The sequence below is a fragment of the Oncorhynchus clarkii genome, chromosome 13, assembly GCF_045791955.1.
Source record: "Oncorhynchus clarkii lewisi isolate Uvic-CL-2024 chromosome 13, UVic_Ocla_1.0, whole genome shotgun sequence".
Lineage (NCBI taxonomy): Eukaryota > Metazoa > Chordata > Actinopteri > Salmoniformes > Salmonidae > Oncorhynchus > Oncorhynchus clarkii.
Window position 1 is genome coordinate 33,867,788 of NC_092159.1, and position 110,562 is coordinate 33,978,349.

Sequence of the window (110,562 nt, forward strand, 5' to 3'; positions counted from 1 at the left end):
TAAAAAACGGTATAGTCCTTGTTAATGGGGGACACGTCTGGCACTGCAGGATTTGAGTCCCTGGCGGCGTAGTGTGTAGGCTGTTGTGGATTCGTATACTTTAAAGCATCTTTTTAAGTGCTTGCATCAGCAAGTAAGAAATTCAAGAGATCATGAGTAATAATGATAAATTATGAGTAATAATTATAAATTATGAGATTAGGATGAATGATCTCTTGTTTTTAGCTTTTCTCACAAATTACTTTTCTTTTTCTAAATCCAGGTGCGTGTATGATGGATACAAACCCTTACGTGTTAGGGCTGGAGGACCAGCATGGAACTCTAAGTAGCCCACAATGTTTGATTGCTGTAATAGCAGATGCATCGTTTTGTAATCTATCAGGTAATTGACAGCACTTGATCTCTCTCATCACTTTACTCAAATACAACTGACAGTTTTCTAACCCTTTGCCCATTAATGTAGGTGTTGGGTTACTTGACTGGACTGAGAAATGTAACTTAAATACCCTGCAAAAAGTTACACGTTTTGTCTAAAAATGTTGTACGCTGCTTTTGACTAGGGCCTGACTACTTTTGAACAGGTTTGGTCAAAGATAGTGCACTGTATAGTGAATAGGATACCATTTGGGATGCAACCGTGAGTGATGATGCAGTCCACCTCCAGTTCCTCTGGCTGTAGCAAGTCAGGCTGCAGTGACATCTGGATCCAGAGTCAGTGGAGAGCAGCGTCTTCAGAAACCCAGCAAACAGCGCTCCCAACAGGGCTTCCAGTGTACTACAGAAACTGTCTGCGGAGTAAGTTCAGTTACAGTGTATCTACATTACCAGTCATAAGTTTGGACACACATACTCATTCAACAGTTTTCTTTATTTGTACTATTTTCTTAATTGTAGAATAAAAGTGAAGACATACACTATGAAATAACACATGAAATAATGTAGTAACCAAAAAAGTGCTAAACAAATCAAAATATATTTGAAGATTGTTCAAAGTAGCCACCCTTTGCCTTGATGACAGCTTTGTACACTCTTGCCATTCTCTCAACCAGCTTCAATAGGTAGTCACCTGGAATGCATTTCTGCTGCAGAGGATAAGTTCATTAGAGTTACCAGCCTCAGAAATTGCAGACCAAATAAATGTTTCGCAGAGGTCAAGTAACAGACACATCACAGAGGGCGGTGAGCATGAAGCCTCTGGATCCACTGAGCTGTTTGAAGTTTTGTCCCCAGGCTCTCGTTTGCTCCACTCCCACTACCAGCCTGGCAGCCAGCAACATTTTGCCTGTTGTTCTGCACGGCCTAAAGGACACCATCGGTGCATTTCTGTCCGAAGAGGTCGCAAGGCCAGAGTTGGAAAAGGCTATCAGCCAAAGCCTGGTCAACTCTGTGATGGTGACCTTGAAGAGTCTGCTGATGCTGGCTGCCCAGGTTCCTGTGGTGCAGGGGGACAACTCCACCCTGAAGACCTCAGAGTAGATCCCACATGGAACCATGGAGATCTCAGAGCTGATCCCAATTATAACCACGAAGACCTCAGAGCTGATCCCAGCTGTAACCATGGAGACTGTCACTGGAATTTCATAATTCCTATTAATTGTACATTAATTAAATCACTCTGTCTATTTTATAAGAATTTGTAAGATTCCTATTTGCATAAAATAGACAGAGACCAGTCTTGTCAAAATTAGATAATAGTATTTATTCTCGGAGCGCGCTGCCATGTAACCACGAACAACAGTTTATATACAAAATATGACGTCATAGGAGGAAAAACATTTTATAACCTATCAACCAGGATTCCAACAAGTTGAAAAGTTGTTCCTTCCAACCCACTAGCTCGCTCATTCCAGACACACACTTATCTATTAACTTCTGGAATCTTCACCTTCATCCATCACTATTTAGAAGACAGTTTCAGATAATGGAAAACCCAGGAAAACACTCTCTGCCTTATCTAAACATCCCAGAGCTAAGATGAGTCGGTTCAACCATAGGTTAACGACCCTTTCTGCTTACTTCAAAACCCACAATTCCAGTCCCCTCCAACCTGGCTGGAATGGTATTTATTTTATTGAATTACTGTTTCATGCTACACAATCCCTTCCTTATGAACTAATAGTATTAATCAGATATAACAAAACAGTATAAGTTTAATTAGTTATAGCTCTATTTAAAATGTAGATATTGTTTAGTCATTATTCATGAAATTCCTAACAGAGACCTCAGAGCTGATCCCAGACAGAACCATGGAGCCTCCAGGGTGTTTGTAACGGCTTTCTTCCTGGGAAGGAGAGGCGGACCAAAACGCAGCGTGGTTAGAGTTCATGTTATTTTAATAAGGTAACTCAACATGAACAGACTACAAAACAATAAACGTGAACACCGAAACAGTCCTAACTGATGCAGACAACACAAAGACAGGAAACAATCACCCACAAATCCCAACACAAAACAGGCTACCTAAATATGGTTCCCAATCAGAGACAATGACTAACACCTGCCTCTGATTGAGGCCACACAACATAGAATGCCCACCCAGCTCATGTCCTGACCAACACTAAAACAAGGAAAACACACAAGAACTAAGGTCAGAACGTGACAGTGTTCCTCAGACATAGCTGTGGATAAGAACCACATCTCCCTCCAAGATGAAGACATGGCTTATGAGTCATATGATTGAGTGTAGTCTGGCCCAGGAGTGGGAAGGTGAAAGGAAAGGCTCTGGAGCAACGAACCGCCCTTGCTGTCTCTGCCTGGCCGGTTCCCCTCTTTTCCACTGGGATTCTCTGCCTCTAACCCTATTACAGGGGCTGAGTCACTGGCTTACTGGGGCTCTGTCATACCGTCCCTAGGAGGGGTGCGTCACTTGAGTGGGTTGAGTCACTGATGTGATCTTCCTGTCTGGGTTGGCCGTGGCGGAGATCTTTGTGGGCTATACTCGGCCTTGTCTCAGGATGGTAAGTTGGTGGTTGAAGATATCCCTCTAGTGGTGTGGGGGCTGTGCTTTGGCAAAGTGGGTGGGGTTATATCCTTCCTGTTTGGCCCTGTCCGGGGGTGTCCTCAGATGGGGCTACAGTGTCTCCTGACCCCTCCTGTCTCAGCCTCCAGTATTTATGCTGCAGTAGTTTATGTGTCAGGGGGCTAGGGTCAGTTTGTTATATCCGGTGTCCTGTTTGAATTTAAGTATGCCCTCTCTAATTCTCTCTTTCTTTCTCTCTCTCGGAGGACCTGAGCCCTAGGACCATGCTTCAGGACTACCTGACATGATTTATTTTTTATTTTTTATTTTACCTTTATTTAACTAGGGAAGTCAGTTAAGAACAAATTCTTATTTTCAATGACGGCCTAGGAACAGTGGGTTAACTGCCTGTTCAGGGGCAGAACGACAGTACCTTGTCAGCTCGGGGATTTGAACTTGCAACCTTTCGGTTACTAGTCCAACACTCAAACCACTAGGCTACACTGCCGCCCCAGTCCACCTGGCCGTGCTGCTGCTCCAGTTTCAACTGTTCTGCCTGTGATTATTATTTGACCATGCTGGTCATTTATGAAAATTTGAACATCTTGGCCATGTTCTGTTATAATCTCCACCCGGCACAGCCAGAAGAGGACTGGCCACCCCACATAGCCTGGTTCCTCTCTAGGTTTCTTCCTAGGTTTTGGCCTTTCTAGGGAGTTTTTCCTAGCCACCGTGCTTCTACACCTGCATTGCTTGCTGTTTGGGGTTTTAGGCTGGGTTTCTGTACAGCACTTTGAGATATCAGCTGATGTACTATATATAAATACATTTGATTTGATTTGGATTTGATGAGGCCAGCATCACCGCCACCTCTATCTTCTCCTCCATCGTGAATCTGGTGAATCCCAAAATGGACAGAAAGTCCACCTCTTCCAGGGGGGGGCTCTCAGTATCCATGCCCCAGGCGTGCCTTCCTGGACTCCAAGGACCTAGAGGGGTTCCTTCGCAGCCCAAACCTCCGCCACTTCTCTGAGTAACTGATCTGGCACGTTGCGCGACTGATCCTGGAGTCCAAAATGGCAAAGAGAAGGTGTTTCTCATACACAACCTGAGTGGAGGCCTTGACCTGTCCACAGAGTGCTGTACTGAGCTCCTCTACAGCTTTGTGGAGGGGGTGGTCAAAAACCTTCTGGAGACCTTCTTGAGTGTTCCACACAACCCTCCTGTGGAATCCTTCATGGAGGATTACAGCTGCATGGAAGAAAGGAACTGGGTGGTCTCTCCCACTCTCTCTCATGGCAGTAGTGTATGTCTGGCCTCTCCCACCCTGAGTGATAATGACTCCACAATCACACAACAGTCAAGTGAAGTGGGCATGGTCAAGCCCAGCTCTAGGAAAACCATCAATGCTCTTCTATCTGACATGTTCATTGACAGAGTTGGAGAACTTCTCGAAGAGGGTTGTGATGTGGGCGAGGTTGAACAGACTGCTGCCAGAGGTGATGATGATGATGTTGAACGTACTTCAATCAATGGTAAGATATCGGTACAAGCATATTTGGTTTGATCAACATAGGTCTGTCCATAATGAGTCCATACAAAGCTAAGATGATTAGTATGTCAGATTGGCTGTATTGGGGGAAAAAAATCGGACTTTAGCAACATGGTATTTGTACGATGCACAACCTTAGAGCTGTCACATTTCTTTAAGATAAGTCAACGTATAGATTATTGATGGTATCAACATGACATAAGGACGCAATTTTCTTCGAGATTGAAATGTTGTGCATCTCCAGATTGCATGATGCCGGACATGATGTCAGAGACTTCGTCTTCTCTTGAAACTGAGGCCACCAATAGCGATGTCACTGGCTGTGAGAAGAACTCCGACACCCTTTGGATGACAGGGTAACTGGATGAGTGCAGAGCTGAATCAGTGGACTCAGTCGAGACAGAGCACAGCACCTCATCCTTCTGGCAGTCATTTCCCAGCCAGGCTTCCTTCAAGGCAGATGCCTCATCAGATGCTTCCTCACTGGTCTCATTGGAGACGGTGGTAAAACTCAGCTCTGCTAACAATGCTGCATTAACAGCTGACCGTCAGCACATTGCTGTGACTCAGCGCAGGTCACAAAGGCTGGCGCTGCGTCCCCTGCTGCCAGACTGCTGAGGGGACTCCCATTGAGAGAGCAAAACTATTATCACTATATTTAACAGACAATTAAACATTCAAATACATTGAAATTAAGTATCTTTATTTCAATTAATTGATTAGAGAAATACATTATCGCAAACATGTGGATGTCTGCGGTTAACAGCAGCGTATGGTGCCTTCAACTCTATCAAAGACAGCGAGCTTTCAGAACAAAAGCCAGAAGAAATCTTCCAATCCTCATAAAGGAAAGAACTTCAATAATTCAGTGGCACCCCTGCCTGGTCATTTTTCCTAACATCACAAATGCTCACGTCACAGGTTACCTTTGAATTTTGTGTGGAAATCAGTTAAATCCATTGTGGTGAAATGTGTTAAGCTGTGTTCTATTGAAATACAGGTGACAGCAGCTATTACAGGCCTGTCAGATCTCTTGTTGATCTGTACTGTAGTTTCAGCTGCTACAGAGAAACACAAGAAGCACTCCTTTGGCTCCCGCTCACCCTCTGCCTTCTCCAGGTTCTTTTTTGGATGCTGTGGTAGCAAGAAGAAGATCAGACAGAAGAGAATGATATCAGCCACAAAGGTTAACACCAGACATATTTCAACACTGGGTTTAAATAGTAAAACCCACATGAAAAAAATAAACAAACATAATTGCACTCAAGTTCAACCATACCACAGCTTTTCCTTTATTGATCGTCTCCCGACAAAGTCCGCCACATCTACATCAGATCTTTCACAAACAAGCAACAAACAGGTAATAATTATGTATCCTTAATTACCTAACTGATTAATTGAATCAAAAATCATCACATCAAAAGCATTACAACTATTTTTTTTCAACTCTGTAGTAGCACACAAAGACCAAATAATTATTACACGATGTCTATATAATTGGTAGTTTTGTCCCATTATCCCAGTTTTTCTTTATAGTTGTTGGCCACACTTTATTTGTATAGTCCCATATAGATGAACTACAGATGGGGATAGTATCAACTAAGTAGCTGTTGATAAGCAAATGTCTGCTAAGGTTACGTTTATGATTAGGTTTAGAATAAGGGTTAGGGTTAAGGTTAGGGCACGGTTAAGGTTTAAGTTTAGTGTTAGGATAAGGGTTAAGGTTAGTGGATAGTTAGTTGAAATGTTTTTGTTAGTTTTTGAACATCGAATGACCATCTACAACCCATCTACTTGGGACTGTCCAAATAAAGTGTTACCTAAATGTTTCGCCCCAGAAAGGTTTGCAACAGTAAAACATGACAAAGTAAATGTTTCCTGATCAGAAAACAATGCCGTACCGCACATAATGAAAGCCGAAGATGTCAGTTCTTTTGAAACACACACACTTTAAATGCATTAATACATACAGACATATGCTATTTTAATAATAGGTACAATATATTATCTTTGTTTATAACATAGTAATATCTGGTTAATAATAATGTGTTAAAAATGTTATTTCATACATATATAATTACACGTTGTTCATAATTACACATTTGTTATGTATGCCACAAAATAAAACATCCTGTTTAAAAAAAAAAAATATCTGTAGTATATACAGCACCAGTCAAAAGTTTGGACACACCTACTCATTCAAGGGGTTTTCTTTCTTTTTATTATTGTTTACATTGTAGAATAGTAGTGAAGACATCAAAACTACAAAATAACACAGTCCTGTAGTAACCAAAAAAAGTGTTAAACAAATTAGATTTTTCAAAGTAGCCAACCTTTGTCTTGATGACAGCTTTGCACACACTTGGCATTCTCTCAACCAGCTTCATGAGGTAGTCACCTGGAATGCATTTCAATTAACAGGTTTCACTTGTTAAAAGTTAATTTGGGGAATTTCTTTGAGCCAATCAGTTGTGTTGTGACAAGGTAGGGGTGATATACAGAAGATAGTCCATAGTATGACAAGTACAGCTCAAATAAGCAAAGAGAAACGACAGTCCATCATTACTTTAAGACATAAAGGTCAGTCAATTCAGGAACATTTCAAGAACTTTGAAAGTTTCTTCAAGTGCAGTCGTAAAAACCGTCAAGCGATATGATGAACTGGCTCTCATGAAAGCCGCCACAGGAAAGGAAGACCCATGGTTACCTCTGCTGCAGAGGATATGTTTATTAGAGTTACCAGCCTCAGAACTTGCAGCCCAAGTAAATGCTTCAAAGGGTTCAAGTAACAGACACATCTTAACATCAACTGTTCAGAGGGGACTGCTTGAATCAGGCGTTCATGGTCGATTTGCTGCAAAGAAACCACATCTAAAGGACACCAATAAAAAGAAGAGACTTGCTTGGGCCAAGAAACACGAGCAATTAACATTAGACCGGTGGAAATCGACTGACCATAAGTTCTGATAAGTTCAAATTTGAGATTTCTGGTTCCAACCGCCGTGTATTTGTGAGACGCATAGTAGGTGAACGGATGATCTCTGCATGTGTGGTTCCCACCGTGAAGCATTGAGGAGGAGGTGTGCTGGTGAGGGGTTGCTTTGCTGGTGACACTTGATGATTTATTTAGAATTCAAGGCACACTTAACCAGCATGACTACCACAGCTTTCTGCAGCAATACCCCCATCCCGCTTAGTGCGACGATCATTTGTTTTTCAAGAGAGAAATGACCAAACAAACCTCCAGCCTGTGTAAGGGCTATTTGACCAAGAAGGAGAGTGATGGAGTGCTGCATCAGATGACCTGGCCTCCACAGTCACCCGACCTCAACCCAAGTCAGATGGTCTGGGACGAGTTGGACCGCAGAGTGAAGGAAAAGCAGCCACAAGTGCTCAGCATATGTGGGAACTCCTTCAAGACTGTTGGAAAAGCATTCCAGGTGACTACCTCATGAAGCTGGTTGAGCGAATACCATGAGTGTGCAAAGCTGTCATCAAGGCAAAGGGTGGCTACTTTGAAGAATCTCAATGTAAAATATATTTTGATTTGTTAAAACTTTTTTGGTTACTACGTGATTCCATGTCTTATTTCATAGTTTTGATGTCTTCGCTATTATTCTACAATGTAGAAAATAGTAAAATTAAATAAAAACTCTTGAATGAGTAGCTGTGTCCAAACATTGGACTGGTACTGTATATATACAAAAAGTAGTAGAATATATATATACAATTCTTGAGCACGTTTTGCCTTGGAAAAAACCCCACTCAGTTACACATACAGACATTTGGAAACAGAAATCACTAAAGTCTTCAGCTGTTGGCATGAAGAAGAGATAACAAGCACCGGTCAGTCTGAAATCAACTGCTGGTATTCTAGTGTTAAGTCAAATGAGAGGCTTCTGAGCCCACTTTGGGAGAATCTCAATGGCATCCTCCTCGCGTCCTCTCTTCTCACCCCCTTCTCTTTAAACCGTTGGATGAAAAAAACAGAGATCCCACCCATTTGACTTTCTCCTCCAATTCTTTTGATATGTACGTGAGGAGAGAGGACAGGAGTATGCAATTGACACTCTCGCTTTGATTTTAAGGACATACACAATGTCAGTTACTAGTGTCAAGCCAGTGTTGGTCACATTTTGGTTGGCAGTCAACGTTGGTGCATGGGGGTTGGTTATTGGCGGAAAAGGACTTGGCTTTTAAGTTGGTTATGTACATTGGTCTTCTTAATTAGTGCTTACACGTCATCATTATAAAATTTGGTGCCTGCTGATGGAATGCTTAAGAATTTGATTAAATGTTTACTGATTTATCTAGTTCGAGAATTTTCTGCTGTGAACAGTTGAGGACAATATCTGAGTTTGCGCTGGTGATGACGCAGCACATCTGCAACAGCTCAATTTGTGTTAATGTGGCGCGTCTATAGTTGTGCTTTACTGTTAGTTGTTCGGTTCCTGTATGTCATACCCTGTCCTTTGTCCTGTATGATGGGATAACCTTTCAGATTTAGCACCGTTAACAGTGGGTTTGGCTTGGGTGTTAATTTGGCATAGATATGGCCAAGAGTAGACACCAAACAGTGCCATTTTACATTTGCCAAACAAAAGAACGCTAAACTGGCTGAAAAGGGATGGCAAGCAGGTCCTAGGTCATTGTGCAATGACCAGGCTATAGTGTTGAGGCCCACAAAACACAGTGGTGTTTCGTAGGACTTGCGTTGTTCAGGTCCCATCACCTATATCATCAGGTGACTATCTCGTCCCTTTATGTTTGCCAGAAAGTAGGTTTGCACACTAAGTGCATTCCTAACGTTCCTTCTTTAATTTGTGTTGATATATGTGCTAGTATAGGTGTGTACGAGTTCCAAGACTGCATCCCGACTCCCCACCTTTCTCCCGAAGTGTGCACTTGCACACTCTTCATCAAGGGTTGGTGGAAACTCCTTCCAGCCAATGCTTACACCAATCCCATTTTATCCATGATGGGGAGTATGCAAGTGCACACTTTGGGATAAGGGTGGACAACTGGGACACATAGTGAATTAAGGCTGCAGAAAATAACCCTCTTCTGGATAGAACTCTGTCTGATCCCATGGAGGTGGCCAACCAACTAAAGGCAAACCGCTTCCGGACACCGACACACACACCGACCATGGTCTCTGAGAAGACTCTCGCTCTCCCCCATACCCTGCCTCCACCTTCCCAGAAATGTTGTAGCACTCTGACTCACACACACAGTGATTGCCAACCCTTGGTCCAGTCCCACCCTGTTAGCCACCCAAAGTCCCAGTCAAGTCTCAGATCTGTTAGTGCTATCTTGCCAACTCCTACAGTGCCTTCAGAAAGTATTCATAGCCCTCAAATTATTCCACATATTGCTGTGTTAGGCCTGAAATCAAAATGGATTAAATGTATTTTATCTACACACAATATCTAATAAGGACAAAGTGAAAACATGTTTACATTTTTTTTTGCAAATGTATTGAACATAAAATCCAGAAATATTTAATTACATACGTATTCACACCCCTGAGTCAATACATGTTAGAATATCCTTTGGCAGCGATTACAGCTATGAGTCTTTCTGGGGAAGTCTTTAAGAGCTTTGCATGCTTGAATTGGACAATATTTGCACATTATTATTTTTTAAATTCTTCAAGCTCTGTCCAGTTGGTTGTTGATCATTGCTAGACAGCCTTTTCAAGTCTTGCCATAGATTTTCAAGATGATTTAAGTAAAAATTGTAACTAGGCCATTCAGGAACATTCAATGGTGTCTTGGTAAGCAACTCCAGTGTATATTTGCCCTTGTGATTTATGTTATTGTCCTGCCGAAAGGTGAATTTGTCTCCCAGTGTCTGAACCAGGTTCTTCTCTAATATTTTGCATGTGTTTAGCTCTATTCCATTTCTTTTTATCCTAAAAAAGTCCCTAGTCTTGCCGAAGAGAAGCATACCCATAACATGATGCAGACACCACCATGCTTGGAAATATGAAAAATGTGGTGGTCAGTGAGGTTTTGTGTTGGATTTGCCCCAAACATAACACTTTGTATACAGGACAAAGTTAATTTCTTTGCCACATTTTTTGCAGTTTTACTTTAATGCCTTATTGCAAACAGGAATTATTTTATTCACTCTATCATTTAGGTTAGTATTGTGGAGTGCCTATAATGTTGTTCATCCATTCTCAGTTTTAAACTCTCACAGCCATTAAACTCTGTAAACGTTTTAGTCACCTTTGGCCTCGTGGTGAAATCTCTGAGCGGTTTCTTTGTAGTGACTAGGCTTTGCAGGTTGTATCAATACACCCAATTAACTTCACCATGCTCAAACTAAGCACATTTTTACTCCTGAACTTATTTAGGCTTGCCATAAAAAAAAAAAATAGGGTTGAATACTCATTTCAGCTTTTCATTTTTTATAAATATGTAAACATTTCTAAAAACATAATTCCACTTTGACATTCTGGGCTATTGTGTGTAGGCCAGTGACACATCTAAATTTAATCCATTTGAAATTCAGGCTGTAACACAAAATGTGGAAAAAGTCAAAGGGTTTGAATACTTTCTGAAGGCCCTGTATTTCATCATCACAGCTAACACAAACAGATCTGGGACTTGGCTACCTTTAAGACAACCCTAATGTCCCCATAAACAACAAAAATGTCCCCTTAAACCACCCCTGATGCTGAGTAAGCCCATTCCTGGTCCTTCTCTTCCTTCATTGGCCCTCTGGCTCAGTACTCCTGGCCCTGGTAGCCAGCGGAGCCATCAAAGGCTGGCTCTGTGCTGGCCGCGGTGTCAATGTCGGCGGCATAGCTCGTGTAGTCAGTGCCCATGGGGGACGCAGTGTTGGGGTCGGCGGTGGGGTCAACGTACTCCTGGGAGAAGAGGGCCGAGTCAGCCCCCAGCTTGTACTTCTGAAAGCCCAGGAAGGCCTGCACCGCCTTCGGAGTAGAGAGGGTGTTATGCGGCAGGCGAACAATTGAAAAGGGAATGGGCAATAATATAGAGGCGATAGCAAAACAATGTATTCGTGGAGAAGGGAAGAGGGAGCCCCAGACCATAAGGGGCAGCGAGCGATTGGAAAGGGGATGGGCAACAACATGAAAGCAATAGCAAAAAAATAGGTTGTGGGCGAGGGGGACAAACAAGAAAAGTGGAGACATGGGGTTGTGTGGGTGGGATTTGAATATGACAGATGGGCAGAATGAGATGACACGGATAGACGCAACCAATGATAGTGGGGGAGGGGGGTATATCAGGTAACATGCCAGTGATTAAAAAAAGGTATGAAGTAAGGTTAGGAGGATGAATGGTAGTTAAACAAGGGTGGGACAACGAGAGTAAAAGCGAGAGGGAGAAAGGAGGAAGAGGGGAGGAGGATTAAGCCGGTTAGTCAGTTTTAAGCGGGGAGTGTCAAAACCGATACAGTCAGTGCTCCTGGAATGACGTGAGGAACCTTTCACCTGATCAGGAACCGTCTTTGACTTATTTCTTTTTAAATACAACAGTAACAATTTATCATGAATAATAAACATTCACAAATCATCCCAGTGTCATATACAAAGCAAAAATATCCAAACGAAAAGAAAACTCATAATACAAAATAACAGACAGATTCACATAGTGGTTGCAGCCAGCTGGACCTGGTAACACTAAATGCATGTCATTAAGCTGTAGTAGTTAGCTACAGCTGTGGCATGTGTGTATGGGGAAGCATAAGGCTAGAGCTCATAGCTTTTCCTTCACAGATTTGTAGTTTTGGCATTGAAATAAAATGTGAACAATTACTACATATCTAAGATACAATCTAACAAGGTTTGGGATCAAATTGGTATGAACTCTGTACATTTTTATCACTTTCTAATCATTTCCTGATTGAACATTTTCTGTAGAGCCACTTTGCATGGTTGTGATCAATCTAATTTGAATGGTACCATGGAATCAAATTATTTTTTCAAATTAATACTTTACTACTTACATAAAAATGAATTGAGACAACCAGCACAGGTGAACATAGCTAAAATGGTGGATTACTATGCCAGGCAATGGAGAACCTGATATGTCAACAGTAGCGTACCACTGTTTTAACCCCACAAAGACACTCATTTTTTGGCAATGGTTTGATATCAAGGCACTTTGGAAGGGCAATCTGAATCTAGAAAGCAGATCCTAGCTGTAAACACTAGCCAATCATAGTAAACAAATACAAGGTACTCCTTCAATATGTTTGGCCATCTAAGGAGGACATCATTCAGACAGCCTGGACGGGAAATTGGTGTGAGCGAAATAATGTGAGGGTCAGGATATCTATCATTAGGCTAGTGGTGGTGTGGGCTACGGAATGAACAGTTTGTTGTACTCTTCTTCGAACGACACTCTCTTTATCCTCTCCAGGGACAGCAGTGTCAGAGCACCCTAGAGAGAGACAAACAGGTCAGGGACAGTTATGGGATAGAAAGGGTGGTGAGGATGGGTGGTGAGGGTGGTCACCAGATACAATCCTTCCATAAAGTTATGTATCAGTCTAGAAAAAGCTTAAAAAAGGTTGAGACGGAAGCAAAGATTAAATTGGCGAAGAGGTAGAAACTTAGATCTGAACTAACTAAAACAGAGATTAAGCATCATTGTATACAAAAATACAGCATAGACAAAGATTAAAATTGAGAAAATTAGGAATCTAAACAGACCCAGAGAAGATAGAATTAGGAGAGAAAGCTCAGATCCAGGTTACAAAACAGCAGAAAAACAGAAGACACTTCTAAATATGAAGAAAAAGCAGTGTTAAACAGAGCTAAGTTAAAGACTGACAAAGAGGAGCAGAATGTTATGACCCAGCTTCAGACGGAGCAGAATTAGAGCCTGATGAAGAAGGCAGAGGTGATTTGTAAATACATTTAATTGAAGGGGCACTGATGGAAAAATGTGATATGAATACATTTTGCGTAAAATACATATTTTCTATTTTGTAGATGCACAAATGGCCATTACGCCAGACAGAAAGGTTGATGAAATGGAGGGCTGTTGTACTGTACGTACCCAGGTGAAGATGGAGAAAAAGGCGAAGGTAATGGCGGCTCGGGCTGCGTCCGCGCCCTCCCTTAGAGGGTTGTCCTCCTCCTTGGCAACCTGCCACTGGTTGGCCAGGAAACAGAACCCCACAAACCAGACAAACGACCAGAATGCTACAGGAAGGATGGGGAGAAAGAGAGAAAAAAAAGGGAGAGGGAGAATTCCAAACGGAAACCATTAATACTATGGGTGGTAAAACTAAATAAAAAAATCTGTTCTTGAAATGTAATATCATACTCAGTAATACCACATTACAAATGTCATGCCAATAACAGACTGACATGAGTATGTTTGTGCATTATGAGCAACACCACAAAGGTCATGCAACAATATAAAAAAACATTTCAACTACTGATACACAACATATTTTGCAACCATTTTTACAAGCCTCAATAGCCTCACAGTAATCAAAGCTGAGCCTCAAAGGTCATAACAAGTATGTTAGGGTTTATCAGCCACACCACAGCTAACCAGAGGGGGGCACCTGTGCACATACAAAATGGCTCCTATTGTACTCAAGTCCGCAATGTCCTAGAGCTGGGATTCAAATTCCAGGGCTCTGTTCCAATACTATTAATATGCATCCTTCTTTAATCCTTTCCTTGAAGTAATCACCCATCTGATATATAATTGGTGAGAGCAATGCAGTGAAAAGCTTGCTTCTATGCCAATCCAGTCACATTGGAGTGATTACGTCAAGGAAAGGAGGAAGGAGGGATTATACATTTTAAGAGTATACAGACAGGGCCCAGTACGCCTAATGGCTATTGAATAAACAAGACTTTTATCAATGTCCATGTATTGATCCGTGTTTCCTAAGAGTTTAGAAAGGCTAAAGACAAAGGCCACATCCACCTCCCCTGAACCGAACCTTCACAGAGCACCCAGATAAACTGTGTGCCTCCAAACACACTCCAAACTCATATCATGACCATCTTTTCAACAAAAACAATCCCTTTCTTTGCTGTTAACGAACACACAATCACCTCCCGCATCCCCCAGTTAAACTCACACCAACAAGCCAAAACAACATCCTTCCTGTGTGGGGTGAAGTTGTCCGTAGACGCTGATCAGTGGTCAGTTTTGAATTTCCCCCAGTAATGGTTAAGGTTCGAATTGGGGGAGGAAATGCTGTTCCTAGACTGGTGCCTAGGAGAAACTACACCCCAGAACTTACCAGACACTCCAATGTCAGCAAGCACAGCCTTCTTGCGGTCCTTGACGCTGCTGATCTGGGGGAAGTAGACGTCCAGGACCAGGAAGGCAGCACAGCTTAGGAAAGCCAGGGTTCCCATCCCCACTGCGTAGTTACAGGCATTCTGGTTCCTGTTGAAGATGCAGAACTCCTCAATCTCGTCAGGCCGGTTCACATAGCCCTCGTTGGCTATACAGCCAAAGATCACGATGGAGAAGAGCTGGGGGAAGAAGAGAGGGAGGGTGTGAGAGAGAGGGTAGAGTAGGGAGAAAAGGAGAAATGCATAGGAGCAAAAGCCTGCAAAATCAGTAGCTCCAGGAGGACAGTTGGCAACTGCTGATCTACAGCACATGGTAGTAAAATCAATGTGGATGGTAAATCAGTTGCACAAGCTGATCCTTTTTGTATTCTATGTAAATCTGTTATACAGGTATATGGAAAGTATTGTCATGACGTGGCAATCATTAATTTAATGACTTATGTTAAACTATGTTTAATTAATTACATGATTAAATTAATCATGTAACAACTTGGGGCACCACGGGAAACTTATTTAACAAGTTATTATCTCCCAAATTAAACTCTTATAAGATATATTCATATCTATAGATAAGTCACTTATACACGTATTTTTACCTCATCAGTCTCATTCTGAACGTCATAATATTCTATAAATCTGCACGAACCCTAGTCTACATGATGACTCAGCTTACACAAATTGGCTTAATTGTTTATTTACTAACTAACTAAATATTTACGCAGAAATACACACAGTATAGGCTAATAATGCATTGAAAAGTCCCCAGTGGCCTCCCGGGTGGCGCAGTGGTTAAGGTACTGCAGCGCCAGCTGTGCCATCAGTCCCTGGGTTCGCGCCCAGACTCTGTCGTAACCGGCCGCGACCGGGAGGTCCGTGGGGCGACGCACAATTGGCCTAGCGTCGTCCGGGTTAGGGAGGGATTGGTCGGTAGGGATCTCCTTGTCTCATCGCGCACCAGCGACTCCTGTGGCGGGCCGGGCGCAGTGCGCGCTAGCCAAAGGTTGCCAGGTGCACGATGTAGCCTCCGACACATTGGTGCAGCTGGCTTCCGGGTTGGATGCGCGTTGTGTTAAGAAGCAGTACGGCTGGTTGGGTTGTGTATCGGAGGACGCATGACATTCAACCTTCGTCTCTCCCGAGCCCGTACGGGAGTTGTAGCAATGAGACAAGATAGTAGCTACAACAATTGGATACCACGAAATTGGGGAGAAAAAGGGGTAAATTCAAAAAAAATAAAAAATAATTAAAAAAAAGATAAGTCCCCAGTGCACTAACCCGATATGACGGCTGGTTACACAATGAAAGGGGTGGGGAAAGAAAGAACGGGAGAAGAAGAGACAAAGGAATTCAACTATCGTACATAGTTGAATAACACGCTCATCGTAAATATGGATATTTAGCACACTGCTCATTCAGATTTAAAAATGCAACGCAAATATGAAATCGCCCGATCCGTCTGACGAATAGTTCGACAGAAAGTCCCTGGTTGTCCAACCAGAGATCACCATGTCCTTAGTAGTTGTAGTATCTTTCTTTGTTCTGGAAGTGTTCGTTACACTGGATACATCAGACATTCCAATGATTGTTTGATAAGATCTTCCTTGTGTCTTTGGTCAAAGTTCTAGACTACTTTACATGCAGAGCGGCAGGCGGTGCATGTCTTAGTCTTCTTCACTCGTCGAGTCTCAGGAGGGTCTAGTAGTTTTAAACCATTTTACACGTCAGTAGCAACCAGGCAATGTAGCTATGTAGCCACCGCTCCACGCTGTCTGGTCTAATGTAAATTTAATTAGGAGTCCATTAGAAGTACTCTGGAAAAAGGGCCGTTCCATCCTTTTAGCATAATGTCTGTTCTTAATGAAATCACAAAACAACAACTGATTTGACATGATTATTGTTTGGAGCCCCAACAATCATTTCCCACATTATTTGCGTTAGAAATATTGTTTTAAATGTCCAACCTTTTGATGTTCAAGTTTTGGGGGCAGAGTCTCTTTCTACACACAAATAATTGTTGACTTCTCCATACTGCAGTGCACGAGACAGGAAGTTTACGACCAGTCGTCAAAGTCCTAGAACCAGCCCCACTTCATATCTGGTGGGAGAGAGAGAGAGGGGAGCTCTCTTTGATCCTCACCCAGGAGGGAAAGTCATGACATTATTCAGACCCCTTGACTTTTTCCATGTTTTGTTACGTTACAGCCTTGTACTAAAATGTACAAAAAAAATCCTCATCAATCTACACACAATAAAAAGAACCTTCGCCCAAGTCGGAGGTCCTGAGCGCTCTGGAGCAGGTTTTCATTAAGGATCTCTGTACTTTACTCCGTTCAGCTCTCCCTCGATCCTGACTAGTCTCCCAGTCCCTGCCGCTGAAAAACATCCCCACAGCAGGATGCTGCCACCACCATGCTTCACCGTAGGGATGATGCCAGGTTTCCTCCAGATATGACACTAGGCATTCAGACTAAATTAATTCAATATTGGTTTCAGACCAGAGAATCTTGTTTTTATGATCTGAGAGTCCTTTTAAATGCCTTTCGGCAAACTCCCAGCAGGCAGTCACGTGCCTTTTACTGAGGAGTGGCTTCCGTCTGGCCACTCTACCATAAAGGCCTGATCGGTAGAGTGCTGAAGAGATGGTTGTCCTTCTGGAAGGTTCTCCCATATCCTCAGAGGTCACCTCCCTGACCAAGGCCCTTCTCTCCCGATTACTCAGTTTGTCCAGGCGGTCAGCTCTAGGAAGAGTTGAGGTGGTTCCAAACTTCTTCCATTTAAGAATGGAGGCCACTGTGTTCTTGGGGACCGTCAATGCTGCAGACATTTTTTGGTACCCTTCCCCAGATCTGTGCCTCGACACAATCCGGACAATTCCTTTGACCTCATGTCTTGGTTTTTGCTCTGACATGCACTGTCAACTGTGGAACCTTATATAGAGAGGTGTGTGCCTTTCCAAATAATGTCCAATCAATTGAATTTACCACAGGTAGGCTCCAATCAAGTTGTAGAAACATCAAGGATGATCAATGGAAACAGGATGCTCAATTTCAAGTCTCATAGCAAAGGGTCTGAATACTTACGTAAATAAGGAATTTCTGTTTTCGCTTTGTCATTATAGGGTATTGTGTGTAGATTGACATTTTTTTTTTATTCCATCAATTTTAGAACAAGGCTGCCACATAACAAAATGTGGATAAAGTCAAGGGGTCTGAATACACTGTAGTATGACATCATGCAGAGAAGTCACAACATGATCATGTCATCACACTTTGTGGCAAAATTAATCCAGAACCTACAAATCCACAGTCCCATTTTCACCCAGTTGCCTACATTCAGATACATGTATGGCAGTACCTGATCTGACACGAGTGTAGATGAAGGAAGATCTGAATGACACATCATGTGAAACAGTAAGCGAAGTCAAAACTGGCCCATCTTGCACCAATGCCAGTAACTACATCATAAAACCATCTAGCATTATAGCAGCGTTAAAAACGTCTACTCATTGAATTCACATACATTAGAAAAATGACTCATATACTGGAGTACATCCCAATTGTTTTGATCCAGGTTCAGGCCAGGGTTGATGTTTGTTTTGTTGATGATGAAATGGGATGATAGGGAGCTTGTGTATACTACTGCATCTATTGCGCTCAGGCACGTGCACAGTTAGGAGTCAACCTGTGCCCAGCACGTGCCCAGCATATGCCCCTTTGAACACCCATTCGACAAGTGCCCGTTTGCGTGGTGCTATAACTATTATTTTATGTATAAGGTTTTATCGTTATTGTTCTGAACCCATTGCCCGCAAGTCGTTGTGACGTTGTCAAGTTCGCCAAACCCGTCTGTTGGTTGCACCCGATGGTCTGCCCTGTACTGAGATTGCACACGCCCGGTATCCAAACATGACACCGGTCGAGTGTGTGTAGCAAGTCAACTAGTTGAAATATCAACAGTGCTGCCTCGGCAGCATAACATTTGATTAACACTTGATTAACATCATTATTAATATTTGGTCTGGTTGGCTGATACACGCAGCAGAGAATGGCAGAAAGACAGGAGAGGAGCAGCTGCGTCAATGACCCTCGCTCTGACCCAACTCCATCCCTTCCTCAGTCGTCAGCAGCAACCCAGGTAGTCTAGACTAGCTAACCGCCCTGTAGTAAAATATCCACACAAGACACCATATAGCCATATATCTAGAGTTTGAAGATTATAAATATTATATTATGAAATGAGCATTTAAGATAGCTAAATCACAAATCAGCAACATAAAAATCCAGCTAGTTAACAAGCAGATTTACATCAATCATCAACATCAATGATCAGCTGATAGCCCTCCCTCTTTTCCCAATGTCAGTTGGAGCACCTGCCCACTGAAAGATCTGTACACCGCCCTGACTCCACTTGTGGTGTGTGTATAATGTGTGTGTGTGTGTATTCCCCACCACAGGCAACCCCATCCAGCATTAGGCATGTGAGGAGGTAGCGTGGGGGCTGTCCTGGAAAAGTCCTGCGGTTTTAACAGCTGGCCTCTTCAGACAGCCCTGTGTGCGCGCACACGCATATATGTGTGTATGTGTGAGAAAGAGAGAGCATGCATGAGGGAGTGGGGTGGTGGTGGTATGACAGAGCATCTCTGATGTAATGCTGTATGTGTTGGTGGCTGGCAAGCAACCAGATGAGTGGATAAAAGTACAACATGTAAGAGAGAAAGGAGAGGAGAGAGAGTGAGGAAGAAGAAGAAAGCTAAAGTAATGGCCTTTAGCCTTCTTTCAATGTGCATCTTTCCCATTGAACTATCATTAGCTGTGCTGAAGCTGGCCCACCTTGGTTGGCAGGAACTCCCCCAACACCTCAGGCTTATAACCTACTGAGTGCTGTACATTCACTGCTCTTTGACTAAACTAATATTCACATTCAATTTGAATATGCTACCGTCGACACACACACACACACACACACACACACACACACACAATACAGTGGGGCAAAAAAGTATTTAGTCAGCCACCAATTGTGCAAGTTCTCCCACTTAAAAAGATGAGAGAGGCCTGTAATTTTCATCATAGGTACACTTCAACTATGACAGACAAAATGAGAAAGAAAATCCGGAAATCACATTGTAGGATTTTTTATGAATTTATTTGCAAATTATGGTGGAAAATAAGTATTTGGTAAATAACAAAAGTTTCTCAATACTTTGTTATATACCCTTTGTTGGCAATGACAGAGGTCAAACATTTTCTGTAAGTCTTCACAAGGTTTTCACACACTGTTGCTGGTATTTTGGCCCATTCCTCCATGCAGATCTCCTCTAGAGCAGTTATGTTTTGGGGCTGTTGCTGGGCAAAACGGACTTTCAACTCCCTCCAAAGATTTTCTATGGGGTTGAGATCTGGAGGATGGCTAGGCCACTCCAGGACCTTAAAATGCTTCTTACGAAGCAACTTCTTCGTTGCACGGGCGGTGTGTTTGGGATCATTGTCATGCTGAAAGACCCAGCCAAGTTTCATCTTCAATGCCCTTGCTGATGGAAGGAGGTTTTCACTCAAAATCTCACGATACATGGCCCTATTCATTTTTTCCTTTACACGGATCAGTCGTTCTGGTCCCTTTGCAGAAAAACAGCCCCAAAGCATGATGTTTCCACCCCCATGCTTCACAGTAGGTATGGTGTTCTTTGGATGCAACTCAGCATTCTTTGTCCTCCAAACACGACAAGTTGAGTTTTTACCTTTCATCTGACCATATGACATTCTCCCAATCTTCTTCTGGATCATCCAAATGCTCTCTAGCAAACTTCAGACGGGCCTGGACATGTACTGGCTTAAGCAGGGGGACATGTCTGGCACTGCAGGATTTGAGTCCCTGGCTGCGTAGTGTGTTACTGATGGTAGGCTTCGTTACTTTGGTCCCAGCTCTCTGCAGGTCATTCACTAGGTGTGGTTCTGGGATTTTTGCTCACCGTTCTTGTGATCATTTTGACCCCACGGGGTGAGATCTTGCTTGTGGCCCCAGAACGAGGGAGATTATCATTGGTCTTGTATGTCTTCCATTTCCTAATAATTGCTCCCACAGTTGATTTCTTCAAACCAAGCTGCTTACCTATTGCAGATTCAGTCTTCCCAGCCTGGTGCAGGTCTACAATTTTGTTTCTGGTGTCCTTTGACAGCTCTTTGGTCTTGGCCATAGTGGAGTTTGGAGTGTGACTGTTTGAGGTTGTGGACAGGTGTCTTTTATACTGATAACAAGTTCATACAGGTGCCATTAATACAGGTGTATATACATACATACATACATACCTCTTCACAATTCCTAGTTTCAACCATCCAGTATTTACAGTAGAACTAAGTAAACTCAGTTTTTCACAATTCCTGACATTTAATCCTAGTAAAAAACACCTGTCTTAGGTCAGTTAGGATCACTACTTGATTACAAGCATTTCGCTACACTCGCATTAACATCTGCTAACAATGTGTATGTCACAAATAAAATTTGATTTTGATTTGAAGAATGGGAAATGTCAGAATAAGAGTAGAGAATGATTTATTTCAGCTTTAATTTATTTCATCACATTCCCAGTGAGTCAGAAGTTTACATACACTCAATTAGCATTTGGCCTTTAAATGGTTTAACTTGGGTCAAACTTCTAACCCATTGGCATTGGGAATATTTCACTTATTAATCTGTAAACAATTGTTGGAAAAATTACTTGTGACATGCAAAGTAGATGTCCTAACCGACTTGCCAAAACTATAGTTTGTTAACAAGAAATTTGTGGAGTGGTTGAAAAATGAGTTTTAATGACTCCAACCTAAGTGTATGTAAACTTCCCACTTCAACTGTATATGAAAATTGCATCCTTGCCTCCTTTCTTCCATGTTCTGAAAAAAAAGAGTGCTGCTATCTGCTCCATAATTTCCTGCTTGCTTCCACCCCATTATTTGATCATCTTCCTTTGCTGTCATTTTTCATCCCAAACTCCTCTTAACCATGCTTTATAGCTCATATTGTAAGCATTTCATTGCACAGTTTACACTGTATCCTGTGCGGATGACAAACTTTGATTTGAAAATGCAAAGAGGATAGAGATTTGTTTGTGGACATGATCTGGTTGTAAATCTGTGAATTCCCTACTCTCTAGTTGTCTGCTGGTGTGGTCTCCCTCCTGGTCCATTCACCTACTCAGATATATAATTACCAGGCTAGCAGCACAGCTCTCAGTCCTGTCTGGATCACAAGGCCCCAGCACCTCATAGACGTATGAAAGCAGGCATTGTGGCTGGCACCACGTGGGGTCCTGATCTTGTGATCATCAGCAGCCTTTCATGCTCCATATTAAGCCTGAGGGAATTTAGTGTTTGTATGTTTATCATGTGATCAAAAAATAATAAAACTTATGCACAACTTTCTCAAGATGAACAGAAAGCCAGTGCTACTCCAGTTTCACTGCTGCACCACTACCACAACCTAACAATTAAATGCATCCAAAAGATAGATACATGTTGGATTACTGTCAGAGTCCCAGTGTGTGCCTATTAGTGTGCAGGCTGTCTTTCAGGCAGGCCTACCAGTCAATAAATCAATCAGGCTTTGCACACCATTACAGCTAGAGCCCCTTAGCTTTGCTGCAAGCTACAACCGAGGCCTACAGAGGCACTTTCCTCTTGCGGTCATAGCAATACTGTGAGCAGACTGCACTGGATGCCCTCTCGCTCTCTGAATCTCCTTGTGCTAGTCTCCCTCAGTCAGTGTATTCTCCTCCATCATGGAGTACCACTGATACAGATGTTGATTGAGATGTACATAAAGGAGTCCTTGACAAAGAAACATGGACACACACACACAGACTGCTTGCTGGCCGAGCACCACATTTCTGCCCTCCCCCACAATAATTCCATTTTAATCTCTGTGACCTTGTGTTCACACACAGAGAGACAGAGATAGAGAGTGAAAGGTGGAACAACCAAGACTGACAGATTCTTTGAGACCAGAAGTCTTTCTCCATACTAATGCACACATAAGTACTACCAGGAAACCAGAAATGACAACTCCCTATATACAGATGGCTAGCTGAATATAGGCCTAACATGAAGTTGCAGATGTGCATGTTAATGCATAAGAAGCAGACAGCTCAACAAAAACACAGGAGGAAAAGGCACATCCATCCAAGACAAACCAACCATCAAACCCCATTTTTGCTGCTGTGGAAATATCAACGGAACAATGTTTTCAACTGGTTACAGTAATTTCAACGAAACAGTGCAAAAACAGAATGAAAAACGGTTACAAAATGAAAACCAATTGCTAGAGCAAGGTCGGCAATAGCAACTTCAAAACAAAACACTAAACAGTGTTTTTCAACACACCACTACCTACTAAAACCCTGTTCCTGGAAAGCTAAGAGAGGTCCATATTCTCCACCGGTCTTCTCAGAGTAGATTGGCCTCAACTACTTACATCATAAGCCAAAATTCCCCCGCCCATCTCTACCTAAAGGCTGTGGTGAAAACTCTGTGCCCAGTAGAGCGTCTAGATCCAGATGCTGGTCTTGGCAGGAGGAACAACTCAATGACACCAATGTCATCCTGGTTTTGGGTAACTGTTTTGAGCTCCGCTCCAATGAGCCGCATACACACAGAATCAGAAGTTCTCTCCACATCACAGCGAATCATCGTCACACAAATAACAAGAAGGAGAGAGGGAAGGAAAGGAGACGGCTAGTCGGGAATGTAGTGCTCATAACAGAGAAGAGAAAGATAGGGTTGCTATTGGGGAGGTGAAGTGCAGCTTTAGAATGACATTTAGCTGCTGTACCGTAGTGTGTATATACATTCGTGGCACACACACATTCCATTTAAACTGTCAAAAGAAAAAGAGAACAAAGGTTATCAATTTGCTAGCTGAAAAATAACAGAGGGTCATCCAAAACAAGAACACTAGTTCACATTTCACCAGGGCAAAGTCCCAGCAGAGTCTTCTGGCTCATTAGCTCAACAGATGCTGGGAATTGTTAGATATCCTACCAACATACGACTACTACTAATACTCGACAGACTTCTATTCGATCGACACATTTCGTGGTATCCCTCCTGGCCTCTAGTTAATATGTGAAAAAGAAACCGCTGCACACTGGGGCTCTTGGTAACTCCAACAAGGTTTAAGGGGTGTCAATCAACATTTCGGTCTAATGAGACCATGGTCAATCAGGGTCATGTTCAAATACAAAAATCCAATCAAATTTTACTTGTCACGTTTTGTTAAGAACAGGTGTACACTCACAATGAAATGCTTACTTACGGGTCATTTTCCAACAATGCAGAGTTATAGATAAAATGTCATCAAAATTAAATAGTGACAGTAATGAATACACAGTCAATAACAATAAAGATACAAAAATAACATGGCTATATAGTACCAGTACAGAGTCTATGTGCAGGGGTACGAGGTAATTGAGGTAGTTACAGTGGGGCAAAAAAGTATTTAGTCAGCCACCAATTGTGCAAGTTCTCCCACTTAAAAAGATGAGAGGCCTGTAATTTTCATCATAGGTACACTTCAACTATGACAGACAAAATGAGAAAAAAAATCCAGAAAATCACATTGTAGGATTTTTTATGAATTTATTTGCAAATTATGGTGGAAAATAAGTATGTACATGTAGGTAGGGGTAAAGTTACTAGGCAACAGGATGGATGATAAACAGTAGCAGAAACCTATGTGGTGAAAGTTTGTGTGTAGTGTGTGTGTGTGTGTGTGTGTGTGTAAAATAGTTAGTGCAACAACAAAAAGGCCAACGCAGTCAACGCCATTTGATTAGCTATTTAGCAGTCTTGTTTAGCAGTCTTATGGCTTGGGGGTAGAAGCTGTTCAGGGTCCTGTTGGGTCCAGACTTGGTGCACTGGTACTGCTTGCTGTGCGGCATAAGAGAGAACAGTCTGTGGTTTGCAGCAGGACACACTGTAGCAAAACGTTTTGCAACAAAAAACAAAAACAAGTTCCAGGTGGTAACTCCACATAAGAAAAAAAGCATCTCTCCTTACTGAACATGGTTTGGAAAGCAAGCAGAGGAGAGGAGGTCAAAAAGCTCAACATCCAAACCCTGTCACCTTTTACATACCAAACAGACATTACGCCTTGGCTGGAGAACATTTAAAATAATGTTCTTATGTCCCCAGCATCACTGCCAAACACCGGTGCAAAGTTTGACCGTGGAAATGCACTAATAGTGCTCCGGTTATAGTGACTCCGACATCTGAATGAACATGCCACGCACACACACACACACACACACACCCCTAATGCAGTACCATCAACTATGGTGGAGCGTTATCAGGCCAGTGCAGTAGAGTTTGGCTCGGCTCTGGTCATTCTTGTGAGTAGGGTATAAGTGTCTATTTGTTTTATTTTTATTGTGTCTCTGTGCCTAATTGGTCAATTAAAATCAGTAACAACATTGACAAAGTAGCAGACATTGCAGCCCTCCAGAACCAGAGACCCACCAAAAGGAAATACTTCTCCATTTCCAGGTGTCCATCTACTGTATTAGCTCAATAAAGCTTGTATTGATCTGGTGACTGAGTAGTTTCTCAATGGGACACCATCATGTATCATCATCCAACATCACTCGACAGATCCCAGTGACATCATTAACAGGAGTACTAGAGAAAAATAACCGTGTTATTCAGAGAATGCTCCATGGAATGAAGAAAAACAACTCATTCCACATTCCCTCATGACTCGCAAGCACATGACTATTCTATTTGCTCAGACAAAGGCGTCACACTGAAAAGGCAGCAGATGATCGGACAAGGAAAAGAACGCTGAACTAAAAGGGGGCTGATAGGATGTACTAAACTGTCATGTCACATGACCTATAACACCCCTAGTTACAAGGTCGCCATGATACAAAGACCCAGCCATTCTAAAGGCCGTCCCTGTCCACTTCCTCTGGTGAATAACGTACTTGTGTCGTGAGCAAGCCTCCTCTCATGTGTCCCCATTCCTCCCTCCCTCCGTCCCTTTCTCATGAGTGGGCCTGCCGGTGACATCTTTCCGGTGGTCTCTGACAGTCGTCATGCCAACACAGCAGACCTCAATCAGCCAATCAGGATCTCGGTTGGTGAAGGGGGGGGGGGGTCCACCGCCCTCTCATCCTGAAGAGAAAGCTGTGGTCCAGCAAGTTAATACTAACCTATCATCATCATCATCACACGGAGGGCTACAATGGCAGATTTTAAAATGGGAGGGGCTGAGCTTACATTCCCCTTCTCGATATTAAATGGCAGATTTCTCTCCACCAAGACAAATGTGTTGGTGTCCATCGTTGTTTTGTTTAGCCTTAGTACTCATGAAAGCAGGTTGTCTGATCACACATTTCTGGATCTTAGCTGAATGAGGAATAAAACCTCTCCATGATCATTGGAGTTCCCTCCCAAATCTGCTGCATTCCTTTATAGTGTTGTACACCTTTTCTCTAATCACTATGCTAGACAGACGGACAGACGGACGGACGGACAGGACAGGACAGACAGACAGGACAGATGTGGGAAGTATTTGTTACATGTATTTTAAATATGTTTTAAATGACTTGAGTATTTTGTAATTTGTATTGCACTGGGCTAGACTACACTCCAATGTATTTTGTAACAAGATAGTTTCGAGAGTTAAAACATTTCAAAATACTTTCCTATACCATTTTTTAAAATGTATTTCTTAAATAGTGGTTCAACATTTTGTGGCCCCCTTTCACCCTGCATTGGTATCAGAAGTCTGATAGAACTATGGTGTGATAAGAGTGTATGCTAAATGAACTAAATATAAAATGTACATGTAAAAATTAACAATTGCAAAGCATGTTGAGTATTATTCTAATGAGCCCCCCCCAAAGGCTATTAATAATAATAATAATAATAATAATACCCAGTGTGCTCTGCAGTTCATTTAGGTAGGTTCATTTTCACAACTACACTTAGGTAATTTTGCAGACATTCTTATCCAGAGTGACTTAGTCGCTGCACTCAACTAATCTAGATTAACAACATATCACAGTCATAGCAAGTAAATGTTTCTATAAACATTACTGGGAATGTAGTTGCTGTTGGGGCTGCCTACTTGCAAATGTATTTCTGTATTTAAAAATATACCAAATACATGCATTTTTATTAAATACATTCCAAACTACAAGCATTTTGTAGTTTATTTTGATACATTGATCTTTATGGTATTTTGTACCCCCCCCCATCCCTGCACTCACACATACACACACTCTTGAGAGATGCTGTGTCTTAGGCTTGGCTATTGATTACTACAGCTATTAGGCCTATTTGGAAACATTGATTCACTATGCATGATGCAGGTCTCAGATCTAAATGAAACACCAGGATAAGAGCAAATCAATTATTTTTGTCTTTCTGTTTATTTTAGATACAAAACAATAGCCTTCATGTCCAATTACATCTGTTTGCAACAATAATGGCCTGAGAACCTGCACACGTGTAGCCTACAGCAGACAGGAATCTTTGGCTCCAGTAATTGAACCTTGCGGTCCGCAGGCACTGACGAGGCGCCAGGCTCGTGCCGCCACTGTATCCGAGGTTGTAATATACAGCCTCCAAAGCCTTGTCCTTACTAACACCTTAAATCCTAAGCTTGCTGATCATTGTCTGTGTAAATACTAGCCTACAAAGGCCTTGTCACTACTAATTGTGCACAAAGAGTTCAATAATAACAATAACGTTAAAGGGATACTTCCGGATTTTGGCAATGAGGCCCTTTATCTAGTCAGATGAACTTGTGGATACCATTTTTATGTCTCTGTGTCCAGTATGAAAGAAGTTAGAGGTAGTTTTGCGAGCCAATGCTAACTCGAGTTACCCATAGACTTCCAGTCATTGCGCTATCTACTAGCATGCTCATTGCTAAAATCCCCAAATATCCCTTTAACGAGAGGAAATCAAGCTCTGGTTATCACATTGATTTGTGGCGGACTGAAAATCATTCCATGCTTGACTATGGAGTTCTGAGATGGTTCCAAAATAGCCTGTCTGCATTTACACAGACAAAATCTTTTGCCAAGTAATGGTCTCTTGACCAATCAGATCAGATTTTTATGAGAATTGACCTGCCTGTGCAGGCTGGTCTCAGACTAGACGTAACATGGTAAACAAAAATATGTCCCGCTCAAATTAGTATATGTTATGTTACTTTTGGCATGGTTACCAGTACTCAGAATGCCTGGTGGTATTGATGGCCCGTCAATCACCCCTTGTGTGACTGAACATATTAATAATAATTCCTTTCTCCTGGCTGCCAATAAACCCCCTAACGTTAGCCACCTATCTACCAAGCTAATGTTATTGGAATTCGTAACATATCATACATATTGCAAATTCATAACACATTGTATTAATTGCAATTCGTAAAATATCGTGAATTGTAATTCATAACATATCATACAAAATAGATGGACATCCACAAATTAATAAATACTATACCATTTTGGTTAAATATGTTACGTCTACCCCTGACTCCACGTTGGCCTGTGTAAACACAGCCTGTTAAAAGGGGCAATCTGCAGTTACTACATCCATTTCTGGACAAACAAATTATTATATGTATCTATTGTTCTTGAAGAATATAATTTATAAATGCCTCATGAGCGTAACTCAACTGTCAAAATATAAGCTTTTCTTACTCCAATGTTTGTACACAAAATAAATGTAAACAAACACTATACAGCCTCAAAAAAATGGTTCAAACTATAATTGTGATATCATGGATGGTCAGTCCTTGCATCCATAGCTCGGTCTATGAACATGATTGGTTACATTACTCCAGCCCCCCATTCCTCAGCTTTTTAGCGATACAGTGGCTGGGTGTGTGGCTTTGTTATTGTTTCAACTACTGATTGCTACTTTAACTGACATTTAGTAGTCTATAAAATAGGGGTCTTTAATTCAGTGGTAGCCATAACAATTTAATTGAACACATATGGTTTCCAAGCCAAGGTAGCTATAGTCAGTAGTGAAATATTATGATAGTCTGAAAACAATCATATTTATTCTGTGCGTCCCATTAACGTCCTTCCACTCAAATGTGTGCGTAAGCAGGGTATATAGCCTAGCCTATGGGGTTAACAGATTGCCTACTAATCAATCGGTTTGCTTTTAAATCCTACACATTGCTCGACTGTTTGTAGATATTTTGTTGTACACACACACACCACCCGTGTCATCCACTCTTGAATTGTTAAAACGACGTGCTCAAATAAACGACACAAAACATGACCACTCACTCACCCAGCACACAAGCCTTAGGATCGTTTGAGGCTGTTGAAAGAACGTCAATGGGTCGAAGGCTCCTCCAGCCTTCCCCGCACCGTATGCTTGCATCCCTTGCATCACCCCCTCCATCTTCAGCTGCGGCTGGTGGTGATTTCCCCGTCTCCGAATTCAGTACCCAGTCTAAGACGTTAAATTACGTGGGCTTGTGCGCTCGTTCAGTGTACTGACCTTGGTATTATTATAACGCTGCCCGTTGTAACGGGATTGACTCGGTTTTAATTGATCCTAGTCTCTGCTCTGCCCTTTTGCCAATCCAAAACCTTCCGAACGTGGCTGCTTTCTGTGGTTTTGAAGCTAATTTATTTCCCTCAACAGCCTCTTCCCCTTCTAGGTTCCCTTTCTCATCTAAAGGGTTGAGAGAAAGAAGCCGAGCAGACACGCATTCTTGTGAGTAGCGAGTGCACGCATACGGCACAGTCAAGTTTTTGACGCGCACTCACTCTCGACAATCACAGCAAGCTCCTTGCCATTTTATTTTTACTGAGTCGCGCTCCTAACATAAAACATGATCTTATTCAATAACGGGGAAATAAACCTATCACTATTTAAAAAATGAGCCTACACGCTAGGACTTGAAGTGGGGAGAAACAAGCCCACTCACTTCAGGCTCAGATATTTATTATATGCTTGGGTGATCAGCGATCTCTTCCTGATTTACAAATTGGATCAACTGCTTTGCTCAATCTGTTCGTCTCCCCAGTCTATCGTGTCGGAGAGGCCCATGCCACCTGGCGGATAACTATTGGCAGTGGCTCTCACGAGGAAAAACATTGTTCATGACTATGTAATGTGTTGTGTTTAAATCTAGAATGTATCGTTCAAGTAATTTACTGACTCGTGTTTTTTAGTCCAGGGCATAAAGAGCCACCCAGAAACATATCCCATGAAAATGAGTAAAGCCTGCAAATATGACATTACCACGAAAAGATAGACATATAAGCCTATTGCTTTTTCTTCTTCAGAGCCAACAATGACATTAGGACAATAAATAAATAGAACAACTATTGTAAGTGAGCTGCTGATGCCAACCACACAGTACAAATTCCAAGCATGCAGATTACTTGTTAAATTCTTTAATTATTGGATTGTATATTAACATCATTAATAACAAGCAATAAAAGTTAGCAAAGATTTGCCTCAGAAATATAGATCTGAGAGGGAAAGTAGGTGGCGCCAGTTTACCATAACAGCACATCATCCCTCTGTCTGTTGCCTTGGAGACAACAACTGCCCTTCTATAAGCACTCAAACAGTAGGCCTATAGGAATTATGATTAGCCAGGCATTCACATATATAAAAAGAACGGTGTAAAAAAAGTAAACAAAAGAACCTTGCTCAAGTCATATTTATTCAGAACACAACACGCCCCGTTTACACCGTTTAACTTCCACTGACCTGTGTTTCCAGCACTGACACCATTGTGTGGGAGGCTGTGATTTGTCAGAATTCTCAGATGCCGCACTTGCTAATATGGGGAGTTACATCAGTGGCTTGCCCTGCACTGACAGAGGTGGAGAGACTTGACACACCTTCAAAGCTCTGACTGTCTTGTTTATAGACATCAAACACCAGTATTATCCTTGACCTCAGAACAATTTCTGATGACAAATGTAAAAAAAAAATGCTAATTGAATTGAACACTCCACATAGACCACGCAATTCAGTAGTGCCTCGTAGGGCCATTATAACTATTAGTGTTCTTGTGCCAACCTCATCCCTTAAATGACAGGACGTTAACTTCATCCCCCCAAAAACAAACATAAAATCTCTGAAATAGTCTAAGGGGATTCCATATCAGAGCTGAGCTGGTTTATTCACAGAGACAGGTGGCTCAATTCTGCAAACTTAAGCATCAAACCATTTTGAAGGTGAGAGAAGCAAAACAAAACAAAACAGCAGAAATGCTTATGAGAGGAGGAACATGCATGTTTGTTGTGATCCTGAGTCTCACACCACAGGGAAACCACTTCACATAATAGTATCAACTCGGTAAATCAAAACATGGCAAGTAATCAAGCCTTAAAAAGAGCCTTTCAAGGGTCATTCACATACATTTGAATGGAGAAAGGGGAGAGAGAGAGAGAGAGAGAGAGCAGTGACAGTGTTGTTATCAATTAAAACATATGTGGGTTTACAACATGGATTGTGACAATACAGGTTTGAAATCAAGAGGACCATTGCTGTGCATCTTAGGCAAGGTCCTGAACCTGATTTGCTTTATGCCGTGCTGTATATTAGTCCACAAGGCAACGTGATAGAACTTCAACTGGACTTTATGAACCTGATTAGCGAGTGCTTGGCTTGATTGCCTTCAAATGACCCCTGATCATGAAGGCTGAGTGCTGTTTGTTTAAATCAAAGTCGATTTGCTAACGATAGCTTGACATTGTGTATGACTCAATATCATAACCTGAAAATAATGAGCAAAACATGTTACAGAGTATGTGTTAAACCCCCTGTTAAGCCAGTACAATGGTTGTTACTGCTGGGTTTACATACCGATGCCTTGAATCCAAGCCATTATTTTTTATGCTAAATGAAGGCACTTAAAAGACTAATTGCTTGCTGTGATTTGTTGCACATGAAAATTTTTAGGTCTGAGAAAACCTGGATGGATTCCTGTCTTATTGATCTGAAGGCTAATAATTAGATGTTTTGAGAAGATGCGCCAGTGGAGATTACCGGCAATCCAATATGGCACAGTTTCTGGGAACATTAGGTCATTGTGATTTCCACTCAGTCAACTCAGTGTCTTTTCCTTTCACAACATCTTTTAAGTTTGCAATAATACCCAATTATCTGTTTTTTTTAAGCTTTTTACATGTCTGTATCATCCAATCCATGTCTGACTATAAATTGATATTGCAACAAAAGGTACAGACTTGTAATGCTAAGCTAACAACAATGTTCTGGCAAACGTTTCTGTGATACTCTTGTTTCCAGCTACGCTGCATAATGAACATTTCAAATCATTTTGTCAGCTACATGCTTCCATTGGTGTTAATGTTACAAGTCAGCAGGTTAGCAAAGCAAGAAAAAAATATGACTGTAACATATTCTGTCAGTAAGGAAAATGACAACCAAAATGGTTAGCATTATTCTCCAGGCTTCAGTGATAGTAACGTGGAGGTGGTTTTCTGCCATTATCTCCAAGGAAGTTTTACAGTACAAAATGAAACAACAACATCATTGTAAACCCTGGGTTTTTAGGACTTACTTATTAGGATTTCACAATCAAAACAGCAACCTTTTTCCCAATGTTTAATACATCGATCTGTCTCCTCAATGACATTAAGTACAACTCAGCCATAAAAAGAAGGCCATCTGATCTGTTAAAAAAAAGTAAAGAGTAAAGAGTGAAACAAAAATACTAATTAATTCCACTATGTCCATCAGTTCTGGCCAGACGGTCTTGATTTTCCACAGGAATCAAATGTTTCTGTTTGGCCAGCTGACGTCTCCCAAAAGGTCTGTAAAAATGACTTGAGGTTAATGCTAAGGTAACAGGAAAATCTGATAGGTAACGTTTCCAAGGAATTCTACTAACAGCACAGTGGAGAAAAACATTGTTGAGCATTTCTCAAGAATCTCAGATTACCAACCAGTCAGAGGAACTCTGCCACACGTTCCTGTGGGCAAACAAATACCATCCACATGCTTAGGGATCATGATTTTGGAAATAAATAAATCCACAGCCATGTGAAACTTCTAGAGATACGGATATAGCTACTGGTCTCAGCGACATTTTTAGAGATGCAGATATAGCTACTGAGCTCAGTGATGACTACAAGCAAAAGTGGAACTACAAAACACCTGGTCCTTTCACAATTCATGTGACAATTGTGTTTGTTTGATTTCCTTTCTCACTTCATAATCTTTTTCGCACATGTCTTTCTCTTTGTACTCCAAGACAGACCTCTCACATTATCTGCTCATCTTTCTTCTTCCTGGCGTTCGTTGACACAGTGGTTCTTCTCCCCCTGTTCTCTTGTAGCTCAATGTTCCCTGAGAGCCCTAGGTCTACCTTACTTCCATACCATGAGGGGTCTCTCCTCGCGCTTCTGCCAGGGACTCTTCTTGTTCCCCTCCTCGTCTTTATCATCGGCATCCTCCCCATCCTCGGGGCTGGTTGCTGAGTCCCTGCGTGTCACCTCGCTGGTGGAGGTAGTGGTGGTACTGCTCCGGGCGCTGTTATCCCGGCTGCGGCCCTTCCGGGGGAACGTGCCACCGCGGGGGGTCGTCTCTGGGGCTTCGTCCAGCAGAGGTGCCAGAGAATTGTCCTCTGGAGAGTACATGGCAGTGTGGCTCTCGCTGCTGCTGCTGGGGGGGTCTGTGGTGTCGATGCAAGGGAGTTTAGTATAGGTCTTCCCTGCGTGACCCTTCCTCTCAGCCGCCGCTGCAGCCTCTTTTGCTTCCTTGGCCTTCCTCTCCTCCTTTCCCTTCCGCTGCTTTATGTTGGCTTCACGAGCGACGTCTACTCTGTTGTCATGATGACTCCCTGTGGCTCCTCCACCTCCCCCTCCTCCAGGGATGCTGAGAGATTCTCCCCCCAGCTCGATGTAGGAGTGACGAACCAGGGAATTGGAGCGACCATCCAGGGAGACGAACCAGGCCCGGGGATGCGGCTTCACCCCCAGCTCAAGAAGCTTCTTCTCCGTCAGCGCTTGCAGCTCTCCGTTCATCTGAGATATGGTGTTGTCATTGAACAGGACCGGGATGCGGACTGGAGCCGCGTTAGGGTCCGAGGCCCAGTTAGAGTGTCCCTCTGAGTCCTTCCTCTGCTGGCCTGGTTCTTCCCCATCCTCATCCTCCTGTTGATGATTCTGTTGTTGCTGGTTCTGTTGTTTCTGCTGCTGGTTCTGGTGTACCTGTCCCTGCTGCCTGGGAAGGGTCATGCTAACCTGTATTCCCTCCATGTCATGCTGCATCTGTTGCTGCCTCTCCAGGGCCTGCTCCACAGCCGACAGGTCCGACGACAGGCGCATGTAGTGGGCCGGGATGACCAGCGTGGGCACCACACTCCGGTACATGCTCTCCTTCATCTGATCCATGGAGTGGCAGAAGATGAGCTGGCCGGGCTGGGTGTTTAGAGAGTTGGGCCTGGCTAGGAGGTCCCCGGTCTGGGACGCTGAGTACTCTGGGGGCAGGCCAGAGTACTCCTGGTAGTGCCCAGCGAAGGGAGGCAGTAAAGGTGGTGGAGATGGTGGATCTGAGGAGTAACCCTGGTTGTCGTTGGCATTGTGATTTTGGTGGTTGTGGCGATGTCGAGGATCATGGGTATTATCCTCCACTGAGCTGAAGCTGCGGGTGTCGTTGCGGAGCAGCTGCTGAGGATCCAAGTTGTTAGTGTTAGTAGAGCGTGTTGTCACATTCATGGGAAAACTCTCACCACCGCCACGCCTGGTGATGTTGTCCGTGTTCACCTTGGAGTGCCGCCGGGCCTTTCCTGGGGGCGTGTGCCGGAAGAAATCCTCCCTGGAGCTGTGGAGATCCCGGGTGGAGGACAGGTCTGATTTGAGGGCGTCTGGGTCACCCCAGGTGGAGGAAGCTGTATCGATGTGGTCTGAGCTGATGAGGTTGAGGTGGGACATGGAGGTGCATTGATCTCTCTTGGAACCGTCCAGGCCGGAGGAGACATGCATCTTGCCGTGACGGTACTGTTGCCGCGGTTTCAGACATCTCCGCCTTAAACAAAACATAACAGAGAAGGGTAAAGGGAGAATGCAACCAAACACACCTTTTAACACCCTGTAAGACAGGAAATGAAACAACAAATAGAGTCCTGGAGTATCCAGTATCCTTTTTTATTTTTACATTTGTTTTACCCAGCCCAGTAATAACACCACAGGGTTGGGGTCAATTCCATTTAAATACCAGTCAATCCAGAAAGTAGTTCCAAAATGTCCTTGTTGAAAAGCATAGAAGAGAATTGGCATTGGAATGACGATTTGTTGAGTAGCTAGTTCAAAACTAACGCTGGGTTGGAACAAAAATGTGCTACACTGGGATTGACTACTCTAGGACCTGAGTTGATACACGCTGTTGATACCAACCTGCAGTAGTAGAGCAGCAGACAGAGCAGCACCAGCACCAGCAGAGCCATGGAGCCCAGGATGGTCAGGAGGAAGACGGTGTGGTAGGTGGTGATGTCTCGCAGGCCCGTGGGGTTTAAAGCTGAGCCTGCAACATAGGGGTACACTGTAAAATATTTCCTGTCATTTTTATAGTAAATTACTGGCAGAACAGTAGCCTGTAGGTTACTGGAAATCTACAGTAAAATACAGGCCGCACACAAGCCAGTAAATTACTGTAGATTTCCAGGACCTCTACTGAAACACAAATTTACAAAATATTACTGTAACACCTGACTACAGCTACATGCTGTATTTCCCGAATTTACAGTGCATTACTGGAAGCATAGTAGTTAGTAAACTGTTGCACATTTACAGCGCAGGCTAGCGCCAACAAGTGAGTGCATTAACTAAGTTTGATTAAAAAACACATATCACAGTCATAGCAAGTAAAACGTTTCTGTAACTGTTACTGAGAATGTTGTTGTAGTTAAGGATACATTGGTCTTCTATTTGTAACAAGATACCTTTTGATGTATCTTTGCCCACCTCTGGTTACTGCCAATATTACGTTACTGTAATATTCACAGTAATTTGCTATCAGATTACTGTGAGTTACTGTAATATCAGTGCAACAGTACAATATTGTAAGAAAGTAAATGCTACTATAATCGTAAAATTGGTATTTTACTGTAATTACATGGGATTGGTGCAAGCAGGCTGGCTGCTAGGTGTGTGTATATTACAGCATATTTATGAATATTTTGTGTTTTATATCACTTGCACTTCTTGAGGCGTAAACAAAGGCTTCCAAACGGGCTGTGATTAAAGTATTGATGGGGATACTAAGCTTCTTGAAGTATTGAGGCTTTCCAGACAATTCTGTCAAAACAGGTTCATTGTTCAAGGCTTTGATCAACACAGCCTACTAGTGGCACCTGCTGGTCCAAATAATTCAGAACAGCCAAATAATATAGACGACGTCTTCTACCAAAACAGGTGGTTGTTCGACAAAATGAAGCTTCGGACGTTATGGATCACGTGCTTCTGCTAAAGAGATACAGGCACACTGCTTAGAAGTAAACTGCTTAGTGATTTCGACGCACATATTGGAGCGTCGGTATCAAGCATAACATCGCTAGATTACAGGGCAAAACAGACTTGGCAAAACACTCAACAGTAAAGGTTTAAGACTTACTGCCGCTCTGACCTGTCCCTATACACATTCAATTGTTAGGGCACTACTACCATGTTCAATTGGTACAGCAGTCTTACAAACAGATGCAAAAATATAGCTACTTACAAGGCATGCCACGAAATATGTTAATGAGCTAAATATTCTTCCCCTCCCATAGCATTTTTCCACAGTGCACCATCATTTACAGAATGTTGCAGTAAATACATATTAAAATAGCAATACAATACTTTCTTGTTAAATTGTATTGTAATAAAGTTACAGAAACAGTGAATATGTAATTATATATTACAGCATACCAATGAATATTTGGTGTTTCATATCACTTGCAAAGGCCTTAACAAAGACTTCTAAACTAGCAGTGACTACAGAGCAAAACCGATCAAAAGGACATAGCTAAATAATCAACCATTAAAGGTTTGAGACTTGCTGCCACTGATTTGTCCCTTACAAACATTAAATTGTTAGGGAACTAAATTATATATATTTATTATTATTTAACTAGTCAGTTAAGAACAACTTCTTATTTACAATGACGGTCTACCGGGGAACAGTAGGTTAACTGCCTTGTTCAGGGGCAGAACGACTGATTTTTACTTTGTCAGCTCGGGGATTTGATCCGGCAACTGTCCCAATGCGCTAACCACCCCATGCTACCACATATCAGTTAAATTGGCACAGCACTCTCACTGACATTTGGAACAAATAGCCTCTTACAATGCACACCTCAAAATATGTTTATGACCCAGAAACAACAATAACACTAGAGTTCAAAAGGTGATTGGCGCTACAAAAATACAGTATGGTACTGTAACTATTTTTTTTTTGCAGTAAATTTACAGCAATTTGTTACAGTGAAAAATAAGATACTAAGACGGGCCACATCTGCAACAGGACTTCCTACAAAAAGCTTTGTAAGATTGACTGAGCACAACCCCTAGCTATACAGTTTCATCGCAAAAGTGCATAAACAAGTGTTCGTGACTCAATTTGTATCTCATATTGATATGGTCTTAAAACTTCTTAGGGCTGAAATCCCGTTAACGGGATTGATATGACAACAGCGAGTGAAAGTGCAAGTGTTTGTAAGACTGCTGTACCAATTGAACATGGCCAAATTCAAAACAACAGAAATCTCATAATTAAAATTCCTCAAACATTTTTATTTATTTCACCTTTATTTAACCAGGTAGGCAAGTTGAGAACAAGTTCTCATTTACAATTGCGACCTGGCCAAGATAAAGCAAAGCAGTTCGACACATACAACAACACAGAGTTACACATGGAGTAAAACAAACATACAGTCAATAATACAGTAGAAAAATAAGTCTATATACAATGTGAGCAAATGAGGTGAGATAAGGGAGGTAAAGGCAAAACAAGGCCATGGTGGCAAAGTAAATACAATATAGCAAGTAAAACACTGGAATGGTAGATTTGCAGTGGAAGAAAGTGCAAAGTAGAGATAGAAATAATGGGGTGCAAAGGAGCAAAATCAATAAATGAATACAGTAGGGGGAGAGGTAGTTGTTTGGGCTAAATTATAGATGGTCTATGTACAGGTGCAGTAATCTGTGAGCTGCTCTGACAGCTGGTGCTTAAAGCTAGTGAGGGAGATAAGTGTTTCCAGTTTCAGAGATTTTTGTAGTTCGTTCCAGTCATTGGCAGCAGAGAACTTGAAGGAGAGGCGGCCAAAGGAAGAATTGGTTTTGGGGGTGACCAGAGAGATATACCTGCTGGAGCGCGTGCTACAGGTGGATGCAAGTATCTTAAGCCATTTTAAAGGTAATCTTGTTGTTAATCCCACCACAGTGTCCGATTTCAAATAGGCTTTACAGCGAAAGCACCACAAACGATTATGTTAGGTCAGAGCCAAGCCACAGAAAAACAGAGCCATTTTTCCAGCCAAAGAGAGGAGTCACAAAAAGCAGGAAGAGATTAAATTAATCACTAACCTTTGATGATCTTCATCAGATGACACTCATAGGACTTCATGTTACATAATATAATAATATAATGTTTTGTTTGATAAAGTTCATATTTATATCAAAAATCTCAGGAGACATTGGGCACGTTAAGTTCAGTAGTTCCAAAAACATCCAGTGATTTTACAGAGAGCCACATCAATTTACAGAAATACTCATTATAAATGTTGATGAAAATACAAGTGTTATACATGGAACTTTAGATACACTTCTTCTTAATGCAACCGCTGTGTCAGATTTCAAAAAAGCTTTATGGAAAAAGCAAACAATGCAATAATCTGAGTACGGCGCTCAGAGAACAAATACATATATCCGCCATGTTGGAGTCAACAGAAGTCAGAAATAACATAATAAATATTCACTTACCTTTGATGATCTTCATCAGAATGCACTCCCAGGAATCCCAGTTCCACAATAAATGTTAGTTCCGTGACAGTCCGTAGAAACTTGTCAAACGATGTATGGAATCAATCTTTAGGATGTTTTTAACATAAATCTTCAATAATATTCCAACCGGAGAATTCTAACGGGAGATACCTCTCATGTGAAATGTGCGTTACCAGCAAGTGACTGCTGGCAGACTCATTCCTCTCTCATTCAGCCCCCCTTCATAGTAGAAGCCTCAAACAAGTTTCTAAAGACGGTTGACATCAAGTGGAAGCCTTAGGAAGTACAACATTACCAATATCCCACTGTGTATTCGATAGGGGCTGAGATCAAAAACTACAAACCTCAGATTTCCCACTTCCTGGTTGGATTTGTTCTCAGGTTTTTGCCTGCCATATGAGTTCTGTTATACTCACAGACATCATTCAAACAGATTCACCATCCAAATATACTAATAATATGCATATATTAAAAACTGGGACTGAGGAGCAGGCAGTTTACTCTGGGCACCACTGGGCACCTTATTCATCCAAGCTACTCAATACTGCCCCCCAGTCATAAAAGACAGGGATCGTCAACTAGATTCAGCTGCGGGCTGTTTTTTATTTATTGAGCAGGATGGTCAGGGGGCTGTAACATGCAAATTGACCTCAAAAAGCTCAAACAGATATAATATTTGACTAAAGCATAATAATTTCAAACCTTGCTGACATTTGTATACAATCACATAATTGCTCTACTATCTGTGGGAATACTTTGGAACAGATTTTCAAAATGAAAAATTATTTTTTTTGCTCAGAAAACATGGGAGTCCAAATAAAATCACCTGCGGGCCGCTAGTTTGGGAACCCTGTCTTAACCCTTGTGTGGTGTTCATGTTATCGTTCTTCACCCAGTGTTCGCGGGTCTGTTGGACCCACACCATTATTAGGTTTTTAAAACAACATTATTATAACAATAAAGCCAATCTACATCAAAATATTTCATACTTACATGTTGACTTATATCAATTGCAAGCACTATAGACAGCATACATGGTTAATATTTGCCATTTACCGCTGCTAGATCACATTTATCAATAAAAGCTCTGCTCGTTTAAAAAAAAAATATTATAATCAAGAAATGGGTGGAATACATCATGTTAATCTTGAACAAATGATAAAACAAGGTTTTCATCACTATTGATGTTTATTGCTTTGAAATGAACAAATTGAAAGCACACATTTTACGGAAATGATAAATGATCCCCATTAAACACAAATTAAGGCACACCACATGAGGGACAGAGTTTTACTGTGTGTGTGTTGCTTGGACTTCATGCATTTGTACTGTGTCTTCTTGACTTTCTTGGGTCCACACACATCGCAGCGCTTCTTCTTGTGTTGCTACCGGCTGCAATCTAGAATGATGAAAACACTTAGTTCAGGAATTTTACTAACATCTCACTCACTCACATACATGTATATAGTTACAGCAGGCCAAGGTAGGAGAGTCAGGCACACACACGTGCAACAACATCACTCACACTTACTTCTGGTATTGGAGTTGTTGGTTCTGTTGTTCGGGCGGATGGGGCACCAGCATCTTCCTCCTGAATCCTCCCCACGATGGCTGCAGAAGATGGGGTCCCTTGGATATGTTGGCTCCTCTGGACTTGAGGTCTTACCAATGCCTTGTCCAGCTCCCTGAGAAAGAGCCGTCTCCTCCGGAGCTTCCCTCTGTCCCAATCTGGGGTCAATGCCATCCAGGTATGCCGAGATGTCAAATATGTTGAAGAATATCACAAGTGGCCAGTGTAGGGTTCTTCTTTTGCAGCTGTAGCCAGTCACCAGCTTGTCTAAATTGTCCACCACTCCTTTTGTGGCATTGTAATCCATTATGATTTCTGCTTTTAGATGTTCGTGGCCATAGATTCTCCCATCCCTATGCAGTGTACTCATGAGTACCACATTTTTGCCTTTCTTTGGCACGTAAGACACAAGGGACGTGTCAGCCCGTGAACACAAACTTAGAGGAATTGATAGGCCTGTTCCGTGTATTCAACAGCCGAGGTGGGAGCTCTGGATTATATTTTTGTTACTGTTCCTACCATTGTCAGCTTCCTCTTGAGGAGCTCCCTTCAAATCAGTGCAGTCCAGTATGATTTTCTGGATGGTGTCTGGGATGAACAGTTCAAACGAAGACTCTATGTCCTGCACATGAGTAACCACCATCCGCGTCGGCCCTGGTTGCATCCTTATCACATTGGCAGCCATGCGGGGTGGCTCATTCCTTGGGCAAGAAGACCATTCAATTTCACCATTTTTTGGCATCTATATTTTCCCTATGCAAGCTGCTGATGAGCCGGTAGGTGAAGGGCTGGTCCTGGGGCTGGCGCGGGGTCAATCGCATTCTGACTAACTGTCAGAATCCGAATTGACAGAGACATGATCCTCATATTCTGAACATTCTTCATCTTCCAAAGTGGAAGACACTCCTTCCATTAGCTTCTCTCTCTGCAAAAATGATTTCTAAGGCCTTCTGAGCAGAGATTCTTTTTGCCATACTGATTTGATTGTGGTAAGGAGCCGCACATGCAAAACTATTTATTTGTTGTGTCCCTCCCCCAATTTGCACCTGGCTGTGGTAGAGTGTGGGAAAATACAGATTTCTTTACAATGTATCGAAATAATGTATTGTAATAACATTGTGCAGGTTCCCAGAATATTTCACACACTACAAAGAGTATGGAGTGCAAGAAAAGTGGGACACAGGCAGACACGGTTCTTGGTGCTATGTTGAAACAGCAGGCCCAGGGAGGAGGAAGACAGAGTGAAGGCACACAGCAAAACTTATGTTGAATTTTTACTTGTTTTCGAACACCACACCAGGGGTTAAGGGAACCAAGATGACAGTGGGGCTATAGAACAAATGTCAGACTGATGCAGTCCCGAGTCTGGGATGGGCAAAAATGACAAAATACAATTACAAAACACCATAAAAATCAACGTATCAAAATCAATTATGAAATACTTGTATTTTGTCATCTATTTCATTAAAATATTATGCATATAATATTATGTATTTTAAATTAAGAAATTGAATTTGGGTATAATTATTGGCCTTGTTTTTGAGATTATTAGAATAACGCTCAGCATGCTTCGCATGTCATTTTTACATATACATTTATATTTTGTTCATTTACAGGAGGTTTTATCACACTACAGTGCCATCAGACTTCCGATACCAATGTAGGGTGAAAGGGAGCCACAGAATTGTGAACAGCTATTACAAAATGGTATAGAAAAGTATTTTTGAAAATAGAAATTACAGCTCTCGAAAGTATCTTGTTACAAAACATATTGGGAGTGTAATTCATCCCAGTGTAATACAAATGTCAAAATACTCAGAAGTAATTTAAATACATATTTCAAATACATGTAATGGAAATACTGCCCATCTCTGGACATAGTTACCGTACCTGTGGTTGAGGGAAAGGCAGCCAGCCAGTATCCTAGCTGGTTGGCCACAAAACTCCATGTCAGCTGTGCTCCTCCTTTCTTGATGTATCCAGTTCCTTTCCTAACCCAGAGTCCTGTTGAAGTACAAGTCAACATGAGTACAGAATTAGTTAGAGGAGAGTTATAATTACAGTAAACACTGTATGTCAACTTCCTTAACAATTTCAGAGATGTGTGTGTGTATATGTCCCTTAAGATCTTTATCAATCCAAAATATATTTTAAAAAACTGTATAGTGATTTCCAACCTATTTTTTTGCCTATTTTTTTGCCAATGCTTGCTCATAATCCCTGTACACAGTCATTTCATGGATAATCAGTATATTATTTTTAATCCCGGAGTGAGCAGATGGAAGAGCTCCATAGTTACTGTACTGAACGTGTGCTGTGAATCTATTGCGCTAAGTGATAAGGCCAGGCGGTGTTAAGCATTCATATCCAGTGATGTCTAGCTTGTCGGGATAGAACACACACATGATGAGCGAATAACGTGATTCGGGGAAGGGAGACAGCTTTGAGTCCAGGCAGATGCTTTTCCGACCCGAACCACAATAATGAAAGAGGAGCAATAAAAAAAGAAGGAAAAAAAGAAGAGAACGAAAAATGACAAAACAAATAAAAACTTGGCCACAAAAAAAAACAAAAACAAAAAAAACATTTCCCATGATGCCAGGTGCCCTGAGGAGAGGGTCAGGATTCGGTAGCGTAATGTGTTTTGACAGGGTGACCTTGGCCCACAGTACACCCTTCTACATCATCCTCCCTCTCCTAAAATAGTTTTAATTTCTGTCATTCTCGTTAGCATTTTCAGGTTGCAGAAAACATAAACACAGAGGCAGGTTCTGATTAGGCCTACATGTGTCCTGAATGATTTTAACACATTGTAGGGGAGAATGGAAACAGTGGCCTAAAATAAAAAATGTCAAGCTTACAGTACGATATAGCTTATGATTAATAACATATTTGAAAAAATAAACATAACAATGCCTTTCAATTCGAATAAGCAATATAACTGTTACTTTAAATAACTATTAGATCAATATCATCTGTTTCCCTTAGACTACAAACATTTGTTGGACTCCTCTTTTAGTGCTAATACCCCGGGGCAAGGGAAGTCTGTGAATATACTGGCTTTGTCATCATAGCAGCAATACAACCAGGGCCTGCATTAATCAAACATGCTTATCTAGGATCAGGTCATCTTATTCATTATGATCTAAAAGTCCAAACTGATCCTAGATCTCGGCACTTCCACTGACGCTTTGTGAATACAGGCCCAGGCATGAAAATCCATTAGGGCTCTATTTATTAGTCATGTCTGACATCTCTACTGCCCATTGGCTACAGCTATTATTAGACGATCTGGCATCCACAATCTCAAACATTGAACCACCTGAGAAGTCAACCTACACTTTGAGTCAAGCTCTAATTAACACATCCTAAGTGGTGTGAATATAAACACACTTGGCTAAAATGGTATAGTCAAAAATCCTCTAAACTAGGGAGGTGAGAGTGAATTGAAGTGTGATGTGTGTCATGCCAGGTAACTGGAAGGTTGCAAGTTCAAACCCCCGAGCTGACAAGGTACAAATATGTCGTTCTGCCCCTGAACAGGCAGTTAACCCACTGTTCCTAGGCCGTCATTGAAAATAAGAATTTGTTCTTAACTGACTTGCCTAGTTAAATAAAAAAAGGTTAAATAAAAAAATAAACTGATCTAGGAAGTGCCTGACCATGGATGTAGTGTTACATGTTGACCACTAGGGGTCAGCATGCACACAGACGAACAGTAGCAGGGGCTTTTGTTAATCTCCTCATCATAAGGCAGGGGGATTTCCAAACCACCCCCACACTATCCCCTGACAGAGTATGCGCATTATACAGCCTCTGCTTGTCTTTCTGCCGAGTCCGTGTGTGTGTGTGTGTCATCCGTCTCCAAAACAAACACAGACTCATATCCTTTCCTCTGTCACAGCTGAGTCAGGAGAGATAATGGAGCCTCTGATCTAGAGTCTCCTGGGCTATACGGAACAAGAAACACTCCTCCTTTCTCTTTTAAAGATTCCTTGAAGGAGGAGGATGGGAGGAGATCACATAGGAGGGGTCATCAAGGACAGAGAGAGAGAGAAAGAGAGAGTGTTCCTCTTGACTGACGAAAGGGGTCATGTTCAACTTTGATTCAACTTTTTGGGCTCATCATCACACTGTTCTCTTGTACTCATTTGTCATGCAAATGGTTATGCACAGACTATACGCACACCCACATATGCACAAACTTGTGATTCAGTCCAAAACAAATCAATTTCTCTCTTCAGTGGCAATATCCACACACACTCCATATTTCCTCTCAGTCGCAATCCTGACTGACAGTCAGCAGCCTTGTATTACAGCCCACTTAGCTCTCCCTTGATAGTCCTGTCATAGTGCCAGTGTTCCACAGCGTTCCACAGCACCCACCAATTAAAGGCTTCCGCTGCAGCACCTGATTCTATTTGCTAGAGTGTTCCGAGTGCTCCTGGCAGGTGTCCCCAACCTCCCCAAACATCATGGTGGATTTAAAGTCTTGCAAGTGTAACCTGGCACGCTGGAGGAGTGGGTGTGTGTGTGTGTGTGTGTGTGTGTGTGTGTGTGTGTGTGTGTGTGTGAGTGAGTGAGTGAGAGAGAGAGAAAAAAAATCTGGTGTCAAAGCTGACTCTGGAAGAGAGGCCCGTGCATCCAGACTTACAGTAACTCATAAATCTAGAGGAGCCCCTGGGGATACTAGACTCAAGGCCCATTTTTCTACTCAACACTGATCTTAAGCTGCACAGGAGTATATTTCATTGCTCCGTGTGGGATTCTACATGTCTAGTACTTGTTGACATTGGGTGAACCTGCGATGTTACTTGATTTGTTTTGAGTAGAAACTTCCAGGTTTACTGCTTCTGCATAGGTCGGGGAAAAGAAGAAGGTTACTTTGTTGGACGTAAGTTAAACCACGATGGATACAAAAAATGATTTATGCCTAAATGCTGTCACCCAGAATTTAACCAGCCTTTATGTATACAATATATACTGAAACAAGTACAAAATACACTGTACTTGCTGCAGTACTACATGAGGGTCAGTGTGGGGCATTCTTCCCTCTTAAGCAAATAAAAGCACACACCCCCAGAGCTCTCTCACTGTGTGTGTGTGTGTGTGTGTGTGTGTGTGTGTGTGTGTGTGTGTGTGTGTGTGTGTGTGTGTGTGTGTGTGTGTGTGTGTGTGCGTGCGTGCGTGCGTGCGTGCGTGCATGCTGGGATTTAGAGGCGAAACATTTAGAGATGACACAGTTAACAACACATCCACCCTGGTGTCCACATTATAATCAGTAAGCTTCTCACCACCTGGCTGACTGTTCATTCTTTACTGCAGATAATGAGATGTGAGCTCTGCGCTGGCTGAGCCTCCCACTTAGTGGATGGTTGAATAAAAACCCACAGAGTTAAATAATGCATGAACCTAACGCTGCAACGCTCTGTTTGACTAATCCTGTGCTGTATTGTAAAGATTTGATTTTACTCTCAGCTACTGTACAGAGTAAAACATTTTCATACATTAAATTTTTAGCAAACTGCTAAATTCAACACCCACGAAAACCCACAATATACGCCATGTAGTGGAGCGAGAGAGTGAGAAATGTTTTGTTTTTTTCCGTGGGGGGTGCCTAGTCAATTGGCAGTAACCTATTTTGGCTCAATACTGAATGTTAGGGTAGGCACTTAGTACAGAGAGTCACAACCATTAATCCTCACATCATCTAAGCCATCCTAACATGAGGTGAGCAATAGTGTACAGCTAACTCCAACAGACAAGCTCATCACACTATTCAAAATCTCGCCGTCCACGACAGCTTTGTTGTCCCCTTTCTCCTGTAACTCAAAAACACTGACCCTCCAAATCCTCTCCTCCTCCCCTCCTCCCATCCATCCATCTGTGTCTCTGTTTGCATCTCATAACATGTTACCGTGGCAACATGAGGCCAGAGAGGCGGGGAACATTGCCTCCTCTGTCCCAGGGTTCCTAGAGCTACATAACAGGACTAATCACATCATCAGGCTTCAGGACAACAACACTCTACAGCTGCAGTTTTACCCAAGGTGTTAAAAAGGGGTGTTTACACAAAGTCTGTTTTTAATGTTTTCTGCACATTGAACCCACAACTACGGTATCCGAATGGACACACCCATCTTTTGTGCATTGGGATCCACCGATCAATGCATGTCCATGAGTTCTGAATGCGATAGTTCCGAGTTGCGCACGCATATTGCTCTCTGTATTTGAGATACCACCACGGAAGGATGCTGGGAATCCACATAGAGCCTGCCAGATAGGTGCTTCATCATCTACCCTTGGGAAGACATATCCAGACTGGTTGGCTATTACTTTTTATTCATTAGGCTTGCTATTCTCAGTTCCTTGTGCACTGTACCATCCTTGAAATCCCACTTCAAGAAGTTGAGGTTATCGTGGAGATCTGTAGAAATAGGCTTGGGGCTGCGTTAACACTGCCTATGAATACCCCCTTCATAATGCATTATAAACACATTTAGAACGCCTGAGCTATGAATCATGCATACTGATGCACGACACGGGCACTAATAACTGCTCATAAACTTCTATGACTAAATACATAATGTGTTATGAAGAGGGTATTCATTGGAAGCGTTTTACCAGGGCTTCTTCAGCATAGTTATGGTAATGTGAATCTCGGTAGGGAAATGCCAGGCATGTCAATGAGATCTGTAGTGATCTGCATGTCCCAGTTCAGACACACTGGGATGATAGCTACCATGGGAGGTCCGGAACGTTTGTCAAGACAAGAAACAACCCTGGCTTGGTGTTTTTTGGCATCGGTTCCATAAAGCAAGGGGGGAAAGTGAATGTATGAGAGAGAGAGAGAGAGAGAGAGAGAAGGAAAGAGATAGAGAGGCAGAGAGAGAGAGAAAGAAAGAGGGAGAGAGGGAGGCAGAGCAAGAGAGGCAAAGAGAGTGTGTATGTGAGAGAAAGAAAGAGCGAGAGGGAGACAGAATGACAGAGAACAAGAGAGAAAGACAGAGAGGGAGAGAGTGTGTTTGCGTGTGTGAGAGAGAGAGAGAGAGAGACAGAAAGAAATAAATGTTTGAGAGAGAGAGAGAAAGAAAGAGAGAGAGAGAAAGAGAGAGATGGAGAGAGTTGTGTGGCTCCCTCCCTGTGAAAGCATGCACAGCAGTTGTATAACAATTCTGTCATTAAAGTGAACTGCAATATTCCAGACACAGAGGAGCAGCGAGAAGGAAGATTAACCCCATGTGAGTCCGGATCAGCTAGCCTGGGTATACCACACTGAACTGAGGAAAACACTGCTGAGCACAGTGTTCAGGCTGGTTGAACCAGGCTAGCTGTGACCAGCTGGGAGTCCAGGCAGCCATAGTTAGAGCAGATGGACTGGAGGTTCCTCTTATTCGCCCCTTCCAAGCTCAGACCACTGCCATTTATACGCCTTAGAGTGGATTTAGCTGGGATAAACGATTTGTGGTTCGACGGGGCGGTGCCTTGCTATCAACGGCAGTTTTTAATTGACAGGCATTTTTACGTATGTATTTCAGTATAGCAGAAAGCCCACTGTTGATGAACAAATGAAACTGGCTAAAGTATGTACGAGGATGTTTCTGTATGTGGCTGTTATACAAGGATATTTCTTTTAAGGAAACCATTTTCAACTGACAGCACTCAAGAGTCGGCACTCCATCAAACAGGTTGATGACACTTGTACATGGAGGGCTCTCAGTATTTGGTCAGCTATGATGGTGGGCGTTTCCCCCTTACCTGTCTTGTCGTCGAACCTCCACACGGGGACACTGGTGGCTGTCTGCAGGGGTGTGTCTAAGGGCAGGGGGATGCAGATATGGACGGGGTCCCACACCTGAACACCGGTCCCGTTACGACTGAAGAGCTGGGCATTGACCGCCGCCACCGGCGTCAGCTCCACCCAGCTACTGTTAGCCCCTGGGGAGAGACGGCACAAAGGTCTTTAGACCACCGACCAGTGTGGTGTACAACCCAACAGTAGAAAATCCACAAACAAGGCTTGCTACCATGCTAATGCTACCATCATCGTGCAAACATCTCAATATTCATCATCATCGTCATGGTTGAACTGGTTCCCACTAGGTCAGAAGAGTCTTTCCAACAGACACTATCCATTGGCTTCTCATCATTCATGACACATTCAGACATAAGACTATGTAATCAAACTTTCCCCCTGGTTTCCTGCCATCACTTCTCATAATTTGGGACTTTTTTGACAGAAATCTATTTCGGTCAAAATCTCTGGATTTTCCACTTGAGCAATTCTACTTTTTTTTCAGCCAGTCTTTTACCCATGTACTTTCCCTTCATCCTTTCTTCTCTTCCTATCTCATCTCCTGTTTCCCTCCTACCCTCTCCTTTTCAACCCTCGCTGTTCGCCTCCCTCCTTCTCTCTCCCCCCCTCCCTCTGTCCGCCCTATCTTCTCCCTCCTCTCCCTCTCCCTCTCCCTCTCACCTGTGGCATTGCTCTCCAGGCCCAGTGGGTAGGGGAAACCTCCTATCTCATACTGACTCTGTGCGGAGGTCAGCACAGCAGAGAGCTCTGGGTTGGTAGAGTTGAGGGCCAGAGCCACTGCTTTCCTCTGGAGCTGTATCCATGGCTGGTTTTTGACACCTGGAGGGGGAAGGGGTGAGAGAGGGGAAAAGTGGGGGAAGGAGGGGAAAGAAAGAGGGAGTCTGTGAGATTGGGGGTGCAACTGAAGATGAAGCATAAAGGTTACAGCATTGCCGTGGCAATCATATGGCCTATGAAAGTTGATCACCCAAAGTGAAGAGTTGAAGACAGTACTGTTCATAATCCTAGTAATAATAGAATACAAATATTTCCTCCCCACAAATCAGTTTTAGACAGACACCAAATAATTTATCTATAATTTATTCAGATTATACAGAAACAATCACGGGATCAACCCAACCCTCAAATTGAAATGACAATCAATCTCACATACAGTACAGTAGGAGCATCCAGGAATAGTGGCAACTAGCAGGATTTGCTGGTCTATAGTAAGACAATAGAGACTAACCCTGCAGGTTGGACAACAGTCCCCTAGTCTCCCTGCCTGTCAAACTATAATCCCATTCTCCCTGTTTGATTTGGCTTGCCACAAAGGAAAAAAGGAGCCTAAAAATACACTTGCACCTCGTAGCGGTGCCACATGTCTGACATGATTAGTATTTGGTGAGCATTGGGGCCTGATCTGTGCAGACAGTCAGGCAAGCGTGTCCATGCAGCGGGTCTATATACTATACTGAACACCCCAGGCTGGCTGTATTGTAGCATCCATCTCTATCTCATCTCTCTTTCTCTACTGAACTGTGTGTATCCATTCCATTCCTGTGCTCATCGTTCCATTCCACCTCATCGCTCCATTCCACCTCATCGCTAGAGTAGCTTGTTGCCACTTCTTTTCTCAGGTTCTCTTTGTCAATCTCAGTGAAACATGTGACACTTTCCCTGTCCCTGAATTGGACATTACATCTCATCTTTTTTCTACTCATTACGGGTTCATAGTTGTTGTTGTTGACATTGTCAAATAACTCAAGCATAGATTGGTCACTATTTTTCTAATTTGGCACACAGAAACTAGATGCCATAAGTAACTCGGTCAAAAAGAATGCCACGATTGCTATAAGCGGTCTCACTTAAAACCTCATATCTAAAGACTTGAAACTTTGTATGTAGGTGTCTTTCCTCATCCTGAACAAATTTGCCTCAAAGACCCATTAGGTCTGTAAGGATAGATTTTCCTCCATCTTGGAACTCCTTCTCAAGAAGCATAAGTCAAAATAACACAACATTTGGTATGTAGGCCCATGGAACATCTCTTTACTTAATTTGAGAAAAGCTTGATATGGCTGAGTTATTGAATAATCTGGAAATCTGATTTTACGAGTCCATTTATAATGAACAAAAATATAAATGCAACATGTGAAGTGTTGGTCCGATCTGAAATAAAATATCCCAGAAATGTTCCAAATGCACAAAAAGCTAATTCCTCCAAAATATTGTGCAATTTTTTTTTTTTACATTCCTGTTAGTGAGCATTTCACTGCGGCTGGAGCCGGGGTACCGTCATACATGCTCTCTCTCCGGCGCTCTAGGTCGCCATGCTCCCACGTCTCAGCCGGACTGAAAGGTTTCCTGTGCCTCAGCAGAGGTGACCAGTCCTCTCCTGATCCCAGGGATCGTCATTTTTGTCGGCGTCCTGCGGCTGGAGCCGCGCGTTGGGTAGGGGGCACTGTCACGTGTGCTCCCTCTCCGGTCTCTAGGTCACCAGGCTGCTCTTTATGGTGCACCCCTGCCACCATAGTTACGCGCACCTGCACATCATCAGACTCACCTGGACTCCATCACTTCCCTGATTAACTTCCCGATATACAGTTGAAGTCGGAAGTTTACATACACCTTAGCCAAATACATTTAAACTCAGTTTTTCACAATTCCTGACATTTAATCCTAGTAAAAGTTCCCTGTATTAGGTCAGGTAGGATCACCACTTTATTTGAAGAATGTGAAATGTCAGAATAATTGTAGAGAGAATGATGTATTTCAGATTTGATTTCTTTCATCACATTCCCATACAAACATTCCCATACACACAATTAGTATTTTGTAGCATTGCCTTTAAATTTTTTAACTTGGGTCAAACTCTCGAATAGCCTTCCACAAGCTTCCCACAATAAGTTGGGTGAATTTTGGCCCATTCCTCCTGACAGAGCTGGTGTAACTTAGTCAGGTTTGTAGGCCACCTTGCTCGCACACACGTTTTCAGTTCTGCCCACAAATTTTCTATGGGATTGAGGTCAGGACATACGCTAACATACGCATACGCTAATATGTAAAGAAATATATAAATCTTCCTCTCATGAACCATATAACCAAATGATACTAAATGGTACATTTCTTAACATAATTTGAGAAAAAAAGCTAAGGGATTGGCCAAAAGATGGCTGAGTTATTGACAACAAAAAAAATGCATTTTACGTGTCCATTTAAACCACTGTAAATCCACCCCATAGTGGTCTATGAACTTAAAATGTGTCATCGCTATCATGGACATCCTACAATGAACTACACCGAATTCGGTATTGATATCTCAAAACACAAGGAAACTATTAACAACTCATTCTTTGCATGTGTAACGCTAATGCTCCAAATCATCTGTAATCATCTTCTCATGAACCATACGTCAGATTCACTACGGATTTTGTATATAGACTCATTACATCAGTCTTTAATGTTCTTGAGAAAAAATTGTTTCAGGACCATGGACAGATACATGATCCATCGCAGAGAAAGGTGCTCAACTCGATCCAGCACCATGGGTGGAAAGCACCAATCACTGGGCCGCACCCAGCACGGTGCAGCTTAGTGGGCTAATCAGCCTACATGTTTGAGATGAGTGGCGCAGGCCTGCAAGCCAAGGGCATGAGAATGCCATGTTCCTAATTTTGATATTGTTCCCATTCCCCGGTCGCCAAGTTTAGAATTGTAAACTAACAGAAAAAAGTCATAGAAGACTATAGCGACCACTGCTCCAGATCACTTGATATCCACCACAAGGGGAAGAGAAGGGAGAGAGGGGAGAGGAACAGAGAGGGAGACATTGAGACTTGACTCAACTCAAACTAAACTGTCTATCGTACAGCAGAATGTGTGTGTCCGACTCCAACCCCCACAACTGAATAGATAAGAGCATTAATCATGAGCGCACCGCTTACAAAACAGAGCTCAGAGCTCTCCATGCAGAATACGGCCTGTGCCACCCAACTAAATCCAGCACAGTGGACTCACCTCCCACCAAAGCACACAAGCATTAGAAATAATACATCGCAGCACACAATACATTATGTTTTGCATGTGTTGTCTATGTGTGTCATTTATTTATTTAAATTGCATTTTAATACAAACCTTGGTTGCCATCTCCTCCATGACGCTGTCATCTCTCCGTGTCCTGACCCATTCCCTCAGCACATTGGCAAATTTGAGGGTGCCAAGTGCACTTGCCTTGGTGCTCTGTATGGTCCTGGCTACTGCCTCACGTGGCCCGAACAGTGCTTCCCAACACAGTATGCAAAAGTACATTCTTTCCTTGATCGCCTGTTTGTGCAGTCCCCCGTTGATTTTTGCACTCGTTTCCCCCTTGTCACTCTTGTCACTCTTGTCATCCTTCAGAATGTCAAGTGTGAAAAGGAAAGTGCTGTATGCGGAGAAGACACGCAAGATTGGCTTTCGTGCGCTTGTACCACCTGGTTGGACACAGGCCACGGATGTCGGTCAATACTTCTTCCACACCTAAAAGTGACTCGTACAACTGTTGGCGCTTGTGTGACCCCCGTATGACAACTGCCACACCCTGCACAAAGTTCAGCGTGTCAGCCACAAGGCTCACCTCGCGTGGAGACTCAACTCGCAAGCAACTTCTTGCTAAACCAGATCCAGGGAATGCAGTTCACATAGGGTCGAGCCTGCACTCCTGATCACACTAAAGAACTGAGTTTTGGCCATAGAGTCGGGGGCATTATAGATCCCCCAAAATCTGGTGTGACTCCAGGTTCTGGTCGACGTACTGGAGATTGCATGAAAATTGTTCAGTGGTGCCATTCAGTTCATAGAAGGTACGCACGGCCCAATCTCCCTCTGCATGGCGTGAGACAGTTGTTGAATGATCTTATTCTGAAAGGTATCCAACATCCAGTTGTCTTTTCATCCAGTTGTATTTTTTTGTGAAGAATCAACAACAAGTGGGACACAATCATGAAGTGGAACGACATTTATTGGATATTTCAAACTTTTTTAACAAATCAAAAACTGAAAAATTGGGCGTGCAAAATTATTCAGCCCCTTTACTTTCAGTGCAGCAAACTCTCTCCAGAAGTTCAGTGAGGATCTCTGAATGATCCAATGTTGACCTAAATGACTAACGATGATAAATACAATCCACCTGTGTGTAATCAAGTCTCCGTATAAATGCACCTGCACTGTGATAGTCTCAGAGGTCCGTTTAAAGCACAGAGAGCATCATGAAGAACAAGGAACACACCAGGCAGGTCCGAGATACTGTTGTGAAGAAGTTTAAATCCGGATTTGGATACAAAAAGATTTCCCAAGCTTTAAACATCCCAAGGAGCACTGTGCAAGCGATAATATTGAAATGGAAGGAGTATCAGACCACTGCAAATCTACCAAGACCTGGCCGTCCCTCTAAACTTTCAGCTCATACAAGGAGAAGACTGATCAGAGATGCAGCCAAGAGGCCCATGATCACTCTGGATGAACTGCAGAGATCTACAGCTGAGGTGGGAGACTCTGTCCATAGGACAACAATCAGTCGTATATTGCACAAATCTGGCCTTTATGGAAGAGTGGCAAGAAGAAAGACATTTCTTAAAGATATCCATAAAAAGTGTAATTTAAAGTTTGCCACAAGCCACCTGGGAGACACACCAAACATGTGGAAGAAGGTGCTCTGGTCAGATGAAACCAAAATTGAACTTTTTGGCAACAATGCAAAACGTTATGTTTGGCGTAAAAGCAACACAGCTCATCACCCTGAACACAACATCCCCACTGTCAAACATGGTGGTGGCAGCATCATGGTTTGGGCCTGCTTTTCTTCAGCAGGGACAGGGAAGATGGTTAAAATTGATGGGAAGATGGATGGAGCCAAATACAGGACCATTCTGGAAGAAAACCTGATGGAGTCTGCAAAAGACCTGAGACTGGGACGAAGATTTGTCTTCCAACAAGACAATGATCCAACACATAAAGCAAAATCTACAATGGAATGGTTCAAAAATAAACATATCCAGGTGTTAGAATGGCCAAGTCAAAGTCCAGACCTGAATCCAATCGAGAATCTTTGGAAAGAACTGAAAACTGCTGTTCACAAATGCTCTCCATCCAACCTCACTGAGCTCGAGCTGTTTTGTAAGGAGGAATGGGAAAAAATGTCAGTCTCTCAATGTGCAAAACTGATAGAGACATACCCCAAGCGACTTACAGCTGTAATCGCAGCAAAAGGTGGCGCTACAAAGTATTAACTTAAGGGGGCTGAATAATTTTGCACGACCAATTTTTCAGTTTTTGATTTGTTAAAAAAGTTTGAAATATCCAATAAATGTCGTTCCACTTCATGATTGTGTCCCACTTGTTGTTGATTCTTCACAAAAAAAATACAGTTTTATATCTTTATGTTTGAAGCCTGAAATGTGGCAAAAGGTCGCAAAGTTCAAGGGGGCCGAATACTTTCGCAAGGCACTGTAACTTAAAATCATTGAAGCCAGCAGCATATCACCCTTGCATACCACTGCTGGCTTGCTTCTGAAGCTAAGCAGGGTTGGTCCTGGTCAGTTCCTGGATGGGAGACCATATGCTGCTGGAAGTGGTGTTGGAGGGCCAGTAGGAGGCACTCTTTCCTCTGGTCTTAAAAAATATCCCTATCAATGCCCTAGGGCAGTGATTTTGGACACTGCCCTGTGTAGGGTGCAGTCTTTCGGATGGGACGTTAAACGGGTGTCCTGACTCTCTGATGTCATTAAAGATCCCATGGCACTTATTGTAAGAGTAGGAGTGTTAACCCCGGTGTCCTGGCTAAATTCCCAATCTGGCCCTCAAACCATCACGGTCACCTAATAATCCCCAGTTTACAATTGGCTCATTCCACCCCCGTAACTATTACCCAGGTCGTTGCTGCAAATGAGAACGCGTTCTCAGGTGATTTATCTGGTAAAATTACAGATAAATAAATAAAATACAAATGGTATCTACAAGTTCATCTGACTCTGTGGAAGTAGATAAAGGGCTCCTCACTGCCAAAATGTAAACATAAACCATTAGGCAAATTGACCCAGAATTGGTATATGTGACTCACCACCTGGATTCGGTCTTATGTAGCAACATTTTAAATGGTGTTTTTAACATTGGATAAAAGTAGAGACTCAGAGCTACAAAATGAAATATAATACATTGCATTTTTTAGGAACAATGGGAAAGTAATTCTGCTTTGAAAGTTCATAAACTTGTAAACTCACTTTTGAGAAAATGGCCTTTGAATGTTTTGGAATCTAGTGAAGAGCTCCTTGTCTACACCCATTCAACATCGTTCACACCCTCTTAAGCTTTAGCCCCACACATCTCGTTTTGCTCTCGGAGCGTTCCAGAGTGCACACTTGACGATTTGGCCAATGATTGGTTTACCTCTGGATAACATTAAAACAGCCTAACCAGCTCTGCTGGCAACACTTTTATTATGCTTTTTTGCGGACGTTTACTGACACCGGCCATATTCAACAGGTGTTGTTTAATCCATAGAGACGTGAAGGAGAAGCTCGTCGGATGTTGATCTCTTCTCGGCTGGGTCCTCATTTGGGACCAAAGTTCCTTAGGTAAATAACATGTAAGATCACACACGTCACGTAACGTTAGCTAACGAGCCAGCCAGCTAATGTTATCTAGTTAACAACAATGAACATAGTGCCAAATCATGTCGCTACTAATCCTGAATGAATCTGCGGGGAGCTAACTAACCAGGTTCAATGTTAGCTAGCTAACATTAGGCTCTAACTAGCAAAGCAAACGGTTCTGGGATACAAATAATAATGTCATACACTTAACGTTGGCTAGGGAGTCAATCAGCTAATGTTAGCTAGCTAGCTAGCTTGAAATGAAACCACTTTCTGTCAAAATCATCATGCATGATGGACACGTCTCCCTGTCACGGATGCCATGCCACGGTTGCCCCTAGTTTGCGTAGCAAAACTCATCATGTTTGCAACCAAGCACAATCATTTTCGCTCTATATAGTGTCAGTGTGAATGCCAATGAAATAAGTAACCAGAATACATACCCCTATCCACCCAAACAAACTGTTACTCAGCTCAGATCAAGTGAAGAACAGACAAACAAACCAGCGATACTACTGGACAATGCAGGGACTGCCAATTCACACCAAATGACTCAATTAGGTTGTCATGGGCAACCAGGGGTAAGATTCCACAGCTCTGAGATTCCTGACACGCTCAAGTCTCTTTAGTTCACTTTTCCTGATCCAAATTGGCTCTCATTTACGTTGGCACTCCAACAAAGTCTTGAGCATTTTCTTAAATAGGGTGTGGGAGGTGTACTCAGCACCCTACTCAATACAAATGTAATGTCATTCAGTCCTTTGACACATTTAATCTACTAAATTCTGTAATTTAGTAGGATTTAGTAATTTAGTAGGATTGTTTGACAGAAATGGATTCTATATGTATACTGAACAAAAATATAATTGCAACATGGAACAATTGTACTGAGTTACTGTTCATATAAGGAAATCAGTTAATGGAAATAATGTCTTTACGCCCTAAAATATGGAGTTCACATGACTGGGCAGGGGCACGTGGGAACCAGGCCCAGCCAATCAGAATGAGTTTTTCCTCATAAAAGGGCTTTATTACAAACAGAAATACTCAGTTTCATCAGCTGTCCGGGTGGCTGGTCTCAGAAGATCAGTCGGATGTAGAGGTCCTGGGCTGGTGTGGTTACACGTGGTCTGCGGTTCTAAAACGCTTATGGTAAAGAAATTAACATTAAATTATCTGGTAACAGCTCTGGTGGACATTCCTGCTGTCAGCATGCCAATTGCACGCTCCTTCAAAACTTGAGACATCTGTGGCATTGTGTTGTGTGACAAAACTGCACATTTTAGAGTGGTATTTTATAGTCCCCAGCACAAGGTGCACCTGTGTAATGATCATGCTTCTTCTTTATATTTTTTGTTCCGTATAATTATATGGTCCTGTGACTAGTGGACTTCCTCACAGAGGCCAGACCACTCCGTATCAGACTATATCGCCTCAGAGCTGTGCTTTAACTTGTTATTCTCCACCATTTATTTCCTGCCTCTCTGCTCCCTCCTTTCCGTAGCCCCCCTCCATCTGAGAGGCCAAGCCGCTGCCCTTCCTTCACCGAAGCCAGCCCAGGACAGGGACGTGATCTGGGGCATGGCTCTAGAAAACACAGAGCTGATTGGTTGGTACAGGGGGTTCTCTCTGGGTACTTTCTGAGCCCTGAACAGTGCCTGTCTGTTAAGCAGAGCAGGATCCCAGCCAGACTAAGGAGGAAGCTATGGCATAAAGCAAAGATGGAGAGAGAAGATGACCGAGGAGAGGGGAGTAAGAAGACTCGCACAAACAAACCTCAAAGGACTGCAATGGCCCTGAAAGGCAGGCAGACTGGGTCACTCCTTGGGTTCTGCTCTGAGAGAAGGGGGAGGGCCAAGGAGGGAGTGGTGGGGTGGTTGCAGGGGCCTAAGGGGGAGAGTGGCAGTGGGGGTCCCAAGAGAGAACATGGGCCATCCATCACCAAAATGTCCCCGTGCTGAAAGCCTGGTTGAGTGAGATTAAGAAGAGACCCCCAGAGGGAATAGGACACTGATTCATCCCACCCAGCCATTCATCAGTTAAAAGTACTGCACTCCATTTCACAAAGCGTGTTGGAGTTTCATTGGGCCATTTATTCACCAAAAGTAAGGACATGCAAAAAAGATAGAAGACTGCCTTAAAGGTGCAGGCATACAACCGAGTGCCTTTGACCTTGAGGGGGTACCGCCATCAGAGGTGACAAATTAATGGAGGTGCCCTGCATTGTGTGATCTTATCTTATTAATGCTGCCCAGAGCCAGTTGTTGGCTGTGGGTGAAAGTTCAGCCGAAGCGTGCCATCTGTCAACTAGGCTGGAAAACACACGGGAGTGAGGACTGGGCTTTGTGTTCTATGCTGTAAAGCCAATGCTGACGCTAACCCCATTGAGATTAGAGTTCGGTGGCTGGCTGAAGTGCCTATGATCTGGTATGGTTTGGCAGCTTCCCAGTGTCTGTCTGGAGGCACTCTCTCTAGGTATTTTATCATGCTGGACACACCGTGTCCAAGCTCCAATGGCATGGGACGATTAACAGTCTAGCAATTCTGACAAATACCAGGACCATCTTCTATTACGGTGATGCCCATAGACTTTCACCCCCTAACAAAAAAAATACAATACAAATAATAAATATATACATATACAAGTACCAGTCAAATGTTTGGGGACACCTACTCATTAAAGGGTTTTTCTTTATGTTTACTATTTTCCACATTGTAGAATTGAAGACATCAAAACTAAAAAATAACACATATGGAATCACGTAGTAACCAAAAAAGTGTTAAACAAATCAAAATATATTTAATATTTGAGATTCTTCAAAGAAGCCACCCTTTGACTTGATGATGACAGCTTTGCACACTCTTGGCATTCTCTCAACCAGCTTCATGAGGTAGTCACCTGGAATGCATTTCAATTAACAGGTGTGCCTGGTTAAAAGTTAATTTGTGGAATTTATTTCCTTCTTAATAGTATTTGTGTTTTCTTAATAGTAAAAAAATTACCCGCCACTATGTTTTTACAGCAGAGAAAACCTCCTAAATTATATTTTTTCAACTTGAAATTTGATGACTTTTCCTAGAGTGACCCCAACATTGGCAAAAGTGAAACATCGCCTTTGTTCATATTTCCAAGAAAGCTGTACACCACCAGGGTATAAAGATTGTCTTAGGGTCATTTTTGACCCGGCAGTTATAAAATAATTTACACACCACAAAAACCACAAAGACACACACACACACACACACACACACACACACACACACACACACACACACACACACACACACACACACACACATACACAATGATAAATTGAGATTAGGTGTGCAACTGATTTAACTCAGCCAGCAGCTCCTGAAGAGGAAGATCACCATGGTTGGCACAGTTAGAAAGAACAAGCCTGAGCTCCCCCCTGCACTCCTCGCAACATGGGGGAGAGAGGCCTTCTCATTAAAGTTTGCCTTCAGCCCCACCACCACTCTAGTTTCTTACCTCCCAAAGAGGAACAAGAATGTGGTCCTCCTGAGCAAACTAGACAAACGGCAAAGGACAGAAAGCCAGCCATCATCCTGGACTATAACCACAACAAAGGAGGCGTGGACTACCTGGACAATGTCATTGGAACTTACAGCTGCAGGAGGATGACCGAACGCTGGCCCTTGGTCATCTTCCATAACATCATTGATGTGTCCTCATACAATGCCTTCGTGATATGGAACAAGAGAAAAGGCACTTGTAACCCCACACATTCAAAGAAGGGCGCGCCTCCCCCGCACAGCAGCCTCTGCATCGCTTGTGAAAGCTGTTCAGGGGGCTGAATGTTGTCCTGATCCACCTGAGGCTGCAGCTGGGTTAGGCAAGAGGAGGAGATGCCAATTCTGCCCCCAAGGAAGGACTGTAAAAACAAATACTATGTGTTGCACATGTGAGAAATACACCTGAAAAGTCCATCCACACATACTTGCATAAATGTGCTAATTAGAGTTGATTGATTTATGTTCTTCACATTTTTGTTTTGTATCTATTATCTTATTCTATTCTTATTTATTGTTGTTGTTTACACACCTTGTGGGTGGGGGAAATGGTTACAAAAAATGGTAGAAGACTAGTATTTTGTAGTTGAATTCCTCATTCTACAGTATATCAGTATATATCACTATGTTGCCAAAAAGGTTCAAGATTTATTGTTTCCCTTTAATAAAGTGCATTCAAAACTACTTTCTGCGCACTTCTGCTACTTCCTTAGGCTATACAAGTGCTATCTCTAGCTAAAAAAATATATGTTTACACCTATGCAGTACCTTTAGCAATAATAATAATAATAATAATAAACCTCTACTTTAATAAACAAAACAATTATGACAGGTGTGTTGTAATAAAAACGAGTGGTTAAATGCAGTCTTTCTGCATTGTGAAGAGGGAAAGCCCAGATATTAACAAAGTTTGTAATGAATGACAGGTTTTCTTCATGCAAAACAGATTGGGGGTTTGTAATTAAATTAAGCTGCTTTATTTTAGAGGTTTAGTGAACGTGGGTCATTTTTTACCCTTAGGACAAGGGGAGTATACAGAATGTTAAGACTACACAAAGGTTAATGCATTTGAGCCAATCAGTTGTGTTGTGACAAGTTAGGTGTGGTTATCAGCTTCAGAAATTGCAGCCAAAATAAATGAATGAGTAGATGTGTCCAAACTTTTGACTGGTACTGTATACAGTTGAAGTCGGAAGTTTACATACACATAGATTTTTTATGGCCATTATAATAACATCAAATTGATCAGAAATGCAGTGCTAATGTTAATGTTGTAAATGATGATTGAGCAGTAAACGGCTGATTTTTTATGGAATATCTACATAGGCGTACAGAGGCCCATTATCAGCAAACATCACTCCTGGGTTAGCTAATCCAAGTTTATCATTTCAAAAGGATCAATGATCATTAGAAAACCCTTTTGCAATTTTGTTAGTACAGCTGAAAACTGTTGTTCTGATTAAAGAAGCAATAAAACTGGCCTTCATTAGACCGGTTAAGTATCTGTAGCATCAGCATTTGTGGGTTCGATTACAGGCTCAAAATGGCCAGAAACAAAGAACTTTCTTCTGAAAATCGTCAGAATATTCTTGTTCTGAGAAATGAAGGCTATTCCATGCGAGAAATTGCCAAGAAACTGAAGATCTCGTATAAGCTGTGTACAACTCCCTTCACCGAACAGCGCAAACTGGCTCTAACCAGAATAGAAAGAGGAGTGGGAGGACCCGGTGCACAACTGAACAAAAGTGTCTAGTTTGAGAAACAGACACCTCACAAGTCCAAAACTGTCAGCTTCATTAAATAGTACCCGCAAAACACCAGTCTCAACGTCAACAGTGAAGAGGCGACTCCGGGATGCTGGCCTTCTATCTGTGTTCTTTTGCCCATCTTAATCGTTTCTAACTTTTCAACAGTAGTGAATATACAGATGAAATCAGAAGTTTACATACACCTTAGCCAAATACATTTAAACTAAGTTTTACACAATTCCTGACATTTAATCCTTGCAAAAATTCCCTGTTATAGGTTAGGGTCACCACTTTATTTTAAGAATGTGAAATGTCAAAATAATAGTAGAAATAATTATTTATTTCAGCTATTATTTCTTTCATCACATTCCCAGTGGGTCAGAAGTTTACATGCACTCAATTAGTATTTGGTAGCATTGCCTTGAAATTCTTTAACTTGGATCAAACATTTCAGACAGCCTTCCACAAGCTTCCCAAAATATATTGGGTGAATTTTGGCCAATTCATTCTGAAAGAGCTGGTGTAACTGAACAAGATTTGTAGGCCTTCTTGCTCGCACACCCTTTTTCAGTTCTGCCCACAAATTATTCATAGGATTGAGGTCAGGGTTTTGTGATGGCCACTCCAATAAGCCATTTTTCCACAACTTTGGAAGTACGCTTGGTGTCATTGTCCATTTGGAAGACCAATTTGCGACCAAGCTTTAATTTCCTGGCTGATGTCTTGAGATGTTGCTTCAATATATCCACAAAATTTTCCCTCCTCATGATCTATTTTGTGAAGTGCCTCCTGTCCCTCCTGCAGCAAAGAACCCCACAACATTATGCTGGCACCCCTGTGCTTCACGGTTGGGATGGTGTTCTTCAGCTTGCAAGCCTCCCCCTTTTTCCTGCAAACATAACAATGGTCAGTATGGTCAAACAGTTCTATTTTTGATTCATCAGACCAGAGGACATTTCCCAAAAAGTACAATCTTTGTCTCCATGTGCAGTTGCAAACCGTAGTCTGGCTTTTTTAATGGCAGTTTTGGAACAGTGGCTTCTTCCTTGCTGATTGGCCTTTCAGGTTATGTCGATATAGGACTCGTTTTACTGTGGATATAGATACTTATGTACCTGTTTCCTCCAGCATCTTCACAAGGTCCTTTGATGTTGTTATGGGATTGATTTGCACTTCTCACACCAAGGTACATTCATCTCTAGGAGACAGAATGCGTCTCCTTGCTGAGCGGTATGACGGCTGTGTGGTCCCATGGTGTTTATACTTACGTACTACTGTTGGTACAGATGAACGCGGTACCTTCAGGCGTTTAGAAATTGCTCCCAAGGATGAACCAGACTTGTGGAGGTCTACCATTTTTCTGAGGTCTTGGCTGATTTCTTTTGATTTTCCCATGATGTCAATCAAAGAGGCACTGAGTTTGAAGGTAGGCCTTGAAATACATCCACAGGTACACCTCCAATTGACTCAAATGATGTCAATTAGCCTATCAGAAGCTTCTAAAGCCATGACTTAATTTTGTGGAATTTGTCAAGCTGTTTAAAGGCACAGTCAACTTAGTGTATGTAAACATTTTACCCACTGGAAAAGTGATGCAGTGAATTATATTGTTGGAAAAATTACTTGTGTCATGCACAAAGTAGATGTCCTAACCGACTTGCCAAAACTATAGTTTGTTAACAAGAAATGTGTGGAGTGGTTGAAAACGAGTTTTAATGACTCCAACTTAAGTGTATGTAAACTTCCGACTTCAACTGTACAGTCGTGGCCAAAAGTTTTGAGAAAGACACAAATATTAATGTTCACAAAGTCAGCTGCCTCAGTTCGTATGATGGCAATTTACATACACCCCAGAACGTTATGAAGAGTGATCAGATGAATTGCAATTAATTGCAAGTCCCTATTTGCCATGCAAATTAACTGAATACCCCAAAAACATGTTCACTGCATTTCAGCCCTGCCACAAAAGGACCAGCCGTCATCATGTCATTGATTCTCATGTTAACACAGGTGTGAGTGTTGGCTGGAGATCACTCTGTCATGCTGATGGAGTTCGAATAACAGACTGGAAGCTTCAAAAGGAAGGTGGTGCTTGGAATCATTGTTTTTCCACTGTCAACCATGGTTACCTGCAAGAAAACACGTGCCGTCATCATTGCTTTGCACCAAAAGGGCTTCACAGACAAGGATATTGCTGCCAGTAAGATTGCATCTAAATCAACCATTTATCGGATCATCAAGAACTTTAAAGAGAGCAGTTCAAATGTTGTGAAGAAGGCTTCAGGGTGCCCAAGAAAGTCCAGCAAGTGCCAGGACCATCTCCTAAAGTTGATTCGGCTGCGGGATGGCAGCAGGCAGGTGTGACATCTGCACACACAATGAGGCAAAGACTTTTGGAGGATGACCTGGTGTCAAGAAGGGCAGCAAAGAAACCACTTCTCTCCAGGAAAAACAAGAATGGTACCAACACATCCTCCGAGAGCAACTTCTCCCAACCATCCAGGAACAGTTTGGTGACGAACAATGCCTTTTCCAGCATGATGGAGCACCTTGCCATAAGGCAAAAGTGATAACTAAGTGGCTCGGGGAACAAAACATTGATATTTTGGGTCCATGGGCAGAGAACTCCCCAGACCTTAATCCTATTGAGAACTTGTGGTCAATCCTCAAGAGGCGGGTGGACGAACAAATACCCACAAATTCTGACAAACTCCAAACATTGATTATGCAAGAATGGGCTGCCATCAGTGGCCCAGAAGTTAATTGACAGCATGCCAGGGCGGATTGCAGAGGTCTTGAAAAAGAAGGGTCAACACTGCAAATATTGACTCTTTGCATCAACTTCATGTAATTGTCATTAATAGCCTTGACACTTATGAAATGCTTTTAATTATACTGCAGTATTCCAGAGAAACATCCAACAAAAATATCGAAAGACACTGAAGCAGCAAACGTTGTGGAAATTAATATTTGTGTCATTCTCAAATCTTTTAGACTCAATAAAAATATAAACGCAACATGTAAAGTGCTGGTCCGATGTTTCGTGAGCTGAAATAAAAGATCCCAGAAATGTCACATATGCATAACAATGCATGCCCCTTACCTCATCCAGAAACAAAGACAGGACTCCGTACTAAATTGGTGCTGCTGAATAATTGTGCTATACTCCACAGCACTAATCAACATATAAAATGGTTTGATGGCTGGGACATGGCTTGGCTTAGAGACAGCGGAATGAGATAGGACAAGTGTGCTTTTTGTGAACGCTCTGTACCCTTTGTTCCCTCATTTCCATACCAACGGACAAGGCCCAGGTGTTCAGTCCGACATCACAGAGCAACAACAGAAACAATGGAGGGGGCAGAGCATATGGAGGGAGGCATGATGGGAGAGCGTGACCATCGAGTGTAGCCACTAAAGAGCAGCATATGCCAGAGGCGGAGGCTGCTGTAAATAATGTTATGTGTGTAAAATGCAACAGCAACACGCGTATAGTGGAGCTGAAGAGTAAGTGGCAGAACAAATGGAGCTCGCTGTCCTCTAACAACGCAAGCCTCTCTGTGTTCAAAGCCAGTTTCATCACTAGTACATCACCCGGCCGCTAAACTACAGCAAAAGAGAAACATGCTTTTATTGCCAAATCAGGTAATCGCAGCTCTTAGTCGTGTGTGTGTGTGTGTGTGTGTGTGTGTGTGTGTGTGTGTGTGTGTTGTAAAGGCTTGACATTTGAGTTAGAAGTGCAGCTGGGATGCGGTGATTGAATCACAGCATGATTCATGTTAGCTAGGTTGCAGACACTTACTGCTGACACTATGTATTTCCCCATTTTTTGAGACAACCAATTGACTTCCCTGGAGGTTTTTCTGTAGCTGTGGACACATCAGGCTCAATGCCATAGCTGAGAAATAACCTTGTCGATATCCCTGCTATGGTCTCTATCATGAAGCACACAGATAAGACACACAACCAGATGAGTAAAGGTTTTGACACACTTCTAGGGCCTACGACTGGCTAACAACCACTCATAGCAAAGTACCTTCAGAGCCTGAATATGCCTTCCCCAAAGGACTGTCGAGGGGATAACTAAGCCTCCCATGTTGCTCCAATTAAGTGTGTGTAACACTGATTCATCCCCAGTAACGTATTAGTATGACATCTGAGCCAAGAGACTTAACACACGCTACGCAACACAAAATATAGGAGAGTCAACTTAAACATGGCCTGTTTCAGTAGCTCTGTTCTGAACCCACATGACAATGGGGGGGATTCTGAGGGAAAGAGAAATATAGGCTTTATGGGCACGCATAGAGTGAGTGTTATTTTTTATTTATTTCACCTTTATTTAACCAGGTAGGCCTGTTGAGAACAAGTTCTCATTTACAACTGCGACCTGTCCAAGAGAAAGCAAAGCAGTGCAACGAAAAGCAACGACACAGAGTTACACATGGGATAAACAAAAGTACAGTCAATAACACAATCGAAAAATCTATATACAGTGTGTGCAAATGGAGTAAGGAGGTAAGGCAGTAAATACAGTATGCCATAGTAGTGAAGTAATTACAATTTAGCAAATTAACACTGGAGTGATAGATGTGCAGATGATGATGTGCAAGTAGAAATAATGGTGTGCAAAAGAGCAAAAAATTAAAGTAAATAAAAACAATATGGGGATGAAGTAGGTAGTTGGATGGGCTATTTACAGATGGGCTATGTACAACTGCAGCGATCGGTAAGCTGCGCAGATAGCTGATGCTTAAAGTTAGTGAGGGAGATGTAAGTCTCCAACTTCAGTGATTTTTGCAATTCGTTCCAGTCATTAGCAGCAGAGAACTGGAAAGAAAGCCAAAGTAGGAATTGGCTTTGGGGATGTCCAGTGAGATATACCTGCTGGAGCAGGTGCTATGGGTGGGTGTTGTTATGGTGACTAGTGAGCTGAGATAAGGCGGAGCATTACCTAGCAAAGACTTATAGTTGACCTGGAGCCAGTGGGTCTGAAGACGAATATGTAGCGAGGGCCAGCCGATGAGAGCATACAGGTCGCAGTGGTAGTATATGGGGCTTTGGTGACAAAACGGATGGCTCTGTGATAGACTGCATCCAGTTTGCTGAGTAGAGTGTTGGAGGCTATTTTGTAAATGACATCGCTGAAGTCGAGGATCGGTAGGATAGTCAGTTTTACGAGGGTATCTTAATATGAGTCTAGAAGGAGAGTTTACAGTCTAGCCAGACACCTAGGTATTTGTATTTGTAGTCCACATATTCTAAGTCAGAACCGTCCAGAGTATTGATGCTAGTCGGGCGGGCAGGTGCGGGCAGCGATCGGTTGAAGAGCATGCATTTAGTTTTACTAGCGTTTAAGAGCAGTTGGAGGCCACGGAAGGAGTGTTGTATGGCATTATTTAGAGGTTTGTGATTTGTTAACACAGTGTCCAAAGAAGGGCCAGATGTATACAGAATGGTGTCGTCTGCGTAGAGGTGGATGTGGTTGGTGGACGTGCTATGTGGTTAACGTATATTGAATCATCTTTAAAAACAATGTAAGAAAAGAGGTAAACATATCAAGGTTGTACAATGATGCCTTTATTGCAGGCTGTCCTTGAATGATATCCAGTAGCTGCTACTACTTGTGCAATGACGTTTCAACCATAATGTCAATAACACAGAGTGGAATAACAATTAAACAGGCTACAATGTTGACCAAATACCTAACACACCTTGTGATTACAGAGCTTAATTACACCAATCACGTGCTGCATGCTTTCAAGTACACAGCCACACTAACAATCCCATTCTACCAAAGACAGCATTTTGGGTTTTGTCAAACACAGCTTGAAAAGCTCCTCTCCCCCCTCATTGACACTCCTCCACCTCTTCAAAACTCTTTCGTTTCTTGCCACCGGTTGTCTCCATGGTGACCAGCCTTAGCGCTGAGAGCTGCACTTTCAGATGGCCTCTCATCATTTCCAATCCATCAGCACAGGGATCTACTGTCTTTCTTCTCCCTGTTACTAGGGCCCTCGCTGTGGTACACTACCGTGCTTCGTCCTTCTGAGCTACTCGGCTCTACCGCTTAAAGAGACAGCAGAGAAAACGTGCTGAACTGCTGCTTAACTGACTGAGCAAGAATACTCTGGAGGCATTGAGAGAGAGCGGGAGAGAGTGGGAGAGTGTGAGAGCCTGTGTGAGAGAGAGTGTATGTGTAAGTGTGTACGTGTAAGCGTGTCAGCAAAACGACCACATCCTCCATTCATGTCCCTCTATAAAAGTTGCCAGATGCTCCAACGGGTAACTAACAAGAGAGTTGTGTAACTGTATCTCACCCTGATATAATTAAGTAGTATTCCAACCTGACTAACTAACTAAGAACACAGGGGTGATTGGAGCCGGTTTGGTATTTTTTTTTGCATTTTATTAGTATCCCCATTAGCTTTCGCGAAAGCAGCAGCTACTATTCCTAGGGTCCACACAAAACACAAAACATGAAACATAATACAGAGCATTAATAGAGAAAAACAGCTCAAGGACAAGAACTACATAAATAAATAAAAAATGGCATACATAGCCTACATATCAATACATACAGTACACAAAAATATCTAGGTGAAATAGGGGAGAGGCGTTGTGCCGTGAGGTGTTTCTTTATCTGGTTTTTGAAACCAGCTTGGCTGTTCATTTCAGCAATATGAGATGAGAAGGGAGTTTTATCTGGATTTGGCGGTGGCATGTCTGGTAGGGTAAGTTTGTACAACAGTTGTACATACTCAGGTAGACCCAAATCAATTGAACAAGTAAAGGATGCCTCTCCTTGCCACATAAATCTCCAACACACTACTAAAACCCCACGGGGGGGGGGGGGGGGGAGTAATATGTAGTCAATTATGTCATGAAAGGCCCTCTTGATAGAGGGAAGAGCAGTGGAAGAGAGAAAGCTGTCTGGGGCATAATTAAAGGGGACAGACAAGGCTCTCATTGAGGCTGTTGGTACAGAAATCAATGTGTTGCAGTCACAATAAATGCCTCTCATCCTGTCACGCACACATACTGTACAGTCGAGTCAGTCCCAGATTCTGGGATCATTAAGGAGATAAGGGAAAACTGCTGGGTCAGGGGCCCTGGGCATGACAGTTCAGAGAGGAGGGGGGGAAAAGAGAGAGAGAGAGAGCGCAAGAGAGAGGAGGTTGGGGAGGTATGGAGATTCAGTTGATAGACAGTAGAGAGAATGTGTGTTGTGTGGGTCTGAGACAGAGAGCGAGAGAGAAAGGAAGAGAGAGAAATAGAGAGAGAGCATGAAGAGAGAGAAATAGAGAGAGAGCATGAACTACAGAGAAAGTGTGAGCGTGTCACGTGTACAGCTTTCCTGATGGGCCTTGGTTGGAGCGGATTACATCATCCTGGCTCCCTCATTGGACTGGGAAGGTGACAGGATGTTGAGGGATGAAGCCATGATTGTATATTTAATTAACTTGGCTGTGGCACCACGTACAGCACTGTACTGTCGGCGTAAGCAGAGAAACTGACAGAGATGAAGAGAATGAGGAAGAAGGGCGAGAAGACAGGGAGGTGTACACTGTGATTATTACTAACACCTCATACTGAATATTTAAGAGGAATATAGAGGTAAAGACAGAACATTATTTTCTTAAATTATCAGGTATTGTTCCTCCCCAGCATTGCCCGAAACACATCCCCCACATCCCCATGATTGTTTTCCTAGCCACTGTGCATCTGCCTCTGCATTGTTTGCTCTTTTTGGGTTGAGGCTGGGCATCTGTAAAGCACTAGATGACAACTGCTGATGTAAAAAGGGCTTTAAAAATACATATGATTGAATTAGATTTTCACCCCCAGAGGCAATCATTAAACAGAGACTTATCTATCACATCCCATGACGTGGGCTATAACAACACAACAATAGTACGCACTGCTGCCACTGTGAAAGCAATTATTAAAATCATACGGAATTATGACTGGTGAATCTACAGGTCTTTCTTTAATTGATGTCATAGAGATGAACAAAGCAGGCACTTTACACCCAGCCCATTGCTAAACAGGTGTAAATTCTGGAAGACATTTATAGCCTGTTTGGTTTGCCTAGAAATGCCTTGAGGCAGATACAGTGTTGTATCTAGGTCGATTTAATTTGGGTGCTTCATCTTCTGTATTGCTGGTTTATTGGCCCTATCAATAATGTGGAAAGCTACAAGTGTATTTTATTGGATTTGAGTAATAAACACACACACACCATCCACACAAAAGCATGAATGCATGTACACACACACCATCCACACAGGCACATACAGGCACACACACACACACACACACAGGCACACACACACACACACACACACACACACACACACACACACACACACACACACACACGACTAAGAGCTGCGATTACCTGATTTGGCAATAAAAGCATGTTTCTCTTTTGCTGTAGTTTAGCGGCCGGGTGATGTACTAGTGATGAAACTGGCTTTGAACACAGAGAGGCTTGCGTTGTTAGAGGACAGCAAGCTCCATTTGTTCTGCCACTTACTCTTCAGCTCCACTATACGCGTGTTGCTGTTGCATTTTACCTGCTACACAGAGCTTTGTTTCGAGAGTGGAGAGGAGCAGAGGAGGAGAACATCTATTTTGCCTACTGTTGATTGTGCATAAGTGCAATAGCTTTGGTCCAGTTTTTCACAGATACTCATTAAATCTACAATATGTAACTTTTTGGGCGACCTGACCAAATTCTGAAGAGTTATAGATCGGTCATTCTCTTTGAAAACAAGTCTAAGAAGTGGTAGATCTGCTCTACAGTATGTGCTCTATTTCTGTGCTTCCCATTCTTAAGTTTTGTTTTTGCCTATTTTACTTTCGGTTTTGTACGCCAAGCTTCGAAAAGCTGAAAATGCAATATTTTGAGTTATTGAAAATATATTTCACAACAGTTTAGATGGTACAATGATTCTCTGGGCCTGTTTTGTCACATAAACTGAATTTTAGCAACCAGGAAATGGCGGAGCGATTTCTGCATAATGCACTTTTATATTGTTGCTAGGTGGTTGTCCTGAACCTACCTAGTCAATGTAGCTAGCTAGCTAGTAGAAGTAGCATCTTCTGACATCATTATTTCAATTCACATGATAAAATGAACAAAGATTTTTTATTTTAAAAAATGACCCCGGGCTGTAGCAACGCCGCAACACTGCGACGCAGTGCCTTAAACCACTTAAGCCACTCGGGAGGCCAGACATCGAACATTTTACCTTGCCGATCTTTGAACTTGAACACTGTCATTGGACGTGACGCAACGTGAAAGCAACACGGGCAGTGAAGCAGCTTTCATTGATTTCAAAGGAAGCATTTCCTCAACGGTTGAGGGCTGATTGCAATGCCGGACACCCAGTGGCCATAGTAGGGCCATAATACAGTATCTGTCCTGTCTGTGCACTGAACTTAATGCTATGCTTTATGTGTTATATCAAGCACTGCTACTACGCTAACAGTCCACTGTGAAAATATATTTGGGCCCTCAAAATGTGTGATTACTGATCTAAGGCCATATGGAGAAGAGTTGAAAAGTTACAAGCCAGATATTTTGTAATGGATATTTTCCTTTGGAAGAAGAGGAGAGATATGTAAAAGTAGACAGTAAGTATAGCGTGGAGACAGGTATTTATTTAACATTTTTGTATATGCCATTGAGAGGACGCTTTTACTCAAAGTGATTTACAGTCATGCGTGCATACAGTTCACAAAGGGGGGGGGGGGCATGAAACAAACCCACAATCCCAGTGCTGCAAGTGCCATGCTCTACCAACTGAGCCATACAGAACCAAATACAGGACCAGGCAGGTATAGTATGTAGAGACTCACCTGGGGATCCCAGCAGGATCTGGACTACATCATCATACAGGATCAGGGTGGCAGGCCGCTGGGGGAGCAAGTAGAGGCTGACTGTAGCATACACTGAGAGAGAGAGAGAGAGAGAGAAGAGAGAGAGAAGAGAGAAGAGAGAGAGAAGAGAGAAGAGAGAAGAGAGAGAGAGAGAGAAGAGAGAAGAGAGAGAGAAGAGAGAAAGAGAGAAGAGAGAAGAGAGAAAGAAGAGAGAAGAGAGAGAGAAGAGAGAAAAAGAAAGAGAGAGAGAGAGGAAAAAGGAGAGAGGAAGGAAAAGTGAGGAGGAAAAGGGAAAGAGAGAGGAGAAAGAGAGAAACAAAACCAACATGAGTTAGTTATGACAGATCAGTCATCAATCAGACAGACACCTGTCTCTGTTGACTGCTGTTCTATGGTCCTCACCCCCCCCCCCCAGTCATAACAAAACAATGTTTATCAAACCCAGAGCGACAGTCATGACCTACATTTCTCCCTTCACAAAGTGTTTCCAGCTATGCAGCAAGACAACAATGCACCTGGCGTGGGGTTAGATAAATAAACCAGGCCACCTCATTCCTCAGCTGTCCACAGAGTATACTCTTTATGTATAGTGAGGTAAGGAAATCCTGGTGCATCCCACCTGAGAGTTCCCTCTCTGAAAGTCAGATTGTAAGGAGTGTGTGCTCGTGTGTGTGTGTGTGTGTGTGTTTGCAACCCGAGTCCACTAGAGTTAATGAGCAATAACAGTCTCCGTTCGTTAACATCTGAGCTTCTTTTTGAAAAGAGGATTGTGACGAGGCATTGAAATCCACCCAGAGGGAAAGCGCTCAGGATGGATTCAAAACACTCTTGACATTGACAAGCCTCTCTATCCTTTCGCCTGTGTTCAGGAGGTGTGGAAGGATGTGTGCCGTCTTTACACTCCTGACATGTGTATGCTTTGCTGGTCAAGAGAGTTACATGTATTGGATTATATCTCGAAAGGGTGTAGACCAGTGGTTCCCAAACGTTTTATACCCCTTCAAACATTCAACCTCCAGCACCAGGGTCAGCACACTCTCAAATGTTTTTTTTTTGTTGCCATCCTTGTAATCACATTTGACCTTGTCCATAAGCTTGAGTTTATTTGCACACAGAAAAATCATTCATTGATGGAAAGACCTGTGTGTTGTCCTTGTTAATGCAGACAGAAAAGATTACAGGGACTCTCCAACTTCTTAATCATAGCCACAATTTTGTCCCACACATTGAATATAGTTGTGGAGAGTCCCTGTAATCCTAGATTCAGATCATCACACAGATAGGCCAGTCGTGTGAGAAACTCGTCATCATGCAAGCGGTCAGACAAGTGAAAATTATGGTCAGTAAAGAAAACTTTAAGCTTGTCTCTCAATTTAAAAAAGTGTCACTACTTTGCCCCTTGATAACCAGCACACTTCTGTATATGGTAAAATCGTTACGAGGTCGCTGCCCATATCATTGCATAATGCAGAAAATACACTAGAGTTCAGGGGCCTTGCTTTAACAAAGTTAACAATTTTCACTGTAGTGTCCAAAACATCTTTCAAGCTGTCCGGCATTCCCTTGGCAGCAAGAGCCTCTCGGTGGATGCTGCAGTGTACCCAAGTGCCGTCGGGAGCAACTGCTTGCACGTGCGTTACCACTCCACTATGTCTTCCTGTCATGGCTTGTGTGCCATCAGTACAGATACCAACACATTTTGACCACCAAAGTCCATTTGATGTCACAAAGCTGTCCAGTCCTTTAAAAATATCCTCTCCTGTTGTCCTGGTTTCCAGTGGTTTGCAGAAGAGGATGTCTTCCTTAATTGACCCCCCATAAACGTAACGGACATATACCCGGAGCTGTGCCAGGCCGCCACGTCTGTTGACTCGTCCAGCTGTAACAGACATATACCCGGAGCTGTGCCAGGCCCGCCACGTCTGTTGACTCGTCCAGTTGTAACGCATATAATTCACTGGCTTGTATGCGAAGCAGTACTTGTTTCAAAACATCTGCTGCCATGTCACTGATGCGTCGTGAAACAGTGTTGTTTGATGAAGAAATTGTCCGTATAGTTTTTTTTGTCCTTTTCCCCCAGCATTTTCCCAGCCATATCCACGGCAGCAGTAGGAATCAAGTCCTCTACAATAGTATGGGGCTTGCCGGTCCTAGCCACTCAGTAGTTCACCATATAAGAAGCTTCTAGCCCCTTCTTGTTAATGGTATCTGTTGCTTTTATACATGACTTACTACTCAAAGGTCATCTTAATTCTCGCTCAAAAAACTTCCGTGGCTTATTTTTGAAATTGGCATGTTTCGTTTCTAAATGTCTGCGCAAGAGTGAAGGTTTCACCGAGTTGTGAGATAGTACTTTTGCACATATAACACACTGTGGCTGAGGAAAGGCACTACTCCGAATATAAGTGAACCCCAAATCAATCCAGTTCTCATCATATTTGCGCCTTTTCAATGGTCCAATGACCCTGTCTGTTGTTTGATGCTTTCCCGGTTAAGGGGGCAGCAGCTCATCGGCTGCATCAGATTCACAACTGTCAGTGTCCATGCTAGCTGGGCTAGCAACAGAAGTATAATTACTGATGATAGCATTGGATGAGCTCGTGGAAGCAGAACAACTTGTGTCATTGACAGGTGCAGGTGTAGTACTGCAGGTAGTAGCAGTACTAGTATCAGTACTACCAGTAGAGCTGGTACAGTGCCTTGCGAAAGTATTCGGCCCCCTTGAACTTTGCGACCTTTTGCCACATTTCAGGCTTCAAACATAAAGACATAAAACTGTATTTTTTTGTGAAGAATCAACAACAAGTGGGACACAATCATAAAGTGGAATGACATTTATTTGATATTTCTAACTTTTTTAACAAATCAAAAACTGAAAAATTGGGCGTGCAAAATTATTCAGCCCCCTAAGTTAATACTTTGTAGCGCCACCTTTTGCTGCGATTACAGCTGTAAGTCGCTTGGGGTATGTCTCTATCAGTTTTGCACATCGAGAGACTGAAATGTTTTCCCATTCCTCCTTGCAAAACAGCTCGAGCTCAGTGAGGTTGGATGGAGAGCATTTGTGAACAGCAGTTTTCAGTTCTTGCCACAGATTCTCGATTGGATTCAGGTCTGGACTTTGACTTGGCCATTCTAACACCTGGATATGTTTATTTTTGAACCATTCCATTGTAGATTTTGCTTTATGTTTTGGATCATTGTCTTGTTGGAAGACAAATCTCCGTCCCAGTCTCAGGTCTTTTGCAGACTCCATCAGGTTTTCTTCCAGAATGGTCCTGTATTTGGCTCCATCCATCTTCTTATCCATTTTAACCATCTTCCCTGTCCCTGCTGAAGAAAAGCAGGCCCAAACCATGATGCTGCCACCACCATGTTTGACAGTGGGGATGTTGTGTTCAGGGTGATGAGCTGTGTTGCTTTTACGCCAAACATAACGTTTTGCATTGTTGCCAAAAAGTTCAATTTTGGTTTCATCTGACCAGAGCACCTTCTTCCACATGTTTGGTGTGTCTCCCAGGTGGCTTGTGGCAAACTTTAAACAACACTTTTTTATGGATATCTTTAAGAAATGGCTTTCTTCTTGACACTCTTCCATAAAGGCCAGATTTGTGCAATATACGACTGATTGTTGTCCTATGGACAGAGTCTCCCACCTCAGCTGTAGATCTCTGCAGTTCATCCAGAGTGATCATGGGCCTCTTGGCTGCATCTCTGATCAGTCTTCTCCTTGTATGAGCTGAAAGTTTAGAGGGACGGCCAGGTCTTGGTAGATTTGCAGTGGTCTGATACTCCTTCCATTTCAATATTATCGCTTGCACAGTGCTCCTTGGGATGTTTAAAGCTTGGGAAATCTTTTTGTATCCAAATCCGGCTTTAAACTTCTTCACAACAGTATCTCGGACCTGCCTGGTGTGTTCCTTGTTCTTCATGATGCTCTCTGCGCTTTTAACGGACCTCTGAGACTATCACAGTGCAGGTGCATTTATACGGAGACTTGATTACACACAGGTGGATTGTATTTATCATCATTAGTCATTTAGGTCAACATTGGATCATTCAGAGATCCTCACTGAACTTCTGGAGAGAGTTTGCTGCACTGAAAGTAAAGGGGCTGAATAATTTTGCACGCCCAATTTTTCAGTTTTTGATTTGTTAAAAAAGTTTTAAATATCCAATAAATGTCGTTCCACTTCATGATTGTGTCCCACTTGTTGTTGATTCTTCACAAAAAATTACAGTTTTATATCTTTATGTTTGAAGCCTGAAATGTGGCAAAAGGTCGCAAAGTTCAAGGGGGCCGAATACTTTCGCAAGGCACTGTATGTGTCTCCATGGACGCAGGCCTTACTTTTTTTTAACCAATTTATCAATTTTCAAACAAACGGAATGAGCAGCAGCTACGTTTGGCTACATACGGACAGATAGTGGAATTCACGCAAGAGAGTAACGGTTAATGTGATTGGATGTTAATTATTTGATTGTGTTACCTGTATTTGACATTGTGTTGTTATTTCACTGAACACTAGATGGTTTAATTTGATTCATGGCAGTGAAACGAGGCTACTCAGGCGAGAGAAAAACATCTCCCAAATGTATAGCCCCGTTGGAAAATCTATTTGGCGCACCCCCGACGGCATTGCACGTAACTCTGGGGGGTTTGGGAATAGCCGTACTATCACAACTTGTAATAGGAAGTTGAAAGCAGGACTGAGTTTTGGGGTGACCGACGAGCCCCATAGTTTGGGAAATAGAGTAAGGTTATTTATTGATTGGCATTCATTACTTGGCTCAGCATCAGCAGGAATGACAACTCAACTGTGTGGCATTTGGACATCGTTTTCTCCAGAATGTGGGATCTGACTATACCCACTGACCAGTATAGCCCTGGGCTGTCTGGACCCTCTGAATCTGTAGCAAGTGCTTGCTACTCTCCAGGACACATGAGTAAGCTGCAGCGCCCAGTGCCTATCTAGCCTGGTTTAACCAGACTGAACCCTGAATGCACCATTAAGAACAGTGTTCAGTCTGGGTTAATCAGGCTAATGCCCATCTGTTATTGAGAAGAAGCAGGGTGTTGCTGCTACTGATGTACCCCCTGAGCTACAGTAGGGTATTTGAGTATTTGATACACTGCCCATTTTGCAGGTTTTCCTACTTACAAAGCATGTAGAGGTCTGTAATTTTTATCATAGGTACATTTCAACTGTGAGAGACGGAATCTAAAACAAAAATCCAGAAAATCACATTGTATGATTTTTAAGTAATTCATTTGCATTTTATTGCATGACATAAGTACTTGATACATCAGAAAAGCAGAACTTAATATTTGGTATAGAAACCTTTGTTTGCAATTACAGAGATCATATGTTTCCTGTAGTTCTTGACCAGGTTTGCACACACTGCGGCAGGGATTTTGGCCCACTCCTCCATACAGACCTTCAGGTTTTGGGGCTGTCGCTGGGCAATACGGACTTTCAGCTCCCTCCAAAGATTTTCTATTGGGTTCAGGTCTGGAGACTGGTTAGGCCACTCCAGGACCTTGAGATGCTTCTTAAGGAGCCACTCCTCAGTTGCCCTGGCTGTGGGTTTTGGGTCGTTGTCATGCTGGAAGACCCAGCCACGATCCATCTTCAATGCTCTTACTGAGGGAAGGAGGTTGTTGGCCAAGATCTCGCGATACATGGCCCCATCCATCCTCCCCTCAATATGGTGCAGTCGTCCTGTCCCCTTTGCAGAAAAGCATCCCCAAAGAATGATGTTTCCACCTCCATGCTTCACGGTTGGGATGGTGTTCTTGGGGTTGTACTCATCCTTCTTCTTCCTCCAAACACGGCGAGTGGATTTTAGACCAAAAAGCTATATTTATGTCTCATCAGACCACATGGCCCTCTCCCATTCCTCCTTTGGATCATCCAGATGGTCATTGGCAAACTTCAGACGGGCCTGGACATGACGCTGGCTTGAGCAGGGGGACCTTGCGTGCGCTGCAGGATTTTAATCCATGACGGAGTAGTGTGTTACTAATGGTTTTCTTTGAGACTGTGGTCCCAGCTCTCTTCAGGTCATTGACCAGGTCCTGCCGTGTAGTTCTGGCCTGATCCTTCACCTTCCTCATGATCATTGATGCCCCACGAGGTGAGATCTTGCATGGAGCCCCAGACCGAGGGTGATTGACCGTCATCTTGAACTTCTTTCATTTTCTAATAATTGCGCCAACAGTTGTTGCCTTCTCACCAAGCTGCTTGCCTATTGTCCTGGAGCCCATCCCAGCCTTGTGCAGGTCTACAATTCTATCCCTGATGTCCTTACACAGCTTTCTGGTCTTGGCTATTGTGGAGAGGTTGGAGTCTGTTTGATTGAGTGTGTGGACAGGTGTCTTTTATACAGGTAATGAGTTCAAACAGGTGCAGTTAATACAGGTAATGAGTGGAGAACAGGAGGGCTTCTTAAAGAAAAACTAACAGGTCTGTGAGAGCCGGAATTCTTACTGGTTGGTAGGTGATCAAATACTTATGTCATACAATAAAATCGGCAGTGTATCAAATACTTGCTCTCCCCAGTGTATAAGTCTGTGTGCATAAGGCAGCAGCAGAGGCATCATGTACTCAAGGACTCAAAACATTTTTCACGCTTTTTGTGAATTTTGTTATTGCACAGATCCTCACAGTAAAACCAAGTGCACACTCATCTGCATTGGTCAATTGGTATACAGTTATAATTTGCTTGATGCATTCTGCAAGAGCTAAAAATACAATAATTCAAATGATCATTGTTTATTTTATTTTATTGGATGCACAATATGTCTACAGCTTGGAAAGATATAGACTGTGTACTGTACGTTAAATGCTGATCATTCGATAAAGGGAACGCTTTGTGTGCAGATGTCTGTATTGCAGTCACTGTGGTTTAGAAAGAAAGTCGATGCAGCATGCAGTTTACACCGTTCCCTGCAGCTTGAATTATTAGGCTGTATGAGTATGCCCTTTTGAGTGGGTGGATGCTTTCCAACAGCTAGGAGCTACTGTTAGAGTGAGCCTGGCAGGTTACCCCACCCCAGGTTCACAGTTGCTGCTTTAACTGAGAGAACTGGGCATTCACCCCTTTCTGGCATGCACAGATTGCAAACGGACACACGCACACCACACACACTCAGAGATCACACACGCACACACACAGATCCCAAAGTGCTTAATATTCTCCACCATGGGAAGCAGAAAAAAAGGAAAGGTGACTGCTTGTCAGAGCAGAGCATATACAGCATTGGGCCTGAGGCACAGATGGGGGGAGAGACAAGAGCCAGAGCCAGAAAAGACTGTGACAGAGGGATAAAAAAACGGGTGCATTTGACACAGGGGAGAAGGAAAGGGGGGTGGGGAGGAAAGACAGGTGGAGATGGAAAAGTGAGAGAGCGAGAATCCACATTAGGGGACAGAGAGTGAACATTACAATAAAACAATGCTAAAATGCCTCCGAGACATCAGTTGTATCATCCATCCTTCCAGGATGTGTTCAGTTCAGGTTTGGCCTCCTGACTTCAGCTGAGTCAATCAGAGCTGCAAGCAAGAGGCACCTCGTCTCGTTGCACAATAAAACATACAGTGCCTTGCGAAAGTATTCACCCCCCTTGGCATTTTTCCTATTTTGTTGCCTTACAACCTGAAATTAAAATAGATTTTTTGGGGGTTTGTATCACTTGATTTACACAACTTGCCTACCACTTTGAAGATGCAAAATATGTTTTAATGTGAAACAAACAAGAAATAAGACACAAAAACAGAAAACTTGAGGGTGCATAACTATTCACCCCCCCAAAGTCAATACTTTGTAGAGCCACCTTTTGCAGCAATTATAGCTGCAAGTCTCTTGGGATATGCCTCTATAAGCTTGGCACATCTAGCCACTGGGATTTTTGCTCATTCTTCAAGGCAAAACATTCTCCAGCTCCTTCAAATTGGATGGGTTCCTGCTGGTGTACTGCCATCTTTAACAGATTCTCAGATTCTCAGATTCTCAATTGGATTGAGGTCTGGGCTTTGACTAGGCCATTCCAAGACATTTAAATGTTTCCCCTTAAACCACTTGCGTGTTGCTTTAGCAGTATGCTTAGGACCATTGTCCTGCTGGAAGGTGAACCTCCGTCCCAGTCTCAAATCTCTGGAAGACTGAAACAGGATTCCCTCAAGAATTTCTCTGTATTTAGCGTCATCCATCATTCCTTAAATTCTTAAAGAATTTAATTTAATAAAGTTTCACAGTCCCTACCGATGAAAAACATCCCCACAGCATGATGCTGCCATCACCATGCTTCACTGTGGGGATGGTGTTCTCGGGTGATGAGAAGTGTTGGGTTTGTGCCAGACATCGCGTTTTACTTGATGGCCAAAAAGCTCAATTTTAGTCAGAGTACCTTCTTCCATATGTTTGGGGAGTCTCCCACATGCCTTTTGGCGAACACCAAACATGTTTGCTTATTTTTTTTTTAAGCAATGGCTTTTTTCTGGCCACTCTTCCGTAAAACCCAGCTCTGTGGAGTGTACGGCTTAAAGTGGTCCTATGGACAGATACTCCAATCTCCGCTGTGGAGCTTTGCAGCTCCTTCAGGGTTATCTTTGGTCTCTTTGTTGACTCTCTGATTAATGCCATCTTTGCTTGGTCTGTGATTTTTAGTGAGCGGCCCTCTCTTGGCAGGCTCATTGTGGTGCCATATTCTTTCCATTTCTTAATAATGGATTTAATGGTGCTCCGTGGGATGATCAAAGTTTATGATATTTTTGTTATAACCCAACCCTGATCTGTACCTCCAAACTGACCTGTTTGGAGAGCTCCTTGGTCTTCATGGTGCAGCTTGCTTGGTGGTGCCCCTTGCTTAGTGGTGTTGCAGACTCTGGGGCCTTTCAGAACTGTTATATATATACTGAGATCACGTGACAGATCATCTGACACTTAGATTACACACAGGTGGACTTTATTTAATTAATTATGCGACTTCTGAAGGTAACTGGTTGCACCGGATCTTATTTAGGGGCTTTATAGCAAAGGGAGTGAATACATATGCACGCACCACTTTTCCGTTTTTTATTTTCCAAAACAAGTCCTTTTTTTCCTTTTACTTCACCAATTTGTACTATTTTGTGTATGTCCACTACATGAAAACCAAATAAAAATCTATTTCAATTACAGGTTGCAATGCAACAAAATAGGAAAAACACAAAGGAGGTGAATACTTTTGCAAGAAACTGTATCAGTGATTGCGGTGCGTTATCCATCCCTGGGACTTGCATGACAACCACAGATTATGGAAGGGCTGGAGGGGATGGCCTAGCCAGGCTGTTTCTCTTAGACCGATGGTAATAAAATATGCAAGGAGAATAGTCAGTGATGAACAGAACACTACTGACGGAGACTGTTGAAGAGACATCTCTCAAAGGGGGAAGGCGTTTTGGGTTTGAAAGCATAAGGGGACAAAGGATGCAGGGCCGACCCACATCCTCTCTCAGATTGTTGAGTCATGGTTATAGTATATTAACAGTTTACACATAGTTATTGTTTAACTTGTGTTTTACACATACAGTGCCTTGCGAAAGTATTCGGCCCCCTTGAACTTTGCAACCTTTTGCCACATTTCAGGCTTCAAACATAAAGATATAAAACTGTATTTTTTTTGTGAAGAATCAACAACAAGTGGGACACAATCATGAAGTGGAACGACATTTATTGGATATTTCAAACTTTTTTTAACAAATCAAAAACTGAAAAATTGGGCGTGCAAAATTATTCAGCCCCCTTAAGTTAATACTTTGTAGCGCCACCTTTTGCTGCGATTACAGCTGTAAGTCGCTTGGGGTATGTCTCTATCAGTTTTGCACATCGAGAGAGTGAAATTTTTTCCCATTCCTCCTTGCAAAACAGCTCGAGCTCAGTGAGGTTGGATGGAGAGCATTTGTGAACAGCAGTTTTCAGTTCTTGCCACAGATTCTCGATTGGATTCAGGTCTGGACTTTGACTTGGCCATTCTAACACCTGGATATGTTTATTTTTGAACCATTCCATTGTAGATTTTGCTTTATGTTTTGGATCATTGTCTTGTTGGAAGACAAATCTCCGTCCCAGTCTCAGGTCTTTTGCAGACTCCATCAGGTTTTCTTCCAGAATGGTCCTGTATTTGGCTCCATCCATCTTCCCATCAATTTTAACCATCTTCCCTGTCCCTGCTGAAGAAAAGCAGGCCCAAACCATGATGCTGCCACCACCATGTTTGACAGTGGGGATGGTGTGTTCAGCTGTGTTGCTTTTACGCCAAACATAACGTTTTGCATTGTTGCCAAAAAGTTCAATTTTGGTTTCATCTGACCAGAGCACCTTCTTCCACATATTTGGTGTGTCTCCCAGGTGGCTTGTGGCAAACTTTAAACAACACTTTTTATGGATATCTTTAAGAAATGGCTTTCTTCTTGCCACTCATCCATAAAGGCCAGATTTGTGCAATATACGACTGATTGTTGTCCTATGGACAGAGTCTCCCACATCAGCTGTAGATCTCTGCAGTTCATCCAGAGTGATCATGGGCCTCTTGGCTGCATCTTTGATCAGTCTTCTCCTTGTATGAGCTGAAAGTTTAGAGGGACGGCCAGGTCTTGGTAGATTTGCAGTGGTCTGATACTCCTTCCATTTCAATATTATCGCTTGCACAGTGCTCCTTGGGATGTTTAAAGCTTGGGAAATCTTTTTGTATCCAAATCCGGCTTTAAACTTCTTCACAACAGTATCTCGGACCTGCCTGGTGTGTTCCTTGTTCTTCATGATGCTCTCTGCGCTTTTAACGGACCTCTGAGACTATCACAGTGCAGGTGCATTTATACGGAGACTTGATTACACACAGGTGGATTGTATTTATCATCATTAGTCATTTAGGTCAACATTGGATCATTCATAGATCCTCACTGAACTTCTGGAGAAAGTTTGCTGCACTGAAAGTAAAGGGGCTGAATAATTTTGCACGGCCAATTTTTCAGTTTTTGATTTGTTAAAAAACTTTGAAATATCCAATAAATGTCGTTCCACTTCATGATTGTGTCCCACTTGTTGTTGATTCTTCACAAAAAAATACAGTTTTATATCTTTATGTTTGAAGCCGGAAATGTGGCAAAAGGTCGCAAAGTTCAAGGGGGCCGAATACTTTCGCAAGGCACTGTATATGGTAGTTATTGTGATAGGGACAAAACGGCTGTATATCTCCAGCTTGGTCCCAGATATGTTTGTATCTGTCTTGCCAAATCCTACCCTATGATAACGATCATATGAGTTGACTATATAAACAGATCTGGGACCAGGCTAGCATCTCTTTTCAGATTTCTGAAAAAAAAAAAGTGTCTATAAAGTTTGTGAAATGCAAACAGACCCTCATTATCACAAACATCAAAGACATTATTCTGTTCTGTTGTCAGCACTCTGCAGCCCTCTCCAATTTCCATACAGTGCCTTATTAAAATGGCTCAGGAATTTAAATGGATTTACTGTAATTAAATAGAATGGGATTATAGTACTGACCTATAGAGAATAAATATATTATGAAATATATTCCAAATGAAGATCATTTAATCAATCCAGTTCACTTCAGAATGATTCCAGAATCCGTGGAAACGTAATTGGGGTAATAGGCAGGGCCCAGGGGGATAACTTGGGAACATTGAAGTTTGTCTATTTCTGTATACCCATAATTACAATGTTAAGTCTGCTGACAGTGTGTGTGCTCTGTGGAGAGAACTTGTTGACAGAGACAACAACGGCTGGGGACAAACGCAGGCATGAAATGGAAGAGCAATTAAAAAGGTTTGTGAAAAGGAGAAACACAAAAACAGAAAACAAAAAAATAAAAACAAAAATACAAGAAAGAGGTTTACCACTTGGATGAACATTGTTTCTCATTCAATCATTATGACCATATGTCATTGAATGTAGGCTACCGTATCAGAGGGGTAAAAAAAAAGCGTTGGAACAAAAAGGTGCTGTGCTGCAGTTGGTATAATGGAGGAAAGAGCTACAGTAACGCTCCATCCCTTCTGAAGCAGCTCTCCGCCCGCAAATGAATGGCAGTTAAAAGCTTATTGGCCTTTTAAAAGCTTGGAGGTCGCAGAGAGACTATCAACAAGAAATGTGTGCTGGATTAATCCGCCTGGCTGTTCGAGTGACAACAGATGCTTTCAGAACTCAAATAGCATTGGGGTATGAATTAAGACGAAACAAGAGGAAATATTCCCACCACCGTCTAAGGTAAGGAGCCAGAACAGTGAAGGGATCAAACATGGTTTGGGAGTATTCTTTTTCAATTCAGTTAATTCAGGAAGGAAATGTATATTCCAACGCCAACTTTTTATTCCAATATTCCAATTTATAATGTAATTGTACCCAACCCTGGAATCAGAGGTTGGGGTGCACTAACAATGTACTCTGTTTAATTTGTAGATCGGGAGGTCCCGGAACACATAGTGAGTGCGAGAGAGGGCGTTATCCGGGGGGCTCTGAGGTACCGGTGTCACGTCTACTCCCGCTCTACTCCCGCTCTTCCCCTCCAGCATTCGAAGTCACCTGACATCACGCTGACTGGGTGGGCATTGGAATGGGATTCTTATGAGGGGTTCATGGCTTTGTTTAAATGTGTCTTCCATCATCCCCTGGAGGGCAGAGAGGGAGGTGAGCCCCTACTCCAATTAAAACAGGGGGACCAGACGGCTGCCGAGTACACGCTCACCTTCCGGACAGTAGCAGCATCCAGCGGATAGAATGAGCCATTCAGAAGAGGTCTGCACGAAGAGGTCCAGACGGAAATTACCTGTCGAGATGACAAGCTCTCCTTGGACGCACTCATTGCGATGGCCATCCGTCTGGATAACCTTCTTCGGGAGCGTCGGTACTCTCGTCGCTTCTCTCCCTCCCTTAGTGAACACTCGATCAGAGCCTGAACCGATGGAGGAAGGGGTCATAATCATCCCCGCAGCGGAGCGGCGAAGACGGAGACAGCTGGGGCTCTGTCTGTGTTGTGGTCAAGGAGGGCACCAGTTCCAGCGATGTCCGGCACTTCCTAATCCGGGATCCACAAGAGCAGAGGGATGGTCCCGTGATCTTCCACCTCCTGGGGAAAGAGTGAGTACTCCATCTTCATCATCCTCGGCCTCCCTCGGCTTCAACACCATAACCCCAAAATCTCATGGTCGAGGATGAGAATCACAGACTGGCCACCCAAATCCCATTCCCTGTGGTTTCACGTCAGTTGAGAGTCCTGCGGTTGCACTTCAGCCCAACATCCCGGAGGTATACCAGGACCTGCGCGAGGTATTCTTCAAGACCCGCGACACCTATCTTCCTCCTCATCGCCCCTGGGACTGTGCCATTGACCTGTTTGCGGGTTCAGCGTCTCCACGCAGACGCATCTATCCTCTGTCGGTGGCTGAGGCCGAGGCCATGGAGGATTACATCCAAGAGTCAGAGGACTCAATGAAATCACCACGAAGTATGAAGCGCATATTCAGATTAACTTCACAGTACAGAATAAGTTTGTGAAGGAAAAATGTGTTTCTACCTTAGTTTTCAAAATCTCCCACAGTGACTCTACCCATGTCATATCCATTTAACTCCTAACAGTTAGTTTCTTGCTCAAAGCCATGATGTTCAGACTCCTTGTAAGGCTGTTCGAAAGATTCTGTCTGTAGCGTCTGTTTTTCTATGTTGAATATTAACTATTAGCTGGGTACCCTCTTTAGCCTTGTCTACAATGCTTGCTACCTTGGTTCAGCTATGTTCAAAAACATTTATTTTTTTTACGTCGGCGGCAGAGGATGTTACTGTACATTCCACCTAATCTTTTGCTAATTTAATCCCTCCAGTCTTTTCTAGACCCAAGTTCCCTACTGTACCTTTTTGCATGTTGTACAGCCCAGCTTTGAATTTTGCATGAAAAGCCAGGGGTTATGCTCTTGAACTGAGCTTCCATCCAAACTGCACCTGCTCTGAGCACTTCATCAGTAGATTCACTGTCCAGCTCCCTGTCCCCCTCTCCCACCGAGTCTGACTCGCTAGTAGGCCTACTAGCTAGTGGAGGTGCCAGTGGTGGTGCTGAACTGGCAGGATTAGCAGCGCTGCTAGCTAAGGCATCGCAATCAGGAGCAGTTTGCCCCTCACTTCTCTCCTCTGACACTGACAGTTCTCGAGGTGGTTTCGGGTTCGATTCACCATCTTTCTCTTGATTTTTTTACTTTAAAATTTCATCAAACTTGATATGTATTTTTTTAATATTTTTTTTTGTTTCATATTCAGTAGGAAGATGACTAGCCTAGGCTAAGTGACAAGATTACATAGGGACCTCTTCACTAGCTGATCATCACTACCTGTGTCAAGATCAGTTATTTACCTCACCGGCCCTCCCCATAACCTCCATGTGGAAATATGAGAGCAGGTCTGTAATCAGTGTGGCAGGATAGGATGATTACACAGAAGGATCCCTGCGCTTTGACATTATGGTTTTTCTGGGGGAGGAAGAAATAACGAGGAGACAACTTGACTAAAATCTGATCACTTTTATTAGAATGTTTTATAGTGCGAACTGTGAAAAAAGTTATAAATCGTGCCGTGAGAGGTCCTGGCAAATAGGTGCCGGAACAAACTAAGTAAAATCTGTTCCGGCAGGATCCGGGTCAAATTAAGCACTCTATAAATTAAGTATAAGTATAAGAAATCTAAGATGTGTCAAATAAATAATTTCCAGCTCAGGGAACCAGCTATGCATTTGGTTTGCTAACTTGCTAGCTAAGTGGGTAGATGTCAAGATCAAGCTTCTTTGTTACAGCAGAGATATTCAAACCTCTCCTGAGTAAAGATTCCTGTTGCCTAAATTGTTTTGTAATAGTATATATATATATATACAGTATATGTTTTTATAGCACTCCTTGTTTGCACATTCAGTAATACCATATACCCTGGTATGGTACAGAAACGGTTTAAGAGTATGAAAATCTGGATACTGCCCAGTAGGCTTGAGCGATATACAGTTTATACCGTATACCGGGATATTAAGAAAAACAGTATGGTTTACACCACCGCTTATAACTAACTATAAGTTATGTATAACTATAACAAATCTAAGCGGTATGGTACAGAAACGTATGACGGTATGATAATCTGGATAGTGCCCAACGTGTCATCTTTTTGATTGCCCGGACATTCCGCCTTTAGTTAGCTGTTTGTTCCACCACACAAAATTATAAAACTGGCTAGTATGTCTTCCTCTCGTTTGTCCTTAGATAGGCTGTTAGATGTAAACCAGTATTACTTTTACTTTGCTGCTTTTGGGTAAAGTTTGTCGACTTGAATATGAAATAGATTTTATTATTATTATTATTATTATTATTATTTTTATTATATTAAAACAGTTATGACGGTTATTTTATTTTCATGACGGTGTTCAGGGCTCCAGCTATGCATCGTCGATTACACGGTTATTAAAAAATTGTCACAGCCCTATCCATGGCATGATTGCATTGGCATCCATGCAATTCTACCCCCACGAACCAGTGCCATGTCAGAGAGGAGACGCAAAAAAATAAAACTAACACCACAGACATGGTCTGCATCCCAAATGGCACCCTATTCCCTACATAGTGTACTACTTTTGACCAGGACCCATGATGCAGCAGTGGGGTTACTTAAGTCTTAAAGGTGGATGGTGGAGGACAACATACAATTCATACAGGCCCGGACTCCTTTTTGGCCCTAATGCTAAAAGTAGACCAGCACTAACAGCTAAGTGGCTTCCAGCTGCTAGTGCCAACAGGACAGCTCTTTCCCTTACGGATGAATTTGCAGCTCAGAGGGTGGGATATAACTACAGCAACAACTGAGTTAGATGGGGTGGGCTGGTGGAGACAGATATACTGCAGACGGTGGGAGTCATCTGGGGTGTGCCAACGCAGGGGTAACACCCTGGCAGTGGCCCCAGAGAGGAGGCGGCAATGGAGGGGAAATGGGGTGAGGAATTTGACAACTGGATAGGACTGTCCACACCCCACAGAGGACAGATCGGCATAGAAGGCTTGTTGGACATTCCTTTATGATGACATCCTGGCCTCTGATTCCATCAAATGTCCCAAAGGATTCTGGTAATTAGTATTGTAATTCATCCATTAATGCATAGCTTAGCCATCAGTATTTAAAATATAACTTTGTGAGGATTAAGTTCTCATAACGTGGCCTCACAAAGTAGTATGAATAAGACTGATGGAATGGTGGTAAACCACAACAACACTACATTCTTTCCATTCCTGAGGTGAAAAGGTGATAGTTAGGGATGAAACACAATACTCACAGGGGATGCGGCTGGCATGCCAGGGGGCGGAGTTAGTGACAAAGCCCTGTTTTGTTGCCGTGACAATGACCCAGGAGCCAGGGCGGTACAGGAAGGTGACCATGACGACGCCATCTTTGCCAGCCTTGCTGGATGCCAAGGTAGACTGGTTCCCATAAACATCCACTGCAGCCTCTGCCAGAGGTGAAAGGTCACTGTTGTCGAACACCTGGACTCTGATGAGCACCTCTGTGGAGAGACAGGAGCGAGAATTATTAAATTATTCAAACTAAATCAGAAACCTACAGGATAATTTGCAATGAATGCACAAAAGTATTGTTTGGTTTTGATTAAAAGTTGGAGGCTAAACTTGTAGGCCATCATACAAGTTCCACAATGAACTCTTATTTCAATCTGAGAGCACACAGATTGTTCTGCTTTTTCACATATAGTTGGGTTGTAGTTTCTAAGTTCCCTTGTAGCTAACGATAGGAAATGTGTTGTTCTTAAATAACAAATTCAAGTGTCATCTTGCCCTAAATAAAGCAAATGACAAGGCAAGCTCGTCTCTGTTCAGGTGTTCTAGTTCTCAGCTGACAAGTCATGATGACTCATCGTTGTTAACCATGAGATCAAAAAGCATTTAATAGAGTTTAGTGGTCTAGTGCCCGACCCTATTAGGACATGCTGGGACTTCTGCCATCAGAATCGATTGATCCTCCAAACCCCAGCCAAATTGTCTGGAGGGGCAGAATGGCTGGCTGATTCCACTGCAATGACCATGTGCTTTCTAGTACCCATGGTGATGACCTGGATCATACAGGCATACTCCTCAAAACTGTTCAGAACAATTCCAGTTATTGAGTTCAAGAATATATTCCATGGAAAACATCCTCTCTCATGATCATAAGATCACACACACACAGTCCAAGGTCTATTGACAGAAATGTTGCAATTAACAGTTGCTTTTATTGGCTGTGATAGACTCTCAACATACCACCTACATAGTCTGTATCACGGTAACACTAACACTATGTGCTTCTCAGAATCGTGTGTGTATGTGCGTGCGTACGCTAGCCCATTCAAAAGACCACTGAATGGCCCAGTTCACATTTTCACATGCTGCAGAGAGTCCTTCAGAAAACCCAGTTCACATTTTCACATGCTCCCGAGAGAGTCCTTCAGAAAACCCAGTTCAAATTTTCACATGCTCCAGAGAGTCCTTCAGAAAACCCATTTCAAATTTTCACATGCTCCAGAGAGTCCTTCAGAAAACCCAGTTCACATTTTCACACGCTCCAGAGAGAGTCCTTCAGAAAACCCAGTTCAAATTTTCACATGCTCCAGAAAGTCCTTCAGAAAACCCAGTTCAAATTTTCACATGCTCCAGAGAGAGTCCTTCAGAAAACCCAGTTCACATGTTCACATGCTCCAGAGAGAGTCCTTCAGAAAACCCAGTTCACATTTTCACATGCTCCAGAGAGTCCTTCAGAAAACCCAGTTCACATTTTCACATGCTGCAGAGAGAGTCCTTCAGGAAACCCAGTTCACATTTTCACATGCTCCAGAGAGAGTCCTTCAGAAAACCCAGTTCACATTTTCACATGCTCCAGAGAGTCCTTCAGAAAACTACTTTGATTCTAAATGGGTCAATGGCTCAATTGGCTCGATTGGTGTCCCCGGAAAAGAATGTTGGGAAAATGGGTCACTTGGCAGCTCCATCTAGCATGAAGGACAAGGCCCAGTGATTCCATGGTGCCATACCGAGAAGATGATATCATCTCCATAATTAACATATAACATGAATCAACAAACACAACAACCCACATGAAGCTATAAGGGAAATCACACTGCATGAACTGGTACTCAATAGAGGTACTCAAATCCTATTCTACGTGCCCACATTACAAAAACGTTTCCTCTGTGACTTCAGTAGGTTGTTGGTGGTCCACCATATAGTGTGAGGCAGAATATTACTTATTGTGCCAATGCAGCAAGCTGGGGTTCTTGAGAGTTCCTCATTGATATTTGGGGATACAAAGTCAAGAACTAAAAGGCTGAAATCATGGCAGGAAATACAATGAGATGCAAATTAAATGAAATATGAAACCTGACACTGAACTGGCTTACAGGTACCTATCACTTTGGTCCTTTTTACATTGATGAAAGTTGAAGGATATTCTCGAGAGGTATCAAACAAAATCCTGAGAATGGACTTATTACTGTAATGTAAACTTACAAACTTGTCACGTCTCGACCGCTACCTCCTGAAGTTGTGCACAACACTCGCCCCTCCCCAAGCAGGGCAATGTAAACAGAATTGTCTCGTTGAACCCAACACTGGTGCAGTAAAAATAGCAATAGCACAACAATGTTTATGAAACAACTGAAATGTTTAGAGATGTACATTATATTTGAGACTTGTTTTATTGCAATTTCACACGAGATTGCAGTAGCTGGCTGTTACATTCTGAAATTCTCACTGTATAAGAATCTCAATGTGTTTTCGTCCCTTCGGCTGCACTGAGCCACCATCCAGGCAATATATTATCTAGCTAGCTATGCAAGCATGAAGCTCATCAACTCCCCTGGGAATGATCAATGTTTTCAGTCGCAATTAGCTTTTTGCATCATATAATGACTTCCTTGATATTTATAAAAAAATTAAGCCTGGTTTGTAAGGTAACTTAAAGGAAAAATCCACCCAAAACCAGCCAATTCCTTTAATTTACAGTGTAAAATAACACTAATGTGAGAAAAAAACTTTTTTGTGACAAAAAAATATATAATTTTGGCGTTATAATAAGGTTGTCTAGCTAGCTGGTAAAATTAGCTACACACAATACCAAAAGCAATATTAGCATGTAAAGTAGCTAGTTTGTGCAGTTTGTTTAGGCGATTGTTACAGCTATCAAATTAAGAGTCAACAATCTCAACATGTTCAACCTGCAGGTCAATGTGCTTCACAGAGTGGAGTCCAACATTCGCTACGGCAGATAAACTATTGAGGAGATCGGAAATGTTGCCCACGCTACGCCAAAGGGCTGCGAGTTGCATTCTGGACTATTCTGGGACAAGGAGCGCTCTCCTTCGAGTAGGGAATGGGAGTCTATTGGGCGCTAGCTCAAACCCAACACTAACTTCCAGTGTAGTGACAGTGACTTTATCACAGTGCTACATTATATACCGGTGTGATTTCTGCCAGCTTTGAACGCCAAAAAATTCAGATACACATGAAAACAGGAAATGACCTAGGGAATCAATAGAACATCACTCAGAGATGCACAAAAACAATATAACTGTCAAAATGGGTGAACCTTTCATGTAACACGCTGAAGTAGTAGGCCTAAGAGCTATCTAGCTATGGTTCAGCTAATATTAGATCATGTCAACATTCAGCTAATGTTAGATAATGTCAACATTCAGCTAACTAGGTAATGCAGCTATTATTATGTAGTGGAGGAGAATGCAGAAATAATTTTGTTTAGTTTTCTACCTAGCAAGCTCTGTAGCTATTATACTATGAACGACACTATATGATAAAGTTACTGTACCTTTATATTCCTACGAGAGGCGTCGACATTCATGTTTGATACGCAAACGTTACTAGCTAGCACTAGCAAGCCAGCTGTGCAAGCTAATTTCATGTGTGTACGAACAAGAAATAAAACCTTTAATTGTTGCAACATTCAAGAGTGTAATATGGTTTGGTTGCATTATTCAAGAGTTTAATAGCATTATGTTTTAGATGAAAAGTTGCTTGCGGGCATCAATTTGCTTAGCTTCCTCCACTGTCCAATTGCCCCATACTGGGCTCGAAACAGTGATCCTATGCTTCGCAACACACGTGACCGCCCTCCTTGACAACGTACCAACAGTTTGATGGCTCCACCCGCGACATTTCCAGCTAGCTCTGGAGTGAGTTTATGGCACATTCTTAACTCTATTACACTTAGTTACTGGCTAGTGGCTACTGTGATGTTTACAGTAAATTAGATCAGCAGAAGCAAGAATGTCATGTTGCCAGCTACAACGAAAGGTAAGGCAAAGACATGATGTATAAATTGAAAAGTGTATGTACCTATTATGCCAATTAAAATCTCGTTGCGGTGCCTCTCCTTCAACTTTCGTCAATGAGAATAGCCCCTCCCGCTCTCTCCCCCCTGCCCTTCCTATCTGGTACCTCTCTCTCTCCCTCCATCCATCCCTCACTCCCTCTCTGGTAACTCTATTTTTCCAATCTCCCTCTCTCTATCACTCTCTCTCTCCCTCCTTCCTTTCCTCCCTCTGCAGATGGGCATTCAGGAAAGGCTGAGGGAAGCTGAGCAGCAGGGTGGCCTTGGAATAGGAAGATAAGTATTCCTCCATTCCAATAACGTCCCATTTCCATGTTTGCTCACAGCCAGCTCTTCCTGTATGTACAGTAGGCTCATTTCCATTCCATTGCTTAACACACACATCACCCACCACGATCTGAGCCATCTCATTCTGGCTACGGGCCAAATCTCATCCAGTCACTTCACACCTCTCTCACACTACACAGCTCAATTTAAATGGGTGATTTTGCCAATTGAGGTACTGTAGGCTATTTGAATAGAAATCAGCTGTTATTCAATGTTCACACACATTCTTTCTTTAGCCTCCCCAGACATGATGCACAAACATATTCAAGCATACGTGTGGGTTACTAATGATGGGGTTTAGGGGGTGTGAATGAGTGATAGTGGCGGTAGGTGACGTTTAAAATGAGCATGGCCTTATTTCTATTACAGAATATGACTGTCATTCATATTCCATTCACCCAGCTCAATGTGACATCGATAGGTTTAGGCTACTACATGATACTCAAATTTCCCTAAAACCATCATGAGGTTGCTACAACCTAACTTAGCCTATGAATGAAAGTGTACAACATATTGTCGAGATAAATCATTTGAGTTATCAAGGTGACAGACAGTGACACATTCGATACTGCCTTGCACACTCTTGCCTGCATCTAGCTGATCTAGGGTGTAATCATTAGTCCAACAGTTGCAAACGACAATTTCTACTGGACAAATTCCAGTATGTATATCCCAGTTTCCTTCCGTTTGCTTCCACCTAAGAAACGTTTTTCAATAGAATCGGTGGAATGAATACACATTTGATCACACACAAACACAGTTCACTTTCATAGCAGCCACATACAAACAGCATGATCATTTTTGTTCGCTGTATAACTGCTTCTCGCATCTACGCACTCTCCTTCTCTCACCTTTGTCCTTCGCTTGTGGACTTCAGTGCACAACACATCCGCTGTCTCAAATCAGGCAAAAAAAACTTTCCAAGCCAAACCTTCATATCATAATACAAGCAATGTTTGTAAATAAAATCAACTGATGAGAGAATAGTCAGATTAACTGATTATATTCACCTTTATTTAACTAGGCAATGTTGGTGGGGCATATTATTCTGTTTTAATGTTACAGTACTACTGAATCACTACGATAAATATAATAACTTTTTTGAGTGTATTACACAAAGCTGAGATTTCCTTTGAAGTCCAAAGTGTAGGAATATAGGTGAAATCAGTCATTGACACAGACATGGTGGTGTAGCAGGAAGTTCAGAATGCTGTGAGCCAAGAGGTTGCGAGTGTAAACCCCAAGTGAGGACGTTGAATAATAATTACTGTGTAAATAAACATACACATTGTTCAAATGTGTCATATGTAAGTGCGAAACACTACAGCTATTTTATGACGTTCCCTGGGACTTCCTAACTGTCACGCCCTGACCATAGTTTACTTTGTATTTTCTATGTTTTGATTGGTCAGGGTGTGATCTGAGTGGGCATTCTATGTTTCATGTCTTGTTTGTCTATTTCTATGTTCAGCCTGATATGGTTCTCAGTCAGAGGCAGGTGTTCGTCATTGTCTCTGATTGGGAACCATATTTAGGTAGCCTGGGTTTCACTGTGTGTTTGTGGGTGATTGTTCCTGTCTATGTGTTTTTCACCAGATAGGCTGTTTAGGTTTTCGTTACGTTCGTTACGTTTTGTTTTATAGTATTGTATTGGAGATTCGTGTTTCGTATTATTTAATAAACATGGATCGTAAACCACACGCTGCATTTTGGTCCGACTCTCCTTCGCATCAAGAAAACCGTTACAGAATCACCCACCACAAAGGGACCAAGCAGCGTGTCAACAGGCAGGAACAGCCCAAAGTGGAGTACAGTATGGACTATACTTCTTGGGAGGAGATAGACAGGTGGGCGGTCGACCCAGGGAGAGTGCCGGAGCCCGCCTGGGATTCGATGGAGCAGTGCGCGGAAGGATATAGGAGAATGGAGTTTGCGAAGCAAGCAAGGCGGCGCGGACGGAGGCCCCATAGTCAGCTCCAAAAATTTCTTGGGGGGGGGCTCAGGGAGAGTGTGGCAGAGTCAGGAGCCAGACCTGAGCCAACTCTCCCTGTTTATCGCAAGGAGCCAAGGAGGAGACCAGAACCAGAGCCGGTGTTGGAGGTGAGCGAAACAGAGACTGTGAAGGAGTTAATGGGGAAATTGGAGGAGAGAGAAATGAGGGAGTTGCTGTGTTGGTGTTTTAAACATGGAATTCGCCCGACGGAGCGTGTCGGGGATTTGATGGCACCTGGGTCAGCGCTCCATACTCGTCCTGAGGTGCGTGTTAGTCGGCTGGTGAAGATGGTGCCAGTCTCACGTACCAGGCCTCCTGTGCACCTCCCTAGCCTTGCACGTCCTGTGCCAGCACCGCTCTCAAGATCTCCAGTACGCCTTCACGGTCTAACCCATCCTGTGCCACCTCCACACCCCAGCCCTCCGGTAGCAGCTCCCCGCACCAGGCTTCCTGTGCGTGTCCTCGGCCCAGTACCACCAGTGCCAGCACCACGCATCAGGCCTACAGTGCGCCTCGCCTGTCCAGCGCTGTCGGAGCCCTCCTCCTCTCCAGCGCTGTCGGAGTCTCCCGCCTGTTTAGCGCTGTTAGAGCCTTCCTTCTCTACAGCGCTGCCGGAGTCTCCCGCCTGTTCAGAACTGCCAGTTAACATAGAGCTGCCAGTTAGCATAGAGCTGCCAGTTAGCATAGAGCTGCCAGTTAGCATAGAGCTGCCAGTTAGCAAGGAGCTGCCAGTCTGCAAGGAGCTGCCAGTCTGCAAGGAGCTGCCAGTCTGCAAGGAGCTGCCAGTCTGCAAGGAGCTGCCAGTCTGCATGGAGCTGCCAGTCTGCATGGAGCTGCCAGTCTGCAAGGAGCCGCCAGAGCTGCCTGTCTGCAGGATGCCGCCAGAGCTGCCAGTCTGCAAGGAGCCGCCAGAGCTGCCAGTCTGCAAGGAGCCGCCAGAGCTGCCAGTTAGCATGGAGCAGCCAGGGCCGCCAGTCAGCATGGAGCAGCCAGGGCCGCCAGTCAGCATGGAGCAGCCAGGGCCGCCAGTCAGCATGGAGCAGCCAGGGCCGCCAGTCAGCATGGAGCAGCCAGTCAGCATGGAGCAGCCAGTCAGCATGGAGCAGCCAGAGCAGCCAGTCAGCATGGAGCAGCCAGAGCTGCCAGTCAGCATGGAGCAGCCAGTCAGCATGGAGCAGCCAGAGCTGCCAGTCAGCATGGAGCAGCCAGTCAGCATGGAGCAGCCAGAGCTACCAGTCATCATGGAGCAGCCAGTCAGCATGGAGCAGCCAGAGCTGCCAGTCGACCAGACTCTTCCAGATCTGCCAGTCGTCCAGACTCTTCCAGATCTGCCAGTCGTCCAGACTCTTCCAGATCTGCCAGTCGTCCAGACTCTTCCAGATCTGCCAGTCGACCAGACTCTTCCAGATCTGCCAGTCGACCAGACTCTTCCAGATCTGCCAGTCGACCAGACTCTTCCAGATCTGCCAGTCGTCCAGACTCTTCCAGATCTGCCAGTCGTCCAGACTCTTCCAGATCTGCCAGTCGTCCAGACTCTTCCAGATCTGCCAGTCGTCCAGACTCTTCCAGATCTGCCAGTCGACCAGACTCTTCCAGATCTGCCAGTCGACCAGACTCTTCCAGATCTGCCAGTCGACCAGACTCTTCCAGATCTGCCAGTCGACCAGACTCTTCCAGATCTGCCAGTCGTCCAGACTCTTCCAGATCTGCCAGTCGTCCAGACTCTCTCAGATCCGCCAGTCGACCAGATTCTCCCAGATCCGCCAGTCGACCAGATTCTCCCAGATCCGCCAGTCGACCAGATTCTCCCAGATCCGCCAGTCGACCAGGATCTGCTGAAACCGCCAGCCAGCCAGGTTCTGGTAGTTTCTACTACCTGCCTGGGCTTCCTCTCAGTGCTGAGCTTCTTCTCAGTGCTGAGCTTCCTCTCAGTGCTGAGCTACCCATCTGTCCCGAGTTACCTCTGTCCCGAGCTGTCCCTCTGTCCCATGTTATCATTGTGGTGGGTAACCTATTTAGGGACGTTTAGGAGGGGGATTAAAACTGTCATGGAGTGGGGTCCACGTCCAGCGCCAGAGCCGCCACCGCGGACAGATGCCCACCCAGACCCTCCCCTATAGGTTCAGGTTTTGCGGCCGGAGTCCGCACCTTGGGGGGGGGGTACTGTCACGCCCTGACCATAGTTTACTTTGTATTTTCTATGTTTTGATTGGTCAGGGTGTGATCTGAGTGGGCATTCTATGTTTCATGTCTTGTTTGTCTATTTCTATGTTCAGCCTGATATGGTTCTCAGTCAGAGGCAGGTGTTCGTCATTGTCTCTGATTGGGAACCATATTTAGGTAGCCTGGGTTTCACTGTGTGTTTGTGGGTGATTGTTCCTGTCTATGTGTTTTTCACCAGATAGGCTGTTTAGGTTTTCGTTACGTTCGTTACGTTTTGTTTTATAGTATTGTATTGGAGATTCGTGTTTCGTATTATTTAATAAACATGGATCGTAAACCACACGCTGCATTTTGGTCCGACCATCGTTCGTATGAAGACGAAACTCGTTACACTAACAAGTTTTTGTTTGTAGGGCATCATGTTAACATTTTTATCCATGAATCCAAAATGTGTGATCACGTGAAAATCCACATGTGAAACTTCATGTGAAATAGCAACACAAGTGAAGTTTTCCAAAGCCACACGGTTTTAGAATTATTTACAATAATAATAACATTATAAAATAAATTGTTGCATGTGCAAAACATGTGGAAATTTCACAAGTGAAATCTGCTGATTTTCCACATGTGAAATCATATGTTTTTTTCCATAAGGGCTTTCTCAATCTGGACAGCCTTGTAAAGCTGTTTGGGGGAGTTTCCTGAGAGGGCAGATAGGATGGAAGATTGACGTGTTACAATCCCAGTCTATCCTTCTCCTATGAGCAAGGTCAAACATCCTTGGAAACATTTTTGATCTAAGGAGACTCACTCGTAACCCAAATGAAACACAAAGGGTTTGAGGTAGAGGCGTCAAGGGCGAGGATTGAGGTAAGAGGAGATAAATCTAACCAAATCACCTTCACCTCCTTCCTACTCGTATAGACCAGCTGGAAGTCATCATGAGGGACTTCCTCAGGCTGCACATAGAGGGGAGAAGAGAGACAGAGAGAAAGAGAGAGAGTGCAGAGATCCACAGCTGGAGCACGTCAGTAGAGAGGGTCTCTCTCAGGCCTCTGTTGTCTACTCAGGCCCAGAGGGAGAGTTATATGGTGTGTGAAGGTTTTTAGGGGTCCTTAAAGTTGGGTTACAGCTTTGGATGAGTTTCAGCTTGAACCCTACCACCTACAAGGCGGAAAAAAAGCTACCTTTGGTTACACACAAGAAGGGCCCCGAAAGCACTTCATGTGTAACATTGGGATCTTTACCAAGACATTTCAGAATAACGACAGATCCACTATCCACTAATAGCCAGCATGAATTGTTAGCTTAGAAAGTGAATGGTTTGGTGCTTTTGTCGTAACATGCATGGAAGTTTCTGACTAACTTAGCAAGCGATGATAGCTTGTTGTTACTTAGCTTGTCATTACACGTGTAAAGGTTTCGATTAAATCAAAAATATTTCAGCTTCCTCAGCAGCAGGTTGACAGTACAGTACACCCAGGTTGATATGTTAATATGGATGATTTCCAAGTGTTATAAACTACTGCTGAGTGTCCCCAGAGAGGAAACCCATCCACCATTTAGAGTGTGTTGGCCCTGGTGCAGGGCATTGTTCCACGTGGAATCACAGCCTCACAGGACACATCAAGGCTGTTCTAACAGGAAAAACGCAGTTCCAAGTTTCAAGCCAAAGTCCACAAACAGTTCCCCCTACTGTGATCTCCTTGAGAGGCAGGATCCCAGTGGACAAGAGGCTAGTCCCCTTGATTATCCCAGAGGAGAAAGGAGAGGACACTACATACACTTGATATAAGTAAACAGGATAAGACACACCAACAAACAGACGGCACAATTTCTGATTGATAAAGTAGAAAAATAACTGTTACAATCAACTCAGAGTTAACACAAAGTCCCTGCTTCTTTTTTTACCGGTGTCATCCTTTTCCATTTGAAACCAATAGTAAATTCTGATCTGTAATTATCAACAGTGATTCATATCAATAAGGTGTCATTACTTTTCATTCCTGGGTAACAGCAATTGTTTCTACTCATTTGCACAAGGAAGTGGTGAACAATCGAATAAAATCACAAGATTTCACCACAACTGAGTGGTGTGTAAACTACCGATATTTCCATAGTTTACAGTCACGATTCCACAGAACCTAACGTCAACACAAAAGGCTGAATGCGGAAATGTGTTACCATGGCAATCATCCAAGAACACGTTCACCCGCACCCGCACCCGCACCCACACAAAACACTGGCTAGTACATATTAATGGTATCAAACGTTTTTGTGTTACATACATTAGTCACAGAAGATTGTTGAATCTATGTGGTGTTCAGGCACTCATAGCACTCTGAGCAAAAGAGTGGTATCTGAATCAAACAGCTGCTGGAAGGGAAAAACCACAAATGCACGATCTGGTTTAGAGGTCGACCAATTATGATTTTTCAACACCGATACCGATTATTGGAGGACCAAAAAAGCCAATGCCGATTAATCGGCCGATTTTTAAGATGTATTTGTAATAATGACAATTACAACAATACTGAATGAACACTTATTTTAACTTAATATAATAAATCAATTTAGTCTCAAATAAATAATGAAACATGTTCAATTTGGTTTAAATAATGCAAAAACAAAGTGTTGAAGAAAGTAAAAGTGCAATATGTGCCATGTAAGAAAGCTAACGTTTCAGTTCCTTGCTCAGAACATGAGAACATATGAAAGCTGGTGGTTCCTTTTAACATGAGTCTTCAACATTCCCAGGTAAGAAGTTTTAGGTTGTAGGAATTATAGGACTATTTCTCTCTATACCATTTGTATTTCATATACCTTTGACTATTGGATGTTCTTATAGGCACTTTAGTATTGCCAGTGTAACAGTATAGCTTCCGTCCCTCTCCTCGCTCCTACCTGGGCTCGAACCAGGAACACATCGACAACAGCCACCCTCGAAGCAGCGTTACCCATGCTGAGCAAGGGGAACAACTACTCCAAGTCTCAGAGCGAGTGATGTTTGAAACACTATTAGCGCGCACCCCGCTAACTAGCTAGCCATTTCACATCACATCGTTACATCAGCCTAATCTCGGGAGTTGATAGGCTTGAATTCCTAAACAGCAGAGCTGCTGGCAAAACGCAAAAAAGTGCTGTTTGAATGAATATGTCATGTCATAATTACGTAAAATTCTGGCAAATTAGTTCGCAATGAGCCAGGCGGCCCAAACTGTTGCATATACCCTGACTCTGCGTGCAATGAACGCAAGAGAAGTGACACAATTTCACCTGGTTAATATTGCCTGCTAACCTGGATTTATTTTAGCTAAATATGCAGGTTTAAAAATATATACTTCTGTGTATTGATTTTAAGAAAGATGTTTATGGTTAGGTACACGTTGGAGCAACGACAGTCCTTTTTCGAGAATGTGCACTGCATCGATTAAATGCAACGCAGGACACGCTAGATAAACTAGTAATATCATCAACCATGTGTAGTTATAACTAGTGATTATGATTGATTAAGTTTAACGCTAGCTAGCAACTTACCTTGGCTTCTTACTGCATTCGTGTAACAGAAAGTCTCCTCATGAGGCAGGTGGTTAGAGTGTTGGACTAGTTAACCGTAAGGTTGCAAGATTGAATCCCTGAGCTGACAAGGTAAAAATCTGTCATTCTGCCCCTGAACAGGGCAGTTAACCCACCGTTCCTAGGCCGTCATTGAAAATAAGAATGTGTTCTTATTAACTGACTTGACTAGTTAAATAAAGATTAAATAAAGGTGATAAAAAAAAATCGGCATCCAAAATTACCGATTTCCTATTGTTATGAAAACTTGAAATCAGCCCTAATTAACCTGCCATTCCAATTAATCGGTCGACCTAATCTGGTTACACTAATCTATGATCAGAGTGAGGCCACGGGCAGGTTGCTGGGATGCAGTAATACAACTTGGTCATCATGTCCAGATGTTTTAGATCTCTGCACCGAAGCCAAGATGTTTAAAGCTGGCCTGGGACATCACATTGGCTTGTACTGTATGTGGTCAGTGAGAGGATTAAGAGGAGTAGCTAGAGAAACTATCATGTGGAGGTGAATTACATACACAGAGCCTTTCATACAGTGTCTCCATACAGTATATGGCACTGACATACAGCTGGAGTCGGAAGTTTACATACACTTAGGTTGGAGTCATTAAAACTCATTTTTCAACCACCCATTTGCGACCAAGCTACAACTTCCTGACTGATGTCTTGAGATGTTGCTTCAATATATCCACATCATTTTCCTGCCTCATGATGCCATCTATTTTGTGAAGTGCACCAGTCCCTCCTGCAGCAAAGCACCCCCACAACATGATGCTGGCACCACCGTGCTTCACGGTTGGGATGGTGTTCTTTGGCTTGCAAGCCTCCCCCTTTTTCCTCCAAACATAACTATGGTCATTATGGCCAAACAGTTCTATTTTTGGTTCATCAGACCAGAGGACATTTCTCCAAAAAGTACGATCTTTGTCCTCGTGCAGTTGTAAACCGTAGTCTGGCTTTTTTTTTTTATGGCGGTTTGGAGCAGTGGCTTCTTCCTTGCTGAGCGACCTTTCAGGTTATGTCGATATAGGACTCGTTTTACTGTGGATATAGATACTTTTGTACCTGTTGCCTCCAGCATCTTCACAATGTCCTTTGCTGTTTCCCTGGATTTGGCTAAGGTGTATGTAAACTTCCGACTTCAACTGTAAATACAACAACATTGTACAGTGTCGGTATCTCAGGATTTAATTATGGCTGATCATGCGTTAACCTAACAACATAATAAATCAAGGTTAAGATATCATGATGGTTATACGACAATGTAGCTCACCCACCCTCACACTGAGAAAGGGTAGTTGAGAAACATACAACATTATTGTGTCCATAATTTCCTGCCACTGTTTTGTATTTTCACTGCAAGAGTCTGCAAGAGTCTTGGGCCCAGTAACAGAAAGGTCGCCGTTTTGAATCCCTGAGCCAACTTGGTGAAAAACCTTTAGATGTAGCCTTGAACAAGGCACTTAACCCTCCCTCATTGCTCCTGTAAATCGCTCTGGATAAGAGCGTTGACTAAAATGGGTTATTCGCGTACCAGTCTTTTTGTGTCATTCTTTCTTTACAAAATATGTTGTGCTCCAACTGTATTTTGGGAATATGCAAGAAAGGTATCTTCGGACATTTTCTAAAATGGGTATGTGTGGCAAATAGGCTTACATGCCAAATTAGTAAACTGTTCTCAAACATAATCCAGATGTGAGATAATACAGCACAAACAGAAAATACTGAGGGGACTGAGTGTTAAATGCCAGTCGACAAAGGATTTGATATAGTTTCTTACTGAAAGCCTTTCAAAACATCCAATTTCCCAAGGAGCAGAATTTCATCTAAGGGCAGGAAAGTTGTATATGAACTGTGAGTATCCTAGCCAAACTGAATACTATATTGCAAGTCAATCGATATATATATAAGTATTGTTTGCTGGCAGTCCTTGTTTAGAGACACGGCAGGCGGTTGAGATTTTTTCAGGCTCACTTTTGATGTGAATGAATCTCATTCCAGAATAACTTGTCATTAGGAGGAAAATAAATTCACACGGTAAGAATTAGAGGAAAGAGCCATGGTTCAGGGATCCACCCATTGTGCGGAAACAAGAAACAGGTGATGGTTTTAAAAGATTAAAAAAAGAAATGCAACCAGTGCCAACAAAATGTCCAGTACGAATTATATGTGTTCAAATATGCTATCATCAGCCTAGGAAGAATATGTGTGTCTGTATAACCTGAATGACAGTCCACCTACTGTATATATACAGTATTGTATGGTCTAATAAATAAGGAGCACCATTAACCTGTGCCCTGCACACAAAAGCCATTGAAAACTTTTGCTGTGAAGTAATCCATGTATGGACATGACTTTTGTTGTGCTTAAGAACAACCAATAAAGACATTCTATTGAATAAATAAAAGATTGAGTACTCAATGAGTAGGGCGGTTCCCTGTCTTAGCAGGACACGGCGGGTGTGTTAGGCTGTCTATATTTCCAAAGGGGTGCTCTGCTGTGCCTCTATGCTGTGTCTAGACAGCTCTACTAGTATCCTCTGAGAGGAGAGAGGGTATTATGTGTCAACAGTCGGATTCCTCCCACTGTACAGCTGCCTGAGCAAAAATACCTCGGCAGACAGCCAGCCCACCTTCAATAGGCTACCACTACAGCAAAACAGCCTGGTTGGTCCTGGTCCACGGTGCTCTGAATCCTAATACAGGATGTCAGTCAGAGCAAAATTCTGTGAGTCAGACAGACCCGCTCTTCTAGCCTGGTACTAGATCTGTTTGTGCTGTCTTGCCAACTCCTATGGTCATTGTGACCCTATGATTTGACAAGACAGCACAAACAGATCTGGATCCAGGCTACCACTCTTCAGTAGAAACCAACTAATTTGCACAGGCCTCAGCTCCACTCCCAGCAGTAGAATGCATAATTAAAAAGAAATGATTGAATTGCTAATTAGGACTGACCTCTTCTTGACATTGCTTCCATATTTAACATAACCATATATCTACTCTACACTGCCTGCTACTTCCCCTGGATGGTTTAGTGAGACAGCATTTTTTAAAATATATATATATTTTTAAATTTTAAGTAGCTTTAGTTTTTTAGTAGCTACTATCTTGTCTCATCGCTACAACTCCCGTATGGGCTCGGGAGAGACAAAGGTTGAAAGTCATGCGTCCTCCGATACACAACCCAACCAAGCCGCACTGCTTCTTAACACAGCGCGCATCCAACCCAGAAGCCAGCTGCACCAATGTGTTGGAGGAAACACCGTGCACCTGGCAACCTTGGTTAGCGCGTACTGCGCCCGGCCCGCCACAGGAGTGGCGGTGGTGAGACAAGGACATCCCTACCGGCCAAGCCCTCCCTAACCCGGACGACGCTAGGCCAATTGTGTGTCGCCCCACGAACCCAGAGTCTCTGATGGCACAGCTGGCGCTGCAGTACAGCACCGTTAAACACTGCACTACCCGGGAGGCCCTAGACAGCATTTTCACATCACAATATAGCCAGTCATTTTTGAGATTCTCAAAAGATCCACAATCCATATTTGTAGTGGCTAAATATCAAATAATATGACCTGGAGACATTGTAGTCCTAATCCATAAGAAAAAGGGGTCCCCAATTTGATTTTTTATTTTACCTTTATTTAACTAGGCTAGTCAGTTAAGAGGACTGGACACCCCACATAGCCTGGTTCCTCTCTAGGTTTCTTCCTAGGTTTTGGCCTTTCTAGGGAGTTTTTCCTAGCCACCGTGCTTCTACACCTGCATTGCTTGCTGTTTGGGGTTTTAGGCTGGGTTTCTGTACAGCACTTTGAGATACCAGCTGATGTACGAAGGGCTATATAAATACATTTGATTTGATTTAACCTCTTGAGACTAGGGGGCAGTATTTTTATTTTTGGAAAAATAACGTTCTCAAAGTAAACGGGCAAGATGCTAGAATATGCATACAGTGGGGCAAAATAGTATTTAGTTAGCCTCCAATTGTGCAAGTTCTCCCACTTAAAAAGATGAGAGAGGCCTGTAATTTTCATAGATTCAGCTGAAGGACGATTTTTGTTGGAGCGTATGGTCCAGGGGCCGGAAACTTAATTATAAATAATTTCTACACTGCACATTTACCACAACTAAGGCCAAAAATATATTGTATTTGAAAATAACTATCAATTCATCCCTTGATCATGTGTCTTTTGCTGGGAAAATGGCTGTGTGTTTTTTGGACTTGGCTACGACCTAACAATCATATGTGGTGCTTTCGCTGTAAAGCATTTTTGAAATCGGACACGGTGGGTAGATTAACAAGATGTTTATCTTTCATTTGCTGTATTGGAATTGTTAATGTGTGAAAGTGACATATTTCAAAAAATATATTTTTGAATTTCGTGCGCTGCCTTTTCCGGGGAATGTTTTCAAGGGGTTCCGCTAGCGGAACGCCTGCGCTAGAAAGGTTAAATTACTGGTGACTGTAAAGCTTTTTTTGGACCAAAAACAAGCAAAAATGTTTGGGCCCACTTGCCGCCTGTTGCCGACCCCTGTCATAGAGGCTCAAAGTGCAGCAGTGTATAGATATGGACAGACTACCCCTGAAGTGCAGCTATACAGAACAACCACCCTGTGACTGAACTACTGTCACGACTTCCGCCGTAGTCGGTCCCTCTCCTTGTTCGGGCAGCGTTCGGCGGTCGACGTCACAGGCCTTCTAGCCATCGCAGATACACTTTTCATTTTCCATTTGTTTTGTCTTTGTTGTTTTACACACTTGGTTTCAATTCCCCAATTACATGTTCATTATTTAACTCTCTGTTTCCCCATGGTTTTTATGCATAATTGTTTAATGTATGTTCGGTCCATTATTGTGGGCTGGGTATTACGACATGTTATTGGAATATTTGAGTAAAGTTACTTGTGTTACTCATCTCTGCTGTCCTGTGCCTGACTCCTCTGCACCAGCTACACCCAGACCACTACAACTACCCCATGACATCAATAGAAAACGAACAAGAAAATTGATAATTTTGCGTAATAAAAATACAATAATACCTAGATCTCAGGGTACAGAAGGTACAGAAGGGACTGTACTGCCAAACAATTACGAATCTGAACAATTATGAATTTGAGATTGTACTGTATGGTTCACCTGACCAGCGACAGTGGAGAGAAAGATGGGAGGGTACAGATAACACAAAGCAATGGCAGTCAGCTCACATTAGACTCCTGCCTGGCCAGGCCTCAGCCGGCTATTGTCCGCACACCGGGGCAGGCTGCACAGGTTATCAGACGATTAGGACAGTCAGGTGTTGCTCATGCAGAAACAGCCCAAGAATAACACATTTTTCATGCTTTGGTTGTTGCTTTGGGCAGTGGGCACAGTCAGTCAGCAAGTATACACATCTGATGCTTTTACATAAACCTCTGATCTCAACAACAGCAACACTGCCTCCATCTTCACAAAATAGTTTTTTTAATCAACCTCAGGCTCTAAGTGGCCAGCAATACACCATAGATGTTTGATAATTCAAGGAGACGTACCATAGAAGGATCTACGATCGCATGAGTATCTCAGTTGTGATGGCACATGTCATTATTAGGGTTTCTTTCAGCCTTGAATGACAGACAGCACCTGACTCTTGTAAGACAGATAAACATAAACAATAAACAATACACCTTCAAAAGAATGCCACAAATGGACATGTGACAAACCGCCTCAATTGGGTAGGAGGCAACATAGAGGTCACTGAGAGGGGAAGGGGCAGGATTCACCATGGACAGATTACCATGGCAATAGCATAATGTGACAGAGAGAGGACAAAGAGAAGACACCTTCCACTCAGCCACTCCGATCTGCAGAATTCAGCATGAAATAATGTTAAGATAACCAAGATCAGTTTACATCAAACTGAAGATGGCCTTGTATCAAAAGTTCCTTTTCAGGACAATAATTCAGATATGAGGATTTCTGATGTTTTCCTATATAGTATTCATATATAGTATTTCAAAGTACCCTTAACTCCTCTAACATACAAACCTTCTCTCTGGGGATGTCAGGCTTACATTGAATATTGCGCTATTAGATTAAATTATGTTATTCATTGAATAAATAACATCCCCATGGTTGGGTTCAATCCATTCTGAATTCATTTCAACAGTATATCATTAATATGTATGCCTTGCTTACTGATGCTGCAGAGAGTGTGTACCGAAAAACAGCATCCCAAATGGCACCCTATTCCCTATGAAGTGCACTACTTTTAACCAGGCCATATCGGAAATAGGGTGCCATTAGTTGGGCCATTTTCCCAACATCTACCTGTAACTAAATATGCATCTTCAAAAGGAGCTGAGCTGATACAAGAAGAGAGTCTGGCACAATTTGAATATGTCCACAGCATCACCCTACACTGATCTCTGAAATAATTTCCTTTTTCTTCCTAGACCAAGCATTTAATTGGTAATAGCATACTTTTTTTTGATAGGTTGTGGTGATTCATCTCATTCTTGCTGAGCTACTGAGCCGAAAGAACATTGCAAGTCACTGTGCTGTTAAAAGAAAGGAATTTCAACTACGATAAAAAAGAAAGACACTCAAGCTTTTTAACCAGCAGCCCAAGCTTCTCGGCCTCAACTCAATCCACAAGCGCCAAATTATTTCAGCGACTCGACTTAGTTTACCATCCAAGCTCTCTGACTTCAAAGGGACCTTTACTTCTGAGGAGAGATTGAGGTCATGAGCTCTATGATAAAGTAATGGAAGAACACAGTCTGACAAATCAATATGAAGTGAAGGTGGGGTCGTGGTTGACGACAGCATCTTCAAATGAATGAATCAACATTTCCTGTCTCTCCAATTGGGATACTTTTTATCAACACATGGTGTAAAAGCATGGTATAATGACAAGGTGTTAGAGAATTTGATGTGATTTCCCATTTGAAAGTGTTTCAAGAAAGTTTCATCTATACAGCTAAACTGCAAGGCAGAGGCCATTTTAGCATGTAAATCTTGGTGGGGCAAAAAAAAAGTGGGAGGTATGCCAGCAAAGCCATTACACATTAAAACATAGTTGATATGCAGACTTGCTTTAAAAAAATGTGGATTCTACTGACAATTGAGATGTACAAACTATGGCATAAGGGGACGACAAGTGGATAAGAGGCAATCTGTCACTTCGATTAAGACATTAATGAGCAAGAGACGACGGACGTAGTCAATATAACTATTTGTTCAGCACTGTTGAAATGTACAGCGACAGAATTCAGAACATGGGCCGTTCTTACAGTGTTCTCCCTGTACAAGTCAGAACCGTAGGATAAATAAAGGGGGCATATAAACAGACTATGAAAGCTCTTACAATATTCTATGATTACATTTCTCTAAAACAGGTTATAGGCTATTCGTGCACCACAAAGTTAGAACAATAGGCGAAATTAAGAGGTGAAAATAGACCAAATTATTAGGATGAGGCATATTGAACGCCATTTGGGTCTTTGCGTGTCAAAAAAGATGCACGTCATATAACATTATTTGACGCGTTAAATAAGCTTTTAATTTGACATGTCAAAAAGCACAATTATATTATAGAATGTTGTGTGTAATGAATTTGCACGCGCAAGCCAAGCACCACAACTACTATCAGTAGCACTGTCAAAGCTGCATAAAAAAGTAGCCAAACAATCACATAGTGGGCCACGAACGATGTGTTTACAATACCGCGTTGGTGAAAATAGACCAAACTATTAGGGTGAGGCACATGGGCTAGCAACAGCTTACTACACAATATACACTTAGTATTACTTTCTTAGCTACAGTATACATTTCTCCCTTGCATATTACATCATTTATGCAGCAGCATACAAGACATTTTTGGATTCACCTTGTGAAGGTGGAGCAGCCGTCCTCTGTTGGCAAATTTTGTCATCAAACTTTGTCATCAAAGTCTGCCATTCCCTGGATTTATGGTGGGAACTTGGGGGAAAAAACACAGCCACTCCATTGAATAGCAGGCTAACGTTAATGGTTTCTTTGCAACACTTGCAGTTAGCCACTGATTCCTTCCAATCGACTCATTGTTGAATTTGCCATTTAAAAAATATATATTATTTATCTTCAAGGATTAAAAAGGATTTGCCAGTAGATTGTCGACTTGATGACAACTGATGATGACTGCTACCTAAGACTTTGAAAGTAAGATGTTGACATGTTGTCCAATCAAAACTACTGTAGATATAACATGATTTGATGTCATTCTATCTGTGGCCAATTACCTTGAGCCTTCTTGGATGGGCACTTCTATTATAACTCTATGACAGAACCCAAGCACCTAAAACTTTTGAGCTCTAAACCTTAGAATTGGGGATGACGTACTGTACCATGAGTGACAGAAAACGGAGCCAATCATGACAGAAAACTGAGCCAATCAGGCGCAACGCTCTGTATTTTCTGCTGGCTAGCCCCAACACCACAGAAAACACTGAGCTAGGCTGAAACACCAGCATTTTTGAGCTGCCTTACTCAAAAAAGAGACCATGTTTGTATGCGGCTTTATTAACTCAATGACAATTTATTTATTTTTTACATTGTTTGCAAACTGATGTGACAAGCAAAACAGGCAAGACCCCCCCCCCCCCCCAAAAAAAACAATTATATATATTTTTTAAATGTCTTTTACCTAAAAGTGTGGTCCTCAAAACCCCACCTGCCCTGATTGACGAGTCGCCACTGCTGCAAGGACAAACTATTAGACCAACCACAACCAGTTTGCTCAGTCGGTGAAACTAGTGGTATTCACATGGATAATCTATGATTATTCATAGATAATATTAGAGAAGCTAAAAGATTAAAGTACACCGAATTTGACGTGTGCGTTAAGAAGCTCTACCCATCTTGACAAGCTTGTCCAAAGCACTAAGAAATAAGCACATCTTCCAGAAATAGGCTTCTTTGGTCGCAAAAAAACGTAGCTAATGAAATATAGATAATGGACACGACTTCTTAAAAGCCTGCTTAGCTATAAAAAAAAGAGGCATCTACAAGGAATTGCAACATATTGAAAGCATCTGAACTTGGCCCAGTTGAAGGATAGGGAACTGTAATGGGGACAGGTTAAAGCACCACCAAGCATTGACACAAGCATCCACGTCAAGCACCATAGTCTACTGTCTCAGGGCAGCCTATTTAATAATAATAATAATAATAATAATATGGGTATAAAATTGTGAAAATACTCCTGCAGAGAAACTGAATTGAAATAGGATATATAAAATGTATCAAAAGTCCTGGGAACCCAAAACAAACATTGTTCAAACTATAATGTCCTTTGGCCATTCATGAGGCCTCTTGGGACATAACAACAACAACAACAATGTCAACAACGGGTGCGTGCAGATGACAGTAGCCAAAACAAGCTTGTCGTCCATCTGGCAATCACAAATGCACACTAGCTCGTGCTATATATACTCTTACTGGCCTATTTTTCTAGCATTGGAATGATTTTATTGATTTTGATTTAAAAAAAATAATAGTTATACTAACCATTGGTGTCTGACAATTGACCATTTGCTAATTGAAAATATCTAGTTGGCATCTTCCAGAGTTACATAAAGTTAACGGGCTGGGCATGGATAGAAGTTGGAACTTAAAACTGACGCCTCATCATAGCTTAATTGCTATCGCACAACTCAGCTCGCACATGGTAACGGAATAATGCAACTGCTATTGATAGGCTATATAGCCTTGCGTTAGGTTAGATTTACCTACAGATTGAACCTAGAGATGGCCCATCAGGGAAGGGGGCTACAGTTCAGGATCCTTTGTTTCAAAACTGAAGCCCTATTCCATTCTCGAATGCAAAGAAGTAGCCACAAGTCTAGAGCATGCGGCGACTAAATTGTATCCATTCGTGCGTAGCCTATTATAGCTGAATAAATGCGACGGTTACATAATAACTCATCCTCATCACTGACAAGGGACACAAATAATAACAACAGCCAATGCGTTAGCTGTAGCAGCCAATTCACCACCACAGACTTTTCCCTCAAAACTCGGATCTTGCCGAATCTCTACGAATAACTCACCAAGTGCTCCCTGGTCCGAAATGGATTTAGCAAGTCCTTCCCAAAGATTGCCGAGAAAAAGAAAGAGAAAAAGAAGACGAGATGTGTGCGGCGGTGGCATTCTTACTGCGACATCATCAATTCCACTTAGGTGGCCATTCATCCATACTGCTTTTGAGGTTGGCATTGACTGCTCCCTTTTCGCGCTGCCTCGGATGTCCACTCCTTGCTCGGTTTACGCTCTGGAGTGGCTTCACAATTCCATTGTCCTACGTGGGAGGGGACGCTTGCTCTACCTTGTTGGTGGTCGTGAACGCCCCCTAACGGTACCAAAGTAGAGTGTGTGCACAGATGGGCCCATATGAAGGTCGATGGGCCCTTATAAGTCCATCTCGAACTCCCATTAGGAGGACAGTGTAATTACAATGTAAGTACACAGTGTTCCATTTCACTTAAAAGTAGGCTACCTATCGGTGTGTCTGCAAAATAGCCACTATTCATTCAAATGTGTTTTGAAATGATTATAACATGTCGGTGTAACAGAAAATCACCAATAGGTATAAGTACTGTACCCTTCTTGCCATATCTGGGTATTTATTATTTTTCCATGAGCTGCATAAACACAGGATTGCCTGGTCTATGCATAGTCACTTCACCCCTACCTGCATGTACAAATTATACAGATACCCCCTGTATATAGCTTCCTTATTGTCATTTTATTGTGTTACTTTTTATAATTTTCACTTTACTTTATTTGGTGAATATTTTCTTAACTCTTCTTGAACTGCACTGCTGGTTAAGGGCTTGTAAGTAAACATTCCATGGTAAGGTTGTATTCGGCGCATGTGAAAAATAACATTTGATTTGAGTGTTATTGTCACTCTAGGGTCTCCCCTCTCCCCTCTACAATAACAGGAAGCTGGCTCAGCCTTCAGTGAGTCATGATGGTCTCCCTAACACAATGGTTGCTTATAAGAGCAGGCCGTTGCCATCACACTAACAAGGATATCCCCTTAGTGAACACTGGAAGGCCAGTTTGGCTTCAAAAGGGCACAACGTGCTAAATCAAGTTGGTAA

General features: G+C 42.7%; 2 protein-coding genes across 4 annotated transcripts; both read right to left on the reverse strand.

Moving 5' to 3' along the window:
• Nucleotides 1-5,275: 5,275 nt before the first annotated feature.
• On the reverse strand, nucleotides 5,276-29,650 carry LOC139364571 (synaptogyrin-1-like). Of its 3 annotated transcripts, none has more exons than XM_071101410.1 (4): nucleotides 29,121-29,650; nucleotides 14,760-14,997; nucleotides 13,550-13,695; nucleotides 5,276-5,645 (listed from the first exon to the last, which is right to left on the reverse strand). In XM_071101410.1, exons 1-4 carry the CDS (start codon nucleotides 29,232-29,234, stop codon nucleotides 5,427-5,429), a joined length of 717 nt encoding a protein of 238 aa, XP_070957511.1. In that variant the 5' UTR covers nucleotides 29,235-29,650; the 3' UTR covers nucleotides 5,276-5,426. The 3 variants fall into 3 exon arrangements, with proteins under 3 accessions (XP_070957511.1, XP_070957512.1, XP_070957513.1); XM_071101411.1 differs by lacking the exon at nucleotides 5,276-5,645 and adding an exon at nucleotides 10,780-11,454; XM_071101412.1 differs by lacking the exon at nucleotides 5,276-5,645 and adding an exon at nucleotides 12,756-12,928 and having other exon boundaries at nucleotides 29,121-29,649.
• Nucleotides 29,651-30,492: 842 nt separating this feature from the next.
• Nucleotides 30,493-109,729, reverse strand: LOC139364572 (protein FAM171A2-like). The gene is made up of 8 exons (XM_071101413.1): nucleotides 109,507-109,729; nucleotides 87,327-87,554; nucleotides 70,949-71,041; nucleotides 48,850-49,008; nucleotides 48,132-48,311; nucleotides 42,264-42,377; nucleotides 35,219-35,345; nucleotides 30,493-34,850 (listed from the first exon to the last, which is right to left on the reverse strand). Exons 1-8 carry the CDS (start codon nucleotides 109,670-109,672, stop codon nucleotides 33,191-33,193), a joined length of 2,727 nt encoding a protein of 908 aa, XP_070957514.1. The 5' UTR covers nucleotides 109,673-109,729; the 3' UTR covers nucleotides 30,493-33,190.
• Between the last annotated feature and the right edge of the window lie 833 nt (nucleotides 109,730-110,562).

Bases quoted from the DNA above. Each gene is read 5' to 3' on its own strand.
- LOC139364571 (XM_071101410.1), bottom strand. From the start codon at position 29,234: ATGGAGGGGGTGATGCAAGGGATGCAAGCATACGGTGCGGGGAAGGCT. The intron at 14,998-29,120 runs GTGAGTGAGTGG...TTCTTCCCCCAG, and splicing joins TCCTAAGGCTTGTGTGCTGG to CTCTTCTCCATCGTGATCTT. The intron at 13,696-14,759 runs GTAAGTTCTGGG...TCCTTCCTGTAG, and splicing joins TGCTGACATTGGAGTGTCTG to CATTCTGGTCGTTTGTCTGG.
- LOC139364572 (XM_071101413.1), bottom strand. From the start codon at position 109,672: ATGCCAACCTCAAAAGCAGTATGGATGAATGGCCACCTAAGTGGAATT. The intron at 87,555-109,506 runs GTGAGTTATTCG...GTCTCTCCACAG, and splicing joins TTCGGACCAGGGAGCACTTG to AGGTGCTCATCAGAGTCCAG. The intron at 71,042-87,326 runs GTGAGTATTGTG...TCTCTCTCTCAG, and splicing joins GCATGCCAGCCGCATCCCCT to TGTATGCTACAGTCAGCCTC.